This window comes from Dreissena polymorpha, chromosome 11 (assembly GCF_020536995.1).
Source record: "Dreissena polymorpha isolate Duluth1 chromosome 11, UMN_Dpol_1.0, whole genome shotgun sequence".
Taxonomy (NCBI): domain Eukaryota; kingdom Metazoa; phylum Mollusca; class Bivalvia; order Myida; family Dreissenidae; genus Dreissena; species Dreissena polymorpha.
Window position 1 is genome coordinate 9,998,041 of NC_068365.1, and position 144,179 is coordinate 10,142,219.

The following is a 144,179-nucleotide window of genomic DNA, read 5'->3' on the forward strand; positions in this document are numbered from 1 at the left end:
TCGCCATTCCTCAGGCCATGACCTGGTGCATGATCTCCGTAGCCGTAACTGCCGGTTTGCGTCCAAAAACTGCCTCTTCCGTCACGTGAATAGCCATTTCTCGAGCCTCGACCAGGTGCGTAATTTTTGTAGCCATAACTTCCGGTTTGCAACTGATAGTCACGTGAAATGGTGTTCCTCGAACTGTATCGGCCAGGAGCAAAACTTACGTAACCATTACTTCCGGATTGAGTAGAGTGAGGGGTTACGCTACGATTAGCTTGTCGATCTTGTAGCCCGCTTGTCTTTTGTTTTATGCTGTTTACGGCTTTGTTTATGTAAGCCACTAGCGTACTGCAGCCTCTAGCGTGCAGATGTATCCCATCGCTGACATACAAATGTTGAGCCATTTTACCATTTTCATAAATAAAGGATGTATACAGTTCAATAGATTGCGCATCTGTTTCTTCGCATATTTGTTATATTATGTCATTCAGTGGAACTACATCTGCATCTCGTCTTGGGGCAACTGTGCACAAGTATAAAGTGCAGTTATGTCCATTAAGTGCATGTAGAAATTGCTTTATCTCATGGTATGCTTTTCTTGGGTCTTCTCCTTCCGCCATGTCATTCCCACCAATATATATTATCACAGTTTTGTATTTTGTCATGTCCCATGAATCCAGTGTTAAACGAATGTCTTTAATTTTCCGCACTGGTAGAGTTTTAATGTGTGTATTTTTGTTCAATCCACGCCTGTTAATTCCACTTAGAATTGAGTCACCTATTATTAGAGTTTTATCTGATATATTTGTCGTATCCACAATATCAGTATTTTCATCGTGTGTTTGTTCCGTTGGAGACTGTTCTTTCTCTTTTCTTTCATGTCCGCTTCTGTTATTGTTACTTTTTTCTGATTGAGGTGTTTCCGTCGTAGCTATTTCAATGCGTTCATTTTGTACCAACCGTTCCGCCATAATCGCTGTCGATGGGGTTATTTTCTTTATAGTATCATGCATTGATTGTAATTTTCTGTGAAGTGCGTCGTTGGCTTGCTTAATGTCTTTACTGCGTTTATCCGTACTCTGACTAATTGTTTGTACTTTATCTGTTGATTGCTGGTTAGCCAACGAGATTGTATTTTTAACACTTGCAATTTCATCTCTTAATTGCGAAAGTTGTAATCTAGTCTCATGTTGATAATTGTTCAATGGGAATTTTGTATTTAACAGTCGTTCATTCATCATCCTCATTTCCTTTAGAATGCAATTTCCTACCGAGTCTGTTTGGGTGGCACAATTAATATCAAAACAAGCCTCACTTTCTACTTCAAATCAGACTCTGTATCTTCAGTCAATTCATCTTCAGCTTCTGTCTCTATCTCGATTACCGTGACTGATTCATTCTCTACTATTCGGGAGTCATTGTGCACTACTCGGGAGGCATTCTCTACTGTTCGAAAGCCCTGCTCTACTACTACTGAGGCATTCTCTTCTACACTGGGGGCATTATCAACTACTTGGGAGTCATTCACCTTTTTTCGGGAGTCCTGTTCACAACTACTGTCTAGAAGCGTGTCAGATTCATCAACTCCATACGTAATAGACATTTTTGGTGATTGGCGCTGGGGATTTTTACGCTCCAAGTATGATAGTATTTGCTGTTTCATGTATTCATTTATTGATTTATTATTTGACTGAATGTCAGTTTTCATTATTTGGAGAATATTTGGAAGGTCTGTGTAAAAGAAGTGAGCCACGTTTCTACCATTTATCAAGCATGAAGAAGTCGTGTGGTACAGGTTAAACGTGTACAAGTGGTTCTTCTCATCTGCGACTTTATAACTAAGCTCCACTTTATTTGATTTTCTGTCATTTGCTGGTTTACATAAGTACTTATAATTAAGTGAATTGTCTGAAAAATACTTTTTGCTAGCAAATTTTAAAAGTTCATAAGTACCTGTGTTTAGTACGAGTTTTGTTCCTCCGTTTGTTTCAATAATTTCTAACGGTTGCTTTTCAGTAGATGTCAATTTCTTTTCTTTTTTTACATTTTCATTCAAACTGTAATTTCTCACTTCCACATCTTGTTCGCCCTCGCCGGAATTGATTTTAATTGGCGTAAGTTCATAATTATTAATTTTTCTTTCTTTCTCTTCCATTTTTAGTTTTTTTTCTCAACAGGCGAGCTTCATTAATGTCATTAATGTCAAATAATTTGATTTTTGCATGAACTTCCGGCTGATCTTGCGCGACCGCTAAATCTTCGTTGTCCATTTTTTACCGTCAACAATCACGTAGGAAAATAGTTTTAACATGTAAACGTAGAGAATTTTTAAAGCTTTCGTCTGCACTATTTTTGTTTAATTTACTTTATTTATGACCGAAATATTAAATATTTTCCATTTTTAACTTAACGTCCTTTTTAAACTTGTTTATCCGGACGTGACGTCATATCCTAAACACTTTCGGTTTCTGACAAGTTACCATCGCTGCCTCCTTCTGCCATTTTCAGTCGACTGTAAGTACACGCCTATTTCAACATTTGAATTGAATTTAAGCATGAGATTGCGATAACTTCGAAGTAAACATGTTAGCACAAAGCTTACATTTCGTAAGAGATTCATCTTATAGTAGATTATTATAAAGTCTGGGAAATTAATATTATTTGGAAAAGGATCGAAATGTTCTCAAATAAATATATATGGTTTTAATAATCCTTACTGTTCAAAGTGATTTCGTAATCAACACATAGAATTGACCATTCAGTTTTTTACTTGTATGCTTGTTCAAACTTAAAATATTTACACAAGTGTCAAATATTCATTTCACATGTATGTGAAATGAAAAGCTAGATTCGCATGTTAAGCGATTTTAACATGTCTGGCAAACACTCGCATATTTGAGTAACATTTGCAATGTGTCAGAACAATTTAAGTAAACGTCATTTCAGATGTTGTTTTGAAGTTTCTATTTAAAATTTCTCATCAATAATTTTACAGCAATATGAATGTGTGAGAGTAAATATATTATTCGATATACAATTAACATGATTATGTCATAGGTAATAAACTGTATTTAAATATAATAAAGTAAATATTAAAACTATTACAATTATTATAAATATTTAAAAGTTAACTAATACAAATGCACATACCTGCAGTGTAATCTCTCGATGCATAGAAAGCGGGAGTAATTAATACCACTATTCTAGTTATAACGTCCACGTACCACTTAAGTTATGTACCGACAGGTCATACTCGGGTATGATACAATAAAATGTTTAACAGCTGTAATGCAACTATTTAGGTAAGGTGAACAGCAAGGGAATGTTACTTTCGTGTGTTCAGCGCCCTTGAAATCGCTCTACACACCCATGTCACAGAGTTCGGAGAATATTATGATCATAGTATGCTCTGAATAAGAATTGTTTATTAAACCAACCACGGGTCACATTGATAATGACATATGAATCACATATAAAACAGAATTGCATCAGTAACACAATATACTAGTGCAATAAGGATATTAAAGCAATAAAGCTTAATTCGTATTAGATGATACACACTTAAATGAAGTTTAAAAGAAAACAAAAAGCAAATGCCCTAACTCATTACTATATGTTTCTTATAAATAGTACATGAATGTTAAATGACCTCAATATAAAATATATATGAACTCACAAGTAATACTAAGAGCGTACTTTAAACTATTATTGAAGATTTAGCATAATCATTATTCATAAATAGAATACAATATTATGCAACATTTATCTAAAGTTACACAGATTTTAACAAATTACCAAATTAGTTCTTTTATTGTAGGCATTATACAAGAAGGTGGCAAATAGTGAGATAATATCATGTTGTTTTGAGCTCAAACGCCGGACAAATTTCTGTTCATTTGAAAGTTTAATAAAATTATTTTTTATCTTTTGTACATGTTTACATAACCTTTCTCTATCATTATGAAAACATTTACAAAACATTACAATGTTAATTTCATCCTCTTCCAAATTTAAGTTACATAAAGTACAGAAACGCTGTTCAGCTGGGATTTTCTGATATCTGCCAGTTTCAATTCTTAATTTATGACAGCTAATTCTTATCTTTGTTAACAAAACTGTGATACCTCTATCTTTAAATATATTGAAATATGGCTGTTTACAACATCTGTTTTTACCACTCGTACTTGTAATTCTTGATCGCCAAATTGATTTATACATATATTGCTCTGTGTGTCACTGGATTTCAAGCCACACGTACTTATTATAATACTTTAGGGGAGCGGAAAGCTACATTTTGTCAGAACAGAATAGAACAGAACAGATTAGTTTATTTTTGACTTAGGCATGTGAAGCTCATCGTCATTAACATACATATAAATAAATAACATCATGCGTTGAAGTACACACAAAAAACACACATCATTTTAAGAACAAATAATCTAAATAAACACGAAATAAACATATTTCGTGAACATATTTCGTGAGAATGGTACATGGATGGGTTTAAAACACAGTGGTCACACAATGTTATGCATATATAGTTTTACAAATATAGCTATAATTACATAATTCTGACCTTATTTTCTTTTTAAAAAATGTATAACTATTAACACTACATATATATGACATTTTCTCTTATTTTAAAGCATTTTAAACTAAACATACGGTAGTATGTCAAAACAGCCGCTTGTCAATTATTCAATGTCACAAATTAAAAAGACACATTGTAATTTTTATTTTGTCCCAGAGTCGCTATGCGTTTAACCTCGACCATGCAAGCGCTGTTTGTTTATTTTGGCCGAATACAATAAAAACAATAGCAACGATTAAACACTGGGCATGTCAATGCTATATTTAATAAGCATTACGTTAAATTAAAATCCCATACATATAATGTCGATACGTCATTTCTGATATCATAAACACAATTATAAACTATGTTTCGATGACACCATTCTTTTGATTTGATAAAATATGCGAAGATCATTTCACACGAAAAATAGCCACGGTAACCGCCCGTTCACACACAGACGCCGCTTCTACTACGATCAACGTGTAGCCGAAAACGTGGCCGATCGTGACAAATCGCAGGAGAAACGTAGTGGAGTCTTCATAAGCGCAGTATGATAGCGGCAGAGTCTTCGTGATTGGAGAGCTCTACGCTCTCGCCACGCTTATTTTGAACATGCTCAAAACAAACGTAGTGGGATCGTGGCCAACAATTTTCGGTGTATATATATAGGGGCATCGTTGTACGGTCGAAAGGAATACCATAATTTGCCTAATTGCTCGATTTAGACTCCGATCGGCCTCGATCCACCCCGATCCAAACTTGTTTCATATCGTGGCTTGATCGGAATGATCGTCGCAAAGTCGCAGCTCTGTGAGAACGGGGGGTAAGATAGTGCACGTATAGCGATCATAACTGCAACTACGAACATGACGAATGTCAATGAAATTCGTAGATTCCCACAGCCGATAAAACCACGGTTTAACAAAGTTTAGATCTAATGCGTAAGTGTTGTACAATGCTAGCGTCAAATATGCTAACGAAGCCGACATAGACGGTGCTCATACGATTGAAGTCAAATAAAAAATTATCCACCGAGATTAACTTACAAAAATCCAAAATCGTATCAAGCTTTTCAACGCTTTAAAGAAGATTTTTTACAATGATATATCATGACATCGACGAAGTGTAATGAAGTAAATGTGATAAATCATTAAGGCCATGCGCAACTCGTGTGACCAGGACTTACATTGTCAAACTCGTAAATTGACTATTGTGTCTAGAAGATTGGATGGTGAACCTTCAAATGTATATGAACGTCGCCGCATAAGCGTGAATACATGCATAAATGCGCTGGTTTCTAAAGCTTGTTTTACGCCATTTTTGTGTGCGAAACAAAGTCACACGGGCATCGCATCAACGATGTCAATATAAAAACGACGTGTTGATATTATGTAGCACGTTTGCTATATAAAAAATTCATTAAGAGAAGATAGTGTAAATAGCATACCTCTGTGTTCATCCGTGTGAGTCTTTTCCCTTTATTCTCTATTTAATCATGTTTACACTGTTCTTAATATTCAATTTCATGGAATACGAACACCTTCAAGATAATACAACAGCAATAATTCAAGTAACAAATACATGCCCAGATTGTTCATTTCGAATATTTACATGATACTATTCCAAATGTAAATATAATTTGAAGTTTGTTATCATATACGTAACAGAGCTAGTAGTGAAAATGATTCGTCTCCCTCATGATGATGATGATCACCATCACATCGAAAACATGTTTTATATAAGAAAATGTTTCTATATGTACTTATCATACGTTATTCATGAAATTTGTTGTTTCAAGTAAATAAAAAAATCGAATAATTGTCAAATGTGTGCCAACTGTCCAACATACGTCCTCTATGTCCGCACACAGTATGTTGAGTTCCGTGTGTTTAATGACGCATATTTATGTTTTGTATATTAATTATAAGTATAACTATAAGTCTTAGGCGATTATGTTTACCTTTTCATGTAAAATCAAACGCATTTTCATTCAGAGTCGTTTCGCATTTGACTTAGAACCATTCGAACGTTGAAGTAAAATATTTTATTAAGTATTACACATGTTTATTATACTCAACGATTGTTATGAAAAGCGTCCCCATTAGAAACGGACATGCCTTCTCCGATAACAATTTTAAATTTGGCTATTTCGTAGCCTTGGTGACCATTCGCATTGAAAAAAAAATAGTGACATTATTTCAGTGACATCGATCAATTCCATTATAAACAGTAACTAAGTATCTCCGCTTATTTCCGTACTATACAACACACGAATGTATAGGTTAGACTCACTGGCAGACTAGAAAAGTCCGCCTGCTAAGCAGACGACATAGGAAACAGCAGACGACAACGGACGAACACAAAAAAACCGAACCGTAACAGACGACAGAATGACTGCAGACGATTTATAAGCGAACAAAACTGTCAGATTATTAAACGTTTTAGACACAGTAACATTGCAAATGAATGCAATACCATTTTAGATTTCAGTCGTTATCGTATTTCCGTAATAGCGGCCAACATTCATATTATGAATTCAGCGATGTTGTTTAAAAAGTTCACATCAACTAAAAACCAGAGGAATCAAACGAAAATTAAATAATATTACAAATCTATGTATCAAGTACATGTTTATTTGTTTTGTTTTTAAATTGTAAAAATCACACGCTTTCAATATTTGTGTCTATCTATTTTGCATACATTCAAAAATACTTAAGATATGTTTTGGTTACAACGACTAATTGTAATCAAAGAACCGGGATACTGACATTTAGAGAAAACTTCTGCGTTTGTTTTTCGTGTATTGACAGTTTCACAGTTTTCACCATCTTACAGTAATACTGGAAATACATTTTGTACGAATATGTAATGTGTCAATGATATTTTAGTTGCATTTGTGGGATATTTAGTAATAATTTGTCAATACACACTTTGTTATCGTTGCATTTAAAATTGAACCTGTATTTTTATACCCGCATTTGTTCAATAATATTAAGTACTTTTACTACCTTTCCTGGCAATGTATGTTCAATTGTTATGTAATACTTGAGGTACTTTTTAGTTCTAAAATAAGAGCAGTGACTGCTGGAGATTTTGTTTATGTTTGATCCGCCCAGTGAAATCGTCTGTGATAGTTTAATCAGTAATTAAAGCTGTATAAATATGTAGATGTGAAATGTTGACTCTAGTTTTTGTAGTCTGTGTTAGCCCTTTTAAATCTAAATCGAATTGCGCGTAACGTCTTACCCAGATGAGGAATCACGTTATGATCAAAATGTCAAGATTGGGACTTTCATGCCGAGACAGGTATGTTTCGCCGTTGTAAACCCTTTTTGACTTTTATTAATTTATTTATTTCATCACCATCGTCGTCGTCATCATCATCTTCATCATCATCATCATCATCATCATCATCATCATCATCATCATCATCATCATCATCATCATCATCATCATCATCATCGCCTTTTTCATTATTATAAGCTTGAAAAATTATTATTTAATCTGATCCCACATCAACCAGTATCGAACTTGGCTGAGGTTTAGTTGGTCAATGTTCTGACCAAGTTTAATGATTATTGTAATAGCTGTGTATCATTATGTATTAACCATACATGAACAGACTATTGAATTATCATTGTTTACTATCGAATCTTACAAGAACTTAACAGAATTACGATAGCAAATTCAACATTGAAGTTGTTTAGACTTGATCAAGTTCATTTGCGAGTTTGTTTGTTTATAATTGAAATATAACTATTATATGTTATATCATGCATTTGATATGAATTGAAGTTTATGAATAGTTATGAAAGGTATTGTTTTGCTTAATCATGTTCTCATTTTACTCATACTCAGTATTGAAGCTGATACTCAGTATTAAAGCTGATATACACTAAACAATTATTAGTATGTTCCTATGTAGGGCCTCATATATGGCTTTAACCTTAATAATTAAATATGTAATACTTGTTATGAGATTTTAATAATGCAAAACTGATTAATTATTTTAAGACTTTATTGGTCCATTGATTCAACTTTATTTGTATTATTTGCATTACCAGAGAGGTATTACTGAAGTGTTCCCCATTAGGGGCCTCATTAATTTTTGGGGAGGAATTGTTTAGTTTTGCAATTAAAAAATTGTAGGACATTCATTAAGATCAATTGAGTTAAATATTCTATGTAAGCTCAATTAGTGGACATTTTTAAGCATTAAATGTCTATGTAAACCATTATTTTAAAATTTTCTTTCCTGTTAGGGCCTCATTTTTTGTAATTTTACTATGTTCTTAGTATAAAAATGTTTGATATATTAAATATTGATACAGTTTTAGATAAAGAAACAATAGTAAATGAAAACAATATGTACTGTTTTTGTTTTCTATCCTGTTACTCAAAAATAAAAAATGAAAAATGGGTCCCCTTTTGGAGCCTCATTTTAGGGCACATAGAGTTATCCAATCGCGTGTCCTCACATCTAATTGAATTCAGAATACCTTAAAATGATTATATACAAAGTTTCATGCTTTCTTCACAAAGTTGAACATCTTTTTCCTATAACCTATTACCTATTTGTATTTCAATTCTTGATGCCCAGCTGTCGGGAAAACTTAAAAAAAAATCAAATATGTAGTTAAACAATATTTATTACGGTCTGACGATGGCATGAAGTGTTTCAGTAAAATATTCATACATAATAAGAAGATTATCGCTAAGTTTACGGGCTACGTTAAATATTCACCTGAGCGGTCCCATTGAGGTCGATCTCCGTCGCACACTGAAGACATTCGTGCTTCAGAAGATTTTTTTTTGCATTATTGTGTTGGAAGCCCTGTCAAGTACGAACACTCGCTGCTAATTTATTTTGTGTATTTTTTTTATAAGGAAATGACTTTTTTTTTATAAACGAGGACAGTAATGATGACTTTATTGATAACTATTACGACGATGGCGACGACGACGAAGACAGTGCTGCTGATGATGATGATGTTGGCGGTGGTGCTTCTGCTGCTGCTGATGATGATGATGGTGGTGGCGATGATGATTATGATGATGTTGATGCAGCTGCTGATGATTATGATGATGATAAGATGACGATGATGTGTTCCCAATATGGTCCCTGGCAGCTTTACCATAATACTTTCTGATTGGTTCCCCTCTTATGCATCCGTTGAAGATTGTCTACTGTTATCTATTGTTTCATCCATTAATATTATGTGTGATCAACAAAATAAGTATTACAAGTTATGTTGGTACAATTAAGAAACACATATATACACAGAAGACTGGCTAAAGCGTGTAACCGTTTATCAAACATGTCAAAATTCAAAGTACACATTTATAAATAAGAAAGTGTTAATTTCTGCATAACATTTTTTCTCAAATATTCTGATGTAACTTAAGAACATTTATCCCAAATTTTTACAATTGCGAGTCTTAAGAAACATTGCTTTACAAGAACAAAAAAGTATAATGACCGATGTTTAAACTGACATAATTTATATTAAAACTAACGTAATTGTTTTGTGAATGACATGCGGTTCTGCAATTTTTCAACCGTCATGTTTTGTCTCACTCTTCAGTTTGGTTAAGCTGCAGTAAGTTTGGTCTATTGAGCCACATGTGGTTTTGCGATTTACACAATTATATACTTTTTGGAAAAATGTAAAAAGTCTTTAATTTTTTTTTAGTTTTGTGTTTATTATGTTGTTTCGAGAAATATTGTTTGAGTAAATTTCTACTTCGAGTTGATAAAAGGGCCTTCATTAAAGTCGTACACTGTCTTTTTCTGAACTGCTAAATTGAATACCGATAGAACAGCACTTTACTTAATTTCAAAGATCGTATCTCATGTTATTGACATATCAATAAACGTACATTTGCTTAAACGTTTTCATTTGTCACTTATGAATTTATCCTAAATAACTGCGTGCATTTCCAGTAATACACGTTCTTATAATCGTATGCAATGATAGTCATTATAAATCAATAATTGCAAAACTCGCCACATATTAGTTTACCACATTTGCTTTTACTATTAAAATAACGGCTATCCAAAAAGGGACCCGCTATGTTTTTTTTTTTTTTTTTTTTAATGTTATTTTATATATAGTCAGAATACTCCTACTAACACAACATATCTACACTGACTCCTCAGAACAGATTTGTATATCCTGTCAAAAACACACACCGATATTTGATTAAACTGATATTTAAACGTGTATTTCCTACTTAAGGCCAATTATTTACAGAATGTGTGTCGTTACTTGGTCTGACCTCCACTTCCACACTTCCACCACTACTACTGCTTCTGCTAAAAGCAATTCTAAGTATTTTTGATTTTTGCTTTGTCCTTTACAATGAATCATTTTTTATGCCACTTGAAGTCGTTTTAAATGAATTAAGATGCTGCTATCTCACTTACAATTTTTAATTCCCTTTTTAACCTACAATAAAAAAAACTGATCATGACATGAAAGATTTCACTTTAACTTGTAATTACATCAACAGTCTCGGATATATTTCCATCAAACCATTATCGCTTCCCTTAGCTGGGTTCCCACTGCCGATCAGATCAACTCAATCAAGCCCGACCAAGCGGTCGGGTACTGGTCTGGTTCGGTCGGCATGAATGGTCGGGGGCGGTCGGGTAGGTCGGCATTGGTCGGGCTTCCTACCCGAAATTTTTGACATGTCAAAAAATATCGAGTAGCGGTCGAGTAGGATATGGATCGAGAAGCGCTCGGGAAGTGGTCGTGTATAAGTCGAGTAGAAGATCGAGTTGATCGTGAAGCAATCGTGTGGCGATCGGATTGACATCTTTTACACGATCTGTACCCGATCCGCTCGACCTCTACCCGAGTTATTTTAGATCGCAACACGATCCACTCGACCTCTATTCGATTTGATGTACAGATTTACTAGACTGCTACCCGACGGCTACTCGACCGTACACGATCACTTCCCGATTGCTATTCGACCATACACGAGCTTTGTACCCGATCCGCTCGAGTTATTTTAGATCGCTTTGTACGACTGTAGTACAACCATCACGATCTGGTCGTGTGAAGATCTGGTGGCGATCGAGCTGAGGTCCACTTGGTCGAGCTAAGATCGTATAGGGCTCGGATATAGGTCGAGATGATCGAGCGGAAATCGGAAAGATGGTTGAGTGGACGTCGTGAATGAGTCGTGTGGGGGTCGTGTGTTATCGACAAGAGGTCGAGAAGAAGTCGTGTATACCCTTTTTAGCCGAGCTTGGTCGGGTTTGGACGGGAAATTTCGGTGATCGGGGTGATCGAGTTGATCGGATCGGCAGTGGGAACCCACCTTTTCATGAACATCCGTAGACAGACCTCTCTCACTATCTGATTCGTGCGTTCCTCCATCTCTTCCATGACAATGTCCGAGTCATCACGCTCATATCTACATTAAATGCCTCTTTTAATGCACTCCAGCGATTGCATCTCCAGCTCCATCCTTCTCTTGCTGAACCACAACATCGGCTCTGGGTACCAGATAACAGCATGTCGTATCTTCGGCAATCTCAATATTAGCCTAGGACCTTCCACCATCATGTCCGTGATATCTTCTACCCATTTCCGCTTTTATTCATCCTGCAATCCACACGCTGCAATAAGATTTCGCTCAGGAATCATGTAGTATGGCAGCTGTGCAGAGGATATTGCATTTCTGGGTGTTTCCAGTGCATCAATAAACCAGTGGATCAATTTTCTTTCTTGAAACGTAATAGGTGTATTGCTTTCAGCTTGCCAAAGTATAACATTTTTTAGCACATATGATGTTATTTCTTTATTTTGTGGTTTCAGTACCTCTTTTAAAATCATTTTTAAAATAACAAACACTTTAGCCTGAGCGATATTAAGTGTATTAACGAGTTCCACTTCCCCCATGTTAAAGCAAATCCTCCACTCTAAGTATCTGTTTATACTGCCTTTAAATCCTACGGTGGTAACAACAGATCCCAATGATACAACTTTGTCCACGACATCTTGAGGCGGCCAAAGTCGAGGCCGTTGCGCCCATCTCTGCAGGATAACGGGGCAATGACAACGTACTACCCACACTCCGTCGATATTTATCCCTGTTCCGCCCGCCCTCGATAGTGCGGGCCCCGCGCGTTCAAGTGGAACTCCTCCTTCACTTGTTAAGTTTGACATTTCATCAAGAAATAAATCGCTGCTTAGCACAATATTCCATTTTTCGTCACTACACAGAGCATAATTGATAAAAGTAAAACTTGCGGAAGCAGATCTCTCCAGTACCATCATGCAGTGACCTGGGTATACACGTGTATCCATCCTGTACACATGTATATCGTCTGGTATGGTGTTTATATCGACTCCTACTTCCACACAGAGGACACTTCTGGGTACGAATAACCAGTCATGATCACTTTCATGAAAGGAAGTCAGCCACTCAGCATTGCTGCCAGCTGTGATTGTATTTACGCGACAGGTGCTTGCTTGCGACGGCATATCAAATTCCATGTACTTCCCAGCACGTATCCGTCTGATCTCTTCCCCGTATCCAAGCAGGGTCATTATACGGCATACTTCCACGGACACAACTTCGACATAATTTTGAAACGGGATCATACTATTGAATTGTATTTTATAGTTAAATTATTTAATAGTATCATATTCCACTATTGTACAATACTCCAATCCCCCTTGCGTCCTTCTTCCATTCCTCCGTCCGTCCCTCCGTCCGTCCGTCCGTCCCTCCCTCATTCCGTAACTCCCCCGTCCCTTCCTCAGTCCGTCCGTCCGTCCCTCCGTCCGTCCATCCGTTTGTCCATCACACTTTGCGTTTAGGTTTCGAAAAATGCTTATAACTTCTATCAAAGCGTTTATAGAGGCATATGTCATCCTATGGTGACAGCTCTTGTTTCCCTATAACGTTTAATGCCACAGGATCAACTGATTGAGGGCATATTGTTTTGGCCTGTCTGTCTGTTATTCTTTCCCAAAAGTTTAACCTTGCTTAAAGTTTTGCGATAACTTTTAAAATATTGAACATAGCAACTTGATAGTTGGCATGCATGTGTATCTCATGGAGCTTCACATTTTGAATGTTGAAAGGTCAAGGTAATTGTTCAAGGTCAAAGGAAAAAAAGGTGCATTAGGGGGCATTGTGTTTCTGAAAAACACATCTCTTGTTGTACTTTAATTTCCATATATAATTTTGGTTTATTGTTTGTGTAGAAAGGTTTCATATAGCTGACCCGCTTAGCTCAGTGCGTAGAGCACAATACAGGTAATATCGAGGTTGGATTTTTGATCCCCAGGGTCGGCCTCTAATATTTAAGAACAGTCTTTCATAGTTCTTTGTCTTGGCCCGCTCTAAATGCCTGACCTAACCGTTAGTTACGACTGTGTAGACTTCTTTGTCTTGGTCCGCTTTAAGTCCCTGTACTAACCGTTTGTGACGGCTGTGTAGACTTCTTTGGCTTGGCCCGCTTCAAGTCCCTGCCCTTACCGTTAGTGACGGCTTTGTAGACTTCTTCGTCTTGGCCTGCTATAAGTTCATGACCTAACCGTTAGTGACGGCTGTGTAGACTTCTTTGTCTTGGTCCGCTTTAAGTTCATGACCTAACCGTTAGCGACGGCTGTGTAGACTTCTTTGTCTTGGCGCGCTTTAGGTCCCTGACCTAACCCTTAGTGACGGCCGTGTAGACTTCTTTGTCTTGACCCACTTTAAGTTCCTTACCTAACCGTTAGTGACGGCTGTGTAGACTTCTTTGAATTTGCCCGCTTTAAGTCCCTGCCCTTACCGTTAGTGACGGCTTTGTAGACTTCTTTGTCTTTGCCTGCTATAAGTTCCTGTCCTAACCGTTAGTGACGGCTGTGTAGACTTCTTTGTCTTGGCCCGCTTTAAGTTCATGGCCTAACCGTTAGCGACGGCTGTGTAGACTTCTTTGTCTTGGCGCGCTTTAGGTCCCTGACCTAACCCTTAGTGACGGCTGTGTAGACTTCTTTGTCTTGACCCACTTTAAGTTCCTTACCTAACCGTTAGTGACGGATGTGTAGACTTCTTTGTATTTGCCCGCTTTAAGTTCCTGACCTAACCGTAAGTGACGGCTGTGTAGACTTCTTTGTATTGGCCCGCTTTAAGTTCCTGACCTAACCGTTAGTGACGGCGGTGTAGACTTGTCTTTGACCGCTTTAAGTCCCTGACTTAACCGTAAGTGACGGCGGTGTATACTTCTTTGTCTTGGCCCGATTTAAAACCCTGACCAAACGTTAGTGACGGCTGTGTAGACTTCTTTGTCTTGGTCCGCTTTAAGTTTCTTACCTAACCTTTAGTGACGGATCTGTAGACTTCTTTATCTTTGCCCGCTTTAGGTCCCTGACCTTACCGTTAGTGACGGCTGTGTATACTTCTTTGTCTTGGCCCGCTTTAAGTCCCTGTCCTTATCGTTAGTGACGGCTGTGCATTCTTCTGTGTCGGGAACACTTTCAGCATTTGGCTTACAATTGAATGATGACTGTAGTGGTTGCTGTGCATTGGAACCATCTAAGTTCCTACCTTATTAGAGAGTGACGTCTGTTCAATCTGCTATGTCAGGGAAAGCTTTCAGTCTCTGACGTAGCCGTGATGGACGACTGTTCAGGCTGCTTCGTCTGAAAACGCTTTCAGTGTCTTTCTTACGCGAGTGACAACTGTACGGGCAGCTGTCAATTTCAGGCAATTTCAGAAAATTTAAATCACTGACTTATCCATGAGTATCGACTCTATGACTCTTTTTCTATGACTTAATGGAGAGACGACTGTACAAGCTGCTCTTTCAGGGAACGCTAATAAACCATTACCTACCCGAGATTGTATCTGGGAATGCTCTCAGTCTCTGAGTTACTCAAGAGCGACGGATGTTCAGGTTGTTTTTTTTTTATGTTATATGCCTCTCAATAGCTCTGAGTGATTACGTTACAGGTCGCTGTGTTTGGGAACTAAAAAATTCTCTTACCTGATATTGAGGACTATTCAAACTGCTGTTACTAGAGACATTCTTTACCTGATTTACCCCAGAGCGACGTCTGTACAGAATTTTGTGAATGGGGAACGCTTTTAGTCTCGAACTTACCCGAGAGTGCCGACTGTACAGGTTGTTGTTCATTGACATGCTGTTAGTTTCTGGCAAACAACGATCGGCGCCTCCTGCCATTTTCAATCGGCTACACGTACACATAAATATTAACTTTTAAATGGAATAATATTATAAAATATTGATTACTCAGTTCAAATATCAGCAAAAAAAGCATTTTAACCAATATTAATGTGTTTATATGACCTGTATAATTATTATTATCTTGAAAATGATAACGTTCTCAAATCAGTTTAATACATGTATATGGACTAATAATGCATTTAATTTACTTATGTTCACACTGATTTGACAATAAACTCATCGAATTCCCCATTCGATGTTTTATTTGTATTCATGTTAAAACTTTAATTTTTGTACAAGCGCCAAGTGTTGTTGTCACATACTTGATATAAAAATATAGATCCACAAATTCCGCAAATCAAACATATATCGTCAATTACTCACATGTTTGAGCAGATATTGCAAGGTTACGGTCGTTTGTAAATAATCATAACATTAAAATTGATTTTACACTTTCGTGTTCCATGTAATCGCACTAGTAATTGTAAATCAAAATGATTTGTATGTGTTAGAGTAGATATTTGATCTATCTACATATTTAATTATAGTTAATGTGGAACAAACCTTATTCCAATCAATTAAAACTAAACATAAACGATACTGCGACATATAAGACAACAACGAACGTATAACAAATGCGCATACCTTAAGTGGAATCACTCGATTAATGTCAGGTAGGAGTAATGAATACCACAAAACTTATACTTTCTATTCAAGCCACCGCGCCACACTTCAGTTATTTAATGACATGTGATACTCGGGTATGAAACAAGAAAACGTTCTATGCTGTATAACTGTTACAGTAAGGTTAACAGCAAAGGAAATCTACGTAAACCGTCGTGTGTTCAGCGTAATTAGAATCGTTCTATACCACGTATACTCCTATGTCAAATAATTTGGAAGTGGTACTGACCATAGTGTGCTCTGTTTGTATCGGGTCGCCAAAGGTTCGAGGTGCGTTCGACTACATGTAATGATAGTTTGTCTGGGGGAGCACAAAGCAACATTGAAGGGTTATACAAACGCTGGTAAAACAGTCGCTCTTATGTATTTAATGTCACAAATAAAAAGGCAGTATGAGAATAATTCTTATTTGATTATCGTGTCTTTAAATTTGAATGCTAAACTTTTGAATGTATATGGACGTCGGCGCATGGACATGAGCACATGCGTTCATGCGCTTTTGTCCAACGATTGTTTTAAGCCACTTTTATGCAACACAAAGGCACATAATGATATCTAAAATATGTATTTATTGTGTTATCCATAATGAAATTTATAAATGCATTAATTTAGCGTGTTAATAAATGTAAATTACATACATATGATTGCTCTCTTATATTTCGAAGTGTTACATAATAACACATTGGTATCAGAATCCTTCGTCCCTCCTCTTAAATAATTTTAATAATATGTTTTTAGTTTCTTCAACGACGTGAAGCGCTGTACTCTAGGAACATGTCTGCATGCAGAGGTTATAGTTTTCTTACAAATGTGTACGCTGTGGTTAATCTATGAACTTCAACTTCTTCTACTTCTACTTCGTACTTCCTACAGTCAATTGCTGACTATTATTGGAAAGCCTACTATAGGCAGATATGGATACTGTCGAGTCCGTTTCCTGGGAAGAACCAGTACTTGGTGTCTATGGAGGAGATAATGAGTAGGGAGCGAACCCACGAACTCCAGATCGCTAGGCGGACACCTCATCCACTACACCACCGCGACCTCGTGAACTAGGAGCATGTGCACATGAAAGCGGCAATAGTATTTTTCACAAATACGCACGCGTTGTTGTTCTATTAAATATAATTATGTGTACATGCAGATGTTATAGTATAGGAACTAGGGACATGTGCACCCTACAAGGCTATAGTATGCTTACAAATACCCACATGGCGTGTATCTAGGAACATATGTATCTGAAGATATTACAGTATTCTTACAAATACGGGCCCGGTGTGGTTTTATGAACATGTTCATGAGAAGAGGCTGTACGATTATCACCAATACGCACCAACATGTGTACCAATCTGAAGAGGCTATTTACACAACACAAATAATGAAACCTATGAAAGTGAATTCACAAGGGAGAAACCCCTTTTAGGAATTTCAATAACTATAGCTGAGTATTATTCCCTAGCAAACTGTTTATCAAACACATCGTTTGGAGACAATATTATGCGTGTGCAAATTTAACCAACACTCAAGGCTAAATGTGTGTGTACAATTAGGATCCAAACACTCAGGCAGTACAGTTTACATTTTGGTTGGATTAAAAAGTGCATGTTTGTAATACAACTACAATAATTTAAATGAGTGTCGCTCTGGGAAAACTGGGTTTATTGCATGTTACTAAAGTGTAGTCCCGGATTGCGTACTGCACAGGCTAATCCGGGACGATATTTTCAGCCTGAACTGGATTTCCGCTAAGAAGAGACTTCCTTTCACCGAAATATTAAATAAAAGCGGAAAGAGTCGTTTTTGATAAGCCTGTGCTCACATGCAATAAGTCAAGTTTTCTCAGATCGGCGCTCATATACTTGCAGTAAGCCATTGAAAAAGGTACAACTAATCTTTAAGAGAAACTTTTTAACGTATAAATATTATACGTATACCCGCCCAATGTTGATATTATTAGATTAACATTTTGTGACTTAATTATACACAAACGTTGAAATATAAATAAGTCATTCTGCTCGTTTACCCATGAATGAAGACCAATGCATTGTTTCTTATCTATAATTACGTCTAGATACATATCTTTCTACTTAAAATGAACATCAACCACCGTATCGATCAATTTAACGCTCGTTTGGTATGAGAAATTTGTAATTCGACACTATCCAGCTTGCCTAAGTTGGTTATAACTAACTTTGCTCGTACACTTACCTTTTTGATTTTATTTGTAGACGTACGTTTGATCAAATTGATGCATATTTTATATATATCGTATAAGGTATATATAAGGAAGATTTCAGCTGCGCTTCAAGAAACCCGGGCTTAATTCATGTATGTAAAGTATCTTCCCCGACTAGACTGCAGTCCGCACAGGCTAATATGGGATAACACAACGCGCATGCATTAAGCCCGGTTTTCCCAGAGCGGCCCCTTTAATTATAGGTATATGTATATGATACCTTGTTACATTGGAGGGTACCCTAGCGTTTTGGCTCGGTGGTATTTTACTGTTTGTCGTACTAAGCATTCGCTAAGGCCTACACTTAAAAATGTTAATTTACTTGCGTTGTTTAACACGGCGGGTTTCCTTAAAACAAAAAAAATCAAAGCGCTGAAGGCACTGAAGTTCTTCGCTATTGCATAATCTTACGGAACTCAGTTTTCAAAATTATGTTATAGCTTTTTATATCGCAAGTTTGAAATGAACACAACCCATTCAAATTTACAAGAGTGTATCTTAAAGGACAGGTCGAGATGTGTGTGCACTGTTTATCCTCATATTCATGTTATAGAGATAACTTAGACAAAATAACAACAATATGTCTCTTTTTTCGCAATAGGTAGCCGCACTTGCAACCATCTTTAGAATTTTGGTTGCCTTGCAAAGAATAACAAGCCTTGAATCATGTTCATGTTGTGTTATGTGTATCTAATACTTTATTTATATTCTTTAAATTATTGAGCAACAATTTTGCCGACATTGCTGACTTTTAATGCATCATGTCTTGTTGTGAGCCGGAATTGAATCATTCCCTAGGCCTTATTGATCCACAGTCGCATATTTGTATTCTATGTTTATTGGACTGAGTTTTTCAAGCTTTGAAAAGTTGCCCTTCTTTTTAGCCCAACTGTAACCAACTTTTGAAATGGAGTTTCCTGGGCTTAAATCTATTGGCCCCAGACTAACAGGAAACCACTAAACCTCTGAGTTATTCATGATGTGAATTCTGACAGTGTATTGAACTCATTCAATTTGCAAGTCTGAAGACATTAATGGGACCTTTTCACGTTTTAGTAAATTGACAAAATTAAATGATTTACTAATTTGGAGAGTTCTGTTGTTGTCGTTATATTTTTTCATACTACGAAGATTGCTTATATAAAGTATAATATACATCTCAATTTCATGTATGTTTTAATAGTGTACACACAGTGCCAATTATAAATAATTTGCACTACTTTCTCGTGTATAGATATATAACATTAACGCACTCGTCTCATATATTAAAATTCGGATATGTAGGTGTTTGGATAATCAGAAAATTCGTCTGGAATAATATAATTTACGATTAAAACAAATAAAATAAATTGGTAGTGTTGTATACAACTGAGAATGTTTAACATATAATGTGTGCTATTTTGCAAAAACTGACTTATACAGTTTATAACCTTACACACTGCTGCGAGGAATCTGCATGTGAATTTAAACATCCATAGCCGACTCGGTTAATAAGGGGCAGACATTGGTATGATCACTTTTTCCAACACGATTAACGCCCAGGCGATGGTAATCTGATTTTTGTCATAATGGATTTTAGAACAAATACAACAAATATACAAACGCTACCGTTCCTTCAGCGCTATACACTTGGAACATGTTTGCATGCAGAGGTTATAGTTTTCTTACAAATGTGTACGCTGTGGTTCTATAAACTAGGAGCATGTGCACATGAAAGGGGCAATTGTATTTTCATAAATACGCACGCGGTGTGGTTCTCTAAACTATTAATACGTATACGTGTACATGCAGAATTTATAGTATTCTTACAAATACCCACGTCGTGTGGTTCTAGGAACATAATTATATTACTTGTTGTCCTTTACATAACAGTCATTTTGTTTTACATTTTGAAAAATATCGTTATAGGTTAAAGCACTGGCGATCATTCTATTAGAAATCAGAAGTCGCAGAAATGTGTGGTGTCCGGCAAGCACTCGCGAAATCTCGGGCTCGATTTTCACCACCTGGAGATACTGGTTTATCTTAGGATACGACCCAGAGGGTTCTAAATTAGCCTTACTTACTTCTTTGTTTTTAAAGGGGCCGTCAACCAGATTTACGAAAAAAAGAAAAGTTCTAAAATACCATATTGTTTTTACAAGTATTAGTTTATATTGATTAAAATATCACGATATACCCGTCGTGATATTTTAATCAAAACAAAATAATTATTGTAAAAAAACACGGAAATTTAAAACTTTTTTTTGTAAATCTGGTTGAAGCAAATTGATTGTGTGTGTTGTGTGTGTGTAGTTATGTTTTTATGTTCAATCAAATGACACATCAACAACATCATAAAATATAACACTTGAATATTAACTTCCCTTTCAAACGTTCAAGCTGTTCAAGAGTTTTCAAAGTATTGTGGGTGTAACCCGAATGAATCACCATTTTATATTCACAATATCGATAATCTAGTTTACGCTTTAAGCGTCGTTTCTGATTAGCCTGTTGATCTTGACTTAAACAATAATGTTTAGGTATGTATTCTTTGATTTAATGTTTCAATATTTCATTACTTTTCTAAATATATAATAATTGTAGAGTATACTAGATATTTGGTTTAGAAGACTTCATTTAAACGAAAAAGTCAATTGATGCGGAACGTGTTACCCCTGATAAGCCTGTGCGGACTTAACCGCAAGCTAATCTGAGACGACACTTTACGCATATACATTATCCCTGAGCGGGACTCATTCCCTTTCAAAATTAATTTGCTTTCGGATATTTGTGATGTCACAACTCCGGTTAATGACATTGAAATATAACTTTTGGGAATAAATCATGATGATTTATAAATTACTGCATGAAGCATGCATTCGAACGCACATGTAATGAATATTCATCGATTGATTTACACCTAACTTAATCTTTACATTAACAATATCGTGAAGCAATGATTTCTATATTTAAATGTTTCAACATTTTATTATTTTTCTTATGTCTTTATACATAATGCATATAGACTAGACTAGACTAGATATAGAATAGACTTCATTTCCTGCGGACTGTACAGACCAATCTGTGACGACACTACGCAGATGCATTAAAGCCCGTTTTCCCAAAGCGCGGCGCATATACTCAATGCCTTTGATGTTATTCTTACCTAATGGAACTCGATGGGTCACCAGGAGTGTCCAATAAAACAAACCAAACAGTAAATCCATCTTTCACCGGCGATCTACCAGCAATACAAAACAATACAATAATACACCTTAATACACGCAAAGTATTGCTCATAATATTCACCAATATATGTGAGAAAGTAAATATCGAAACAACACATCAGCGCTTGTTATAGTTATTATATAGAGAATAATAGGTTACTGTCCCATCGTTTTGTAATATATCAGGCGAGGCTTAGAATAATATAACGGCGAGGCTTGTCGAGTCGTTATTTTATTCTAGCCGAGCCTGATATATTACAAAACGATGGGACAGTAACCTGTTTTTTTGTTTATCATACCACATGTTTCTCAAAATCCGGCTTTTACACGTTGACATAAATGTTTATGTAGCAACGACGCTCGAAAAGACAACACGAATAATCGTTTATTTTAAACATCGTATAGAGAAAAAAGTGTTTGCACTACGAATGGGAAGAGTACACTCGCTTTAATTATAAACGGCTTGAATTGGAGATCAGGAATGGACTGCAGCGTCAAATTTAATCGAAGAACACACTTCACCGAATAGTTTGGTGACGCCATTTTGGAGATGTGTATTGAAATTGACATTTTGATGATGGTGTCAATATTGACATTAGTGTGTTAAATCGTTTGTTTAAATAGTTGAGGATGAAACAGTATTACGTTCTTGGTATCAAATTGTTTGATTTGTTGAACCTGGTTCATGTTTATAGAAATTGTTGACTTAATTGCAAATCCCACGTAACTCCAAACATTGACTGATATAAGAACTTCCTGTTGACCATGATATAAAAGAATGTATCAGGCAACATAATATCAGGCAGATATCAATGCGGTGGTATGATAAAATAAACTATATCCCATTTCAGAGGGCTGCGTAGGTACGCCAATTCTGCTTTCAAATCCTACGCAAGTTGATTGCATACAACACGAGTACAAGTTTAATTCAATTCTTGGAGAAGAACAAATATATACGTGAGGTTCCAATTAAAATCAATAATTATGAGATTTAGTTTCAATTCAATAAAACTTATACGTAATACATAAGCTCAATATATACTGTTCAGATTACGAATAACGCATTTTTGTTTGAGAATTATAAACGTCAGAATTTTAGGGCAATAACGATCAAAAATCGAATTATTTTTTAACAAACTTCACATCGGTGTAATATTAAAATAAGCGCTCGCCTGTATTATATTTTAAAAAGCGTCTGTTAAAATCAGACGAATGCTGATCCGATCTGAAGCCGATCAGATGCTTTAATTTTGTGAAATGTTACCCCGAAGTCGATGCAATGGAATATTACACATTTAAAGCCAACAAACAATTAACCGACGTGTATATTGCTCAATGCTTCCAGGTAATATATGCGCGATTGTAGGTCATTTTTTATCAGTGAATCAGCATCAGACAGAGATATAGAAAATGTATTTGGTCACAAACAAACAAAAAACATCGAAAATAAATGCCATAAAAAAGTTTGACTTTTGAAGTCGTGTATGCACGTGAAAAACTCAAATTAATCAATTGTTTTTCTACGGCATTACTCATGCTACCATTAATCTATGCTTTTGTATGACCACGTGTTTCTTGAGCACCTGAATATCCCAAGAAGTTTGCCTAATTTCGTATGCTAGTGAGATTATTTGCTTCATTCCCACATTGTTTGTAATAACCGCTAACATATTTAACATTGTTTGCGGAGTTTTATATGTTTTCGTGTGTACATAAATTCTAACAATTGTACGACTTTCTATTGGTACGAATGTCTGAATTTGGTCTTAATCACAGCACAGACGAATTAGTTAAGCCGTAAGTACTAGTTTGGAGTAAAATTGTCTGTCCGTTGGTGGTCTCCCAATGACGATGCGAGAAAGTGCGTAACATATAAATATGATACAAAATATGATCGAATGTGTCATGGATTTATTTGGCATGGGGCAACATGCGTGGACAAAGCACAATATATTATTTATATTGCAATTAGTGTATAACATTTTTGTACAAAAAAAAACATACTAATGAAGTTGCACAAGAAGATACAAGTTACGTGTTTCATTAAAAAACAAGTGGGTTTTACAAAATCTACATCAACATACACAATTGTAAATAGTAAGCATATGAAGGTTTTGATAGACATACGTTTAACTCAATCGCCAAAAGGCACAACACAATTGGTTGTGTGTTTCCACAAACGTAACCAAGAAGAGAAAAATCTGTCAAAATGTCATTATTCGTATGTTTCTTCTATACGCACTTAAAATTTAATAAGGCTTTTCGGTGACCAAAATAGTTTAAATTCCTTTGCAAGATATATTTATGTACATGTAAAAGGTAAGCAATCAAAAACTAAACAAGGAATGATGGAATACCGAAAATTATAGTAGTTCGGGACAGTGGAAACACACAACTTGTTTACGCCAAAAGACAGTGTGTACATTGATATACTATTAAATACAATGATGATTGAGATACTTGATGCGCTACACATATAAGCAATTAATCCTTTTCCGCGACTAATTATGTCAATGGTAAATAGGGGTATTAACAAGTAGCACATTCATTATTATGGTTGGTACTATTGATAATTGTCCTGTATTGGGTTCTAACAATGTGTAGTACACTAGCATCTGGACTGTCTGTAATGGCAGATATGCAGATTTTACTGTGCTTCATACAAAGAAGTGTCAGAAAAGAAATGTGTTCGTTCCTTCATAGTTCGTTTAAGAACATAGTTGTATGCATTCTTGGTACAAATATCATTCTCCGTGAAGTAGGCTTCGTTTTTCAGTCACGAGTTTTTCTAAGATGAAAGGTAGCATATCACTAATTGCAGAAAATAATAATCATCACTTCATCGTGTATCATCGTAAATTCTCAAATGATCCCACTGGTCTATACAAATTTATATATTCCGATTTCTCGTTTTATCTCATCATGTCACCATATATGTGACGTTATATAACCAGTTCCTGTTAAGCGATTTATCATAATGCCATCGAATTGGTTCCGGTTTCATGCATCGGTTGACGACTGTCGTCTGCTATCTGCGGACTTAGAGATTTCCATGAAGCCGGGTCCAGAGTGTTTCCGCGCTGGCGCCGCCAAATGGAAAGTATGACTGGGCCCGGAACCATTGGCTCTGGATGAGTGAGTACCACTTGAGTTTGGCCGCCTGGGGTAATCTATGAACCGCTGGTATTCTTTGCGAACCTTGGAAATAAGAGCAGAAATGTGTGATCCATTTCCACAAATAACTATCACAGTGTTTTAGCTGGGCATTCAAAATAAAGTGCATCTGTTTGACCAGGAAGGTACAGTTGATGAGGCTCAAGCCATTGGTCATTCTTTAAGGGAAAGATTTGGGCGCATGAAAACCGAGTATTTAGAACTCCTTATGTTTGTACGGACTTATACAATTTTACAGAAACTGTTCACACTTAATATTGTATTGCACGTGTACAATTATAAGGCATGGTAGTTACTTAGATAAAAACATGTCCAGTCTTACCTTTTTATTAAGAATACAATGAAAGACGAAGATGAAAAGACCCTGAAGACTGTTGAAGATGGTAAACAGATAGGCCACAGGAAGGGCGGCCTCGCTGATGTAGAAATACCCAAACACCCACGTAAGGCCTAGAAGAACCTCTAGAGCAAGCGCCCCTTGGATCCATGCTCTAAAATAGTCACGGGGTAGAAATTGGTATAATGTAATCTACTCTGATCAGCTATTTAAAACATCATAAACATCAGCAATACTTTCAAAGCGCTTAATATTTTCATTTTTTTTACTACAATAAAAAAGCTAGTCTAGATTATAGACTTAACACAATGTCATACTCAAATTAAAAATATTCATTGTATTCGTGTATTAAAACGAACAAAGAAAAACAAAAAAAAGGTGTAATTGCAATTTGGTAAGAAGAGTAAGCTAACTATTCGTGTCCATGCAGGAGATATCATATCTTACAGAGGCAGGCGCCTCGGATTATCAGTCGCAAGGTATACTTACAGATTAAAAAAAATTAATTCAGTGTTTCGTGTCAAGACATTTTTGTATGTAATAAGTCTTGCTCGTGCGAAACGTCGTTGGGATTTGAATGTCATTGTACTACTTGGCTTTCAACTTTCCGTAAACGCTTTACATAATACTTTACGTTTCCATATAATTATATCGATTACAAAATTATCCGAATCAGATATACACCGGGATAAGTTCTGTTGCAAAACAGAAAAAAATGGAAGAATGCGGGGTGGTAGAAACTAGAGAACTACTTTTTCTATTTGAGAACTACTTTTTCTAACGTTAACATCAGCAAGGACGTTCACTTTAATCAAATGAGCAATGCTGCCATTCAAGGACCAGAGGCATACGAATTAACTACTCAAGGAATACTTTGCAAAGTTTACGAACTTGTGTTGTTCCACGTGTTCCTTCATTTGAACCACAAATGATGGCAGCTCTACAATCCTAGTAATGCATGTCGCTTCATAGTTATCTTGTTACGTATATACATTATATGTGTTTTAAAGAAATAGAACATTTTCTTTAAAACTATAATGTTAACTTTCCCTGACCACTTCTAACCGCAAATGCTGCTAATATTATACTCCGGCATCCTCTTAATTTCGCTGACTCAGTTACACCAGTTATACATTTAAAAATCACATACAAAGTAGTTATAGTTACATAAGAATGTACAAAAAGAAAACTGTCATTCATTTATATGATCAGTGTTTTCTCTTTATGTATGTAAAATTCCAATTTTAAGTTGGTTGTTTTATCTTTGGTGAACACGTACTTAATACACTTACAATTACTGATGAGTGATTGATCCTTGGTGAAAACGTATAAAACTTATTGAAAATGTCCGGCAGGTGTTTAATCTTTAATGAAAAGGTAACTGACCTACGTTAAAATTGCATTACGATGTTTTATATTAGGCGAAAACATTCAATACTTACTTAAGATTACCAGTTGGTGTTTTTTCTTTGGTGAACACGTACTCTGCATGCTTGCACACTGCAGACATGGCGTAGATAAGAATCATCATATTGACCTGTACTCAATAAATACATACTTGTTTCAGCATATTCATTGTATTTACCTATTACAACGTGTTCATTGGATGTTCGTAACTTAGGAAAAAAAACATGCACAATTAATTCTGCTACATTACATTAACTGCACCTGACGTTGTTGATTCTTTTTCGGTATAACAACCCATTTTGGTTGTGGTGGCAAAGCTTAAATGCTTTATATGCATATTTAACCAAAATCACTAATGTGAATGAAATGTTTGAATTGTTCATCAATATGATATTACGTACTAGCAATATGAATGACACAGGTCCAGCAAAACTCCAGATGAACCATCTCTCTGTCGTCAACCAGCAGCTAAATAAATATATGGATTGTATCGAGTAATTACATGTGGCATCAAATTACCAAAACATACACATATTAAAAAGACGAAATTAAATACATACTTAACAAAACGCTGTGAGCGTAATGTTTATTAGGTCGCTTCTTTGGTTTTTATCCGATATCATGAGTTGCAAAAAATAACATGATCAGTATTGCGCTGTTTTCATGTGTTTTCTAGGTATATACAAATGCAATTGAATACAATCAGTAACTTACTATCTCGGAGTCCCATATCCCTCGTAGCGCACCAAAGCGGAGATTCCAACAATCAAAGTTGGGACGCCTGCAATGAATACGCAACGGGTTATGTCTCGATTTTAGCAGTATGTTTATATTCACCTAACAAAATAAAAAACACATCTTAAACCAATGAGTGTATTGAATGAATTTTATTAATTTGCTATTAGAAACGTCTATTAGAAACGGTACATACACCTATGGAATTACTGAAAGTATATAAAAATATCAAGCTTTGTAGATTCTGAAGCTATGAAAGCAAACGACGCCTGGCAATGAAAGGGGATTTGACTACACAATACGTCAAAGACTTTAAACATACTATAGCGGAAAATTAGGAATAGTTATAATACTGCATAAACTGGCCCCAGACAAAATTTCCTTCTTAACAATTAAATCTGCATTCATGATATTAAGCGGTGAATGTTGAGCAAAATTACGTGCAACATTTAAAATGATATCAGCTACCCAAAATATCGACACGAACGTTAAGATGTAAGAGTGACGGAAAAGAGCTATGCTTAAAGCATGTCACATTGTAGCGGAATGACAAAGCATTAGTTATGTATAAGCAATACCCATCAACGTGTATGATTATACCTCTTGCATAAACCTACCATAGCCAAGAAGGTAGTAATACTTAATCCGGGACTTGGCGGCGTCGAACACCTGCACGAGCATGAAAAGGATGTGGATGCCTTCCACGAACATCCAACAAAAACTGGACAGGAAGAAGAAGTGCAGGAACCCAGCGATGATGGAACACGCGATCTAAAAATATGTAAAGCGGTTAATTGTTTACCGTTTGCTCTGATATCCCTATATCCACAAGAATCGCTGACATACCATGGTACTTTCGTTTGTTCGGTCGTCTCTATACAAACACGAATTACTTACATGCTGATTTCATACGCTAACATGTCCTCTTACAACCAAAATAATCTCACACATACAGAGGAAATGTTCTACCATGCAATTGTTTTACTTTGCTTCCTTAAGAACAAGAATCGCCAACATACTGAGGATATTCTACTTCATTGACGCTTTTCCTTATTCAATCTATACTCACACGGTTTGATGACATATACTAAGAACCTTTGTCACCATGGACATTTCTATGTTCTCTCTATACCCACTACACCCATAGTAATCGCAGACATAATAAGGACCTATGATACAATGTGTTTTTTTATACTTACAAGAATAGCTGACATACTGAGAGTTGAACTTTGCAACCATAGATTTTTTTCTGTGTCCTCTTTGTTTCCGACGAATCGCAGACAAACTGAGTACCTGTGAAGAAATGTTCCTTTTCCTCAGTTATCTATATTCCCAAAAGAAACACATATATATTAAGGACATTTACTTCAATTTACCTTTGGCTCTGTCCTTTCTATCCCCGCTAGGAAAAGGATCTCTGCGACAAATAGGGTGAATACAAGGTGCTTGTGGATCGAGTTTCTCTCACTCTGAACTGAACTGCAATCGACCAATTATATGTAAGTATAAGCGTCACGCGATGCAAATCATGATGTGTAGCATATATGGATGCGATACAGTTTTTTTCTTAGCCGTTCAAGGAATTCATGACAATGCTAGATTTCACAAACTGGAACTTATCAAAACCATTTTAATTTTGGTTGAGATGTTTAAAGGAATATACAGCCTCAAAACCTAAGACGAAAACAATTATTCAACTTTCTAGTACGATAGAAACGAATAAAAATACACGCACCATACAATAACGAAAACGATGTAGAGTTGCAAAGCATTATACCATGCGTTCTATACTCACACACGTGCATGTAAAAAATCAAACTTCATTCACACTACTCATGCAATATTGATTTTGAATATAATTATAATATTATTATTGCATAAACTCTATCTATAATGCCCTCTCGCGGGATGCAGAAACTTGGCAAAAAGAGGGCTTAAACGGGAGAAATCGTGTATTAACAAGGCGATTCACGTGCCGCTCAAGCCCTATCCATAAACTGGTCCACGCGCAGTTTCTTTCCGTTTTTCATTGGATTCAATGAAGTCATTATGAACTTTGTTAATAACTCCAGCCTTCGACGACTTTCCAGGCCTAACTGGGGAACTAAATAAGCACCAGTTTCCTTATGCATGCAGGGATAAAGGCAATGCATATTTCAATCCACTTCCCAAATTATACCATATGCACTCTCCTGACAAAAGCTTTATTTATTGGCAACGACAAAGAAGTTAAGGTTATTCACTCAACACTTTCAAAAGACTATGCAGTAAATGTAAGTGTTCCTGCTGTATGCTTGAAATACTTCAGGGACAATATGTTAGCTGTATTAATTTTTAGAAAATATAGTTGGAACGAAATAAGATAGACCTGTACGAAAGAAACATCTATGAAAACAATGACTTATTCTGACGATATATTTATCCGTCACGACCAGTAAATTCCAAAAAATGCACTACTCTTACTTTGCGCGGCTGTATTTCTACTTTGCATGAATCCACTGTTTAAACACATTTTAAATACAAAAATGCCTATCCGAAGGTAAAGCCTTGTCATTTCTGATGATGACCGAGTGAGGCATATGTAAAACACAACCTTGAACTGTATGACGTATTATGAAATAATTGAATTATGTTGTCGATGCCGAATGAACCAGACATATTGTTTTCAATGTTATTTAAATTTATGTTGGTATTTGTGCTTTGTTTATGCAATAATAGCGAAAATACACATTTTATCGGGCCTACAGACATTTTCTCGGGCATGATCAAATGTGGGCGCTTAAAAAAATCCGTTCTGGAACGCATTTTTTTTTTCGAGCGCCTGCAGATGATCATGCCCTCGAAAACGTATATTATCCCTATATTCAATATGTATCTCCACGTTGAACGTTGAATACATAGTATTATGTTTCATACTTAAACCTTCTTAATTTTAGATCGCTAAGCAAACGTTATCAATGAACATCATTAACAAAACACCAAGTGGCTGTAGTTGTATGATGTCCCAAGAATTGAAGGTTTCATATATAATGTACATTTAAATGACTATTTATTTAAATCAGTTATTGTTCGTGCCCTAACGTAACATTTCTTGATCGTTAACACAATTTATAAAATACATTATCAAAACAGCAGTTTGCACAAGTTTTGCATGTTAACTTATCAATATATGGAAAACAGCAGTTTGCACAAGTTTTGCATGTTAACTTATGAATATATGGAAGACTTGCGACATATTGTGATATGTAAAAACACGACGAAATCAAATACATGCACTTTTGTAAACGGTTCAAGCAACGCATGCTTTGTAAGTGGTTATAAAGCTGTTTGCACTGATTACACAAGTTTGCAAAGTAGGTCAACGCATGCTCATATAATCCATTGTTTCAAATATAATAAGCCTACAATAGCCCCGTATTCCCAGGTACAATGACTTTATAATGTGCCAATTTTACCGGGAGGCGGCCGAACCGCCGTAATAGCTTCCCGCACTGTTCCCCCGATCTTCGTTACTCCCCCGATATCCACGAACACAGCGACAGCTATACAGACATTTATGTTACGAGTGCATTTAACAACACAGTGAATATTAGGTATTGCATAGTAATACACTGTTTTGAGAAGAAAGATAGAAACTGCTTTTTGGATCGTCCTATGCCAAACATTCTAGAATAAAAAGGAAGACATGCTAATTACATGCAATTCTGTAACACATGTTAAGGTTAGGATCATGCATTGTAAATTGTTTACACATAACTTCTTTTACAATGTTATTGTAAATCGTTAATTTGTGATTGAAATACCCTAAATCCAATAATTCTTATTGGACAATAACAACAAACACACATAAGTAAAAATACGATATTTATAATCCCATACTTTGAATCTCCCCTATCTCCTATCAAATGCAGCCTTTAAGAAATGTATTTCAATTTTATACATTTTTAAAATCCCTTTTTAAACTTCTCATATTCGTATATATATTTTGCAGCTATCAACGTATCGACTCATCTATATCGGAAAATAAAATTTAACTAAATAATCCGTTTCAAAGTTTCGCCAAAACCAAAACCGATTTTGAAATGTTATTAAACTTTAATCTATGCCATCAAAATTAAGTAAGTGTATTGTACAATTGTTATTTTAATAAAATAATAGTTCAGCATTACAGTTTATTTGCGATTCTGAAAGCCTAAATATTTTCGCTCACCTTAAGCAGACGAAGGTGAGCCAGCTGAGGAAACAGCAGACGACTGAGATGATGATGCCAACGTAGGTGATGTAGGAGAGGGTCATCACGTGAACATCTGATATCTGTAAATAAATTAGCTGATGTAGGAGAGGATCATCACGTGAACATCTGATATCTGAAAATACATTAGGTGATGTAGGACAGGATCATCACGTGAACATCTGATATCTGTAAATACATTAGGTGATGTAGGAGAGGGTCATCACGTGAACATCTGATATCTGTAAATACATTAGGTTATGTAGGTCAGGATCATCACGTGAACATCTGATATCTGTAAATACATTAGGTGATGTAGGAGAGGGTCATCACGTGAACATCTGATATCTGTAAATACATTAGGTGATGTAGGAGAGGGACATCACGTGAACATCTGATATCTGTAAATACATTAGGTGATGAAGGAGAGGGACATCACGTGAACATCTGATATCTGTAAATACATTAGGTGATGTAGGAGAGGGTCATCACGTGAACATCTGATATCTGTAAATACATTAGGTGATGTAGGAGAGGGTCATTACGTGAACATCTGATATCTGTTAATACATTAGGTGATGTAGGAGAGGGTCATTACGTGAACATCTGATATCTGTTAATACATTAGGTGATGTAGGAGAGGGTCATCACGTGAACATCTGATATCTGTTTATACATTGCTCTCAGAAAACGCGGTTTAATGCATGTGCGTAAAGTGTATTCACACATTCCGCCTAAACTGGATTTTCGCTAAGAAGTTGATTCCTTTACATGAAAAAACACACACACATTAAGAGCGGAAATTATCGTCCCTGCTTAGATATGTGTTAAGCCTTGTGGTCCCACAGCGAGGCTCATGTATATGCATTTGCTAATGACTTATCCGATTATGGCGCGAAACACAGTTTTATATATTTAACCAAAGGTTACAGATACGTGACAGACCTTAGTGCTGTGTATATCCATGAGGATGGCAAAGTTGGTCATGTGATCACAGCGGCATGTTGTATGGGTGGAGTTATACTTGTCCAAGGTACACCCCTTTTGTGACCAGCCCCCTGAAAACCTGCAAGAAAATGTCTGGGATATAATTTGTGGAAAGTAGCTAATACCGCTTACATAAACGCTGTTACTTTGTATACACATGTATATATATGCGCACACATGTATAAATATGCGCAACGGTTTGTAAAAATAATTTTGATATTGCATGAACGTATTAATCTAGTTAATACAATTTTTAAAATAGGATTAATCTACCTGGCCGATTACAAAAATAATACTGATGATTTAAACCAAATATTGTTAGGCGGTTGTTAGATTGTGATGTCTATGACATAATTCGTTTTGTTATTACCCAATACTGAAATTCCAAAACGAACATTGTTGCTTGTATGGCGCACCATTTCCTCTCTGAAAAAAGAATAAAACATTCATGTTATAAATATGCGAATAATTGCTAAAACGTCAAGAGAATTACCTTCGTTGCCTGTGTATGGTAAGAATCGTCTGAAATAAGTTTACAACTCATGTAGTAAGCACTAAATAAATGTTTGTTAACTGGCGTTATACAAACTTTAGAATTTTTGAAAAAAATGCTTATTGCGTACGTATCATGTAATATAAATACGTACTGTTTGCATTAGATAAAAAAATATCAAGTCAATCAAATTAGTATTTAATAGATTTAGAGCAATTGTATTTTACATGCTCAAATATTACTGAATCTTATTATGTTGGTTACTCTCTAAGCAAATGCTCACATTTTCCGTTTTGAAAGTGAACGTGACGGGCTTCTGTAGTTGTGTCCCTGGTGGCTTGTCTCCGATGGCGGCGCTCACTACGTGACTGATCACGCGTTTCTCAAATTGGTCTCCCGATGACGTAACTTCCGGCTTCAGCAATTCATCCATGTTGGTGTATTCAATGAAGACGATCTTTGCTAGACCGTCTGAAAAAGAGATCAATATGCATGAAACACAATTGCAAAATGATGCATGCTTTATTTCGGCAAACTTTCATTGCAGATGAATTAGGTCATACACTGCTACTTATTGTTGATCACTTGTGATTCTAATGCTTCTTGAATAGAGTCTTTAACGAATAGAACAACAAATACTTTATTTACAGTCATCATTTCATTTGCAGATCGTTTTTACAAAATATTTTATCAACGAGCAGTCTGTCTTTAAGGCCAGTGACATCTGTGACATTACCTTTCGCGAATGCTACCAAGTTTTCGCCCGGAACGGCGAATGCGTTCTCGTCGCCTTGGTACTGTACGGTGCTTGGTGGCAGGAAGTGGTCGACAGCCACCACGTGCAGCTCAACACCTGATCACATGATACAAATTAATAATTCGAACGAATCTTCAGTATTTGTTTAAATAGGTCTTTAATGTTAATGACTCTGTTTGGAATTGGAAAAAATATGTTTCAAAATATAGAGTACACATAAAACTACACAATACATTATATGTATATTTAATAAAGTATTGGACAAAAAGGAACCCATTTCTCTGAAGTTTGGGGCCAGTTGTCTTTTTATGACTTCCATGAACTGTATTTCTCCGTTGAAAATAAATATAGACATTAGCAAATAACGACATCTGTGTCTACACGTACCCATATTCGCCACCCTGATTTTCTCCACGCCCGGTTCCCGGTACACCTCCAACATCGCCATGGCAACGTTCTCTACAGAGCGCACAAGGGAGGCGGCAACAGTCCGCTGGTTTCCTGCTTCCATCGATGACCATATCGCCCGCTTGTCTTCGGCCATCAGGTTGTTACCGAATTTTAAGACGTTCTAAGAGAAAAATGTTCTATAAGAGCCTTGTTCTTGGAAAACTAGGCTTAATGCATTTGCGTTAAGTTTCATCCCAGAGCCTGTGCAATACGATAATGCTAATTAGGGGCGACGACAATTCCCGCCTAACCATGATTTTCGTTTAGAAGAGATTTCCTTTCAAGGCAAAATTCCATAATAGGGGACATTGTCGTCACTGATAAGCCTTTACGGACTGCACATGTAAATCTGGGACGACCTTTGTCGTACATGCATTACACACACTATTCCCATTTGTTTTACCGTGCGACAGGATAGTAATGAGAAAATGCAATATTAAAGGAAGCTTGTTTGGTGTGCAAAAACATGTATTTAACAATTAGGAAACCAAGGCAGAAAATGAACACTGTATGTCTGTAAACACCACCAGAATGAATGAATCGTTTACCGCAGATCGTCCGTTTTAAATATCCACTTTTATTTGACGAATGTGTATGTTTTTAGCTGTGGTTTCTATTAGAAATGCTAGAGTAAATTGACACGTTTCTAATTGTTGTGCTTTTGAGTTTAAATCTCTTTTATCATTATTAAAAAGGCATTCACATCGTTGTTTACCGTGATTATAGCTTTAGCCTGAGATGCGTTTCCGGGTCGTGCCTGTGCCGCCGCCTGCATGAGAACCGTGGACTGGTAGAGGTCCTGCTGCGACATGGCACCAGGGGCCGACGATACCGCCGCCAGAGTCTCCGTGAACGACACCGCGGGCTCTGCATTCGCTTTATCCGACAGAAATTCGTCCATCTGTAAATATAATGTTAAGGGCTCTACATTATAAATAATTACTATAATAGGCTTAAATTCATAATGTGTAATATATATATATATATATATATATATATATATATATATATATATATATATATATATATATATATATATATATATATATATATATATATATATATAATAAGCAAAAGAGCGTTGAGTCGGTGAAATTTATCAACTAAGCGATAAGCAACGACTATGGGAAATATTACATTCGCCAAATAACACCATTTTAAATATGTGTTTTATATATGTAATTAAATTGTAAATCTTAAAGTAATTCTCCTCTATCAATAATTGCATATAGAATATAGGTTGTTAAGATATATTAAGGCTACACAAATGGCCAATATAAAATTGGAAGATGGGAAGCCATCCATCATGCATTTTTTTCAAGGCGCACGTTTTTTTAGGTTTCCGAAGAATTATTTTATCAATTTGCAATAATAAAAAATCATCGATGATTTCATAAAAGGTATGTACTTTGGTGGTAAGTTCCCGGATAGTGTCGCTGGTACACTGGTGGACATTGGGTTCCCCTCGCCAACACACCACCAGGGAGCGCGAGCACTGCCAGGTGGCCTCTCCTATGGACCACCGAGGAGTAAAATGTTGAGGGTTACAGTACACAAGACACATTTGCACAAATCGTAAAGCGCCTATTGACATTATGTTACCATCCCCCGAAAGTTTAACGAATATTCTCCAATTGTGTTATCGGACAGATGCAAGTCAATAAAACAAGTATAGCTGACGTCATTTAAAATAATACACGTATATATCAAATACGTAAAATGGACATGTAATTCTGAACCTCTTCAAACCCAGTTTTGATGCGAATAAACTTTCTCTTGTTTATGCGATAGGAAGCCTCATTGCCCCACATTTGTTGAGATTACATAAACAGCGAGAGATTTAGAGCAATCACTATATACATACTTGTTCTGGTATTCACACACACACATTGGAACTACATACACAATAGAAGTATGTTTGTGAACAAAATCTTGCAGTACCGGTATATACTGTGCTTCGACCTATAGTATCGTCCCTAAAATTTTGTTGTAAAAACGAGAGCAACAGCGAATGTTTCTTTTAGTAAGTGTTGAGTATGCGTTCCGCTGATTTATGTAACTCGTATTCTTTCTTAATCGTATCCATGTTATTGTTCTTCGTTTCTACTTTCTAACTTCTTGAGTGTCATCCGAACATATTTTTTTAAGAAAACTTATAGAAACACCATAAGCTTTAACGTTACTGCAACGATCACCTTTGATATGATGGAACAACACAATAAACACGCATACAATTCAATTAAATGGGTAAATGTATTCTTATCTCCTCTTCGTCCTGTATTAATATACTGCAATCAAAACAAGAAAACATGAAAGGCGTTAGCAAAAAAAAACAAAATCCAGCATACTATTCATGCGGCATTAGATTCATGTTCGGATAGTTTTATGACATGTTTGCAATCAATCAAGTTAAAAAATTCCTAATAAATCGCCGTGGTGCAGACGGTTGGCGAAGCAATATGACACAACTAACAAAGAATGTTCCTGTCATTTATGTTTCAATAGATGATTCATGATTTCACTAGACTTCATGATAGAAAATTATTTGAAAACGTATGCGTGTGTTCCTTTCATAGTTTTATCGGTCTGTCTCATGTCGCTTTAATTACATTTAATTGGAAGTTAATTCGAATTAAAATTATTTACATGTCTGCGTGTATGTTGTATATAATAAGGGTCTAAGAAGGAGTTTCGGTGCACGTTTCAACCCGTTTAAAACCACATGCTTTTCATGTATACACAACCGCCAATGCTATGCAACTCGTGTTTCATTCCATGTAGTTAATAAGCCATAACCCTGCAACATTAAATTAAATCTGCATGTAGTCTGCGTGCCATTCAACTTCTAACATCGGTGTCTGTGGTGCATGTTTATTAATGGTTTATTGATGCTAAAGAAGTATGTACATGTTGCGATGAGTATAGTAACAGCATCATAGCTGTTTCTTTGTTGATTATCATGAACTAACGTTTCATATTGTTCATCTGCGTGAGTAAGAGATATGCTTTCTATTGTTCTTTAATAATAACAAGAAATTATATCATATTAGGCTATCATCCAATGTGATAATCGAAAGCAATTGATAGTCGTATAATTGTTCTATCTCCGGGCAGAGTTGTTGTTTCTTGTTCGCACAAACAGAACATACATACTTATGTTTTAGAAAATTATGAAGAGAAGTATCATCTTTAATATATTGAAAATCTTGTATTAGTTTAGGTTCATTATAAAAAATATGTTACCTAAGTTTAGAAAAAGCAAACATAACAACGGTAAAATTATTGCACCATATGACTAAGTAATCATCATGAGGTTGGTTTTAAAGACAGGGATTTGATCCAGCTATTCTGGTTCCAGCCAAATCTCTGCTCGGAGATTGATAATTGGTGTGTGGTAATTTTCAACCAGAAAGGTGTCGTACACATTGAATATATTGTACTTTGCGCAGGTTCTTACATATGAACGAAAACGACCAGGAACATATCATACATCGCACTCGTATCTTATCGAATAAACGTTATAGAAGTAGATGATTCCAATGACGTCATACCGTTTTCGCACGGCACTGTAACCACGCGGTCTGCCTCGCCACGGGGCCAGGATATTCCGAATGCCAACACCGGCGGGCATGTCCCTTCGTAGTTCACACTGTAACAGCCCTGTGAATATATTGTTAGGTTAGTTGATGAAAATTTAGAAATTATTTTAATTTAGATATATATTCATAAAGACAATGTTAGTTGCAAACAAAATAATTACGCAGCTATTTAAACAAATATAGTAATGATTACAACATTTAAATTTAGTTTTGATTTTAAACATCCTATTACGATTTTAACACTGAAAACAGCGTGGCACCATTTCTTCAAAATAAGTAAGATTTAACATCAAACTTACGATATATGTTTTAATTAATTAATGGCAACAATTATTTGTTATAGAAATTTACCCATTGCTAACATTGTCCTTCAGCACACTGTCGTATATTTACTCATACACATACTGTATAGTCATATTAAAATCAGAAATTATGTATGATGTGTGTTTACCTGAAAAAGGTCGTTTTCTTTCTCGGGATTATCAGGCATTCCGTTGGACTTCACAGTTGTCGTTTCCAGTTCCATGCTCTCTGCAATATTGGTTGATTTATTATCCGGATTTTCAGTAAAATTATTTCCCGGATGGTAAGTTGGTTTATTTTTCGGATTATCTGTATGTTTATTCCCCGTATTGTCTGTTCGTGTACTTCGCGGATTCTCTGTTGTTGCATGTCCCGGGAAATTCGTGGGATTACTGACCGGTGTCTCCGTTGTCTTATTTCTTGGTTGCTCAGTTTGTTTATTGCTCAGATTGTTAGAAGATGTATTCCTCTGGTATCCGATTGTGGTAGTATGGACATTACCTGCTATACAATTTACACGATATTAATTCGTTCTAGAAATAAATAACAAAAAGTGTGTCATTCAAGTCAACACTGATTACTTGTATTAGTAAAACCACATATTGGAGTGGTGTATGGAAACCTTGTATAGTTTATAAAGGAATTGCAATGAACTAAACACGAGTAACCATAGTACACTAACCGGTTTTGGTCAAAGCAAGCGTTGGTGTCGAAGATGTTCTTTTTGGTGCAGGGGCAACTAAAATGGGATTGATTTAGCATTATTCGCATTAAGTATTTTAAGGGGTCGAAAATATGCTTATTATGACCCGAAATGAAATTATAATACGATGTTAACACTGAGATAAATAAAAATCATTTATATGCTAAGGTACATATGCTTTAATATCAACATATTAATATCGTTAAAGAAACATAAACAAGTGTACTTGCAAACGAATGTTAGTTGCAATTGTTCACAACTCTATTTCATTGACGTTCTGGTTCCGTGTCTTCTAGACATTAATGATACTCGATTATTCATCAAATAACTATATATAAAGATCTTATATACAAACTTTAAAGATAGTATGCACGATTTGTATATGTGATAAATTGTAATATATTGAAACAAGAAATATCTTTAAAAAAGATATACGGCGTTGATTGTGGTCGATGTTTATGAACGATCAAAAGTTATCTCTATGAGATAAAAAGAAGCGGATGCCTTTTTTCTGCGCAGTTGTTAGCTACATCATAAGCAAATCAATTACGGGGTGTTGCGCCAGATTTCGTGGCTTATTTTGCTTTATGTGATATTATTACTCAGATATCTATATTTACAGAATAGAAAAACACAAGAAACATGAAAATAAACGAGTGCATATAGGTCAGCCGGCAATACTCGAATCTTATTTAATTGCATAATTATAGTATAGCGAATTATTGTGGTCATGCTTAATAAACTGGTCTAAATAAATAAATATTTCTAATTAATTTTATCAAAATTGGTCCTTATCATGCAAATTTTGAAACCATATTAAAAATCGATGATTGACATACCACAATAATATCGCCGAATATCTTTATTTAGTATCTTTCTGATCAAAACAGACTTCAAGTGCACAAAGTTTACGAGACGGCGTTTATATAAAGATTTCTGCAACTGACCGCAAACTGACCTTGATACCTTGCGGATTGGAATGCAATGCATTACAGTCACTACGTTATTGTCAGTAAGACACAATGATCGCAACCCCTTTTGCGAACTCCGGTGATGAACTGTATATAAACTCTGACTTTCACAAAATGACCGCGTATTGACCCGAAACCTCGCGGGTTGAAATGCAATGCAAGTAAGTACTAAATATGACAACATAGCCTTTAGTTAAATGCTTTTGCGCTGGTAATTCTCTGAAAATAAAAGGTGAACGCACAAACTGTATTTATGTCGAAAATTGATTGTAAAACTGTTCTATCTATTGGGCCTTTTCATTAGAGATAAAATTGTTTCATGCAGTAAAACAGTGTTACAAAGACGCGGATATGTTTCCAATGTTCTGGTGTTATACTCAAATCAGCCAATGGAATAAATGAAGTGTATTCATTCGTACCTAGCCGCGGGAAATTTTATTTGAGTATTATTGGACACTTACAAAGGTCAAGTCAGGGTGAAAAGCTGGCTTATTCAGCTTACGCCGAAAAATATGTTACAATAACACAAAATAGGCAAGAACAAATGTACATTGAAGACGATTTTCATAAAATGCAGTAAAGACAAATTAGCGCCCCGAGCCGATTGTGACGAAGATATTGCGTACATAATTTCCTACGATAACCGAGGTATTCGTCTTTTTTTTATTTCAGAGTAAGTGCTCGTGTGTCGTATGAATAGATATCGTTGCAAGAAATTAAAATGATCCGTACAACTAAATTTAGGTTCACATCGTACATGCATGATATTCATGCTGGCAAATTCGATTGTACATACATTTTCGATTTTAGAATTAAATATCTCGCTTATTGCGCAATTTTTCGACACATGTTCTTCTTAATTTTTAATTTATATTGAAATATATGTATAAAAAGTTTTATACACATTTTATATAAATTCATAAATATTTGACAAAATCGTGCATACTCTCTTTAAACCCTAGAGTCGTTGTTGATATTCAGTGTAAATGCAGCAATGCGTAAGGCCTCATTTGCGATACTGTTTATGGAAAAGAAACAATCCGAGACAAGTTTTCAATTGTGTGCATAGATATTCAATTCTAAGATCCACATTTGCGAATTCGCATAGCCTCAATAAGTCTGTATTTCATCTCAATTAATTGCTGTTCTTGCGCTATCCGTTTTCATGTCCCCCAGTCTTTACTGGAGGACATATTGTTTTTGCCTTGTCTGTTTGTTTGTTTGTTTGTTGATTTGTTGGTTTGTTTGTTTGTTTGGCGTCAAACTTTAACATTGGATATAACTTTTGCAATATTGAAGATAGCAACTTGATATGTGTCATGCATGTGTATCTCATGGAGCTGCCCATTTTGAGTGGTGAAAGTTTAAGGTCATCCTTCAAGGTCAAAGGTCAAATATATGGGGGTATAGTGTTTAACAAACACATCTTGTTTTTCATTAAATTATTTCGAGATTACATGTAAGTCATGAAAGGGTTGTCTGCAAACTCGCCGATGTCTTAGGAAGCTAAACGGATAAACCATATGAGCCTCGCTCTTGGAAAACGGGGCTTAATGTATGTGCGTAAAGTGTCACCCTACATTGGCTTGTGAAGTCTCACGTGATAATCTGGGACGACACTTTACGCACATGAATTAAGTCCCGTTTTACCAGATCGATGCTCATTTAAATTACTGTAACAATTTATATATTCATTTAATTATTAATCTACTTTAATTAGTTTTAATAATGTTAATCGCATAGCAATAAAAAAGCTAACTCAATGTGATTAATTTAAAAGTAATTTAATCGCTTTATTATTATTATTAAAGCGTAACTGTATAGCTTATGAAAGAACTTCCCTGAACACCAATAAAACTGCTTTTGAGTATTGATTCCAATTAAGTGTAATATCTAAATAAGACCAATCAATGCCATTCAAAGTCAAATGCCATTATGTATTGTTATAGATTATTATTAAAAAAACACTTGTTTGTTGAGGTTGTTGATTTTTTTCACACTAACAGTTTTTTAGATATCAATTAACAATAACTGGAATATAATAACCATGGCGAGTTTGAATGAAAAAAGGATGTGAAGTATTTTAATTTTATTTTAATGGTTGTCTTATCAATTGCTTTACAAAAACAGGCATATAAGTTGCATTCAGTTAGCAATAAACACTTATGACAATACTTGAACATAAAACAGAACGTTAGATACAAAATCGTATGTATGTAAAGAAATAGTGAAACTGCGGTATTATTATCAGCAGAGTTATTATTGCCCGCTAGACTTTTATTAAAGTTAATATCCCAGTGTTCATACAATTCACGACAACACAAGCCGAACGAAATATTACGATTTAAGCTTGGTTCACCGCCATGGAATCAGGATTGAAGAATAAAAATATTTATACAATTTCATTCAAATAATGTTACACATTTTTCTGTTAGGTTGTATTTGCTTAGCTTTATTTCTTCCGATTACAAATTTTACGACAAACGATTACTTATAAAATATCAAAACAATAACAATGGTCATATTAATCAAATTTGATAAAATATAGGTAGTGATTTGTGGCTTTATATGGACATGTATAGTGTTTTCGACGAGTGTGTTTGGATAATTCTAAACAATATAAACGCTCAACAAAATCATAGCTATAACCTATAAGATAAGTTATACAGAATTGAATTTTTACAATAGTTAAATTAATCATTACTTAAAGGGGCCTTTTCACAGACTTTGGCATGTTTTTAAGTTTGTCATTAAATGCTTATTTTGATAAATGTTAACATCGGATATAAAAAGCTCCAGTAAAAAATCAAGAATAAAATTTAAAAAAGAAAACAAATGGTAACCCTCAGCAGGACTCGAACCACTGACCCCTGGAGTCCTGGAGTAAAAACGACTTTGACCATTCGGCCATTCTTCCGGATACAACGACAGATGTATTTTATACTCTATATAAGCAAACCTCGAAGTTTCACAAAATATAGCGACAACAACAGAACTCTCCAAATCATTAATTCGTTTCGCGTTGCAACGCTTCATAATTTTCAGGTTTTTAAATCGTCAAAAGATGCATATAATGGCTATTTTAGAGCATGGTAAATGTTCAGCCTTACTGTTTCCTCACAAATATCACAACTAAAACGAAAATTTGTGAATCTGAAACAACTTTTTTCAATTTTGTCAATTTACCCAAACGAAGTCAGTATCTTGCGTGTCATGGTACAACACAAACCCTAAAAAGTGTGCGTTTTATGAACACAAATTATACTGTTGGTACATTTTCAGTAAATCGAATGACCGACAAATCAGATGTCGTTTATCGCAGTAAGCTTCGTATGTAAGTAAACGAAGTACGCATAGAGATTCTTATTTAGCGACCTCTGAACGTCATTTGATCAAAATATGATTATAAATATGAATCACGAAGTTGAAGTAGAATTCGACGTAGTCTTTGCCGTAATAATCGGAAATCGGCGGTTTGACGCAGGGAAATCAAAACAGTTTTTTACAGAATGAAAAAAAGATGATCGACGTTGTCAAGGATTTGATTAAACATTAGCAAAATGCACGAAAATTTATGTTTTTGTACTCCTGGCTAATTACGAATATGACTTAACACTGTGAATAAAAAGAACCTCTCAACAAATCGTGTTATTGTATATTATTATTACCAAATTACCTATTCCAATCATTTCCGTGTAAGAGGTTTATGAGCAAATCAGAATAAATATGGCGAAGTCTAAGTATAACATAACATTATATTGTAATTGTTAATAAAAGTTGGAACTTGGGACAACCGCATTTCAACGTGTGTTTGTGTCTGTTTTAAATAAGACTTTGAAAGACTTTTATCGTATGATATTTTAACGAATGACTTATACCACGCATCATCGTGTATTTGTTAACATTTCTATTAAACTAAGGATGAACTTTATGGATTTTTTGGGGAGCATCAGTTCAACAAACTTGTACCATCGAGATATAAATTATTACAACAACTTTGTTTCAGTACTCATAAAATTTACTTTTTAATATTGCTTACCAGTCGAGGTTGACGAAGATGTTGTGGTCCTGGTTGGAGAATATGTGCTCGGCTTTGGTGACACTAGACAAAAAAAATGATAAAGTCAATGTTTGGTTTTGCTTACGTTAAAGTCATTTGAAGTATTATAGTCCTTTAGTACGGCTGCACATTTTTCCCCGTAAAAACATTTTTAAAAATAAAATTCAGTGTTTGCCATATTGTCTATTTGTATATGAAAGTATTTTATGCATCCCACCTCTGTTCTGCTCGCATATGTAAGGGAAGCTTCTTTTGCAGTCATCGTCTTTGATTTTAGTCTGATAGTCCAGGACTACGCAGTCTTCAGCAGCGGATGTGGACCTTGCGCCATTGGGTTCACCAGGGGCCCAATACCTACCAACGACCAGAGAGTAATTGTATGATTTCTATGAATTGAACATGACTTCATTGATTGACGTATATGATATAGACACGCTGCTCTCAGATAGGGTGAAAAAGGACAATACATGTATATGTTTGGTGATTTTTTATATCAAGATATATCAGACGAGTCTGAGATGGTGTCGGAAAAGGCAGGGCCTAAAATATGCACGTCACTGTTAATAGTTTACTATCTAGATTGCGATTGTTGAAATTGTTCTTAAGTGATTTGTTAAACAATGCCGTTTCCTTATTAATTCAGATATTATTTCACGTATGTTAATAGTGAGTACTTTTGTTTGTTTCCTCATCAAAACTTTTGAAATCAGACCTCATTCTTCAATGTTTTATAAACCGCTGACCCAGATCGATGTTGTTATATTTACTTGTTCAATGACATTCTTGTAGAAACTAGTTTCAAGTAGCCGTGACTTAAGAATGATGCTTCATTTCAAAGAAGCATGATAATCTCAAATGTGGGCGGGTAAAAGCTGTATAAAACTAAACACATATGTTGTAAAACATAATTATAGAAATGGGCGGAGTTCATTCGGATTATCGGTCAGTGATACAATAACATATAAACATACATTGGATCAGCGTCTTTAATATAATTGCGCACTAATTGCACAATAACACTGATTGTATGGCGTTTCTCATACTCACGGAAGTCCCCTGATGTACGATGTTCCATCAACCCATGTCCAGGAGGATCGTATTTCTTCGTCCACGTTTTCTTTGCGTAGCTCTAACCCCACCCACCATTTCAATAACAGCTGACTTGTGATTTTGCTTTTAAGAGGTTTCCCCAAGGCATCCTTAAAAAAATTAAGTATTACATAAAATTCCACAAGTAAACATATTTGCGAATGAGGTAATATTGCAGACTTAACATTAAAGGTAAGAGTATTTACCGTTGAGCGGTCACATACTATTTAACATTAGGCATATTAAACACATTGCGACTTACACACACTCTCATTAGTGTTCAGTATGACATGTAGGTGTATACTGAATAAAATGTTAACAGATCGACAACAGCCGAACAAGCAAACAACACAACCTTTACTCACAAATTCTGATGCGTCGCTGATGACAAGAAGATCTGCACCGAGCGTCTTGCATTCTTCGCGCGCTTCCGTCCAAGACCGGAAGTTTGTTGTGTTAAAGCGCAGACATGCGCGGTGGACGCGTTCCCAGGGCGGGTCACATTGGATAATCTCCTCCGTTGTGGCTGGTAATCAGACAGACACAATGGGAACGTGATGGCTATCTCAAAAATACCTTTATTAAGTTCAGAGACATAAAATCATAAAGTGAATGTCACGGAAATCTCAAAATAATAACAATAATTAATATGGCTTCGGAAAAATCGCATATCAGGAAAAGACCAGTCGACATTTAAGAATAATTTCAATCACCGTCGCTCTTCAAAAGAATGGATTGTTTCAATGAAAAGTTAAGCGACCGCATTTTGAAAATTTATTTATCGATTTATAACATATGAAATAAATCTTAAAGATTAATTTTCAGGTTGAAACCAATGATACCGTGGAACTATATGAATTTCAAACGTTAGTTTTGATATCGTGCATGTCATGCCCAAGTTCATTCCACACCACTTTGAAAGCAAGACTATAATTGTCTCTATTAAGGCATATGAAGATGGATTCTAAACTAGTTTCAGACGTGATACGAGTTTAATGGTCTGCCGCGGTTATGTTTCATTTAAAGGTCAATAGAATTTCAAACATAAGATTATATAACAATCAATATTTACACCATTATAATTGTTTTCCGTATCTGAGCTTGTAAAAAGCAACACATATTGCAGTGCGTAGTGTTGCGTGTGTTTATGCAGAAGATTAAATATTCACATATTAACTACATGTATTACCAAAACTTGAAGAGAGGTAACCTATGTTATTTCATATATAAAATAAATAAATGCTCTTCTCGCAAGTTCGCCAAATCGACCTGAATGCTCTTATTCTACGTTTTTATGATGTTTACGAACAATATTTGTAGCGATATATATACTGAATGCATAGTGCATAATCTGTTGATGCTAATATGATTCGTGATGTAGAGCGTTTACTATGAGCCACGCTCTGGGAAAACGGGGCTTAATTCATTTGCTTAAAGTGTTGTCTCATATTAGCCTGTGATGTCCGCACATGCTAATCAGAAACAAACTTTGCCGCTTTTTCGTTTCAAAGAAGTCCTTTTTAACGAAAGCCCTGTTTAGGCGGGAAAAGTCGTCCTTGATTAGCATGTGCGGACTGAACAGGCTAATATGTGACGACACTTTATGCACATGCGTTCAACCACATCTTTCAATAGATAGACTCAATTAACATTATCAACGTGCATTGCATGCTCATACGGAATTTTACGCCCTACCATATATTCATGCAAGGAACGGCTTTTGGGGTATGAAAGCTTTTTTTTAAAGTATATACAGTTGCTAGACGTATATACTCACGGTTTGACGTAAATGTATTTTCTCTCGTTAACACGTGTTGTGGTTTACAATTATTTTACAAAAAAAAGAATAATGTTGTTGTTGGCATCTGATCTTTGCATTGAACTCACATTCCACCTAACTTCGATGTATGCATGATATATAATGTGAATGCGCGTACCATTGGCTCCGTATAGGTCGATAGTTTTAGCTATTCAAAGAAGCATTGGGTATCGTAAGGCATTATTTCGGAAGGCTTCATAATGAACTGTGTTCAGGCTTCATTCGTATATATGGATACAAGGATGTTTATAGTATTGTTGACCTAACTACACTTACTGGCGTAATCCTCTTGTGCAACAACTGGAAATGAAAGTGATTATACATACAACGTTAAACGTGATGACGCCATGACTGGTAAAACGATTGTCAACAAAGTGCGATCATTGTATTGACAATAGTTCACAGCGTTGTGCCTAGAAATATACAGGTCTGCGAGCAGCAAAGCACTTTATACTTTTTCTTGTTAATACTTACGAAAACTAGGCATGTTTCCTTAAGACATAGATGTCCCCACAGTCAAATAGTTATACTGTTTGAGTAACGCTTGACAGACAAATCCGACACATGGTCGGACGGATGTACAAACGGGACAGGGAAAACTATATACAATTGTAACAGCCTCACACCGAAAAGAGAGCATATAATTGTGTATGTATATTATGAACAGCATAGTGCATTAGTGTTATGAAATATTATTTTATAAGTAAAATAAAAGGTACACATTTAATTGGTGTACATATACCAATAATTTGTGCAACCACGTGAGCCACTTTTTCAACTGCATTTTTTTCATGCACGGGTTAGTTTCGCGTATTTTTGTTGTTCATGCACGTGTTTGTTTCGAGTGGGATTTGAAACACAGTTAATATTAGCGAGGCGTCCTGTCCAAAACAAAGCCTGGCAAAACATCAAACTGGATCCGTTTATCCGATAAAAGATATTTAAAAAAGTTGCTAACTGAGCGGTAATTAGTGATGTTGGTTGTTTATGATGCTTTTAATGTTAGTAACAGGTGGTTCGTGGTATAACGGATCATTTTGACGTGACATGCCAGGTTGGTCCAAAATATTTATAAACGAAACGTTTTTTAGATTGTTGCCCTAGATTGATATCAGCACAAACATGACGCATATACCTTTTATAAGTATACTGTAGCTAAAGAAATGAAACTGAAACATCCCATGACATGTGGATTGTATCTAAATATGAGGGCGTTTGGTGATGGGCAATTTAAACGTATCAACAAAGTTGACTTCCGTAGTGTGTATTTGTGTATTTTGAGGCAGAAGCAGTGTTAGAGGAAATTGTTGTGTTTGTTTTATTTGTTAAGGCGCAAGAAACAAGTTTAATAATTGTATTTGGAAAAAACTTGGTTGCAACGATTGCCCCATTATTATTATACAGAAACTAATTTCCCTCCATAAGAATTTCATCTCGTGGTGATAACAATGTGCGATAACTTCTGCGAACGCGTTTTGTTACAACTACATCATGTTCCACACAATACTTTGCATTGTTTTCTTGCAAAGGTATTGTTTGTGAAAAAAATGTGAACAAAATTACAGACGCTAGTAAAAATGTGGTTCTCGTTCAAACCCTCGTGCAATGTCTGTATCAAAGCGCTCTGTAATTCGCTAGGGATGGGTCAACATATCAGGTTTGGAACACCGTTTATTACATGCTTTAGTAGAATATATCAAACGTGGTATTTGCTATGCTGTTGGGGTTTCAAATCATACTTATTTTGTTTTGCAACAAATTGAATGACGTACCTTTATCTTATAGAATTCAAAACATATGTTCTTCAACATTGCCAAATGAACAGACAGCGTATTATAAAACAGGTAAACATACGTGTCATACAGTAGTAATAAAAAACACTGAATACTTAAAGGAACATGTTTACATTTGTTTTATAAATGAACATTTTTATAACTTTTTCAGCAGATTCTAAACAAAATGAATAAATGAATAAATGAAATCAATACAAGATGTCACGTAATCGTTCATAGTTCATGGACGACACATAATTACTAGCAATGTTCATTACTCTTAAATTACTGGTGTGTAGCCTATTATTCACTATCTCGTCATGCGTGTATTGCCATGATGACGAGATTTGCATTAACTACCATTTTCTCGTGTCGCGCATGGGATAAGTCCGTCCCTCTCTATTAATGTTGGTTTCTCTGCATAAAGTAGGATAAAATATTCAACAACACATATATCAGTTTCTAATCCAGTTTAATGTCTAACATACTTAATATTTTCAGTTATACAAATACAGTCTGATAGCTACATGATCGTATCTTTCTCGATCCGTACGCCTCCAAGTCTAAACGCTGTCTAACCTCGTTTCCACACGAACTACACATAAACATACAATAATAAAATTTCTATAACATATTTGATTGGTCGATTCTATGCGCGCTTATTGCTGGTTGGTTGAATTACAACCAAGGACTGGAGAAGTCACTATTCAAGTATGTACACGCTAATCAGCATTGTGATACAAATAAATAACACCAGATCTAAATATTTAATCTTTTGACTGTCATGTATACTCGCCATTGAAAAACTTGTCAATATTTCTTACATAAAGAAAACCCAAATATTTCAACTAATTTCCTATCATTATGTGACAAAGAAAAGAATAATACTCTCTACCAAGCAATGAAGTATATGATCCGTGTCTGTGAAAACTGGGTTAAATGCATGTGCGTAAAGTGTAGACAATTTCCGCTTTTACGGAACTTTATGTTTAAAGGAAGTTTCTTTTTAACAAACATTTTGTTCCATCGGAAAGTGTCGTCCGTGATTAGCCTGTGCGAACTGCAAGGTTTGTCTAGGACGATATTTTAAGTACATTCATGTAGCCAAGTTTCAGATCGAGGCTTACATACTTTCGTGAATGTCCATCCACATATTGCAATCAATACCATTATAAAGCTTTGTCACGATATTCATATGTGGTGCAAAAAATATGTTGAACAATAACATACAGTAAAAATAAACAATAAAGCCCCAATGTCCGAGTGGAAACGATTACGATAGTACGTTAAAAGGCCCGTGTCCGGATTCGATTGTTGGAAATGGGAAATGTTCGTTTACCGCTAAAAACTTGAGTCAATTTATTATTTTATTGATCCATTACACAGAAGTGTTTATAAAGATTTATGAAAGCATATGAAATATGTAAGAAGGTAAAGCGTGTATTGAATTACAAAAACACCAAACGAATAGAAATTATTTAGAAATGGATGCAACACAATGTGGCACACATCAGCTTGTAGTACGATATGTTACTTCAATTATACAACTACCGAGTATTAAACGAGAAAAGTTCCCATCAAATGGCCCATTTTCCCACGCGCAAATACTCGAGACTTGAAGCGAAATGTCAAGTTATGACGGGGTCTTGAAAGCAATGCGGGGTTAAGGGATATGGTTTATTTCATCTGCAGGATCTAATGACGTGGGGAACCCTTAATTAAGTCATCAAGAACGTGTAACAAATGCTTACAGACATCCCTGAAGCGGCGAAGTCATTTTTTCACAACAAAATGCATGTTAAAGATATCTGCCACACGGTTTAATGTATTGTGCGAATTACAACGATTGGTGCGTTATTAACTGCCACTTCAGACTTTATAATAAACGAACACGATTTTATTCAAGAATATCTGGATATTTTGTTTTTGTTCGCATAAAAGAAAAATGTGAATAGTTTACGTGTTACTTTATTTTCCTGCATTATCATTTATCGTCGTATCTCCAAGATATATATAAATATATAAATATAAATATATAAATATAAATATATAAATATATATATATAAATATATATATATATATATATATATATATATATATATATATATATATATATATATATATATATATATATATATATATATATATATATATATATATATATTCACACATATGACCAGTTACGGGGTCTCTGATTTAGACATAGGTCATGGGGTTCCCACTTTAAACACGTGTATCTCCATACCCTTTTTTATCCGATATTAACACGAATTAAGGTATATAAGGGTACCTTATATATTGTTATTTATGAACACGCCATTTATTTAACGTCTTATACAAGGAATATATATAGCGAACTTATTTGCGAGGTATATACAATTTCAATTTCAGACGTGATTGTGGTTTTCGATTTAAGACCTTATTGTGAGATTTGATTGCATTACCTCCCCTACACCCCCCTCATAGTAATTAAAGGAGCCTAGATTGCGGGGTTGTATATAGACCCCGTTTTTTTTATTGACCTCGTAAGTACAGTCTGAAAACTACAGAGACCGCGTAACTGGCACTATGTATTGGTATATATATATATATATATATATATATATATATATATATATATATATAAACATGTATTTATTGTTTTGGATATTACTATCATAAGTATTCTCATTTTTTTCTTTATAATAAAAAAGGTTACTACTCCACGTGTTGTTATATTGTATGAATTCAAAGACTATAAACAAATAACGCGTAACTTGCCAAATTATTACTTTGTATCTTAAGATTACGAAGGCGATGTTCTTAAAACAACATAGTATGTGAATACTACAGGACAAAATACTGCACTGACTGAGTGGAACTTAAATAATTTTGGATCGGATTCAACATTAGTTCATAAATAAAGCATTACTATTTTACAATAATATTCTAAATATCTTTACAAAAATGCAAGTACATGTTTATTGCTGTCTGTAGATTAACCGGAAAGAAGGATTATGGACATGGTTTGATATGGGAAAGTAAAAGTCTTGTAATTATTCGATTTAATCATCGGAACTGTAGAGCATCATTATAATAACAAGAACACATTTTAAAAAGAAACAAAAGGGATGAAATGCGTCGTTATGGCTCAAATCATTGTCGTTTGGATTAAAAGGCTGCCTCGTTAACCAGTTGGTCATTCAGCGTATTGGAATGTTCAACGCATTTGATATGTTAAACAACTGATCAAAATCTTGTAACAAAATTTAACAAAAAAACTGAAACATTTGTTTTTTAACTTATTCAACCTTTATCGAGTTTTAGTGCTACTAAATATTATTTCATCAATTTCATATGATTATTAAGCGATATTTGCAGTATGGGGAAACAACATCGGTGTCTATTCCTGTTGTACTATTATGTTGTTTTTGATTTATTAAATACATGGACAAGTACGGAACCAGCCTTTGAAAAAGTATATTTAAATAGTCACTCGAGTTCGAATCGTCAAATATTCATGTTTATTCAAGACGCTGGTCGATTGTTATTTACCGAAGTAGCTTATACATTAATAACATGCTTGGTGTTTTAGCAATTATAACATAAACTCTCGATGACGCCTTTAATAGCACCGTTAGCCCACAACTAGTTTTATTGTCGCAATTATGAGGCACGACAAAGCAACATCCACTTTTACATTTAGATACTTAAGACGATAGCTATCAAATGCATTGGCGTCATAAAACTTCCGCCTAACGCTTTTTACAACGGAAAGTGTAGACTAGGAATTGTATGTGTTTATAATATCGATGAATATTTGTTTCCGGATACTGTGTGAATAAGGCTGTGCAATGTAAAAGACAAACAGGAGAGATCCAAGGTATGTTTGAATACAATATATGTTTGCTTCTTATCAAAGAAAAAGTATATAGTTCAATTAAATATATGCAAACATAGAAACAGTCTCTTTAACACAAAAGTAACAACGTGAAAAAGATCGGTTGACATTATCTTGAACTTTATTTTATCTTAACAGAGCAATGATGTTTCCCAGCAACGCAGCGTGCAAGGAACATACACAGCTAGTTAATAATCATGCTGATATATGAACTGCGTGGCTAATTATAATACATGTATTGCTGTTCTGGAATTTCACACATGGTAAGTGCAGCCTTGTAAAAGCAGAGATTCGCGCATTTATTTCGACAAATAATGTTATACATTAAAGTTATTATAATAGTTTAGTATTTTTATGTTGGTCCAATTTATTTATTATATATGTAATTATGTATATATAATTTTTAATTATACAACTTATTAATACTTAATAGTAGCACATTATTGCTGTTTCGTTTATGGAATGACACATCAACAAGAGTAAGCCATACAATATCAATCTTGAACATTTGACGTTTTTCAAGCTCTTCAAGGGTTCTTCAAGTACCGAACAATGACGTGGGTGTAACTCAAATGATTCACCATGTTCAAGTTCGATTAAGATCAGTAATCATAAGAGCCACGTTTCGGGAAAATGGATTTAAAGCATGTGCGTTTATTGTCATACCAGGTTAGACTGAACAGGCAAATCATGGGAACCACTTTGGTCTAGCCTCAGTGATTTCAATTGAAGCAGAATCCTGCATTTTGATGCAAGCAAATTGCATTTATCTCACTTTTGTCTCCTGCAAAAAATAGCCTTGCATCATTTTGACACAAAGGACCACAAATGATTTTTTTATGGAAATTATAAAGCTTTTGTGGAAATGTTTTATTCAGTATTATGATAAATAATCTATTAAAAAACCTTAAAAATGCCTATAGGAATATTTCAAGTTACTTCAGTAGTTGGACCATAATCATTTTATTTTGACCTCTCATAATTTTGAGATCTTGGGTCATTTTACTCCTGGTTGTCAAAATCTGCTGAAATCCCTGTAGCCTATAGTTTCGTTTAGAATAGACTTCCTTAAAACTACACATTTCATAAACACAGACATTGTCGTCCCTGATTAGCATGTGCGGACTGCACATGTTAATCTGGGTTAATACTTTACGGACTTGCATTAATCCAAGTTTTACACGACAATAACACGGCTCACATGATTTCTAAACAAACATATTTCTGTCATCGTGTTGTATCGTTTAGTTCATTTGTTTGCTGTCATTAATTACTGCTCAAGAATGAATGATCCATATTAAAATTACTACCAGAGGTATGTACTGCGCTCAATGTTAGTTAGTGTATACAATTTATTAATGATATTTATTTCAATAAATACATTACAAGGGAGGAAGATTTCAATATATTATGCCGCTTTCTAATTTGTAAGTGTCGTTTTTACAATTGAAGGTAGTAAAATAAAGAAGGTTACTTCATTCATCATTAGGTTTAAGTGCGTTAAATTCATAAAACAACGTCATGTAAATCACTGTAGTATGTAGACAACATAGGCGATTAAAACATCCTAACAACAGGATACATATACATAGGTGCATATTTGCGTGAGTTTGATATATAATTTATACTCAACCTCTGTTATAAAGGAAGGTCGTGCACAGTGCGGAGTGTCGGAATGCATTATGTACGCGTTAAACAATTTCTGAAGACTTGAAAACCTGATAATAATTTGAAAAGCAGTCTTGAATAGTAAGCCCAACACCCTCATTAGCGACAACAATATTTGATAAAGAAGCATTCAGTTGACACGCCCTGGTTTTACCGTAAAATAACATCTGAAAGGTTAAACACAATAGTTTGCTGGCGAATAAAATAACATAAAATAACATTTGGGCCGTGCTCTTTCCGCCTTTTTCAAGTTTTCGTTTACAGAAAGTCTCTTCTCAGAAAAACTCCAGTTTAAGCGGAAAGTGTCGTCCCTAATTAGCATGTGCAGACAGCACAGGCTTATCTGGTACGACACTTAACGAACATGCATTTAACTCTTTTTTCACAGAGCACGGTCCATTTAAGAATCCTGCAACAAATCGATATAGCCCCAACGTCTCTCATATTTACATAAAATCTTCATTTTTACATATCAACAGTAGCTCGCCACTTTTATGATTTGCAATCTTGATTATGTAATGGTCAACATTTATAATGGAAACCGCATTAGCCTCGCTCTTGGAAAATCGGGCTTATTGAATATGCCTAAAATATCGTCCAGGTTCCCTATGCAGTCTGGTAAGGGACGACACTTTCCGCTTACACTCGATTTTCGTTTAGACAATATAAGACATTTACCGGTACTTTTTACGAACAACTCTGTAAAAAACGGAAATAGTCTTTCCTGATTAGACTACACAGGCCAATCTCGGAAGTCACTTTACTCACAAGCATTTAGCCCGAAAACGAGACACCATTATTATTAATCTTGCACAACTTCAGTAGACGACATTTAAACAAAACTACTGTTAGTCATAATGATAATATAATGAAATATTACTGAATGCTACATATTTATGAGTTTATAATAAATATTGATTAAGTAATTAATAATTAATTTAAATATAACTGTACATTTACAATAATGTTTATTCCTGTATTAAATGTTAACACGGTTGATTGTTTAATTAGTTATTACATGTATTTTTCTATATCTGTATACATTTGTATCACGACAATTATGTTCATTTGATTTCTTTATTTAAAGTTGCTGTACTACTACAGTCTATGCATGCAATTCTTACCTAATATAATGCAATTCATCACCAGAAGTGCATCAAACATCAAACTCAAACGTGCATTCATATTTCACCAGCGATCTGCCAACGATAGTTAATTCCAAAAATTAATGACTGCACAAACGAACACAAGGTTCGGCAATCTGTGAGCCTTGCAGTCTTGAGTGCAGCACGACTGAACACACAATATCGAACCGCCCAATAGCGCGTGGTCCTAGTTATGATAATGACCTACTCTAAAGGAAAGCCACACTTGATGGTGAAGTAGGAGACACTTGACTCGAGTAAGTTCCGCAAATGCGTCACATATAATGAATACACAAAAAACTTAATTATATTTTCGAAAAATTGATCAACCCTTTGAGAAGAAAGAAAACGAACAACGCGTCAGTCTGTCTTGAATATAATAGATAATTTAACATTATTTGGTAATAGGTTAACAAAAACCTAGTTGTTATAAATAAAGTCAGTTAGTATGTTGTCGTTTTACAACGAGCTTTTGATTTAATTTTTTTTATATTTCTTAATAACACTAAAATAACGATCCGAAATCCTATTTACTTTCACGGTAACGAGCTGCGCAGATCTGGTTAATTTCATTGCGTTCCGATGTTATGTTTGAAAAGCTTTAGGTTACATTAGACTCGTCCTGCTCCATGCTGTTGTTAGTCAGCTCCTTTGATAACGCCGGGTATGCGAATTCTTCGTTGACGGATGGCACTTCACTAACAGAGAACAACAAACGCCACGCGCGAGAGGTAAGTTCCTCTGTTTTATTTAAAGTTATATCCTAAAGATTAGTTTTTAAGACAAGACACATGGTCGAGTTGATAAATGGTGTATCCTTTTGTATTGCGAATACAAAATTTCACGGAAGAATGGTACAGTTTTGCCCAAAAAATAGAAAATTCGATCGGAAAACAGCATAAACTCTTTTGATTGCGTATCCCATTACCCGGGTGGCAGTGAACCGGTATGTTAACGTCGTCACATTTAAACTGACAGGGCAAAAGCCCGGAACCACGGATCTAATGTGACATTTACTTGATGCTTCATTCACATTGTATGCGATTAAAAGCATTACATCCTAAATATGTACGGTAACTAGTTACTCAAGTTAAACATAAATAATAATCATTGAAGGTTTGTGCGTTAAACACGGAAAACGGAAATTTATAATAATATTATTATATTTTTATGATTAATTCATTAATATATTTAACATTATTATCATAAATAGTATTTATATTAATAATAATAATGATGATAATAATGGGGTTAATTATGGCAATAAATAATGATAATAGTGATAATAATACAAATTATTGTGGCAACAACAATGATAATTATGTTCATTCTACTATTCAAATCCTTAAAATGTTCGCAAAAAAAAACAATTATTTCGCAAACAACGAAATAAAAATATTCAAATCTTGCATTGTTTTTTTTGCCATTAGTCATGGCTGTTCATTGTTAGGAGAAAACACACGCGTGCTTCTTATCTGGTGCCGTACATCGCTTCCCGTGAGAAGGCTTATCAGGCGGTCCAGGATGCGAGATGTTGAAATGCGGGAAATTAATTATACTGTAATATTGTATAAGCATATCTGTAGTATGTAGTTTAATAACAAGATTTAATTTATGATGTTTATTCAAGCTTATAATCATGGAGCTTAAATAAAAACTTGCATTGCGTTTATACGTTATTGTCCATAACCAGACGGGTATTACTTCGCTCTTTTGGGTAATTTATAATTATTAAAATATCGTTTAAACTTTAAGTTGCACACTTAACGGGACATTTTTGCAGATTTTGGCATGTATTGAAGTTTGTCATTAAATGCTTTATATTGATAAATGTAGACACTGGATCTAAAAAGCTCCAGCAAAAAACAAGAATAAAATTAAAGAAAGAAAATAAAACAGTAACCCTCAACTGGGCTCGAACCACTGACCCCTGGAGAAAAGGTCAAACGCGTAGACCACTATGCCATCCGTAATCATACATTGAGTGATGTATTTGATACTTTATATAAGCAACCCTCGTGTGTCACAAAATATAACGACAACAACTGATTTCTCCAAATTATTCAATCGTTTCGCGTTGCAACGCTTGATTTATTTTTGGCCTGGGGCGTAGCCCTAAGGCCATAGTTGATACAAATTTCTGAGACAGTCAGAATTGGCTGGCTGCCAAAACATACGAATGAATGAATTCTCAAAAGTCCGATTTACCACTTGGTGGTAATTCATGCGCAATCAAAGAAGTTCTTTGCAGATCTCAATAACCAGCCTTGTAAATACAGAACATCACTTTATAACATGACAGTGTCATAAAACGTGTAAAAAATATTATTGAAGCAAAATTGCTCAGCATTGGCTACGACATATATTTTTATTATTGTTTGCATATTCATGCGAGAATAAGTTCCTCACTTTACGGTCTAGGCCGAAAAGATACGAGTGTCTACGGAGACAGTAAGAAGAATTTTGTTTGATACATTTTTTGAAGACGTTACATTTGGTATTTAAAAACATATTTTAAGATATTGTTATTTTATTTTGCGTTAACGAGACATTCAAGATAAATAAAATGAAAAAAAAAAATAAAAAAAATATTCATGATCATTCTCGGAAATATCCGAAGTTACCGGATATGATATTTCACTGCGCAGATCGAGCGCGCAAATCGAGCGCGAATAGTTCTACGTGAGACAACGTACACAATCTGTACACCGTTCTTTATCAGGGTAAAGGCCAAGTCTCACTATGATGCCGGCGGAGCCCCTTTGCGTAATCCGGAATCTACCGGGACGAACCGGGACTCCATCGGGGACGACCGGGATGAACCGGGGAAAACCGGGGCTCCACAGGGAAAGTATTTAAATGTTTAAATTGATGAACCGGGAGTCACCGGGAAGGACCGGCAACGACCGGCGCGGCACCGGGAACAACCGGCACGGCACCGGGAATAACCGGAACGGCACCGTAGCTCTACCGTGGCCCATACAGACCCCGGAAAAGCTACGGCAACGCCCCGGTGAATGCCGTTAGAGTCCCGGTATAGCTACGGTATATAAGAAAACAGGCGCTCTGCCGGAACGCCACCGGCATTCACCGAGGCTCCGCCGGGGCATTACCGGCGACGACCGGGGTAAAACCGGGGCGTTGCCGTAGCTCTGCCGGTATAGACACGGTGAGTGCCGGCGGTGTTACGGTATACGGGGCTCTGCCGGCTTTCATCAGGGCTCAACCGGGGCACTACCGGCGACAACCGGGGCTATGCCGGGAAGCTGCAGGCTGTCACCGGGGCACTACCGGCGACAACCTGGGCTCTGACGGGGCTTCACCGGGATAAACCGTAGCCAGTCCGGGTTAACCGGGACTCTGTCGGGCTGTTGACCGGCTTCAACCGGGGCGGCACCGGGAAATAACGTGACCGCGTTACAAAATTTCTACGAATTATCCCGTTCTCGCCGGTCGACCGGCGTTAGCAAACCGGGATGGACCGGGGCTCTACCAGCAAAAGTGAGACTTGAGCTTAAGTGGATTTTTTTGTATACACATTACAAAGGAAGTATGAGTGTTTTCCTGATCTGTTAATTATGTAATAAAAAGCTATTTTAGGCTATTGAAAGTGATTAATTTGACGCAAACAATAACAGTTTTTTGCGGCCATGTTGTTGTTGTTGTATATCTTCACCGCCTATGTAGACGAACCTCTACCAGATCTGTAGAGTTGAACAAAAGGTTATCGTTCACACAACCCGTATCGTATCCACCGTCTATGTACACTGTACTAGTATATACACAACTATTGTCTTTTCTTGCAGTCTCTGAGCTTCTGCACTCAACCGCTAGGGTCAATCCGTATAAATTCGGACAAAACATCCTTAATGCATTTTACGTCACACTAAACCTAGCCCCAGGCCTTCAGCGCCTACAGCGCTTTGATTTAAATCGTCAAAAGACACATTTAATGGATATCTTAGAGCTTTGTAAATATTCAGTATTATTGTTTCCTCACAACTATCATAAGTTAACTACAACGAAAATTTGCGAATCTAAAACATTTTGTAATTTGGTCAATTTACCAAAACGTGAAAAGGTCCCTTAAATGCGTAATTTGAATTCTATAAGACGGCAAATTTAGATTTTAATTCGTTAAGAAAGATTGTCAGATCTAAATACACTATTGCGTTAGACGCAATAGTTCGTTTGTTCCTAATTATTATATACTATTTGCTATGCGTGTTAACTATATAGATCCAACCTGAGGTAATTGACTGTTCGTTGAAAATAAGTATACCGTACTGTGTTTTGTGATGTTAATCATAAATAATGTATCGTGTACTTATAAATGAGATTGGAAGAAAGACATTTGGTTTTAAAGGGATATATCATTAGTATTGTCACTAGGTAAGGACGATCACATTTTCTCTTTGCACTGGTTTATTGATCTTATTGCAATTACTTGTGTATTACATTTACTGAAACAAATATATAAAATACCATTAAATAAGTATTCTATATTCGCCTTCAGAGGAATTCAAACACCCGCCTTAATAAGCCGTGCACTGTAATGAGGATTTATCAACATTACAACATTTTCAAAAGTGAGCATGTGTATAGCTAAAGCACATCTACAAAACTGCAATATTGTTTGTGGCAAGTACAGTTTGATAGACACACACAGCAATATTATAAACGTTATGGTTTTTGACGAAACTACCCACCTATTGGTACTTAATAATTGGCAACATATCCAAATATTAACTTCAGATATGAACATCAAAGGTTAAATTAAAATCATTATATTATTTTATTAACTAAACATGTTCACGCCTGTATAGGATATTTTAACTTTAATTTAACAGCCTAAGCCTCGTTTTCGGTTCGTTTATCATGGAAAAAAACATACAGACATCGGTATTGGGAATATGAAAAGGGTCTGTTCTTCAATAATCATAGCTTTTTTCCCCAATGCTTTATATGCATAAGAAAAATCATTATCCATGACACATTCATATATCAATAAATCAATAAATATGTAGCTAATTTTGATTAATAACAACGACAAAAAATTAATATATAAAAGTTATTATTGTAAATCAATTGTTCATGCGGGACACGTTTGCATTATTGTACTGCTGACGCCAACATGATATATTGGTTTACATAGCCGCGATCCCAATATCAATATAATACTTAAGTATTAAAGGGTCCTTTTCACGTTTGGGTAAATTGACAAAATTGAAAAAAGTTGTTTCAGATTCGAAAATTTTCGTTTTAGTTATGACATCTGTGAGGAAGCAGTAATACTGAACATTTACCATGCTCTAAAATAGCCATTATATGCATCTTTTGACGATTTAAAAACCCGAAAATTATAAAGCGTTGCAACGCGAAATGAATTAATAATTTGGAGATTTCTGTTGTTGTCGTTATATTTTGTGAAACTACGAGGATTGCGTATATAAAGTATAAAAAACTTCTGGGATTGTATCCGCAGGATGGCCGAGTGGTCTAGATGGTAGACGTTTTACTCCAGGACTCCAGGGGTCAGTGGTTCGAGCCTTGCTAAGGGTTACCTTTTTTTCTTTTTTTCTTTTTTGTCTTGATTTTTTACAGGAGCTTTTTATATCCAATGTTTATAATTATCAATCTAAAGCATTTTATGACAAGCTTCAAAACATGCTAAAATCTGTGAAAAGGTCCCTTTAATATAGGCACGCTATGACATTGATACGTAAAAGACCTGTTCACATATTTTCGAAATAAAAGAATGAATAAAGTTTGCCGCAGATTCCAAAGCGAATGGATGAATATTATAAATCAAAGGGAACACCATTCTATTAAGAAAAAATTTACACAGTTTCGTAAATTTATATCCAAAACATGCAATGATAACATTATTTAGCTTTTATCACAATGTTGAACGTGATGACGAAAGTATTTGAGACAAAAGCGTCTAGTTAAAATTACACAATAAAGCCCTAATTCACGAGTGGTAACATATAAGATTGTTAAAGCCCGGTAAATAAACACAAAATCGGAGATGGTACAATTTCATTTAAATTATTGTGTGATTTAATTAGTTTATATTGTTCCAGCAGTTTTTATAGGAGATACATTTAAAAAGAAGACCATATGTAACTCCAACCTGTCAATAAAGACCACTCAAGGGATTTGGTCGTTGTGGTCTTTGTTCACAGGTGGTCTTTATTCGCAGGGTCGATCGAAACTTTGCAAAATATGCTAGTAGTTTTTTAACAGGTACCTTATCTATGCATGTGCTCTATTGTTTAAATGTTTGAATACTTATGCATGTATAATGAAATAAAGGATTGAAAACACAGTTTTGTTTTACATTTGTATATTTATAACATGTTGTATTTCTATTCCCTTATGTTTTTATTATTTATTTAATTTATCATATACTGTATAAATAACTATTGACATACATGTATACGTACATGTACATCTTACAATCTCACTCTTGACTTCACCCCGCTCACCACTCTGAATCTTAAATACAATGCTGTTTCTTTTTACAAAAGACTTGAGCCAGCCATTGCTAGCCGTAAAATCCAAATATCCTAACTCACACGCAAACTTCAAGGCTTTCTCCTGGATCATAGGTCCAGACACAGGCAAGAGCCATGCACTTGCGTCAACAAACCACTTATGCACTAAGTCATTCACTGACGCGAATTCCGACTCACGCTTAGGGCGTTTACTTTCACAGTTTACGTTCTCCTCGAATTCGTCCATAATCTCATGTTTACGCTTTAAAATGTTCTGAATTTGAGTTTTTCCTACACCAAGATCACTAGCCACTCGTCTACAACTATGTCCTTTACCTTACAAACTAATGACCTTAACGCGTTCTTCCAACGTCAAGAACTTACGCTTGGTAGCCATGATGGTTAACTTGAACTGACAATTTACTTTTCTATAATCTATGAACGTCTTATTACGGAGAAATTTAAGAAGAGTATGACTATCAAAATGTTTGTCTTTAATAGACATCGTAAATGATATGAAACCGCTAATTTAGTTAATGAGTTTATAAAAGCCCCAAATTTGTCTTTGATATTTTGGCAATTAGTACATTAATCGCGAGTCACTTAAATACAAAGGCAAATTTTTACACTTTTGACAAACTGTCAAATGCATAAAAGAAGCAGGCGACTACCAATTAGCAATGCATGTTAAATAGAAAAAACAACTGCTATCGAGTGCAATTAATTGTCACTTGCCAATATCCCCATAGCGACCGACGAGTCCACTGGTAAGATGTGTATCACGTGACTACGCAGCGTCCTGGCGGCCATTTTGTTTTTTGAAAGTTGCGAAATCGTTGATTTTTATGATTGCAGTGGTCGTTGTAAGTTATCAAAATGGAGATTTGGGAATGTAAAAGGGTGGTCGTTGGTCTTTGTTCACAGGTGGGCTTTATTCGCAGGTTCAATATATAGTGAAATCGTTCGGGAGGAAATCGGTGTGGTCGTTATTGACTGTTGGTCGCTATTAACAGGCGGTCGCTCGGGCAGGTTGGACTGTAAGTGCACTTAAATAGTTTATTGAATAAACACCATTTATTTCCAAGCGAAGGGAGTGTAGTAAAAATAGAAACCACGCAATCTGGACACAGTTTGGCTCAGAGTACAACCCAAAAAATCTGGTTCACCGGGCAATACATGAGAAAAAATGCCAACTTTGTGCCGTCTTTTTTTCTCAAGCGACACTACGCCGGATGCAAACGAGATGTTGACAAAATAGGTTCCTGAAAGCACGGCGTGTTTAAGTAGTCTTTTTTTTCTTGAAGAACGTTTGATTACGCCATAAAAACATAGAAGAAAAACATATAAAAACATGCAACGGCGAAGTCATTTTCCGGAACGATATGCAAGTTTTAGATATCTGCAGCATGTTTTAGATATCTGCAGCATGTATAAGATATCTGCAGCATGTTTTCGATATCTGCACCATGTTTTAGATATCTGCAGCATGTTTTAGATATCTGCAGCGTGTTTTGTTGCAGTTGCGTGTTAAAGTTTCATGTCATTGTCACATCACATATATATTCAGAATATATTTCGAATGATCATGATTTTATCGAATAATAAGTAGATTGTTGTTGCTTTCGTTCGCGCAAATGAAACATGTACTAGTATACATTTTACGTATTTCTAATGTTGCTGTATCATGATGAGTCGTCATTTGTGAAAGGTGTTCCTATTTCAAGATGTATATAATATTTGTTAAATTGTTTCTGAAGCAATTAAATCATTTTTTTCTTTACGGTTTTGAGGTACTAATAAACAACAAAGGATGTGAATACTGGAAGATCCTATACTGACTGACTATAGAGACATTTAGTTGTACTGGATCGAATATAAATTGATTTCATAAAAGAAGTAAACATGTTTTATTGTGATGATCATACTTTAGAAATACAAACATGAAAGTACATAAGAATCGATTCAGTGTTAGTATTAGTCTATAGATTCATATCATAATGGTGATTTGCAACTTTAATGACAGTTTCTAAATTGCACTTATACAATCTCGTTTTCTTGTTTAGATGAATATTTAATATGTAAGCCGATACGATGTTTACAGACGGAAATTAATTAACAGGTATAGAATTGAATTAAACACGCCACTGAAAATATTGAACAGTTTTATGAATTTTATTACGTTGAATAATAAATGTTCAAAATTAACACAGTCGGATGACTAATATATCTTCCGCATAGTTAACAATCATCAAAATACGATTGCCATCTATCCGCCTTGTGTCTACGGCGTACACCGCACTGCATTGGGGACCTGCTGGAAATCTAATTAACGGAAAATTGTACGCTTAACGCTTTATAGAACGTTAATGATAAAGTATGCAGTCCATGGCTTGTGCTGTTTGTGAATTATCAGTCCGGATACTTTGTGAATGAGGCCGTAAAATGTATAAGATAAACAGGAAACATAATTATGTTTTCGTTGCGTAAGTGGTCCTTTCCTATTTAAGAAGATCATTCTCAATAAGGTTATGAAATATATGCCAAAGTGGAATCAATCTCTCCAACTTGTAACAAAGAGAGCAATATCAGGTGACATTTCCTAGACCTTTCGTTTATATAAACAACGCCTTGATATTTCCCAGCAACGCCGCATGCAATGAACATGTGAAGCTATTCAATGCGAATGTTGATATATCTACTGCGCGACTTATACTGTTTTGTTCCTCGTTGAACACTTGTTAATGACAGAACAGAAAAGCAGAAATACGCCTATTTAATTCGGCAAATAACGTTATACATTCAAGTAACTATAATATTTAATTATATTTTAATGAAATATTTGCATTTTTCCTGGTTTGACTTTGTTTTGCGTTGTAGCGTAATTACTCATTGTTCGTTGATAATACACAATAACAACTAAAGTTCATTTCTGTTTTCATCGAGATTTATTTCTGTTAAATAATTTCTAACACAACGCTTCCAATGTTCATGAAGTACAATTTTACATCGCGGTGGCCGACATGGCCACCACGTCAAGAAAGCGTGACTACTCTACTCGATTGTCAAACTTAGGACTCCCCTTCATACAACGCAGATGCCAATTTATACAATAATGGACAAATAAATTGGGTGATGGCTGTCTGGATGATTGACTTTAACATGAGTTGAATTACCTGATACGGGGTGGCTTTATGTGTGACTTACATATCTTGTGCATATATATGCCAATAATTAAGCGAGACCACGTTTGTTTAACTGCATATATGAAAGTTCACCTGTCATTTAACATGAAAATATACACAAACTAACAGTGCTGCATGTGCTTACCATAGACATAACTAATTAGTGAACCCAGCCATGGGCAATAACTTGGTGCATTTTTCTCGTCTAATTTGACGATGACATATGATGCCCATTTATGCATTTCTTCATGAAGACAGATATTATGTATTCAGTTACACCGAACAAGGAATATACATGAAATACACCAATTATGCGACAGCGTGCCTTTAGGATAAATACAACTTTTATCCTTTGCATTTTAGTGAATTTTTGTTTACAATTTTAACTAAGTTTCCACATGCAACATAAATGAAGATTATTCTGTTACACACTACAAGGTCTCAGTGATGTGTGACATGGTATGTGGTATGCGATTGTATTTTTTTGCAAATTCATAAGGATAGCACACTGGCAAAAGTTTAAAAGAAGTACATTTAACATATATTTAAGCCTTATGTCAATCATTTCTGAGAGGCAAACTTACGTTTAATGGGGAACGTTGTAACCCAAAGCTAAAATCATTGTTGTATTATGTGATGTAAACGATTCAACTAAATTGTGGGTTGGTTGTTAACAACAATAATTTATGTTAATTACATTAAGATCCGTAAATACGGCCGAATACTTTTACGATATATAAAAACGTCCAACAAGTGCCAAACGAAGGTTTATTACAATGGGAAAACCCTCAAACAAGTAACATGGCGTTAAAACGTAAAAATACTAACATTCTGCAACTGTTAAGCATAGTAAAATCGTATCACGATGTTATCTTGTTTCGTTTTACGGATTATCTCGAGTCATGATCGGATCATATCGGTTTGCATTAATTTGCATACTTTAGGCAAGCTATCTCAGATATATGCAGCTGCCGTTATCAATTTCGAAATTCAACTGTGTTTACAAACCGCTCGTGAACCGAATGTCTTTGTCATCTTCAGTAAGGAAATAAGTATGGCCTTTGATACGTTCATACTAGTACAGTTATTTAATATTCTGACTTTTTTGTGAACCTCACAACTGTACACAAATTGGCATTGTCCATCATAATAAGATTTGAATGTTTGCATTGTCAATCAGAATAAGACTGGAATGTTTGCATTGTCAATCTGAATTTCAGTTTGGGCATTGTAAACAAAACAGTTTGGATGTTGTTGAAAGAATTTTGCACATTTATTTGATATTTCTGAAAGCATGTTGGAGATGGTTTCTATCGAGAATTATAAGATTTTGCCCAATTAGTTTGTTAGCGTTAACGTAAATGACAGGTATAACTATCATAATATTAATAACATAATCATTATTCATGAGAATTGCGTCATTCTTCTGACGTTTCCCGAGGCAATTTTAGCGTTCGCTCGTTAATTTTCGGATAACGTCGCGGGAAATTATAATGAAATATATTTTAACAAAAGCATGAGCGTTTTGTATCTCGTAAAATCAATGTTACTTGACCAAATCAAGCGTTGAAATTTTGGCTTTTGCTATAAGCAACACTGCTTTGTTATGGGCTTACTTATACTCGAAATATTCGTTGATTCGTTGATTATAAGCAGTTATGATCATTAACGCCGCAGTAAGACCCTGTCCTTTCTCAAATTACTTAATGAAAATGATAGGAAATGCTTCAATAAAAAAACATGTCATGTTTCGCTTTCTACAAATGATTTCAATTATGTGTTTTTTGTATAGAATGTATTCATTATAAAACTGATAGTTGAGTTCCAGATTCTTTATGAAACAACACTCACCAACACTCATCTATGAACGATCATTATTGGACAATTCTTAAATGTTTTAAATCGTATTCAAGGGTTTTCAAAGTATCGAAATATGAACTAGGGCGTAACCTAATTTATTCACAATTTTCTAGTGGGTAATAAGTGTTTGTTATAAATAAACAACGATGTTGTTGTCATGATAGTGTATCGTTTATATTAATTCATTCGTTTACCGTCATTTATTACTAACCAAGAAAGAATGTTTAATCAGGACGGAAATCAAGGTATGCACTTCACTGTCAATTATTAAATACCAATAATGACTTAATCAATAAATCCATAATATATAAATCACACATGAGAATTATTTCAACATATTACCTAAATTTTTAGTGACGGTGTCACCAATTTAGGCAGTAAATCGAAGCATGTTGCCTAATTCATCTTTAGGTTTAAGGGCGTTGAATGCACAAACAGCGTCCTTTAAATCAATATCGAATATGCTTATATATTTCTGAGACAGCGAAGACGATTAAAACATCTTTTAGGACATTTCATATTAGCGGCCACAATAGAAACAGCAATATTGTTTAAGAGATGCGTCAATCTTATATCATAGAAGGTCGTTGTATATTTGATATGGATAATTATTATATCTGGCCTGTTTTTACGCATGACACATTTTATGTACAGGCAGTCAGTTGACACAAGTATAACCATATGACCACATTTGAATGGGAAAATACTCCAGTGTATTGGCGAATAAAATAACATTCACTGAAGGAACCTGCAACAAAATCGATTGAGCCGCACCAACAGCACACACACATCATCATTTTACACAACATTATCAGACTTAAAGATTTCTAATCTTGATTTTGCATTAATCAGCATTAATCATATACAACCTGGATTTCTTTGTCACTATTCATTATTCGTATGCACAGCTACAATAAACGTCATAATCGTTGTATCAATAATGACAAATGTTTATTTAATATATTACAGAATGTTACATATGTTCGAATTTAGCATTACAACCTATTGAGGTATCATAATTTTAAAGCGAGATTATACGATTTTGTCAGATATTAATGAGTTTGTAAAATGTGTAAAATCTTATTATATATATAGCCATTTCAATATAAAATAAAATAAAAGTTCAGATGATCATGTGTCGAAAAATGCGAAATAAGCCAGATATTTAATTCTAAAATCGAAAACGGCTGTACAGTCGAATTCGCCAGCATGTATATCATGCATGTACGATGTGAATCTAAACTTAGTTTTACGGTTCATTTTAAATTCCTGCAACGATATTTATTCAAACGACACGAACACTAACTCTGGTCCTAATAAAAGACGAATGCTTCGGTTTGTTGTAGGAAATAATGTTCGTCACAATCGGCTCGCGGCGCTAATTTGTCTTTGCTGCATTTTATGAAATTCGTCTTTAATGTATAAGTTTTCTAGCCTATTTTGTGTTATTGTAACATATTTTATCAATATGTTACAATTATACACATATAAAAAATCGTATAATCTCGGTTTAAATCGAAATGTACAATAATGCTTAAACATGTAATATATGTTTAAATGTTTGTATAGTTTATTATTTATAGTATGCTTGTATGTATAGTCGTATGTATGAAAACGACTAAACTTATGATGAAACAATTTCTTAATTTTTTTTATTACACTCGCTCAAAACGTTTTTTTCACGTTGTTAATATTTTTTTCCACTATGCTTGTACAATACGATAAGGATGATTTACACTTTAGCATATTTACAAAAGTCTATTTGTGTAATTCTTACCTAATAGAATGCTACCAATCACACGAAGTGCCGCAAACAACATACTATACCATTTTTTTCACCAGCTATCTGCCAACGATACTTAATTCCAAAATCACTATGCAAACGAACACAATGGTATGCACACAAGGTTATTTCAATATTCCATCTGCAATCTACTCTCGTATCCAGCACGCCTCAATTTGTCAAAATAACAACAACCAAGAGCACGTGGTCATGGTTCTGATAATAAACTACGTTGAAAGGAAAGCCACACTTCAGGGGGTGGAGTAGGAACCCTTACGCTAGTTCCGTTTTCAAATGTCATGCACATTAATTGCGCAAAAAAACTAAATGCTAGTTTCAACGTTTATCTGACTCCTTTGATGGCAACAAAAATACATTCAGTTAAAACGGGCTGCCCAAAGACTGCATGCGTTACCAAGTATGTATGGTACATAAACACCTTTAAATGTTATCGTTAATAAACAAAACACGTTTCATTTCAGAATAGGAAATGTCTAAATGTCACGATACAAGCAATCTGAAATCGTTTTCACTTTCACCATAACGAACTATGCAGATCTGGTTTACTTCAATTTATATAACGATGTTATATTTGAAAAGCGTCTCTTTACGTCAGACTCATTCCACTGTGGAATAGCTGTAGCTTTTCAGCTGTTTTCAATGTGTATCACATTTCAAACTGGTCCGAAAGTCAGGGAACCGAAAAGTATAACGTAATCACATTTAAACTGACACGACAAAAGCAAATAATTACTGATTCTTTGTCATTTGAAGAATGCATTGATGATATGTAATCGATTATTGCATTACATCATATATATTAATAATACATATTTTATCTAATAAGTAACTAATCATTAGTGAATTTTAATTTTTATGCTACAACATTGAAAACGTAGAACGTACTTTAATAATAATAAAAATAATAATAGTAAAACTATTGATACTTATAAAACAAAACTTAATCATCATTATCATCCTTATAATAGTTAGGATGATGAAAATAAAAAAGTAATAATAATACTTATACTGATGATACTACTACTACTACTACTAGTACTACTACTACTACTACTACTACTACTACTACTACTACTACTACTACTAATAATAATAATAATAATAATAATAATAATAATAATAATAATAATAATAATTATAATAATGATAATAATAATAATAATAATAATAATAATAATAATACTAATTAACGAACATTATAATTTGTTTAATGATATTGAACGATATTAAAAGGTACATATACTTTATAAACGAATGTTAATATTCTCCAAAATATAGTATATCGACCAGAACTTAAATGTTTTTGATATTGCAGTGACATAAATATTATGACACAAAATGCCATTAGTGATCGCATACGGTGGAAATGTGCTCGGCACACAGATTACAAGCATCGATTTGCTTTTTAAAACTCCACAATGTCACAAATTATTCACGTATCACAATAGGTTTTTATGGTTTGTCTATGTACATTTGATGAAATAATCTATTCCGAATTTCAGTTCATTGTCCGGAATATTAAATGAAGGCGAAATATATTTAAAAGACAACATAAAAACTACTAAATCTGACCAAAGTACTACCTCTTGTTCTAAGCGACGTATTGAAAGTATCGTTGACTCATATTGTATGCTTCTCTACAAAGACGTGCACTTGGTCAACGGCCAATGTCCGTTTTTTTTTCTTCTAAGAAATTCTATAATACTGTTAAAATCGCATGTGTTCTTATAAACCAAACACTTCCAATGGATTGCAGCAATACACGAAGACGATTTAGTGACCTTGAATTATGGAAATTTTATCAAATGTTATTCGCATGATTCAATTAGCAATTATTTCAGTAATGTAAAAAGGATTGGGTAAACATTCGAAGATATGAGTTCGAGGCGTCATTTGTTTTTTCCAAGTATTGATGTTGTTTATACGCTAATAAATACATAAAAATTTATAAAAATAAGCCATTTTTTCATTTTCACCATTCCTACTTAACCTTGTACATACATAATTTCTTCACAACCTAATTGAAAGTTATGTCTAACGGATTTTTGTAGCAGAGTTTTATTCTCGGATACCAATGCAGCTAGGTTATAATCAAACATAAAATTAGTGTATAAATGTTAAAGCAATGAATAAAACCCTATGCAATTTAAACATGATGAAATCCTAAACCCTACCCGCCATATGTATAATATTGTCGATATTTTGCTATTAATATCACGGAGAATAATATTTTGCCCCGACCCTGAACTATCTAAAGGTAGTTGTATTTGAATTTTCAATAATGTTTTATCATATTTGCCAACTGCAAAATAAAAAGATGTGTTACAAGGAGATATAAGAATGTATTTTAACATTATATATTTTACATTTTGTTAGCAACATTAACAAAACGTTTGGCCTACCACGTGCGCTACCAAGCTACCCAATGTTTGAGTTAATATCAGCAGAAACAAGACTTTTTGGTCTTAACGATTTAAATATTGTAGTCTTGACTTTAATAACATCACAGAAATCATCATTGAGAAGCACTATGTGTGTATATGTAATGATCGACCACATATTCCTATTGATATTCAGGTCAGATGCGAGTAACAACGTTGGGTGACGTTGAAAGGATAACAATACTTCTAATGAAGTCTTTAACGTTTGGTAATACTTACAATGTTTGAAAACCCTAAGGTGAACTGTGGAAATCAGTTGTTAATTTTCTTACTTCTTATTTTCAAAGTAGTATCTCTGTCTATCGTACAATAATTATTGTGAACACGTTGATATCCTAATAATGTGTTTAAATACGTATATGTTCTTTTATGTCTTAAGTATCCAACATTAGATTAACTTGCACTAGTTAATGTATTTACCAGTTGCAATACACATAATAAATTAAAAGAAAACCATTAAAAACATAATCCGCGATTTAGTTAACATTTACTGGATTCTTTTCTCTATGAAATAAGAGGTACATGCGTTGTATTGATATTGAAGAAAGCCACATAATGGCTTGCCAAAAACGTCGACGAAATTCGGTAATTCAGTGTGATTTGTATGACTTAGACGATTGTTGTTTAAAGACAACAAACGAACTACTTACAAAATAGCATGACATTTGACTTTGTTTATTCAAAACATACAATTAGACAAAACATTCATCATGTTAAACACTTGAACGGAAGCCAGTTTAGAATGCAACAATAGAATTTAGCCATACTCTGTGAAAGTTGATTTAATACATGTGCGTAAAGTGCCGTCCCAGAAATGCATGTGCAGTCCGCACAGGCTTATCAGGGACGACATTTTTCACTTTAATGATAGTTTTCGTTTAAAGAATGTCTCTTCTTGGCAAAAATCAAGTTTAGGCGGAAAGTATCGCTCCTGATAAGCTTGTGCGGACTGTACAGGCTAATCTGGGACGGCACATTACGCACATGCCTTAAATCCTAATGACGCTGTTTAAAGTGATTGAATGTTGTGTAAGTGTGCTGTATAAGTTTCTGTATAGTGATGATACGTTCTCTTCTTTGGATGTCTAGTGTTTATATTACGTAATCATATCCTTTTTACGTAGATCCTATTACTTTTTAGTAGATGATATCTTTGAATTGAATCGGAAATGTTCAGTTAAACTTGGACTGTAAACTTCAAAACTTTAGCAGTACGAATATTCACTCAGCAATGTGGTTGATTGCATAATCCACCACATATTTGTAAGGAGAAATTATTGAACTTTTTTTCTTCATTAGTGTGGAATGGTAAACCACAAATAAGCAAACATATTGTTATTACATAATATACAGAAGAAAGTTTACAAACGATGATTTTCATAAATCATACATCTGTTGAAGTCACTTTACTGAACAAGTTATTAACATAACAAAAAGTCACTATACCGAACAAGTAATTAACATAACGAAAATTAACATTCATGAATTATGGAGAGAAAGTATAACTTATTTTTGAATTCTGTCAAACAGAATCATTTAAAACTTAGCTTCTGCTTTAAAATCCTATAGTCTATAATCCAGTCATAACAATTAGTAACAACATAATATTCTCAAAAGCATGCTGCGAAAATAGTTCATTTAATTAGGGTCTTGATCCACAATACTGCACTTTTCAACATGCACAGTTATGAAGAGTTAAGCAAAGTTTATAACTTCCATAAAAATTACGTACGTTTCTATGTATTATAAGCGCAGCGACAATGTACGTTATATTCAGACGCTCTAATGACACTAGCTTTATCAAGCCTTTTATCTCCACTAGCATACGGCCCATCTAAGTACACATAATGGTTAACCCATTTATGCCTAGCGTCTAGAAAAGAGGCCTTAGCAAACAGCGAAGACCCAGATGAGACGCCGCACGAAGCGGCGTCTCAGCAGGGTTTTCGCTGTTTGCTTATACAGGAATTTCTGAAAGAAATATTCTAAACATAGAAATAAATATACTAGACATCCCTAATTTTGAAAATAAATTGATCCAATTTAGAAGGATGAGAGACCACTAGGCACAAATGGGTTTAACTACTTGCGTATGATATTATTACCTAAACGTGTCTTCGCAAGCGTGCATACTATAAATTGTCGAACATGTTTTAATATATTGAAACAAAATAATTGCGATATATTTTATATACCGATTTACGATGGTTCAAATAAGAAGTGTACATATTATCATAGGTACATACTCCTTCTAAACTTAAACTAGAAAGGCCACTACAGCCAACTGTACCTTTTATGAAACTGAATTTAAAACTTTTCAAAATATATTTTGGGGATGTGAGCATGTCAATTAGTTAATATTATAATTGTTTTATGAATGTAATCATTATCTGAACTTTCTAAATATGCCTTTTTATTCTGAATCATGCAAATACAAATGGACCTTAGCACTATGTATTTATAAATAAAAAATGAAGAAAACTAGACCCACCCTTAAAGAAGCGAATTTGTACCTGTCCTTTTACTGTCTTGTACTCAATGTAATTAACTAGTTTATATATATGCGTAAAGAAAATGATGCGAACTGTTGTTACCTTTTTTCCAGTGGTTGTGAAAGGGGATTTTAGAGGGCCTGTACTGTCAATTAATTCTTTAAAAATAAAAACATTGTTTATGTTTAAATATGTATGCATTTATGTAAAAATCGTAAGAATGTATTGATGTATTGCAAAACACATTTTTAAATGTATAGAAAGCGCTATTAAAGACAAATTATAAAAACATGAATTCCATGTTGTTATGCAATAAATAAAAGATTGTTCCAGATGAAGCAAGCATGACCAATCCGCAATTTGTTTGCAATTGTATACGACATTTGCTTCAACTGTAAGACATCGTTTCTAAGTAAGCAAAGTTGAACTTGTACCAAACAACGCAAATGTATATGGCAACTTTAATATGTTTGTTCTTTCATCTTAACCGTATGATTATTGCAAGCAACTAAACGTGCACAAAGCACTTACAGCATGCATATCTATTCATTACGAGTATTACTATGTCGAATGCGTAACTTTCTTTTCTTGTAGCGCTTGTACATTGAATAGCATGTATGCGTTTTTCTTAAATGGGCGTGCGCCCGTCCCATTTTACTCGGTATAAATATTTCTTGTTGTGTGGTGTCTTCCAAGCACTCGCGAGATCCTTAGCTCGATTTTCACCACCCGGAGTTACTGATTGATCTCAGGATACGGGCAAAAAATATTTCTAAATAAGCTTTACTAACGTCTTTATATAAGCTGGAACAAATTGATTGTTTGTCTGTTTTAAATGAGATCGCAGTTGAACATTAGGTTTCCAAGTATTGTGGGTATCACTTGAATTATTCACCCTTTTTAGAATCACCATATCAAAAATCATCATTAAGCTTTAAGTGCCGTCCTTGATTAGTCTGTGCGAACATCAGTTAAACTTGATATTAACAACATTGAGAAGGCATGTATTCTACGTTGACATGTTTCACGATTTTGTAATTGTCCATATGTTTTATATTCAATGCATATAGACTAGACTCAACTATTAGTTTAGAAGAGAATCCTTTACACGAAACATAGCATTAAAGCGGAAAATATCACTCCTGATAAACCTGTGCGGACTTCAACGCAGGCTTGTCTGGGACGACAGTTTACGCACAAACACTCAACCCTGTTTTCCCAGAGTGAGGCAAGCATCCTTTTAGAATAATATTTTAATATCAGTATGAATGCAAAACTCCATTTAATGAAAAAGAAACTTGAATATTTTGATTTTTAAATTACTGCTTGTACCATACACTCTGTACGCACATGCATTAAACCAGAGCGCGGTTCATATACTAAATGTCTATTATGTTATTCTTACCTAATAGAACCCGATGAGTCACCAGGAGTGTGTCCCAAAACAACAATCAAAACCATACATACATCTTTAATCGGCGATCTACAAACACTTAACACCAATATAGCTATTACATGTTTATTGCACATAATGTTCAGAAATATCTTTGTGACATAGTCATCAACACAATGACATGATAAACGTAGACAAAGTCCAATTCTGATTTCTATGCGTTTATATTCTGCTTATGAACACAACAAAGCGTTTTCAAAATGTTTGTCAAAATTCAAAATGAAAGCGAAGGCCCGCAACGGGCCCCGCCCGCGACAGAAAGCAATAATGCGCCTTCTTTATTCGGCTGCGCTCCTAAGACTGGCTATTTACGTCACGTGTCTGCAACTTTAAGTTGATTTAACGTGTGCATTTCTTATTGGACATTTGTAAAGCCACGTGTCTGCAACATCAAAATGACGTATGCAACCCGTTACTTATTACCGTTTGATAACCCGAGGCTACTGAAATGTTGATTTAGGTGGCTGCCTATTTAAGATTATATGAAATTTGGTACACATTTCGATTATTATATTAATACAATAATGCCCCAAATATGCGTTTTGTGTGCATTATGTTACATCTTTAAGGAATTTGATATCGAAAAAACCTATCAGCGCATGTAGTAATTATGATAAAAAATACGTCAACAAGTAAAGCCACACTTGAGACGATGGATTAAGGACCCTTTAGACAGTGCCGCTGTCACCCAAGTTGCTTTCACACAAAATGAAGTTCAACACACATCGTTAGCTTATAAGAAATAAAACAAGTTGTGATTAAAACTACGTGTAATAAATAACCTAAATTTATACTGTATCGTTTATGAGCAACTAACTTTTGTTTGAGAGTTATAGACCCCCGGATAATTGAAAAATCAAAGCGCTGAAGGCTGGTCATGTTCACGTCCGTTTTAAATTACGACCATCATCCTGTGCATTATCTGAAGACATATTGTTCCACTTTTCTTTATAAGAGATGCCTGTGAATTAAGCTGCCTAATCAAAGAAGATAACAGTTGCAAATGCAAACTACATATGTCTAATTCCCGAGCTGTCGACATTGGATATGGAAATATACTTTCGGATAAAAGTATTTCATCGTGATTGACAAAGTGTTAGTCATAGAGGTATCAAAACTCATAAAAGCTTCTAATCACCTGGATGCAGATTATTTCACTAACCTACGTATAGAATATAATAAACGTAGGCTTACTTTGTGCGTTACGAAGATGTGTCTGCTGAACTGCCGTATGTGAAACTGTACCGTTACGTGTCATACGCTACTGAATTTGTAGATGTTGCTTTCCATGACACACGTGTTCTCTTATCTAAAAACTCTACAATCATAATGTTTTTCAGTAACACGCATGTTTGCTTCATCCGTATTGGGTGCTTTTATGTATGGTTCGTGTCAATATTTGGTGAAAGAACATTGGAACTAAAATTTGTCTGTTCGTCAAATTAGATTGATTTTGTATTATATGTATCTGGATATTTTCAGTAAATTGAACAAACGCTTTGCTCAAAATGTCACTGTAATAATTCCTTGCTTACTTATCTGCTTGTAAGACTTTCTCTTATACTTTATATATCGATGTTTATTATCAGTATGTTTATGTGTGGAAATCTGAAAACGTAACGTGCTACCTCGTTTGGTTCTTTACAGTGTTTTCTTCGATTTCGTTTGTACATGTGTGCGCATATCATCGAGTTCATGTTAACTAAAATAGAAAAGCATGGAGTATTGTTTATCCAAAAAACATACATGATTTTGAAATGGAATGACTTTCTGCGTTTTATCCCCACAAATTTCGAATATTTGTGGAAGACTTTTACACAAAACAAATGCTGCCATTAAAATATGCTTAATTTTCATGAACGTGCAATACCTGAGCACTTGCATATCACGAGTTGTTTGCCTCATTGACTATTGTAGTGGTATATTTTACAGAATATGCGACTTTCTATTGGAACCGATTTTTGCTTTTGATCTTCAATCATACAACAGATTGAATAGTTTGGTGGTAAATACTACTTTGCAGTGAGATTTTTTCTGTCCACTGGTGGTCTTCCGATAATTCCGTAAGAAAGTCCGTAATATAAATCAAAGCGCTAAAGGCACCGAAGCTGTTCGCTATTCTATAATCTTAGACGCACATTAGTTTTCAAAATTATGTTATAGCTTTTTATATCGCAAGTTTAAAGTGAACACAACCCATTCAAATTTATAAAGAGTTTGTCTTAAAGAACAGGTCGAGATATGTGTGCACTGTCTATCCGCATATTTATGTTATAGAGATAACTTAGACAAAATAACAACAATATGTATCTTTTTTTTCACAATTGGTTGTGCATTAATTGTCATCTCAGTACCAGAGACTCTGTTTAAACTCTTTTAAACACCATATAATAAGAAAGTGTCGTCCTTGATAAGCTTGTGCGCATTGCACAGGCTAATCAGTGTGCACAGGCTAATCTTTGATATGCATTAAGCCCCGTTTTCTCTGAAAGCAGCTAATATGTACAGATTTCAATGATAAACTGGCCAATGTCGTCGCACAAGATGTTATAGATGTTACAAACACTAGACTGGCCAAGAACGTCGCACAAGCTCTTAAACACTATTGATTACATACAGGCTTTCTGCAGCACTTGTACGCTGCAGACAGCCTGTATCTTAGCTACGCTAGGAACCATAACCACTGCCTGTTTATACTTCAACACTGGTAGTGGTGAAGTATAAACAGGCAGTGGTTATCGTTCATAGCGTAGCTAACAGCAGACTGATTTGCAAAACTGCCTCTACATTAGTTGCTCGCTACCGCTTACAACTAAAAATAGAAAACAAGATGTGAGCGAACGTGTCATGGATTTATTTGGCATGGGGCAAGATACGTGCACAGTGAACAAATGTCATATTTATATTGCAACTATTGTAAAATAATTTTGTACAAAACAACATACTAATGAAATTGCAAAGAGCATAAAACATAAATAGTTCATGTATCAACAAGCAGTTTTACAAAGACTACATCAGCATACATAATTGGAAATAGTGAGCAAATAACGGTTTGGATAGACATACGTTCAACTCAATCGCAAAAAGGCAGAACAAAATATGTAAATCAATCAAAATTTTCTTATTCGTATGTCTCTTCTATACGCACACACACAATTTAATATGGCTGTTAGATAACCGAAAAAGTTTGAATTTCCTTGTTAGATATCTTATATGTTAAAGGTACGTGATCAGAAACTAAACTTGGTCGGGGTAGTGGCAATAAACAACTTGTTCACCCCTATTGACGGTCTGTACATCTATACACCATTGCATACATTGATAGAGACACTTGCTGCGCTACAAATATAAGCACTTAATACTTTTCAGCGACTAATTATGTCAATAGTATTTACTGGTATTAACAAGTAGTACATATAAGCGGTGAGTCCTAGTGAACATTTTCTTAAATCATGTTCAAAAATGATCAGGTCACTAGCATCTAAACTGTCTTAATTTACATGTAATGACAGGTCGCTATTTAGCTGTTTCTGTGCTTCATACATATCACTGTCAAAACGAAATTAGTTCGTCCCTTCATAATTCATTCAAGAACATAGTAGTATGCATTATTGGTACACATTTTATTCTTCAAGTGTAAGGCTTTGTTTTTTCAGTCGCGAGTTTCTGTAAGATAAACGTTGGCGATTCACTGATTGCAGAAAATAATAATCATCACTTCATCGTGTATCATCGTAAATTCTCAAATCTTCACACTGGTCTACAAAACAAGTTATATTCCGATTCCTCGTTTTATCGCAACATGTCACCATGTCATATATGTAACGTTATATAACCGGTTCATGTTAAGCAATTAATCATAATGCCATCAAATTGGTTCCGGTCTCATGCATCGGTTGACGATTGTCGTCTGCTATCTACAGACTTAGAGATATCCATGAAGCCGGGTCCAGAGTGTTTCCGCGCTGGCGCCGCCAAATGGAAAGTATTACTGGGCCCGGAACCATTAGCTCTGGATGAGTGAGTACCACTGGAGTGTGGCCGCCTGGGGAAATCTATGAACCGCTGATATTCTTTGCGAACCTTTAAAATAACAGCAGAAATGCGTGTAACGTTTTCATCCCCATACATAAGTATGCCTTTCCAAACCGTCTACTATGACGGTGTTTTAGCTCGGCATTCAAAATAGAGTACACCTTTCTGACCAGAAAGGTAACATGTATATGGCTTAAACCATTTGTCATTCTTTATGTGAAAGTTTCGTGCGCATGAAAACCGAGTATTTAACATGTACCATGTTTGCACGGACTTTAACAATTTTACAGAAACTTTACACACTAAAAATGAATTGTATTACACGTTTTAAAGACATGGTATTTACTTAAATAAAAACATATAAAGTCGTACTTTTTTATTGAGAATACAGTGGAAGACGAAGATGAAAAGACCCTGAAGACTGTTGAATATGGTGAACAGATAGACCATGGGAAGGGCGGCCTCGCTGATGTAGAAATACCCAAACACCCACGTTAGGCCTAGAAGCACCTCCAGAGCAAGCGCCCCCTGAATCCAGGCTCTAAAACAGTAACGGGGTAGATATTGGTATAATGTAACAAACTCTAGTCAGCTATTTAAAACATCATAAACATAAGTTATTCTTTATACGTCATGTTTTCATTTTTACTATAATAACAAGGGACAAAATTGTCACAAAACCAGGTTTTCATTGTGAAAAAAAAATCTGATAAAGGGAGAAAACTCAAACTGAACTTTTGAAATGACCAAAAAAAATTAACCCCCTTTGTAAGTTTTTTTTTTTTTTTAAATCTATTTTTAGTAGTGGCGACCTTGACATTGGAGATATTGACGTGATTCTTTCGTGGGACACACCGTCCCATGATGGTGAACAAATGTGCCAAATGATTTTAAAATCTCACAATGAATGACATAGTTATGGCCAGGACAAGCTCATTTATGGCCATTTTTGACCTTTGAACTCAAAGTGTGACCTTGACCTTGGAGATATCGACGTAATTATTTCGCGCGACACACCGTCCAATGATGGTGAACAAATGTGCCAAATGATTTTAAAATCTGACGATGAACGACATAGTTATGGCTCGGACAAGCTCATTTATGGCCATTTTTGACCTTTGAACTCAAAGTGTGACCTTGACCTTGGAGATATCGACGTAATTATTTCGCGCGACACACCGTCCAATGATGGTGAACAAATGTGCCAAATGATTTTAAAATCTGACAATGAACGACATAGTTATGGCCCGGACAAGCTTATTCCGCCAGCCCGCCAGCCCGCCAGCCAGCCAGCCAGCCAGCCCGCCAGCCAGCCCGCCCGCATTCGCCAATCTAATAACCAGTTTTTTCCTTCGGAAAACCTGGTTAAAAACGCAGGTCAAGATTATAAACTTCATATTATGTCATACTCACATTACAAATATTAATTGTATTCGTGTATACAAAAGAACAAAGAAAACAAAATTATTATTATAATTTGCTAAGAAGAGTAAGCTTACTATCCGTGTCCATGCAGGAGATATCCTATCCTAGCTTAAAAGAGACTATCAGTAGCAACGTATACTTACAGATTAAGAAAAGAGTAATCCAGTTTTGTGTGTCAAGCCATTTTTGGTTGTAATAAGTTTTGCTACTCAAGAAACGTCGTTGCGATTAGAATGTAATTGTACTAATTGGCTTTATATTTTCTGTGAAAACTGAAAAAAAAACACTACGTTTGCATAAAATTATGTCGATTAACAAGTAATCAGTCTCAGATATGTACCAGCATTAGTTCTGTTGCAAACCAGAAAAAATGGAAGAATGCGGGGTGGTAGAACTAGAGAACTACTTTTTTTATTGAAGAACTACTTTTTATATCGTAAACATCAGCATGGACGTTCATTTTTATTAATGCGCAATTCTGTCATTCAAGGACCAGAGAGTCATTAAAAGTAGCTACTTAAGGAATACTTGGTAAAGTTTACAAACTTGTGTTGTTCCAAGTGTTCCTTCATTTGAACCACAAATGATGGCAGCTCTACAATCCTAGCAATGTATGTCGCTTCATACTTAATTTGTGTAGTATACACATTATACATCATATGTGTGTAAAAGAAATAGTTCATTTGCGTAAAAAAAACATTTTAACTTTCCCTGACCATTTTTACCGCAAATGCTGCCAATAGTATACTCCGGCATCCTCTTAATTTCGCTGACTCAGTTACACCAGTTATACATTTAGAAATCACATAAAAAGTAGTTATAGTTACATAAGAATGTACAAAAAGAAAACTGTCATTCATTTATATGATCAGTGTTTTCTCTTTACGTATGTACAATTCCAATTTTAAGTTGGTTGTTTTATCTTTGGTGAACACGTACTTAATACACTTACAATTACCGATGAGTGATTGATCAAGACGTAAGATTTCATCAAAGATTTCCGCCGGGTGTTTAATCTTAAATGAAAGGGTTGCTGACTTACGTTAAAATTGCCATAGGTTTGTTTTATATTTGGCGAAAACATTCGCTACTTACTTGAGATTTCCAGTTGGTGTTTTGTCTTTGGTGAACACGTACTCTGCATGCTTGCACACTGCATACATGGCATAGATGAGAATCATCAAATTGACCTGTATTCAATAAACAACATACTTTATATATGTTTTAGCGTATCCATTGTAATTGCCTATGAAAACTTGTTAATTGGATGTTCGTTACTTAGGAAAAACACATGATCAATTAATACTGCTTCATTATATTAAATGCACATGAAGTTGTTTATTCTTCTTCTGTAAAACAACCCATTTTGGTAGTGGTGGCAAAGGTGAAGATTTTCTTAACATGCTTTATATGCGAATTTAACCAAGATCACTAATGTGAATTACAACATGATAATACGTACTAGCAATATGAACGCCACAGGTCCAGCAAAACTCCAGATAAACCATCGCTCTGTCGTCAACCAGCAGCTAAATAAATACATGGATTGTATCGAGCAATTACATGTGGCATGAAATTGTCAAAACATACACTCATAAAAAAGACGAAAGTAAATACATACGTAACAAAACGCAGTGAACGTTATGCTTATTAGTTCGCTTCTTTGGATTATGTTCGATATCATGAGTTGCACAAACATAACATGATCAGTATAGCGCCTTTTTAATGAGCTTTACTGCACTATATAATTATAATCTAGATATATACCTTAATTGTATTGTCCTTATATACTCTGCACACCGGTACACAATCACCTTGAAAGAAATGCAATTGAATACAAGCCGTAACTTACTATCTCGCAGTCCCATATCCCTCGTAGCGCACCAAAGCGGAGACTCCAACAATCAAAGTTGGGACGCCTGCAATGAACACGCAACGGGTAATGTCTTGATGTTTGCAGTGTTTTTAAATTTACAAAAAAACACATCTTTAACCAATTAGTGTTTTGAATGAAATTTGTTAAGTGGCTATAAGAAACGGCTAACACAGACCTATGGAATTACTGAAGGTATATAAATATATCAAGTTTTGTAGATTTTGAAGCTGTGAAAGAAAATTACGTATGGCAGTGAACGAGCATTTGACTAAACAAAACGTCAAAGACTATAAACATACTATTGCAAAAAATTACGAATGGTTATAATTTATAAAACTACATAAACTGGTCTTAGACAAAAGTTCTTTCTTACCAATAAAATAAACATTCATGAAGAGTGACGGAAAAACGGCATGCATTAAGACTGTCATATTGTAGCGGAATTATAAAGCATAAGTAATGTATAAGCATTACCCCTCAACGTGTATGATTATACATATTTAATAAACCTACCATAGCCAAGCAGGTAGTAATATTTCAGCCTGGACTTGGCGGCGTCGAACACCTTCACGAGCATGAAGAGAATGTGGATGCCTTCAACGAACATCCAACAAAAACCGGACAGGAAGAAGAAGTGCAGGAACCCAGCGATGATGGAACACGCGATCTTAAAATATGTAAAGTGGTTAATTGCTAGGATGCCAAGTTAAAAACGAGAATACATTGAAAATAAAGTAGAAACAACGTAGTAAGAAATCGGGCTTGACGAACTACCGATGGTCTTTGCTACTTTGTCCATTTATCATTGTCCTCTCTATATCCGAAAGAATTTCTTATATACTGATGTCATTTTCAACCGTTTACCGTTTGTTCTGTTATCCATATACCCACAAGAATCGCCGACATACTAATAACCTTGAAGTACCATGTTATTATTTCTGTCTTCTCAATACATACTAGAATAGCATATAAACTGTGAACATGTACTATCGTTTTTTCGGTCCTCTCCCACAAGAATTAATTACATAATGATTTCATACGCTAACATGTCCTTTTACAACCACAAGAATCTCACACATACTGAGGAGATTTTCTACCATGCATTTGTTTTCTTTGCTTCCTTAAACAACAAGAATCGCTAACATACTGAGGATATTCTTCTTCATTTCCCTTTTCCTTATTCAGTATATACTCATACGGTTTGCTGACATATACTGAGAACATGTGTCACCATAGACATTTTTATTTCCTCTATATACCCACTACACCCACAGTTATCGCAGACATTTTAGGACCTATGCTATAATGTACATTTCTTTCTATACCCACAAGCATTACTGAAGTACTGAGTGTGGAACTTTGCAACCATATATTGTTTTTTGTGTCCTCTTTTTTCCGACAAATCACAGACATACTGAGTACCTTTGCAGAAATGTACCTTTTCCTCAAGTATCGCTATACCCAAAAGATACACATAAATATTAAGGACCTTTAGTTCAATTTACCTTCGGCTCTGTCCTTTCTATCCCCGCTAGGAAAAGGATCTCTGCGACAAAGATGGTGAATACAAGGTGCTTGTGGATCGAGTTTCTCTCACTCTGCACTGAACTGCAACCGGCCAATTATATGTAAATATATGCGTCACGCGATGCAAATCATGATGTGTAGCATATATGGATGCAAGACAGTCTTTTTCTTGGTTAGGCGTGCAAGGAATTCATGATAATGCTATATTAAGATTTAAAAACTGGAACTTATCAACACCAGTTTAATTTTGGTTGAGATGTTTGTAGGATTATACAGCCTCGAAACCTAAGACGAAAACAATTATTCGACTTTCTAGTACGGTAGAAACGAATCAAAATACATGCACCATACAATAACGAAAAATACCGATGTAATGTTGCAAAGAATTATACCATGCGTTTTGTACTAACACACATGCATGTAATTACTCAAACTTCATTCACACTACTGATGGATTTAGGTTTTGAATATAATTATAATATTATTGAATCACAAGAACGATCTTGCGAATGTACTACTTTTAAAGCGCGTTAAGGTACAACATGATGGCTTATACATACATATCATACAACAAATATAATTATACAATTCGAAGTAAAACTTCCAATGACAAAAGCTCCATAAATGATATTAATGTGTATTTATAAATTTCTATATATTTTTATATATTGTTATTAAATATTTATCTTCATGTTGAACGTTAAATGCATAGTATTATATTTCATACTTTTACGTTGTTATTTTTACATCGCTAAGCAATTATTATTAATGCTCATTATTTACAAAAACATCATGTGGTTGTATTGGATTACCTTTACATCGCCAGAGTTTAAGGTTTCACATATAATGTACGTTTAATTAACTATTTATTTAAAGCAGTTATTGATCGTGCCTTAACGTAACATTTCTTGATATTTAATACAATTTATAAAATACATTATCAAAACAGAAGTTTGCACAATTTTTGCATGTTAGATTATTAATATGTGGAAGACTTTCGACATATTATGATGTGTAGTAGTCTACAAAATCAAATACATGCAATATTGTAAACGGTTCAAGCAAAGCATGCTTTGTATTGAATGTAAGTGGTTATAAAGATATTTACGCTGTTTACACAAGTTTGCAAAGAAAGTCAACGCATGCCCATATAACAATTGTTTCACATATAATAAGCCTACAAATGTCCCGTAGTCCCAGGTACAATGACTTTACAATGTGCCAATTTTACCGGGAGGCGGCCGAACCGCCGTAATAGCTTCCCGCGCTGTTCCCCCGGTCTTCGTTACTCCCCCGATATCCACGAACACAGCGACAACTAGACAGACATTTATGTTACGAGTAAATTTAACAACACAGTGAATAATAAGTATATCATAGTAATACAATGTTTTTAGAAGTAAAACTAACAAGAGCTTTCAGAGGATAGCGCGCTCGCCTATTCGAGTGCTTGACAGTATAACGTAAGCCATCATGGGGAAATTGTTCATATTCAATAATTTATAAGACGATCTTTCAAAAATAAAAAAAAGGAAAAAAAAATATTTTTTTTTGAGGGGGGGTAGGGGGGTGAGAGGGGGGTATAATGTGGGGTGTGGTAATTTATTAGATGATGTAAAAAAAAAATTGGGGGGGGGTAGGGGGGTGTGAGGGGGGGTATAATGTGGGGTGGGGTAATTTATTAGATGATGTTTAAAAAAAAATATTTTGGGGGGGGGGGTGGGGGGGGGGAAAGGGATTCTGGGTAGGGGCGTGGGGTATTGTTTGGATGGAATCCATTGGTGTATTCAGGTAAGTGTTGTTTTGTCAAAGTAATAATAAAATGTGATCATAAATAAAGAAGTTATGGCAATTTAAGCAAAATGTTCAATTATCTAAGTGTAAAAGGGGCCATAATTATGTCAAAATGCTTGATACAGTGGTTTGCTCTTGTTTATAGGTTGGGGTCATGTTGGTAAACAAGTATGCAACATATAAAAGCAATATGTCAAAGGATATAGGAACTATTTGGGGTAGTACGCAATCTTTAACATAGATTTATCAATAATATGCATATTCTAAGTATAAAAGGGGCAATAATTATGACAAAATGCTTGATAGAGTTGTCTTCTCTTGTTTATAGGTTGGGGTGATGTTGGTATACAAGTATGCAAAATATGAAAGCAATATGTAAAGGGACAATGAAAATAAATGGGGTAGTGCGAAAACTTTAACATTTGCTGCATATTCTAAGTGGAAAAGGGGCCATAATTATGACAAAATGCTTGATAGAGTTGTCTGCTCTTGTTTATAGGTTGGGGTCATGTTGGTAAACAAGTATGCAAAATATGAAAGCAATATGTCAAGGGACAATGAAAATAATTGGGTTAGTACGAAAACTTTAACATTTGCACGCTAACGCTAACGCAGACGGTCACGCCGACGCCGGGGTGAGTAGGATAGCTCCACTATATATATTTCATATATAATAGTCGAGCTAACACTATATATATTTCATATATAATAGTCGAGCTAAAAACGACATTTTTTTCCGTCCTAAGACAAACATTCCAGAATAAAAGCGCAGACATGCTAGTTACATGCAATTCTGTAACAAATGTTAAGGTAAGGACCATGAATTGTAAATAGTCCACACTTAACTTCTTTTACAATGGCATTGTAAATCGTTAAGGTGTGGTTGAAATACCTTCAAATTAAATTATTTAATTGGACAATTACAACGAACACACATAAGGAAAGAACACGATATGTATAATACGATACTTCGCATTTCTCCTCTCTCCTATCAAATGCAGCCTTTTAAATGTATTTCACTTTAATACAGTTTTAAAATCCCCTTTTAAAACTTCTCCTATTAATTTATATATTCTGCAACTATCAACTTATCGACTCATCTATATTGGAATTTATAATACAACTGACAAATTCGTTTGAAATTGTCGTTAAAGCAAAGACGACTTTGAAATGTTATTACACTTTTAAATACGTCAATATAATCAAATACGTGTATTGCACATTTTTTTAAATAAAATAATAGTTCAGCATAACAGTTTGTATTTCTAAGCTTTACGTAAAGATTATGGGAAGTACGGACAAATTATTTGCGATTCTGACAATGTCCGCTCACCTTAAGCAGACGAAGGTGAGCCAGCTAAGGAAACAGCAGACGACTGAGATGATGATGCCAACGTAGGTGATGTAGGAGAGGGTCATCACGTGAACATCTGATATCTGTAAATACATTGCTCTGATAAAACGCAATTTAATATATGCGCGTAAAGTGTCTTAACACATTCCGCCTTAACTGAATTTTCGCTAAGAAGATATTTCCGTTAAACACAATAAAAGCGTAAAGTTTTGTCCCTGGTAAGATATGCGTTAAGCCATGTTTTCCCAGAGCGAGGCTCATGTATATGCATCTGCTAATGACGTAAAATTCATTTTAATAAAATAAGCCTGAAACAGAATATGATCCGCAGCTTAGATCAAAACAAAACATATCCGAATATGGCGCGAAACACGGGTTAATATATTTAACCAAAGGTTACTGATACGTGACAGACCTTAGTGCTGTGTATATCCATGAGGATGGCGAAGTTGGTCATGTGATCACAGCGGCATGTTGTGTGGGTGGAGTTATACTTTTCCAGGGCACAACCCTTTTGTGACCAGCCCCCTGAGAACCTGCAGGAAAATGTCTGGGATATAATTCTGATTTCTGCCAAGAAGTTAATACCGCTCATATCAACTCTTTAATATTGTCTACACATGTATAAATATGCGTCGCGATTGTAAATAATTTTGATCTTGAATGGACACATTAATCTAGTAAATACAATTTTTAAAATAAGAATGAGCACATCATTCTCAACCTGACCGATGACAAAATAAAAGCGATGAATTAAGAAAAACATTTTAAGGCGGTTGGTAGATTGTCATTCTATGAAAATTTCGTTGTGTTATTACCCAATACTGAAATTCCAAAACGAACATTGTTGCTCGTGTGATGCACCATTGCCTCTCTGAAAAAGGAATCAAATTATGCTAATAATTGCTAAAACGTCAAGATAATTACTTACGTTGCTTGTGTATGGTTTGTATTTTCAGAAATATGTTTACAACCTATGTAGAAAGCACTAAATTAATGTTCGTTAAATAAAAATAAACAAACTTTATAAATTAAAAAAAAAAATGCTTAATACGTACTGTTTGCATCAAATAAAAAAAGATCAAGTTAACCAAATGAGTTTTCAATAGAATAAGAGCAATTGTATTTAACAAACTCAAATAACACAGAAGCTCATAAGATTGGTTACACTCAAGGCAAATTCTCACATTTTCCGTTTTGAAAGTGAACGTGACTGGCTTCTGTAGTTGTGTCCCTGGTGGCTTGTCTCCGATGGCGGCGCTCACTACGTGACTGATCACGCGTTTCTCCAATTGGTCTCCCGATGACGTCACTTCCGGCTTCAGCAATTCATCCATGTTGGTGTATTCGATGAAGACGAGCTTTGCTAGACCTTCTGAGAAAGAGATAAATATGCATCAAACACAATCGCAAAATGATGCATGCTTTATTTCGGCAAACTTTATTTGCAGATGAATTAGGTCATACACTGCTACTTATTGTTGATCACTTGTGATTCTAATGCTTCTTGAATAGACTCATAAACGAATAGGAAAACAAATACTTTATTTACCTGCATCAAATAATTTACAGGTCGTTTTTACAAATTATTGTATTTACGAGAAGTCTGTCTTTAAAACCAGTGACGTCAGTGACATTACCTTTCGTGAAAGCTGCCAAGTTTTCTCCCGGAACGGCGAATGCGTTCTCGCCGCCTTGGTACTGTACGGTGCTTGGTGGCAGGAAGTGGTCCACAGACACCACGTGCAGCTCAACACCTTTGTTTCAAAATAAAGGGTACAAATACAACTACACAGTGCATTATAAGTACATTAAATTTTGTACTGAAAAGGGGGAGCCCGTTTCTGTGAAGTTTGGGACCAGTTGTACTTTCATGACTTCCATGAACTGTATTTGTCTTTTGATAATTACTATAGACATAAGCAAATTAGGACTATTTTGTGGAGACATACCCATATTCGTCTCCCTGATTTTCTCCACGCCCGGTTCCCGGTACGCTTCTAACATTGCCATGGTAACGTTCTCTACAGAGCGCACAAGAGAGGCCGCAACGGTCCGCTGGTTTCCTGCTTCCATCGATGACCAACTCGCCCGCTTGTCTTCGGCCACCAGATTGTTACCGAATTTTAAGACGTTCTAAGAGAAAACTGTTTTATATGAGCCTTGGTCCGGGAAAACTAGGTTTAATTGGACAATGCATTTGCTTAAAGTGTCATCCCAGATTATGCTAATGAGGGACGACAGTTTCCACCTTTCGTTAAGAAGAGAGCTCTTTGATAGGCCAAATTCCATAACAGCGGAAAGTGTCGTCCCTGTTTAACCTGTACGAACTGCACAGGCCAATTTGGGACGACACTTTACCCCCATGCGATAAAAACAAATATCCCAAAACGAGACTCATTTGTTTAACCTTGCGGAAGGACAGTAATGAGAAAATGCAATCATGCATTTAACAATGAGGAAACCGATTTAGAACAGGAACAATATATGTCAGATTATGCCACCAGAATGCATGAATCGTTTACCGGAAAACGTCCGTCTTAAACGTACACTATTATTAGCCGAATGTGTATGTTAGCCTGTGGTTTATATTCCCTATGCTGGAATGAATTGACACGTTTCTTTTTGTTGTGTATTTAAGTTTTAATCTCTTTTATAAGAGAGCATTCACTAAGGCATTCACATTGTGTACATTGCATCGTTTCATACCTTGATTATAGCTTTAGCCTGAGATGCGTTTCCGGGTCGTGCCTGCGCCGCTGCCTGCATAAGAACTGTGGACTGGTAGAGGTCCTGCTCCGACATGGCGCCCGGGGCCGCCGACACCGCCGCCAGTGTCTCCGTGAACGCCACCGCGGCGTCGGCGTTCGCTGTATTCGACAGGAATTCGTCCATCTTTAAAGAGAATGTTATTGACTCTGCATTACATAGAATGACTTTAATAGGTTTAAATTCGCTTATATATAGACACAACAATACAAAACAAATCGAGCATACGAGTGTTGAGTCGTTGAAATTTATATACTAAGCGATAAACAAAGTCATTTGGGAAATATTACAATCACCAAATAACACAATATAAAATCAATGTGTTATATATGTAATTAAATTGTAAATCTAAAAGTTATCCTCCAATATCAATAATAGCATATATAATATATGCTTCTAAGAAATATCATGATAAAAAAATCTAATTAAAAAGGGAAGATATAAAGTCACCCAAGTTGACATTCATAATAAATTGACAAGACAATTGTTTTTTTATTAATGAAGTTTTCTAGCTTGGTTTCGGAAGAATATTTCATCAATTAGCAACACTAAACAAAATTCGATAACTTCACAAAAGGTATATACTTTGGCGGTAAGTTCCCGGATGGTGTCGCTGGTACACTGGCGGACATTAGGTTCCCCTCGCCAACACACCACCGGGGATCGCGAGCACCGCCAGGTGGCCTTTCCTATGGACCACCAAGGAGTAAAATGTAGAGGGTTACAGTACACGAGACACATTTACACAAATCGTAAAGGGCAAATTGACATTATGTTACCCTCCCCCGAAAGTTTAACGTAGTTTCTCCAATTGAGTTATCGGACAGCAAGCACGTCAATCAAACAAGTATAGCTGACGTTATATAAAATAATGCATGTATATATAAAATAAGCAGAATGGACATTTAAATCTGTACCTCTTCAAAACCAGTTTTTGAAGCGATTTAACTTTCAATTATTTATGCGATAGGAAGCCTCATTGTCCCGCATTTGTTGAGATTACATAAACAGCGAGAGATTTAGAGCAAGCAATATATACTACGGAATACCGTTAGGACCATCGTGGTTACAAACTAAAATCTAGATGGCGACAATGCGATAGTGCGATAGTACAATGGCGACAATGCGATAGTACGATGGCGACAATGCGACAACGCGATGGTACGATGGCGACAATGCGATAGTACGATGGCGACAATGCGACAACGCGATAGTAAGATGTCGACAATGCGACAATGCGATAGTCATATCGTACTGTCGCCATTCTATCATCGCTTTTTCACCATTGCCCTATCGCATTGTCGCCATCGTATTGTCGCACTGTCGCCATCGTATTATCGCACTATCGCATTGTCGCCATCGTAAAATCGCATTGGCGCCATCTTATTTTTGCACTGTCGTCATCGTATTATCGCATTGTCGCTATTGTATTGTCGCACTGTCATCATCGTATTATCGCAAAATCGCATTGTCGCCATCGTACTATTGCACTGTCGCCATCGTATTGTCGCACTGTCGTCGTCGTATTATCGCACTATCGCATTGTCGTCATCGTACTACCGCACTGTCGCCATCGTATTGTCGCACTGTCGTCATCGTACTATCGCATTGTCGCCATCGTATTTACGCGTTGTCGAACTGTCGCCATCGTACGGTCGCATTGTCGCCATCGTACTATTGAATTATCGTCATCGTACTATCGCATTGTCGCCATTGTACTATCACCATCGTATTGTCGCACTGTCGCCATCGTACTATCGCGTTGTCGCACTGTCGCCATCGTACTATCGCATTGTCGCCATCGTACTATTGCATTGTCGCCATCGTATTATCGCATTGTCGCCATCGTGCTATCGTACTATCGCACTATCGCATTGTCGCCCTTTGGATTTTAATGTGTAACCACGATTGCCCTTACTGTATTCCGTTATATGCAGACTATTCACACACAAAAAATGGAAGTGCATACTCAATCGAAGTATGTTTGTGAACAAAATGTTGCAGTATATATTATTATACCTCACTTTTATTCACAATGCTAAGTTCCCATCGGCCATCGTGACATAGAAATACTGTCAGACCCAGCGGGAAACAAAATACTGTCCAAAAAATACTGTCGCCCGCTACCTAAGCAATCTCGTGCGGAATGACGTCACTTTGATTGTCCGCGCACTGTTTATGAATAGATGACGTCATGTGATTTTCATTCCTATGTTAGATTTACAAAACACTTTAAGAGACATACTTAGTACTGTTTAACTAACGAATTTTTATTTTCTGTGATAATAAATTGACTGTGTTAACCAGTGTACTTTTATTTTTGTTTTACAATTTAATGGTTGTTCATAGCTGAAATTAAATACAATTATTGACTATTAAAATTGTTTATGGTTCATATAAATTGTTCCTTTTTGTATTTTTTTGTCGTTTGACAGCATTTCCTCAAGTTGACAAATTTATTGTCACCCTGTCAGCCATGTAATATTTATATACTGTGCTTCGACCTCGTCCCTAAAAATTGATTTGTAAAAAAAAGAGCAAAAGCGAATATTTCTTTTAATAGTAAGTGTTGAGTTCCTCTGATTCATGTTACTCTGTTGTCGCATTGTTCTTTCATCGTATGCATGTTAATGCACTTCGTACTTTCTAACTTCTTGAGTGTCACCCGACCACATGTTTAAGAAGACTGACGATAACAACAACATTTTTTATAGAAACGTCATAAGCTTGAACGTTTCTGGAATGATAACTTTTGATATCATGGAAAACTAATTTATAAGCAACTGATATAATATTCAATCAAATGCGTCAATGTATATAAATATTCTAATATCGTCTGCGTCCTGAATTAATAGACCGCCATCAAAACAAGAAAACATGAAAGACATTAGCAAATATAAAATAATCCAGCAGACTATCCATTCTGCATTAGATTCACGTTCGGATAGTCATATTACATGTTTGCAATCAATCGAGTTAAAACATGGATAACTAGTCCAAATAACGCCGTGGTATCAATTGAATTCAGACACCATAGGTTTCTGGCATTTATGTTTTACTAGATGATCCACGATAGAAAATTAAATAAAACGTATTCGTGTGTGCCTTTCACAATTGTATCGGTCTGTGGCGTGTCTCTTTCAAATTAATTACGTTTAATTCGAATTAAAATGCCAAATGGTTTATGTTTAATTACATGTCCGCCTGTATGTTGTACATAAATTAGGGGCTAAGTAGGAGTTTCGGTGCACGTTTCAACCCGTCTAAATCCACATTGCTTATCATGTATACACTAACGCCAATGATATGCAACTCGTGTTTCAATCCATTAAGTTAATAAGCCATAACCCAACATAATCAAATTAAATCTCCATGATGTCTGCATGCTATCCTATTTGCAACATCGGTATCTGTGGTGCATGATTTAAATAGATTATTGATGAAAGAGAAGTATGTTCATTTTGTGATGAGTATAGTGTGAGCATCGAAGCTGTTTCCTTGTTGATTATCATGAATTAACGTTTCATATTGTGTATCTGCGTGTATGAAATAAATATGCTTTCTATTGTTCTTTAATAATAACAAGAATGTATATCATATCAGGCTTTGCTCCAATGTAGTAATCGGAGGCAATTGCTATTCTTATAATTGTTTAATCTGTACGCAGAGTTGTCGTTCCTTGCTCTCACTTACAGTACATACATATGTTTAAGTATTATATTATTAAAAATAGTATATTTTTCTTTTATATTTTGAAAATCGAGTATTATTTTAGGTTCATTATAAAACAAAAATTACCTAAATATAAGAAAAGTAAAAAAACAACAACAGTAAAACTATTGTACCACGTGGCTATCATCACAAGGTTCGTTATGACGGCAGGATTTGATCCAGCTATGCTGGTTCCAGTCAAATCTCTGCACGGAGGTTGATAACTGCTCTGTGGTCATTTTCAACCAGAAAGGTGCCTTACACATTAACTATATTGTACTTTGCGCAGTTTCTTACATATAAACGAAAACGACCAGGAACATATCATACATCGCATTCGTATCGCATGGAATTAACGTTTTAGAAGTAGTTGATTCTAATGACGTCATACCGTTTTCGCACGGCACTGTCACCTCGAGGCCTGCTTCGCTCCGGGGCCAGGATATTCCGAAAGCCGACACCGGCGGGCATGTTCCTTCGTAGTTTACACTGTAACATCCCTGTAAATATATTGTTAGGTCGGTTGATAAACATTAGGAGTCATTTCAATTTTAGTACATATTCATTAAGACAATTTTAGTTGGAAACAAAATAAAAACGCAGCTGTTTAAAAATTATTTTAATGATTTCATCATATAAATTTAGTTTTGATTTTAAACATCTCACTACAAGTTTAACCATGAAAACAACCTGACACCATTGCTTCAAAATTAGTTAGAATGGGCATCAAACTCACGATGTTTTAATCAATTAATGGAAACAATTATTTGTTATAGAAATTAACACATTGTTTACATTTTCCTTCAGCACATTTTCATATATGTATTCATACTTATTCCCTATACTCATAATAAAATCAACAATTATGTGTAATGTCATTTTACTTGAAAAAGGTCTTTTTCTTTCTCGACGTCATCAGGCTTTCCGTTGGATTTCACAGTTGTAGTTTCCGGTGTCTTGCTTTCTGTACTATTGGTTGGTTTATTACCCGGATTGTCAGTGGAATTATTTCCCGGATGAGCTGTTGGTTTATTTCCCGGTTGGTTTGTTGGTTTATTTCCCGGATTATCCGTTGGTTTATTTCCCGGATTGTCTGTAGATTGATTTCCCGGATTGTGTGTTAATTTGCTTCTTGGATTCTCTGTTGTTCCATTCCCTGGATCATACGTTGGTCTACTAAGTGGAGTCTCAGTTGTCTTATTTCCCGGATGGTCAGATGGTTTATTTCCCGGATATTCCGTTGTTTTATTTCCCGGATTTGTTGTAGGTGTCGTCCTCTGGTATCCGGATGTGATGGTATGATCCTTCCCTCCTGTTCAGTTTTTATAATATGATATGTGGTAGAGATGTATCCTGATTGTAAGTCATCTACATAAATCATTGAACGTTTGTAAATACAGCATAAAGTTTTGACGGAAAACTTAGTTAAGTTTTAAACTGAATTGCAACGAATAAAACGAAAGTAACTCTGTAACACTAACCAGTTACTGCCGTTGGTGTTGGCGATTCACTTTTTGATGCAGGAACAACTAAAATCAGGTTTATTTAACATTATTCACATTGAATATATTGACATAATTGTTTTTCAGAATATTTATGTTCTACTGTTGATTTTTGAAATCGAATTTAAATCATAACTAGTGTTGTAAAAAACAGTGTAATATACATAAGAAATGATTGTTATCAAATCGAAATTATGTCCTCACGTTGATAACAAAAAATAAAGTCAATACGTGGGTTTTATGTCAACCATTTATGCGAGCAATGCCATCAGTTGTGTACATTTTCTTTTGCGTACTAATCAAATTGTCGAAAATGGGTAATTAACACTAGTAATCAAACATATTTATTTCTCCCATGCAAACTATTGAAACCTGTATCTTTATTTCTCTGTGTTTTGTCTTGGCATAAAATTATAATAAACATTAAATCCTGTGTAAGTTCTGTGAACTTTCTCTCACTATAGCCCACTGAAGGAGTGCGGTATGGTGAGTAAAGCGGACGACATCTCCGTTAGTTTGCTTATTCTCCAATTACGATGTATTGCATTTTCAATATGAAAGGGCAATATGTTTATGAACTTTTTGCTAACTATCTAAAAACGTTGATTTTTTTTTTTGGAGTACCGGAATCACTCCGTCACGTTAGCATAGATGATTTTAACCGGTGATATGTTCGCCGTATTCGGGGACTTGGATTCAATTCTTAAAATGATTTTTATTTCGGTTATATCAAACAAATATTTTCACTCGTGGCTCCGACGCTGTGGAAAATATGTTATGTTTTATCCCACATAAAAGAATAATATGATATCAATAAATATTTTCTGTAAACAATGACCCAGCTGCTTAAAGATCAACATATCAATATCATTTACATAAATAAGTGGTCCGCTGTACGTGTAAACGAAACTTATTTGCAACTGTAAACAACTCTTATTTCATTGATGTTCTGGTACCCCTTCCTTTTAAGCTTAAATTTGTTATTCATACAATCCATATATATTTTGAAAACAAGTATTAGTATCGTATCTACCCACTTTTATTCCTAGAGAGACGTTGTTGAAACTTTGCGTAAATGCATTGAATGCGTAAAGTTTCATTTAAAATTCGGGAATCGGATTAAACGGGAACGACACTTTCCACTTTTATGGATTTTTTTGTTTAAAGAAATTATCTTATAAGCTCACTTCCAGTATAGGTGAATAGTGTCGTCGCTAACAGTCTGTGCGGACTGCACACGCTAATCGTGGACGACACTTTACGATGGTGCATTTAGCCTCGTTTACCCTTAGCGCGGCTCAATTATTATATCAGCCTTCCATTATGTAAAGTATTATTATACTTTTGTATATTACGGGTTGTTTTTATCAATTTCTGATTCATAAAAGTCATGATAAACTATAAGCAGGGGAATGCTTGTTACGGGAGGCGGAAAACTACAACGGGCGAGGCATGGTATGGTATTGCGCAAGGGGGGGGGGGGGTTAGAGGGTTAGGGTTAGGGTTTGGGTTAGTGTTAGGGGTCGGGTTAGGGTTTGGGTTAGCCTAAACCCAACCCTAACCCTAACCCGACCCCTAATCCTAACCCTTACCCTAACCCTTTTTTGGTGTTATCACCCCTGACCATGCCTCGCCCGTTGTAGTTTTCCGCCTCCCGCTTGTTACAGCCAGTTAGCTGTAGACAATTAATGCAATACTTTTACAGCAATGCTATACATAAACTCGTGTGGATATTTAGAACTAGTGAATCTCCTGTAGCAATATCAGGAGAGAAATTATTTTCCATAAGACTTTAATTCAATGTGAATGGCGCATGTTCCCTACAATTCCAGGCAATACAAGCCAATCGAAAAATAGCGATTAAAGCTTGGTTCACCGCTTTTGAACCACGATAAAATAATAAATTTATTGATACAATTTTAATCAAATAATAATACATATGTTTTGCAAGAATTAATATATTTAGCGACATGTGTTCCAATTTCCAATCTAATTTTCACTGTTATGTTACAACGAACGAAAACAATTAAATAACCCAAAACAATAAAAATGGTCAAATCTAATCACAATTTGTATATTATAATTAATTTGTATTGATTTTCTTGACATGCTTTATCACCACCCAATGCATGACACAGAAAGATTGTCGCAATAAAGGAATACGCGTTTTATTAAAAAACAATTATTGCGCATAGATATTTCTTATTAAGCGAGTGGTTTACTATCTTAGAACAACATAAGTGTTGAGTGAAAAACGAATCCTTACTTACCAGTTGAAGTAGATATCGACGTAGCCGATGTTGCTTTATTCGTGGAACGGCTGATTGGCGCCGGGGAATCTAAATAGTACATTAAACATAATGGAAAACAAGAAAGAGACAATCTAGATTTCAATTTTTTTTTATTGAATAGCAAATTAAAAAAATAACGAAATTTCCGAGCATATTTAGGAGAGACACTCTTGTAACTAGTCTTTACAATACGAAAAGTGATTGCACGAATGCGTGTGTTGTTCTCCTGGCTTCTTACAAAGGCTTATAGTCGTACCGTACCGTGGTAAACCCGTATCCATTTTGGTCTAATCGTACGGTAGTCAACTCGTACACAAATGTCAACTCGTTCCTTATTCAAAATATTAATATATAATATCGCAACGCATACCCACAAATAAAAAAACACATCTAGATTTTAATACACCATTTTGCATGTCAATACTTTCACGTGATAATAAAGTTTTACACCATGGACACAATTATAGCAAACATGCCACTATATAGCTTAACACAGGTTTTCACGCACAAGGTTTGAATTTTTAATTTCAATACTTTCACGTGATAATACAGTTTTACACCATGGGCACAATGATAGCAAACCTGCCTCTACTTTACGCAGGTTTTCACACACATGGTTTGTATTTTTTTATATCAATACTCGCACAAAATGAAAATGTTTTACACCATGGACGCAATGGCTGCAGACCTGCACCCCATACACAATATGACTTTAAATAAGCTGTGAGTGAATTGCAACTCTTTATATATCGTGCCTTTTCATATTATCATATTATCAAATAATCCTTAACAAACATTTTCGTGTGAGAGGTGTTATGGGCAAATTAGAATACTTATATCAAAGTTTAAGTTTAACATATTACATTAATTACGTTAAGCATTCGGAACGACTGCATTTCAACGTTTGATTGTGTCTTTATTCAATATGACTTAAGACTGTTCGTGAAAATTTAACTAAATGAATCGATTTTTTTTCGTATTTTATATGACCGAATGAGTAGTACCAAACAAAACCTTTTTTTTCAAAATGGTGAACCAGTGATTAACTTTATATTTGTCGGTGTTTATAAGTTCGAAGAACATTTACTATAAAAAATGAATGCTTACAACAACGTATTGCCTGTTCTCATTTAAAGTGCGTTTAAAATCGCTTACCAGTCGCGGTTGACGTAGATGACGAGGCCGTTGATGGAGAATAAGTGGTCGGCTTTGGTGGCACTATACAGGTAAAATAACAAGTCATTGGTGCTTTTTTGTATGTTTTAAGTTATTTAACCCATTTATGCCTAGTGCACTCTCCCATCTTTCTAAACTGGATCAATTTATTTCCAAAATTAGGGATGTCTAGTATATTTATTTCTATATTTAGCATATTTCTTACAGAAATTCCTTTAAGCAATCAGCGCAGACCCTGTTGAGACGCCGCATCATGCGGCGTCTCATCTGGGTCTACGCTGTTTGCCAAGGCCTATTTTCTAGACGCTAGGCTTAGATGGGTTAAAAAGCATTTCAGTCCTTCGGTATTACTCCATATAACATTCGAAAATAAAATGTAACGCACGCCATAATATACAATTGTATATCATAGTATATAATGTTACCAACCTCTGTTTTGCTCGCAGATATATGGTAAGGTTTTCTTGCAGGCTTCGACTCTGATAAACATCTGGTATTCAAGTGCGACACAGTCCTCTGCAGAGGAAGTGGGCCTTTCACCGTTGGGTTCGCCCGGGGCCCAATGTCTATAAAGGCCAACAAGTAATTGTATGGCATTGTCTGATATCATGTTGGTAATATTCGATATCTTTTAAATGAAAATGACGTCAATGATGGACATACATGAAACAGACAAGTTTAGTTCTTACATAAGGTGATAAAAGTGACTATGAATTTCTAGTACTTACGGAAGTCCCTTGATGTACGGTGATCCATCCACCCATGTCCAGGAGGATCCTATTTCGTCGTCCAAGTTCTCTAACCCCACCCACCATTTCAATAACAGCTGACTGAGTTTACTCTTTAGAGGTTGATGCAAGGCATCCTTTAAAAAACAACAACAAATTCAGTAACACACATCAAAACAAATAAACATATTTGCGAACTGAATAATATCGAATTCTTAATAATGAAGTTTGTAATATCAACCGCTATGTGGTCATGTAATATTTTACATTTAGTATATTGAACTCGTCGTGTCTTACAATCACACTGAATTATTGGTTAACATGGCCAAGCGGTGTACCTTGAACAAACTGCTAATAAATCGACAATATTGGACTAACAGAACAGATCAACATTGACTCACAAACTCTGATTTATCGCTTATCACAAGAAGTTCTGCCCCGATGGCCTTGCATTCTTCGCGAGCTTCCGACCAAGACCGGACGTTGGTGGCGTTGAAGCGCAGACATGCGCGATGGACGCGTTCCCAGGGCGGGTCACACTGGATAACTTCATCGGATGAGGCTGGTAATCATACAAACATAGCGGTCACGTGATAGCTTTCTCAACAATGTCTTTATAAAGTGTAGAGACATATTTTCATAAATAAATCTCATGGAAATCTCAATAAAATATATAAAAAATATACGACTTTGAAGATATCGTTATGCAGGTCAACAGCAGCCGACATTCAAAACAATTACAATATCGGTGGCTTTTATATGAATGTCTTGTTGAAATAAAAGATTTAGCGACTTAATTTGGACATGCGTTTTCTGTGCAATGTATCGCAAGGAATACATCATAACAGGGTGCAGGATCACGTGACTTAATGGGGTTGACACAAAAAAAAAATAGAAAAAGATACTGGTATAACCATTATCTATAATTTTGTGTTATAACCCCTAAATAACCATTATTTATGATGTTGTGTTATAACCCCCAAATAACCATTATCTATGATTTTGTGTTGTAACCTCCAAATATTTCATAGTTCATTTTATTTACATGTACGTGTGCAGTTTTCATTAATGGAACAGAACTCTGTAGGTTTTAAAAAATCTGCTTCATCTTGTAAGCGTAATTTCATATTTTTCTCAACTTCAAGGGGAGATGATTCTGAACTTATTCTTACGTTGCTCATTTCGATAGGGGTTGAGTACTCATTGATATGAAAACACTGTAAAAAATTGAAAAAAAATTGAATGAAGACTGTAAATTGCATAAAGAAGCTGCATTTCACAAAATTCAGTAAAAGATCATAATAGATTTATTGCTCCGATATTCATCATTTTCAATAGGGTTCGAGTAATACTGATATAAAAACTGATATAAAAACACTTAACAAGTTTGGAAAGATTCGGACGAAAGTTGTGAAATCTTTTAAACAAGTGGACATTGTTTATTTTGTCAAATATAATAGAAAAAAATTCTGGACTTATTGTCCCGATGTTTCTCATTTTAAATGAGGTAAAAATGCTCATTGATATGAAGACACTGTAAGTTTGGAAAGAATCTGATGAAAAATGTTGACATAATCACCTAACCAAGCAGTTTTTCACTTTTATTTTTAAATTCAAAGAGACATCTTTCTGGACTTATGGTGCGATATTGCTCATATAGAGTTTGGGTTGGGTCCTTATTGATAAAAAAACCTGTGCAAGTTTGGGAACAATCGGATGACAATTTTGGACTTCGAACAACAATTTCAAAATGTCTCAAGTCCTAAGGAAGATAACTATGGACGTAATGGTCGGATAATGCTAAAGGGCCCATACCATCCGGATAGTAATACGTGTCGCGCTTCGCGCTCTATATGTGGTTCTTAAAAAAAAAACTCCGAGGAGAGCTTGACTCTATGGAAACGAGATGCTGGGACACCGCTCCTCCTTGATAAGCGGCTGCTTCCTTTTTCGCAACTCATTGTTACAATCAATAATACGTGTCGCGCTTCGCACTCTATATGTGGTAGGGATAGTACCTAGGACCTATGATAGACAACCATAAAAATACATGGATAATAGATGTGTTGTTTGCATTTATTTGTTAATATAAAAAACACGTGTATTTTTTATAAGATATTTAAGTGATGTAAGAAATTTTAATTAACGTTATCACCACGCGGCATCGATTAAATTAAATAACAAGAGATGTGTTTGTCAGAAACACAATGCCTCCTATTGCGCCACGTTGAAGCCATAAATTGACCTTTGACCTTGAAGGAAGACCTTGACCTTTCACCACTCAAAATGTGCAGCTCCATGAGATACACATGCATGCCAAATATAAAGTTGCTATCCTCAATATTGCAAAAGTTATTACCAAGGTTAAAGTTTTGGGACAGAAATACAGACAGAATGGCAGACAGAATGACTACTACAGAGGCATTAAGCTACGCTTTGCTGTGGGAGACAAAACAACAGCATGGCAAAGCTTGGAGAAAGGCATTGTCACAGGATGCACAATCTCTGTGGTCCTGTTTGTGATGGGTATGAACCTCATCATCAATGCGGCGAAGAGAGAGACACGTGGTCCAAAAGCAGCATCAGGAATCTACTTACCTCCAGTTAAGGGATTCATGGATGACCTCACTCTGACAGCAAAGACCCACATCCAAGCAAGGTGGATGCTTTCGGCCCTAGAAGAGGCAGCAACTTGGTCCAGAATGAGGTTCAAACCCAGAAAGTCCAGAGCACTTGTTATCAGGAAAGGCCAACCAACCAAGAAATTCAATCTGACAGTGCAAGGTGAGGACATACCATCGATAATGGACAGCCCCATTAAATGCCTTGGGAAGTGGTATGATGCTACACTCCAAGATGGGAACAACATCAAGCGCATCAAGAACCAGCTCACTGAAGGGCTGAAGCAGATTGACAAAAGCGGACTACCTGGCAAATTCAAGGCCTGGTTATTCCAGAATGGACTTCTCCCACGACTGATGTGGCCACTGATGCTTTATGAGGTGGCAACAACAGTGGTGGAAGGACTGGAGAGAACCATTAGTAGGCATTTGCGAAAGTGGCTTGGCGTACCACCCAGCTTCAGCAACATTGGACTCTATGGACGATCAAATCAACTACAGCTCCCATTGAGTTCGTTGGTGGAGGAGTACAAGGTGGCAAAGGCCAGACTTGTCATGACGCTGAAGGATTCAAGGGATGACATGGTCCGAAGAACAGGTGTTGAGACCAGGACGGGAAGAAAGTGGTCCGCTAGCCAGGCTGTAGCGCAAGCCGAGATTCGCCTGCGACACAAAGACATTGTGGGAACAACGGCAGTGGGAACACAAGGTCTGGGCTCTGCGGAGACGAGGAGTTGGAAGAAGGCGGACAGTAGGACAAGGAGGGAGATGGTCCAGGCAGAGGTACGTCTGGCCGAAGAAGAAGATCGAGGCATAAGGGCAGTGGCAATGGGGTGCCAGGGTGTTTGGACAAAGTGGCAGACTACAGGAAAGAAGATGACATGGGCGGATATCTGGCGTAGCGAACCTCTGCGCATCAGTTTCCTGCTCAGGTCAGTCTACGACCTGCTACCTTCACCAGCAATGGGGAAAACGTGACGACCCAACCTGCCCACTTTGCGGAAAGATAGGCACGCTAGAACATACACTATCATCTTGCCGGACAGCCCTTACACAAGGAAGATACAGGTGGAGACACGACAAGGTCCTCCAAGAACTGGCAGACATAGTGGAAAGGGAGAGGCGAAAGAAGAGGACTGTGAAAGAGACCAGAAAGATGCAGTTTGTAAAGGAAGGGGAAACCATCAAGAAGCAGCAGGCGCAAGCAGCATCGATCCTAGATCGTGCACAGTCATGGGAGATGGCTGTTGACCTGAAACGCAGGCTGGTTTTCCCAAGTGTAGTCCAGACAACACAACGCCCCGACATGGTGATCTGGTCGGCAAAGGACAAGTGTCTGGTGATGGTTGAACTCACAGTTCCTTGGGAGTCGCGCTGTGATGAGGCGATGGAGAGGAAAACAGCAAAATATGCTGATCTGCAGAGGGAATGCAAGGAGAAGGGGTGGCACACGTGGCTATTCCCAGTGGAGGTCGGCGTCCGAGGCTTTCCGTCAAAGTCTCTCTGGAGACTTTTCACTGCACTTGGCCTGACAGGAAGAGACAGAAAGCGAGCGGTCAACAGACTTGGGGATGCAGCGGAGAGAGCATCGAGATGGCTTTGGCTGAGGAGAGAAGAGAGGAGCTGGCAGCCGTCTACTGACACGTAGGGGATTGATCAACCCCTGCGGACCCACCACCTGGAGAATGTATCGAGATTAATGGGTCGAAACATTCAGTGATCGGTGGCTCTCGACTGAGGATGTCAGTAGTCCAGCAGTTTAACGACTGTTTACATTTCATTCCACATCTGGTTTACCAGTGACTTCTAGGAAAGACTGGATGACAACCGAGAATAGAACGGTGACGCTGGAAAGACAGATGACCACCAGGAAGGCCTTGGAAGGGCACGACGGGTTGGCAGCCCTGAATGCAGTTCCTGTGAAGGAACAACCACAAAATCAGCTACAGACCCACACACAGAAGAATACCCCCAGAGTCTTCCGAGAGGGGGGGGAGGATGAGAGACTCACAAGGAAGGATACACCGATGACGACTAGGCTTGTACAACGGACATTGACCGGAGAAGTAGCAGTAGTGAAGTGTGGCAAATGTGACAAGATCTGCAAGAATCTAAGGGGACTGCGGATACATCAAGCCAGGACTTATTGTGGGAAATCAGACACCCAGACGCAACGCTCAGGTGGTACACCTGGTGAGACGTTGGAGGATCCAAGTCGGGAAGAATCCCATAGAACTAGGAACCTCTACGCTTCTGAGAATCTGGTTTCAAACACCCAGGGCAGGCAGCAGGAAGAGGACGACCATGACCCTCTTCTTGATCTGCTTCCCCCACTGGAGGATGACACTCCAGCACATGCAGAACCAGCACCACTAGTACAAACAGCTCCGGGAGATGAGAAGAGGCGCCCGCGAATAGCATGGCCCAAGACGACAGACCGGCGAGCGTGGCAGGAGCTAGATAGAGACGTCTCCGCTATACTGGAAACAACCCTCCAGGGTCCAGCTGACCGAAAGATAAGAGCAATGACGGGCCTCATCTATACTGTAAGCAAAGAGAGGTTTGGCTTGGCTGAGAAGAAGCCAGAGAAGCCAGCCCCAATCATCAGCAGAATACAGAGGCTAATCAAACAGACCAGAAAGGAGCTTACAAGTGTAAAGAGGCAGTATAGAAAAGCCAAGGAAGAAGAGAAAGTAGGACTCCAACAGTTACGAAGCACTTTACGAGAGAAACTGAGCACTCTCAACAAGGCTGAGCAAACAAGACAATGGAAAAGGAAGAGGGAGAAACAGAGAGCTAGATTCATCCAGAATCCATACCAGTTCTCCAAAGACATCCTTGACAACGAACGATCAGGAACATTAGAGAGCAGTATGGAGGACATAGAACAGCACTTACGCAATGTTCACAGTGATCCTTCACGGGAGGTTCCACTGGGTGACTGTTCAAGTCTAGAACCAGAAGACCCACCAGAAACTCCTTTGGACACAAAGGAGCCATCATTGTCTGAGGTACAGCACGTAGTGAAGAAAGCGAGGACAGGCTCAGCCCCAGGCCCGAATGGCATTCCTTATCGTGTCTATAAGATGTGCCCTGGCATTATTCGGAAACTATGGACCCTACTTAGAGTTATTTGGAGAAAGGGCAAAATCCCGGATTGCTGGAAGAGAGCGGAGGTAATATTCGCCCCAAAGGAGAAGGACTCGAAGGATATTGGTCAGTTCCGGACCATTTCTCTGCTCAACGTAGAGGGGAAGATATTCTTTGCAGTCCTAGCCAAGCGACTGACAACGTTCCTTACTGACAACAACTACGTTGATACGTCAATTCAGAAGTGTGGAGTTCCCGGATTTTCAGACTGCGTCGAGCATACCAGTGTTCTCAGCCAAGTGATCAGGGAGGCACGAGTGAACCATGATGACCTGACTGTAGTGTGGCTAGACCTTGACAACGCTTATGGATCAATACCCCACAAGTTGATTGAGAAGGCACTTGAGCAGTATCATGTACCAGAACACGTTTGTAACCTGGTAAATGACTACTACAGAGGCATTAAGCTACGCTTTGCTGTGGGAGACAAGACAACAGCATGGCAAAGCTTGGAGAAAGGCATTGTCACAGGATGCACAATCTCTGTGGTCCTGTTTGTGATGGGTATGAACCTCATCATCAATGCGGCGAAGAGAGAGACACGTGGTCCAAAAGCAGCATCAGGAATCTACTTACCTCCAGTTAAGGGATTCATGGATGACCTCACTCTGACAGCAAAGACCCACATCCAAGCAAGGTGGATGCTTTCGGCCCTAGAAGAGGCAGCAACTTGGTCCAGAATGAGGTTCAAACCCAGAAAGTCCAGAGCACTTGTTATCAGGAAAGGCCAACCAACCAAGAAATTCAATCTGACAGTGCAAGGTGAGGACATACCATCGATAATGGACAGCCCCATTAAATGCCATGAGTGGTATGATGCTACACTCCAAGATGGGAACAACATCAAGCGCATCAAGAACCAGCTCACTGAAGGGCTGAAGCAGATTGACAAAAGCGGACTACCTGGCAAATTCAAGGCCTGGTTATTCCAGAATGGACTTCTCCCACGACTGATGTGGCCACTGATGCTTTATGAGGTGGCAACAACAGTGGTGGAAGGACTGGAGAGAACCATAAGTAGGCATTTGCGAAAGTGGCTTGGCGTACCACCCAGCTTCAGCAACATTGGACTCTATGGACGATCAAATCAACTACAGCTCCCATTGAGTTCGTTGGTGGAGGAGTACAAGGTGGCAAAGGCCAGACTTGTCATGACGCTGAAGGATTCAAGGGATGACATGGTCCGAAGAGCAGGTGTTGAGACCAGGACGGGAAGAAAGTGGTCCGCTAGCCAGGCTGTAGCGCAAGCCGAGAGCCGCCTGCGACACAAAGACATTGTGGGAACAACGGCAGTGGGAACACAAAGTCTGGGCTCTGCGGAGACGAGGAGTTGGAAGAAGGCGGACAGTAGGACAAGGAGGGAGATGGTCCAGGCAGAGGTACGTCTGGCCTAAGAAGAACATCGAGGCATAAGGGCAGTGGCAATGGGGTGCCAGGGTGTTTGGACAAAGTGGCAGACTACAGGAAAGAAGATGACATGGGCGGATATCTGGCGTAGCGAATCTCTGCGCATCAGTTTCCTGCTCAGGTCAGTCTACGACCTGCTACCTTCACCAGCAAACCTGCACAGATGGGGAAAACGTGACGACCCAACCTGCCCACTTTGCGGAAAGATAGGCACGCTAGAACATACACTATCATCTTGCCAGACAGCCCTTACACAAGGAAGATACAGGTGGAGACACGACAAGGTCCTCCAAGAACTGGCAGACATAGTGGAAAGGGAGAGGCGAAAGAAGAGGACTGTGAAAGAGACCAGAAAGATGCAGTTTGTAAAGGAAGGGGAAACCATCAAGAAGCAGCAGGCGCAAGCAGCATCGATCCTAGATCGTGCACAGTCATGGGAGATGGCTGTTGACCTGAAACGCAGGCTGGTTTTCCCAAGTGTAGTCCAGACAACACAACGCCCCGACATGGTGATCTGGTCGGCAAAAGACAAGTGTCTGGTGATGGTTGAACTCACAGTTCCTTGGGAGTCGCGCTGTGATGAGGCGATGGAGAGGAAAACAGCAAAATATGCTGATCTGCAGAGGGAATGCAAGGAGAAGGGGTGGCACACGTGGCTATTCCCAGTGGAGGTCGGCGTCCGAGGCTTTCCGTCAAAGTCTCTCTGGAGACTTTTCACTGCACTTGGCCTGACAGGAAGAGACAGAAAGCGAGCGGTCAACAGACTTGGGGATGCAGCGGAGAGAGCATCGAGATGGCTTTGGCTGAGGAGAGAAGAGAGGAGCTGGCAGCCGTCTACTGACACGTAGGGGATTGAACAACCCCTGCGGACCCACCACCAGGAGAATGTATCGAGATTAATGGGTCGAAACATTCAGTGATCGGTGGCGCTCGACTGAGGATGTCAGTAGTCCAGCAGTTTAACGACTGTTTACATCTCACAGACAGAATGACAGACAGACAGACAGGCCAAAAACAATATACCCCCGATCATTCGATCCGGGGGCATAACAATGTCCAATTGTAGTAAAATGGATTTGAAAATGTCTACATAAAATAAAGCTTTATTATATTTATTAACCTGACTGAAAAAAATTGTCAGCCGCCGAACTGTTCCGTTCGTGCCGGAACCCGGGTTTGATCCGTCGGCCTTTAGATGATTGTTGCGTACACAATTTCAGTCTAACGCTCTCCCAACTGAGCTATTCCGGCTGACATCATTAATGTACTGCTATTTGGTGAAGATGTATATAGCGATCGTTATTATATGTCTATTAATAATCTAATACATTGTACGTTTTCGTACTACTACGCCTTCCAATAAACTTGCTTGTCGTCAAATATCGTACTACATCGATTCTCCACTAAATAAGCAAATTAGAAAAACCACAAAATAAATATAATTTGATTATGTTTTGTTTTTATACAAAACCAGAAAGTTTCGCGTATTTTCCCAGTCCCTGTGATCTTTCCCCTGTGATCAGTTGTGGATCAGTTATTAATTAAAACAATTAGCATTGCATTATTGGCAATAAATGTTGTAATAAATGAAATAGGCACAAATGCAGTACTTATTTACACTAATTTACACAAAAAATCACCACTATGCAAGATATTCTTAAAACAAAAATATATACATTGGTCCGTAAAATAACTTCTCCTCCCATAAGCGAAAAAAAATGCATTACATACTAGTCGCCGCTCTCCAGAGCGACGTCAATTAAACGCACTTACTACCTACATTCGAAACATGCACTATAAATGTGAATCCGAGGAATCATATGCACTGTATTAGTTGTTTTCTAGTCATTATAAAAAGCGTTGGGTATCGAAACGTATCGTTGCGGAGGGCTTCATAATTAACTGAGGCTTCATTCGTGCATATGGATACAATGATGTTTATAATATCGATGACCTAACTACACTTACTGTCGTAATCCTCCCGTGCCACAACTAAATGTGATTACAAATACAATATTAAAACATGATGTCGCCATGACTGGTAACAATATTGGCCACAAAGTGATACGTTTGCATTGAAAATAGTTGACAGCGTTGTGACTAGAAATAAACAGGGCAAAGATAGCATAAGAACGCACAACAAAGCACATCCCGTTAATAACGTTGTCTAAAAATCCTCTAATGCCGAAAGAAACAGAGACAAAATATGGAAATGCGTATGTTCAAGTACTGGTTAATATGCTTGTAAATTTGAATTCCTATAGCCAAAGGGGGTAATCACGTAAGGATCAAGATGGCGACGCCCTTGTCGAAACGGTTGTGTTTCGCCATTGTATACGCTTCATTACTTTAAATGTTAATGTTTTAAATGCCGATCACTTTTCAGCCATATCAGTACGAAATTAGAGATTAGCGTTTATTCCCTTTAAATATTTACTTTTTATCTCGACTTTACTCGCTCGAATTTCGTTTAGCGGGAGCTGTAAGTTTGTGATCCCGCTAAAAAATTTCGTAGCGATTATTCGAGGTATAGAGCCAATTTAAATACGAAAAAAGCTATCCACTTGCTGATATGCCTTAAAAGTAAGCGACATTTAAAAAAGAATAAACATAATTAAGGGTTTACAACGGCGGAAAATAACTGTTTCGGAATGGACGTCGCCATCTTGATCGTCACGTTAATACCCAATCTGATTGCAACGAAACAAGAAATCAGTTTTTGCTAAAAAAAGACATTAACTTCCGATTTGTCAAAAACAGAACAAATAAACAGACATGATAACACGTTTTTTTTATACAATAGTACTTTTGTATAAATGAATGGTAATGCTATTAGAAAAATAATTAATACAAAGTCAGTGACTGGTTTGATTATGTCCGTATTTTGTGTACCAATGTCGGCCTCTTATTTCTACTAAATTTTATGAGCGTTCATGCACCAATTTATTAATATGTCAGAGACTTCCTGTTAAAACAAATCCTGAAAGAACATCAAACTGATTCCGATAAAAGATAAATATAATAAGCTGCTAATGTAGCGGTAATTTGTGATGTTGGTTGTTTATGGTGCCATTAATTGTAGTAACACATGGTTCGTGGTATAACGGGTCATTTTGACGTGACATGCCAGGTTGGTCCAAAATATTTGTATTCGATATTGTTCCCAGATTGAGACTATCTTAATATGTGGGGTGCAGTGATGGACCATTAAAACCCTAGATGGTGTTTTTAAAACAACATAGTATATGAATACTATAGGACGACTTTAAACCGCATAAAGTTTGTGGAAATTAAATAATATTGGATCAGACGCACAGAAGTTCATAAATGAAGCATAACTGTTTTACAATCACATTCTAAATATCTTTGGGGAAAAAACAAGTACATGTTTCATTATAATTTGTTGAACGATATTGAACAACATTTAAAACGTACATATAATTTTATAAACGAATGTGGGTAAGTTATGATTTCAGTAACTTTGAAAAAATAACTGATAAATCCCTAGCCAGCTTAAAATGCATAGACGCTTGCTGTATCTTCGTCATAAGTGGAAAAAACGCACCAATTATTAAATTAACCATAGAGCTTTCCTTTTATAAGTGTAGAGCTTTTTTCCAATGCTCAATATAAATGCGAACAATCAGTATCCATAATTTAAATATACACCAGAAAATACCATGATTATTTCATATAATACCGACGGAGAAAATAAAAATACACGAGTTCAAGCATTGCCATTCCAACGATTTCTGCGGAAAATATCAGTTATTAATATTGTAATTTTCATATCATTGAGATGACAAATAAAGTGAATATAGCTAGAGGCATTCTCATAAAATGACGCTTTAAATTCCGATCTTGATGTATCTGCAGTTTGCCTTTTATTATCTATGAGTTATTGGCATAAAATAGACAGCACTTCGCCTGCTACATTTAATAGTTTTTAAACACATGACACATATAGTTTTAATAGATGAAATAATTAAGATCTTTTTCTTCAGACACCAAAGTCGAATTCTAAAAATGTTTGTGTAAATGTTTGCGACCAAAATCATTCACCGATAATCAAATCTATACCAACTGATTTTATTTCATTTTATCCTAGCTTTTAACCATATAAGGCTTTTTACTTAAACATATAACAACGCGATCCGTATTATATGACTGTTCGTTTCTCTACAGATTTACACTAGCTATTTACTGCAGTCAAAACTATATATCACTTCCAAGCACTGAAAAGGTGACCATTACATACTCACCAACATGGGTGGTTAGTATCATCCCCAATACAGTATTCCAGAATACTTTTAAATACATCTCTATGTGTCTTGTTTTCATTTACACTTTACTAACTTCATTGCCTTCAACAGTTTATCACGAGGAAAATTTATGTTCCTACTCACATGTGAATCTATCCCTCATCTTAAATATGTCTCATCCAAAATACATCAATAAATGTCCTTTTTCCTGCTTTTAAATCTAAATTAGCTACAAACGAAAACATGAGATGATATAATTTATTCACCGCTGGTCAAACGTTATCAGTTTAAATATGTGTGTCACTTTGCAAACATTTAAGTAAACCCGAAAAAATTAAAATAGACTTCGGAAGAAACCGTAACAACCCATGTTAATCCTTGGTTTATATTTAACAAAATTTATCAATACAGCTTTTATGTTTTCACTCTCATATATCCGAAATATTACTTCATCCGATAATGAACACTCATTTTTTACTTTCAATACATCACCATGCTCCCAATATTCAAAAGCTATGACTTCTATATACGCCCAGCCAAAATTGCATACATTGCTTTAATTAAATAACTACATATATTCACGGCAGAAATGTCGACATTTCAACCTCCTATTAAATGCACTTGTTTACTTTGCCACGCATCATTTGCGATGCGTTTCATGAATGTGTACATATGAACTACAACTAGACGTAGGTGTATTGACGATAATCGATTACTCATATATGACGTTATGTCAACAGAAAAGATTCTTGTGGTTTGTTATATTATAATTTAACATATAACATGAATTTCCTAAAATCTTTTACCATAGATAACTCAGGGCAGTTAATCTGAACAGTATGAAAGAAAGCTATTGTGACTTCGTTATGTGTTATTGTTGTTATGATCTGTATTTTTTATTCAAGTACGATTTTTATTCAAAACTTGCAATGCAGTATGTCCATATAATGTAAGATAGCACTTTTTTTTTTAAATATTTCCATTAAATCACGCATTAGTATTTGTTTAACGTGTTATCAAGTCTAACTTCCAATCAGTGTTCTAATTTATAATAATCAATTAAACAATTTAATATCAACATTCAGGTTCGCATTAATGAATTACTAAAATTTTATAACTTAAATAAAATGTACTAAAACCACAACGGGAATCAAAAGAATTTAAAACATTTAACAATATTCTTACGTGGCAGTGTTAATATATTATTTCATTCAAAGGGACATAAGACAAATACTGGTCCAATATAAACACATTGACCAGTCTGTCTCAAAAGCAGAAGATAAAGCTTCTCAACAGCCTTTGATTTTGATTGTAATCGATAAATATTTATAAATTACGTGTACACTTTATCAAATGAATCGATTACGTGTTAACTATAGTTTTCAGACCAACAAATAAATGTTGTCTCTCGTGTGTGTATTGTTTAATAAAAGAGAATGAACGAAAAGAAGTAAAAAGTACTTGTAATTTGAATTATCCATGAATTTGATTGGATATTGTTTTCATTTGTGCCGAAAATAAGTATAAGGTGATCAAATTGTTTCCTTACAAAGGACTCCTCAGATCAGTACAGTATTTATAAGATCTGGCTTTTTGTTATCATAGTTCCATACTTTTTTACATGTATAGCTTAGATCATACCATACATGCGTCGTGTAAATTATGGGTGAAATTTATATATGACCACTTGTTTGTAACACTAAATAAACATTTCTGTGAAATTAATTTTGAAGAGGCTCTTAAATTGTCATTTGGTTAAGCCGGAAACTATTTTACCTAATACTAAACATATTCAGTGTCCCATATATTCAATATCAGTCATTTTCCTTATTTCATTTATTTGATGAACATTAAGAAAGGATTTACAATTAGGAACCAAAACAAATATGACATAACTGTGTAAAATGTGTGAAAATGTATTATAAACTTGTGTTACATGTTCTTCATCAATTTAGTCTCCGCATCAGTGCATATCACAAACAGCTGTTAATCTGACGGTTATATTTGGTATTGATTACAGAGTTGACATTAAACGTTGGCAGAACAAATAAAGGCGTGTTCATTAAAAGTATATACGGACATATACTACAGGCGTTATAGAAAACATTCCCATACATCCTGGTAATATAGGCTATACATAAAAATAAAATAGAAACAGAGATAAATATCTCCATCCGGATTCTTGCCTTAGTAATCACAAATGTAGATTGCACATGTAATATATACATGAATGTTTTATATACTAATTAATAAAGCAAACGACCGTTCCCTCTGCTAGGCTACCCTGTATATTATCGTATATTAAAATATCCTAATAGAATTTATAAATTATACAGAATTGCCTTGTATTTTACACATTTGACAGTTTTGGTGTGGCCAAACACTTACTATGCGTAGATTTGATGTACTGGATCCTTTATAATTTAACTTATATGTTAGTCTTGTAATTTATTTTTACAGTGTCCTTGATTGTAAAAAAACATAACCAAAACCAGAAATTGCCGTCCTGTATATTCCGTTTGTATAAACTTTTACGTGTATTTAGGACCTTTCTTAATCCGAAACAAAACAACAGCAAATCGTCTCTTCAATTTCTGTTCAAACATTTTAAGGAAGGGATGGAATCGGGTTGTTAAACAAAAGAAGGTAATAGTCGGTTTTGGTGTGTAGTAAGTACATCTTATGTGTATAAATACGCTCGCATCTTTCTGAATACGCAACGTGAAGTAATAAACACAGGTGTATGAAAAACGTAGGCTATAAAACGAAACTTGATGTATACATTTACTTTACGCATTTTCATGTTTTGTATATATTATATAAATGAATGTAATAACAACATTTACGTCAAAAATTGGCCATAAACAATAATCACACAAACAAATATCGTATCGTTGTTACTTTTTGTGCAGTAAAAATGAACGGTCGTATCGAATTCATGACTTGTTAACCCATTTATGTCAGCGTACAGAAAAAATCCTTGGCAAACAGCGTAAACCCAGATGAGACACCGCATGATGCGGCGTCTCATCTGGGTCTGCGCTGTTTGGTTAAAGGAATTTCTGTAATAAATATTCTAAATATAGAAATAAATATACTAGACATCCCTAATTTTGGAAATAAATTAATCCAATTTAGAAGGATGGTAGAAACAACATACGCATGTTACTAGAAAAAAAAGAATGTCCATTCACAGTTAAAATCTTGAGTTTTCTTCCCGTTATTGTCTACATGTATGTGTGTTATTCAATAATATGAAACGCGTTCTGAGAAAACGGGGCTTAATGCATGATCGTAAAGTGTCGTCCCAGATTAGCCAGTGCAGTCCGCACAGGCTAATCAGGGACGACACTTTCCGCCTAAACGTGATTTTCGGTAAGGAGGGACTTCCTTGAAACTGAAAATACCATAACAGCGGAAAGTGTCGTTCCAGATTAGCATGTGCGGACTGCACAGGTAAATCTGGGACGACACTTTACGCACATGCATTCAACCCAGTTTTACTCAGAACGCGGCTAAAATAAATCAACATACGCATGGTACTGGAAAAAGAATTCCATTCACAGTTAAAATCGTGAGTTTTCTTCTCGTTATTGTCTACATGTATGTGTGTTATTTAATAATATGAGCCTTGTTCTGAGAAAACTGGGCTTAATGCATTTGCGTAAAGTGTAGTCCTGATTAGCCTGTCCGGGCTGCACAGGCTAATCTGGGACTAAACTTTACGCACATGCATTAAGCCCAGTTTTCTCAGAACAAGGCTAATTTTAAAAGTCATAAATTTGATACGACCTTTCTATTTTACTGCACAAAAAGATACATCGATACGATATTTGTTTGTGTGATTATTGTATACAATTTCAGGGGCACATCAGCGCAATCGGTATGATGCAGGCTACCTTCCCCACTTGCTGAAATATCCGATTGTCACGGATGAATGATTTTATCTTTTGCTTGCACAAACTGTAGTCCAATAATCAAATTTACAATTTTAAATCAAAATTTTTACTCATAACTTAGATATTTAAGTTTAAAAAAATCTGCGTTCGAAAAGTCACAAAGTGTAGTACAACGCTATTTATTTCAAATATAATCACCATTGGACAGTGCGATATAGTGTGGTTATGTGAAATGCTGTCGAATTCTATGTTAATTTAATATTGTTTGAACATAAAATGTTGCAAACAAAAACAACAACACCAGCCACCGTTAGACAGTAAGCTCCGTTTTTCACTTCCATTTGTTCAAAATCGTGCGGTATAAGTTCGTAAACAAACTCTAGGTGGACATACTTATGCTAGTAACAGAAACTCCCCTTCTTGAATCAGAAGGAGTTGGAAAATGGCCGATTCCATACTATGTTGGTAGACTGTTAGTGATAATTATATATACCGTTGTGTGTAAGGGAAATGTCAGGATAATCACATTATTAACTTATTGCAAAGCTTTGAAGAAAGAGTCGTGGTATTTAGGTTTGTGCGTTGCTACTATTAATATATTCATTTCGAGTTAATTATACAAATTTGCATTTTATGTACTTAATACACATATGGAAACTTTGTTGAGATCGATATTGAGAATGCACGATTTATGGTAAATTTTAAACTACAATAAATTTGACAAAATATATGCTTTCAATTAATTCCCGTTTGTTGTATACAATTAAACATTCAAGACTATTACCAACTGCTATTTTAATCATGGAGCTTTCAAGCATCATTAACCCTTTGCATGCTGGGTAATTTGTCTTCTGCTAAAATGTCGTCTGCTGAATTTCTAAAATTAGCATTTTCTTCGATTTTTTCAAAGAATACTATCAGAATAGCAAACAGTTTGGATCCTGATGAGACGCCACGTTCTGTGGCGTCTCATCTGGATCCAAACTGTTTGCAAAGGCCTTTAAAATTCAGCTCCAGCGCTTTAAGGGTTAACATTACCAGGCATACTAATTGCACATATTTTTGTCCTTGACATCACAGCTGACGCCACAATGATATATCAGTGCACATGCGCATGACTCACTGTCAATAACAACAGTTTACACCCGAATTTGCATAAATACATAGCGCTTGAAGTGTGCGAAATTATTGGTAATTGTAGGGAATGCATTCAGGCGGTAATAATATTGATAATCATGTTTACGGAAGTGGTAGTTATAACAGTCGTTATGCATGTATTAGTGGTTGGGTTAGTAAGTTTAAAAGCGAATACAGTTAGAGGCGTACACACAAAGTCTTAATTTGCATTTTGATTTTGATTGATCTACAGTGGGAGTTATTATCTATGAATAGTTTTACGTCAGTAGATGATATGGCAAATCACTGGAGGTATTTGGAAATGCACAGTTCAATGTTTTAACACACGTTACAGGTGTTTTAACTATGTTTAATGTGCGAGAATCGATATCTAATTCTCATGAAATAATTGCCAAATTCTACAAATTTTATGTAAACGCTTGTGACCAAATACAGTATTTGTTTGTCATTATAAAATCACGTTATTAGATCAATGCACAATCACGTGATTTATACACTGACAAACGAGATGTCTTTTCTATGTTCGTCTGTCTGGTTTAACACGTTTGTTGAAAAAATAATTATGAACTCACAGTGCTAAACTTGTCCTTTACTGTAGTAAAATAAACTCTAATAAAAAGTGGCAAAACATACTTACCATAATATATGGTCAATATCAACCAAAATCCAAAATGCCAGAATAGGTGAAAATCCATCACTGTCCTTTATCTTGTTTTTACTAAAATACTATAAGCGAAACTATTAATAATATTAACACTCACTTTACTTCATTAACAGTTTATCACGAGCACACTGAACGTTTCGATTCTCATGTGATGCTATGTTGCAATTACCGTGGAATGATAACTTTTATACTCAAAACGGTATTAGTTTTTATCTGTTCCTCACTCTTAAAACAAACACGGAAAATGTAAAAACCCGATACTTTCTATATCCATTAAAATACATGTGCATATTTCACCATGTTCAACAACATTTCATAACAGCAGTTCTTTTATAATTATGTATTCGCTCGCATAACCAACATCACCTTACATCTGATACATAAACCTTCGTTTTAAAATTAGCGCATTTAATTTTGTTACCAATACGTTTCCTTGATTCGAAAGTAATGATTTTGAGATACGACCAACACACTAAAATACACATGGCTATAATAAATCACCTGATCTAAACAGTAACGAAGTCGCGACAATTCAACCACATGCGTCGTGAACGCGGTTAAGTCGCTACACACCTTTTAGCGATGTGCGTAAATAATGAATTTGGAAAAAAAGGCAAGATATCTAGGCGTGGGTGATTATAAGATAAGAAATATAACTTAGATATGACGTAATACAAACTGAAAAGTAAATATTGAATGATGTTGTGTACATTAAAATATTGAATCGATTTCTGCAATTTTGTATTACTAAATAAAACAGATATTGATATCAAAATGATGACTCCGTAATGTGGTCTTCTTATTACTTGTAATGTACACCAATACGCACATTAAACACCGGACTATACATAAAAATATTGCCATTATTTAAGTTTTTGATTTTTAGTGCACGTATTACACATGCACATTGTTCTAACGGGAATTGACGCAAATTAATCATTCAACAGTATTTAAATAAGCATGCATTGTGTATGTTATTTAATGCAAGAGGACAATCAACCAATATCAAAACAGTATCAGTACAGTTTCACCAGCAGAAGGGAAATTGTAACCGAACAACTTTATAGATTTAATAACGATCCACATTTTCCCTATACTTTGTTTTCCTTCCTTATCAAATACATCAAAGGAATGAACATGTAGGACTAGTTAACAATAATATGTAGGAAAACAACGCATTAAGGTCATATTTGTTTTTACAGTTTTCATTAAGACAAGTCCTAATAAATGACCCAACAGGACTATGTACTTGTTTTCAGCACTATTAGTCATTTTAATTTATTTTGTTCTTGTGTTAAGAATATTAATATACTAATACATTTGTTTCCTAACAATCGCGGGGCTTTTAGAACCAGGGCATCATTTATAAAGCTCATACCTTTTATTTATTACCGATTGTTTGTGGAATAGAATAAACATGTCTATGGTTAAAGAAACCTTGAAGAGGCAATAATGTTGACATTTCAGCCGATAACGATTATATTGTCATTTAATTATGGAAAACCCAAGTTAACTTGAAATCAACATCAATAAACAGTAATAAAAAAGGAGGGTCGGATATATCAATGTACAGACATGCAGAAATGGAAGAAGAGAGAGCTCTGAAATAAATTAAAAGAATAAATTTAAGCATAGAAAAAATGGAATGAGGAAGTTTGGATAATTTCAGATATGGGAGGAAAATGAATGAACAAAAGAGAGAGAAAGAGCGAGAGAGAGAGAGAGAGAGAGAGAGAGAGAGAGAGAGAGAGAGAGAGAGAGAGAGAGAGAGAGAGAGAGAGAGAGAGAGAGAGAGAGAGAGAGAGAGAGAGAGAGAGAGAGTGAGAGAGAGCGATAAACCAACATGCATGAGGGACTTTAGAAAAAAAGAAAGAAAAGTGGGAGAATGAGGGGTGGAAGAAGGGTGGAAAGTATAACTGAAATGAATAAGAGAGCGGCAAAGAGAGTAAGACATGAACAATGAAAACACCGATACGGGACAAAAGGTAGCGATAAAGGAAGCTGGAATGTTACGTTTCAATAAGGAATACAGAAGGAAAGTTTGGTAAACAGTTGGGGCTAGCGACAAAACTATGTAAAAGCGCGTGTGCTAAAAGAGCTAGTTATCGAACGAATTTGCTTTAGGTATACTGCGTTATAGATTGGAAAGGAATTGAATATCATGTTTAAGACGATAAAGACGCGATTTTGTCGCGTGTTGTATGTTTTAAAGCGTGCATCAATGTAAAAAATCATATGAATAGACACAATCGGCAATTGTTTTCTAGGAAAAACGGGTTTAATGCATGTGCGTAAAGTTTCGCCCCAGATTTGTTCATGCAGTGCGCACAGGCTTCTCTGGGATGACACGTAACCCCGTTTGCACAGAGCGAGGCTCATATTGATCTTGTCCCGATACTCAAACTCAAGCTAAGTCGTACATTTAAATATTGACCAAGTAAAGTATACTTGCAGCCGCTGAGCTGGTTTGATCCTTAATATCAATTATTGAGAGTTTTAAGTGTGAAAGAATTCGAAGTAGAATATCATTGTTTTGAGCTGAATACTGTCTAACGTATTTTATTTCATTTCAATGTAAATCATTCAAATATTAATACATTTGCGACAATGAGGTCCTGAAAATCTGAAGCCTAGCAAGACGCCCGATAATACATTCTTTGTGTAATATCGTTCAGAGTCAACATTCAGCGCAGTTTTGTTTAAGTTTAAGGAAACCCGTGATGTTAAGCAACGCACGTGAATAAACATTTTTGGTGTAGGCCTTAGCGAATGTTTTGTATGAAAAACAGTAATATCTCACCGAGACAATACGCTAGGGTCCCCGCCCCCAATATAACAAGGTATCATGTACATACCTATAATTAAATGGGCCGTAAAGTGTCGTCCCATATAAGCCTGAGCAGCCCGTAAGGAATTTTCGTTTAAAGGTAGTTTCTTTAAAACGAAAAAAATCAAGGCGGAACGTTTTGTCCCAAATCAGCCTGTGCGGACTACGCATTCTAATCAGGGACGATACTTTACCTACATGAATTAAGCCCGGGTTTCGTAAAGCGCAGCTGAAATCAACCTTTTCAGTGTCTTAAAATCCACATACGATTTTAGTGCAAGTGTAATAGTATATACTAATTATGCATTAATATGATAAAACTCACTTCTCGAAATTGAAACAACATGTATATGTGTATGTTTACGAGCAAAGTCGCTTATAACCACATAGGGCAGGCTGAATAGTGGTGAATTACAAATTCCTCATTGCTAAACAAGCGTTAAATTGATCGACACGGTGGTTGATGCTCATTTAAAGTAGACTGATATATATCTAGACGAAATTATAGATAAGAAACTACGCAAAGGTGTTCATTCATGGGTAAACGAGCAGAGTGACTTATTTATATTTCAACTTTAGTGTATAAATATGTCACAAAATGGAAATCTTAAAATATCAACATTGGGCGGGTATGCGTACTATATTAAGAGGTAAAGGCTTCATTGAAAAATTAGTTGTACCTTTTACAATTGCTTACTTCAAGTATATGAGCATCGATCTGGGAAAACGGGGCTTAATGCATGGGTGCACAGTCTTATCAAATACGACTCTTTCCGCTTTTATTTCATTTTTCGTTGAAAGAAAGTCCCTTCTTAGCCGTTACCCAGTTTAGGCTGAAAATGTCGTCCCGGATTAGCCTATGCAGAACGCAATCCGGGACTACACCTTAGTATCATGCAATAAGCCCAGTTTTCTCAGAGCGACACTCATTTAAATTATTGTAGTTGTATTACAAACATGCAATTGCTTATCCAACCAGACTGCCTACTGTACTGCCTGAGTGTTCGATCCCGTAATGCTACACACATATTTAGCCGTTAGCGTTGGTTAAATTTGCGCATGCATAACATTGTCTCCAAACTATGTGTTTGGTAAACAGTAAGCTAGGTATGGAATACCGTTAATACCATCGTGGTTACACATTAAAATCCAACGCGATAGTACGATGCCGACAACGCGATAATACGATGGCGACAATGCGATAGTACGATGGCGACGATGCGATGATACGATGGCGACAGTAGGATATGACTATCGCATTGTCGGCATCGTACTATCACGTGGTTGCATTGTCGCCATCGTACTATCGCATTGTCGGCATTGTACTATCGCGTTGTCGCATTGTCGCCATCGTACTATCGCATTATCGCCATCATACTATCGCATTGTCGCCATCGTACTATCGCACTATCGCATTGTCGCCCTCTGGATTTTAATGTGTTACCACGATGGCCTCAACTTAATTATGTTATGTTAGTTGCTTCAAAACAGCACTTATTATATGTAAACTATTCTCAGAAATATACAGCTACCAATTTATTTGATTTGTTTTAGTCGTATATTATGCTCTTGCACATGAATTTTCTGATTATCCGAACACCTAAATATCCGAATTTTAATATCCGCGACGAATGCGTTAATGGTATTATCCTATACACGAGAAAGTGCTGCAAATTATTTATAATTGGCACTGTTTTACGCTATTAAAACATATTATAAGAATTATTAAAGATGCTGATTATGATGGTTATGATGATGAGGAAGAGAAGGAGGAGGAGGAAAGAAGGATGCTGATACCAATGTGTTATTATGTAACAACTGGAATTATAAGAGAGCAATCATATTTATGTAATTAACATTTATAGACAAGCTGAATTAATGCATTTATAAATTGCATTATGATAAACAAGATTGGGATACAATATATACACATATATAATATATTTCTAATATAATAATGTGCATTGTTGCATAAAAGTGACTTAAACAAGCGTTGGACAACAGCGCATGAACGCAGTTTGAAAGTATTCGAAGTAGAATAGCAGCGTTTTAAACTGAATATGACTTCTGTCTTACTTACGTTATTTTATTTCAAAAAAGTATTATCGGGTCCAGTGAAATACCCCTCCCAACTTCACGGATCATAAGTATAATGCAATTTATATCTGAACAAGAATTAAAACTTCCTAACGACAGTTGTTAACTACTTAAAAGCAGCCCCCACCTGAATTGCGGTAGAATGTACCCCACGCTCCGGTCTAAAACCCCAGGATTTCGTATATAAGGCAATCAAAGGAGCACACATTTGTTTGTTTGATTATTGATTATTTATGACTTATTTTTTTATAACATTTGTTTATAAAAATTATATACAAAATATAAACATGCGCATTTAAAAGAAGTATAGTAACTTTTAATGTAAAACGACACATAAAAATAGATAAAATTGTCTGTTTTTATTATTCAGCTTTGTTTTGATTGTAAGGTCATTAACGTATTCATTGAAAACATATATATTTCATCTTCAATGCGATCACCTGTTTTTATATTTCCGCTTAATTATTAAGTAAATGTATAGCTCGAGTTTCGTTTTATAGCCTACGTTTTATACACCTGTGTTTATTACTTCTTGGTGCATATTCAGAAAGATGCGAGCGTATTTATACAGATAAAATGTACACGTCAAAGTATATTGAAACGAAATAAACATGACGGCAATTTCTAGTTTGGGTTATGTTTCTTTCAATCAAGGACACTGTAAAAATGAATTACAAGAATCAAATATAAGTTTAATTAAAAGGATCCGGTAAATCAAATATACGCGTAGTAAGTAGTTGGACACGCCAAAACTATCAAATGTGTAAAATACACGACAATGCTACATATAATTTATAAATTCCATTTAGGTAATTTAATATACGAGAATATGCAGTGCAACCTAGCAGAGAGAACGATCCTTTGCTTTATTAATTAGTAAAATACAGATATATGACACGTGCAATCTACATTTGTGGTTACTTAGGCAACATTTCGGGTGAAGATATCTATCTCTGTTTCTATTTTATTTTGATGTATATACTATGATAACAGGCTGTATGGGGATGTTTTCTTCAACGTCTGTAGTATCTTGTCGATATACTTTTAATCAACACACCTTTATTTGTTATGTCAATGTTTAATGCCATCACTGTAATAAGGACCAAATATTACCGTCAGATTAACAGCTGTTTCTCATGTATGCGCTGATGCGGAGACCGGAATAATGAAGAACATGTAACACAATAAAAGTTTATAATACATTTCCACACATTTTACACGTGTATGTTATATTTGTTTTGGTTCATAATTGTGAATGCTTGCTTTATGTTCATCAAATAAATGAAATAAAGGAAATGAATGAGTAAAAGCATAATTCATTAATTTAAATATGCCATTCAGTTGTATTGAGCGAATGTTAATCAAGAACAGAGCAAATGAATACTACAGTATGATTCAACATTGGGTAATCAACCGATGTGAAAGATAAAGATAAAAGATCTTCCTCATAGCAACATACGTATGCTAGAAAGTTAAAATAATTATTAATTCTTTAACAACTGATATGCTTATCGTGTGAACCGTTTTATTTATTTTGTTTTAATGTATTTACGTTGATATCTTATTGTTATTCTCACCAATATGAAATAAGGTATTATTGAACATCCGTACTTTTCTGTCAAACCGATAACCACATCAATTTTATTACAACTTCATGTTGTTGTTGTTGTTTCCAAATTTTTATTTATCATCCCTAAAACTCAATGCAATCGAACAATTAATCATGTAATTTGAAATATCTTAGACACATAATAAAACAATTAGACATTATTGTTGATTTCTTGCGTTTCTCTATGGTAGACCTGCTGATAAGCCCTCTGACGAGGGAGACGGTGTGTCTTGTCCGATAACACTTTCCAGGAAAACAACATTTGGAACTGGCAAGCTGACTTTCGAACAATCTCATCTATTTTCAATTGTATGTGTGTTTCGTCCAATAACTTTGCGTGTAAAATTGATGTTTACAGACGAGCTATTTCATTTAATTTGTTTACAAAAGGGGGTGAGCATAATGGTCCTTATTTAAATCAACACACGGTAAAACTTCAGCTGCGCTATCCAGAGAGAACCCAAACTATAACTTTTCAACTTTCTTAAAAATAGTTAAGACGATCCTGAATGTGTATTATATGATGTACGTTTCTGATTTATCTTTTTCATCATACTTGAGTTTATTTAATGTAATTGTTTTTTACGTGTGTGATTCGTGAGTAATTTTGGAAAAGAGTCAAGATTGTAATGCATTTCAAATGGTTTAAACGCCTAATTATTAGTATTGACGGTCCCAATGTGTAATAGCTATTTTTAATCCTTTCATTTATGTACTTTTTTCATTTTTAATTTCATTATAGTTTTATACTGTCTAATTCCGATTTTCCGATAGTTGTGTTTCATCATTTTTCTCGTGATTCCGTTGATCACGCTTTTCTCTGTCGTTTAATTCTGATCCCTCCGTCGTTTTAGCCCATGTCTGTATTTCAGTGCATCCGACCCTTTTTGTTCTGTCTGTCTTTTGTGTTGATGTGTAAGTGAATTACATAACTAGGTTTTTAATCGTGGGATATTTGAATATGTTGCATAATAGGTAAAATAGTTTCCGGCTTAACAAAATATCAATTTAAGTGCCTCTTCAAAATTTATTTCACAGAAGTGTTTATTTAGTGTCACAAACAGGTGGTCATAGATAAACCTCACCCATTATTTACACGACGAATGTACGGTTTCAGGTAAGCTATACATGTAAATAAGTATGGAACTTATGATAGCAAATAGCTATATTTTATAAATACTGTCCTGATCTGAGGAGTCCTGTGTAAGGAAACAATTTTATCACCTTAGGTGAATACTTATTTTCGGCACAAAGGAAAACAATATCCAATTAAGATCATGGATAATTCAAATTACAAGTACTGATTACTTTTTTCGTCCACTCACTTTTTATTAAACAATACAAACACGAGAGACAACATTTATTTGTTGATCTGAAAACTATAGTCAACAAGTAATAGATTCATTTGATGTAGTGTACACGTAATTTAAAAAAAAAAGATCAATTATATACAAAATCAAAGGCTATTGATAAGCTATATCTTCTGCTTTTGAAATAGAGTGGTCAATGTGTTTTATTTATGTCACCTTGAATTAAATAATATATTAATATTAGCAAGTAAGAATGCTATTTAATGTTTTAAATTGTTTTAATTCCCGTTGTTGTTTTAGTACATGTTATACAATTCATACAATGTTAGTAATACATTAATGCGAACCTTAACGTCGATATTAAATTGTTTAATTGATTATTATTAATTAGAACACAGATTGGATGTTAGACTTAATAACACGTTAAACAAATACAAACGCATGATTTAATATAAATATTAAAAAAGGTATCTTACATTATATGGATATACTACATTGCAAGGGTTGAATAAAAATCGTATTTGAATTAAAAATAAACACTATACAGACCATAACAACAATAACACATAACGAAGTCATCATAGCTTTCTATCGTACTTTTCAGAATAACTGCCCTGATTTATCTAGGATAACATATTTTAGGAAATTCATTTTATAGTATAATATAACAAACCACAAGTATCTGTCTGTTCAGATTACGTCATATCTGAGTAATCGATTATCTTCAATACACCTACGTCTAGTTGTTTTATCAGAAGTTCATATATACATATTCATCTAACGCATCGCAAACGTTGCTTGGCGAGGTAAACAAGTGCATTTAATAGGTGATTGAAATGTTGACATTTCTGCCGTGAATATATGTAGTTATGTAATCAAAGCAATGAATGCACTTTGGTCTGGGCGTGTATAGAACTCATAGCTTTTGATTATTGGGAAAATGTTGATGTATAAAAAGTAAAAATCGAGTGTATATTATCGGTTGAAGTAACATTTCGGATATGAGAGTGAAAATATATTTGAACAAAAGCTGTATTGATACATTTTGTTAAGTATAAAACAAGGATTAACTTAGGTTGTGACGGTTTCTTCCGAAGTCTATTTTAATTTTTCCGGGTTTACTTAAAATGGTTTCAACGTGACAAACATATTAAAATTGCTAACGTTTGACCAGCGGTGAATAAATTATATCATCTCATGTGTGTGTTGGTAGTTAAATTAGATTTGAAAGCAGGACAAAGGACATGTTTCGATGTATTTTGGATGAGACATATTTGAGATTAGGGATCGATTCATATGCGAATAGGAACATACAGTGGCTCGTGATACATTGTTGAAGACGCCGAAGTCGGTAAAGTGTAAATGAAAGCCAGACACGTGATGTATTTACAAGTATTCTGGAACACTGTATTGTGGATGATACTAACCACCCATGTTGGTGAGTATGTAATGATCACTTTTTTCAGTGCTTGGAAGAAATATACAGTTTTGACCGCAGTAAATAGCTAGTGTAAATCTGTAGAGAAACGAACAGTCATATAATACGGATCGGGATGTTACATGTTTTAGTAAAAAGCAAGTATCTGTTATAAAGCAAGGATACAATCAAATAAAATCAGAAGTTAATATCGGAGGATGATTTTGGTCACAAACATTTATACAAACATTTTTAGAATTTGACTTAAGTTTCTAAAGAAAATATCTGAATACCTTCATCTATAAAAATATTTGTGGCATGTGTTTGTAAACCTAAATGTAGTTGAATAATTGCTGTCTATGTTATCCCAATTAGTCATAGATAATTAAAATCAAGCAGCAGATACATCAAAATCAGAAGTTTAAGCGGCATTTTATGAGTAGGCCAATGCCTCTCTATATACTCACTTCATTTTGTTTACTCAATGATGTGAGCATTACACTAGATATAACTTTTATTTTCCGCAGAAATCGTTAGCCTGGCAATATTTCAAATACTGATTTGTGCCGTTTGTATGATATAAAATAATTGTCTGTTTGGTGTATATTTGAATCATTCATAATGATTGTTCCTATTTATATTGAGCATGGAAAAAAAGCTTTAAGATTATGAAAGGAGAGCTCTATGGTAAATATAATAATTGTAGCGTTTTTTCCAAGTGTGACGAATATACAGCAAGCTTAAATGCATTTAAAAATGGCTAGGGATTTATCAGTTATTTTTCAAGTTACTAAAATCATATGCGCTAGTACAACTTACATGCGCTTATGTGTTTACCCTCCAGTATTAACATTCATTTTTTAAATTATGTGTGCCATGGTATTGTTGTTCAATACCGTTCAACAAACTTAACTGATCGTTTATTATTGTTATTATTATTTTTTTTTTATAATAAGTATACGTTTTATTATTATTACTCGTATTATTATTATCATCATCTTAACTTGGATGATGATAGTTCGTTATTAGATTAAAATATTTATTATTCATATTTATGATTTAATGCAATAGTCGATTGCATATCATTGACGCATTCATCAAATGACAAATAAAACAGTAATTTTGGGCTTCGGTCGTTTCATTTTAACCCATTTATGCCTAGCGTCTAGAAAAAAAGGCCTTGGCAAACAGCATAGACCCAGATGAGACGCCGCATGATGCTTACATGAATTTCTGTAAGAAATATTCTAAATATAGAAATAAATATACTAGACATCCCTAATTTTTGAAATAAATCGATCCAAGTTAGAAGGATGGGAGAGTCCACTAGGCATAAATGGGTTAAATGTGATTACATTATACATTTCGGTTCCGTGACTTTCGGACTAGGGTAAATGTGATACACATTGAAAACAGCTGAATAGCTACAGCTTTTTTACAGACTCCACAATGAGTCTGACGTAAAGAGATGCTTTTCAAATATAACATCGTCGTAAATTGAAATAAACCAGATCTGCATAGTTCGTCATGGTGAACGTGAAAACGATTTCAGATTGGTTATATCGTGACATTTAGACGTTTCAAACTCTCAAATAAAACGTTTTTTGTTAATTAACGATAACATTTAAAAGTGTTTATGTATCACAGATACTTTTTAACGAATTTAGTCTTGTTACAGCCCGTTTTAACTGAATGTGTTTTGTTCTCATCGAAGGATTGAAATAAACGTTGAAACAAGCATTAAGTTTTTTGCGTAATTAATTTGCATGACATTGGAAAACGGAACTAGCATAAGGGTTCTTACTCCACCTCCTGAAGTGTGGCTTTCCTTTTAACTATTTAATGTTGGGATTTTAACTGGTTAAGTCGCGCTGGTTACGAGCGTATATTGAATATATAATATTGAGAAACCTTTTGTGCAAACCATTTGTTGGTTTGCGTAGTGATTTTGGAATTACGTATCGTTGGCAGATCGCTGGTGGAATATGACTATATGGTATAGTATGTTGTTTGGGGCACTTCGTGTGATTGGTAGCATTCTATTAGGTAAGAATTACATGCATAGACTTTTGTACATATGTCAAAGTGTAAATCATCATATTGTACAAGCATAGTCGGACAAATATTTACAACGCGAAAATAACGTTTTAAGTGAGTGCAATATTAAATAAAGAAATCGTTTTATTATAATTTAAGTCGTTTTCATATATCCGACTATACATACACGTTTACTATACAAACATTTAAACATATATTACATGTTTAAGCATTATTGTAAATTTCGATTTAAAATGTTGATACCTTAATAGGTAGTCATGCTAAATTCGAACATATGTAACATTCTGTTATATATTACATACACAAATGTCATTATTGATTCACGATTATGACGTTTAAATGTCGTTTACTGTAGCTGTGCATAAGAATAATGAATGAACCAAATGGTGACAAAGAAATACAGGTTGTATATGATCAGTGCTGATCAATGCATAATCAAGATTGAAAATCATTATATGTCTGTTAATGTTGGTTGTTAAAATTATGATTTAATGTGTAGTATGTAGGCTCGGCTCAATCGATTTTGTGCAGGTTCCTTCAGTGGACGTTTTTTATTCGCCAATACACTGTAGTATTTTCCCATGCAGATCTGGTTTTATGGTTATACACTTGTGTCAACGGACTGCCTGTACAAAAAATGTGTAATGCGTATAAACAGGCGTACAAACAGTCCAGATATATATATCCACATCATTAATCCAAGGACATTCTATGATAAAAGATTGAATCATCTCTTTAAAAATATTGCTGTTTCTATTGTGACCGCTAATATGCAATGTCCTAAAACAGATTAACACAAAAGGAAACACATGTTTGAACTTTGACCCTTTTAGCAATTTATCAATAATTTTAAAAAATGTTGTCGCTATAGGTCAATTCAATCCTGGTAATAACTGATTGCGGCCTGTGCCATCGTTTGTCGTTTTAATTCGCGACCGAAAGAAAAATTTGTTAGAGTGTAGCACGGTGTTTCAAGCCTTCTTGAACGCGATTTATGAACATCGAAAATACAACCACGTGTTTCAAAGGAAAGTTCGCCCTACTATTCAATAAATCTATTTAAATTGCTATCAATTTTATGTCCTATCATCAGAGAGGCTTTAATGCGTGCATTATACATCCAGACACGTCGCGACTTTTCTTAATAACAAACGTATCAATGATGTATCCAACTCACACATATATTCCGTTAAGATATGTTGGAAAAATCAGTGTTATATGATGTAATATTCAACTCTGTCTCAGAAATTTTTGAGCATATTCGATATTGATTTAAATGACGCTGTTTGTGTATTAAACGCCCTTAAACTTAAGGATGAATGAGGCAACATCCTTCGTTTTACTGCCTTAATTGGTCTGACCGTCACTTATTTAATATATTGGAATGATTCTCATGTATCATTTATTTATTATGGATTTATTGCTTAAGTCATTAACGGTATTTAACAATTTAAAGTGAAATGCATACCTTTGATTTCGTTCCTGATTAAACCTTCGTTCTTGATCAGTAATAAATGACTGTGCACGAATGAAGTTACATACACGATACATTATGATGCCATCATCATCGTTGTTTATTAATCACATACTTAAAACGCACTAAAAAATGGTGAATAACTTCAAGTACGCCCTACTTCATATTTCAATACTTTGAAAACCCTTGAAGATGATTTAAAGCATTTAAGAACTATGCAATAATGATCGTTCATAGATGAGTGTTGGTGATGTGTTGTTTCATAACTAATCAGGAAAACTAATCAGTTTTATTACTGGTAATGAATAAATTCTATACACATAACATGTAATTGAAATCATTGTAGGAAGCTAAATATGACACGTATATTGATTGAAGCATTTCCCGTCATTTTCCATTAAGTAATTTGAGAAAGGACAGAGTCTCACTGAGGCGTTATTGATCATTTAATGCTTAAAATCAACGAATATTTCGTAAAATTAAGTAAGCCCATAAAAAAGCAGTGTTCCTTGTAGCAAAAGCCAAAATTTCAACGCTAGATTAGGTCTAGTAACATTGATTGAACGAGATACAAAACGCTCATTTTTTGTTACAATATATTTCATTCGAATTTCCCGCGACGATATCCGAAAATTAACGAGCGAAAGCTAGAATGGCTTCGGGAAACGTCATTAGCATGACGCAGTTCTCATAGATTGTAATTATGTTATTAATATTGTGATAGTCATACCTGCCATTTACGTTTACGCTAACAAACTATTTGGGCAAAAGCTTGTAATTCTCGATAGAAACCATCTCCAAACATGAGTTCAGATATATAAAATAAATGTGCGAAATTCTTTCAACAATATCCAAAATGTTTTTGTTTACAATGCCCAAACTGAAATTCAGATTGACAATGCAAACATTTCAATCTAAGAAAGCTTGTGCATAAAGTATGCAAATTAATGCAAACCGATATAATCCGATTATGACTCGAGATAATCCGTTAAACGAAACAAGATAACATCGTGAAACGATTTTAATATTCTTAACAGTTGTAGACTGTTAGTATTTTAAAGTTTTTACTCCATGTTAATTGTTTGAGGGTCTTCCCATTGTAATTAACCTTCGTATAGCACTTTCTCTTGTTGGACGTTTTTATATATCGTAAAAGTATTCGGCAGTATTTACGAATCTTTAAGTATTTAAAATAACTTTTGTTGTTAGCAACCAACCCACAATTTCGTTAAATCCTTTACAACATATAATTCCAGAATGATATTAGCTTTGGGCTACAACGCTCACCTTATAACGTAAGTTTTCCTTTCATAAATGATTGACATAAAGCTTAACTATAATAATGTTAAATGTACTTCTATTTAATTTATGTCAGTTTGTTATCTGTATGAACTTAGATGTTTGTTCAAATGTACTCCAATAAAGACATTGAAATAATATTCAATCGAGATGACATACCATGTCACACATCACTGAGATCTTGTAGTTGTATCAGAATAACCTTAATACGATGTATATGTAAGATGTAAAAATTTAGTTAAAATTGTAAACAAACTTTAACTAAATTGCAAAGGATACACGTTATATTTATCCTAAAGGCACGAAAACAAACAAAAATATGTCAATCCAGAAACCAAATATTTCATTTAACCCATTTTTGCCTAGTGGACTCTCCCATCCTTCTAAATTGGATCAATTTATTTCCAAAATTAGGGATGTCTAGTATATTTATTTCTATATTTAGAATATTTCTTACAGAAATTCCTTTAAGCAAACAGCACAGACCCTGATGAGACGCCGCATAATGCGGCGTCTCATCTGGGTCTACGCTGTTTGCCAAGGCCTTTTTTCTAGACGCTAGGCATGAACGGGTTAGACATAATTAAACAAATCACGTATTAATGGTTCATGCTAATAAATATCAAACTATAATAACTGAAATGTATAACGTTATTTGTCGAAATAAATAGGCGTATTTCTGCTTTTTTCCGTTCTGCCATAAACAAGTGTTAAACAAGGAACAAAAACAGTATAATTAGTCACGCAGTCGATATATTAACATTTGTATAGAACATGTTCTTTGCATGCGGCGTTTCTGGCAACTATCAAGGCTCTGTTTATAAAAAAGAAAGGTCAATGAAATGTCACCTGATATTGCTCTCTTTGTTACAAGTTGGAGAGATTGTTTCCACGTTTGCATTTATTTCCTTACCTTATTGAGAATGGTTTTCTTCAATAGGAGACGACCACTTAAGCAATGAAACATAATGATGTTTCCTGTTTATCTAAAACATTTCATGGCCTCATTCACACAGTATCCGGACTGATAATTCACAAATAGCACAGACAATGGACTATAAACATTATAATCTACGTTATATATAGAGGATATTTGTTGGATTCGGTTGATTATCGATTTTAATTCACGAGTGATCATAGAAAATATTTATTTTATGCTTTCCGGTTGTTTATAGCGAAATATCAGTGGATTAAAACTGATAATTTCACTGTTTCAAACAGTGAAAATTATCAGTGAAAAGTATCGATAGTTTTCACTGTTTACTGTAAAATGACGTCATTTTTTGACGAAATGACGTCATTATCCCAGCGAAATTCTATAGTTTAACTCGTTAACAATGTATATAAACTGTGAAAAAAAGCATAAAATAAAAAGAAAATTTGATGGATTCGGTGGAATATCGATTTTAATTCACTCTTGATCATAGAAAAAATATATTTTCTATGATCACTCGTGAATTAAAATCGATAATCCACCGAATCCAACACATATCCTCTATATATTTTATATGATCACGAGTGAATTAAAATCGATAATCCACCGAACCCAACAAATTTTCTTTTTATTTTATGCTTTTTTTTCACAGTTTATATACATTGTTAATTTAACTAAAGAATTTCGCTGGGAAAATGACGTCATTTCGTCAAAAAAATGACGTCATTTAACATAAACAGTGAAAATTATCGATAATTTTAACTGATAATTTTCATTGTTTGAAACAGTGAAATTATCAGTTTAATTCACTGCTATTTCTCTACAAACCACCGGAAAGCATAAAACAAAAAGCGCTAAGCGTACACTATTCCGTTAATAGGATTTCCAGCAGGTCCCAATGCAGTGTGGTGTACGCCGAAGACACAAGGCGGATAGATGCTAGATGGCGATCGTACTTTTATGATCGTTAAAAATAAAAACATATCAGTCATCCATCTCACTGTCTTTATTTTGAAAATTTATTGTTCAATGTAATACAATTTATAAGATGTTCAACATTTCAAGTGGCATTCTTAATTCAATCTTATACCTGTTTATTTATTTCCGTCTTCAAAGTAATATAAATACTCAAAATCAACGAATAGTTGGTAAAACATTTCGTTAAATTAAGTTAACCCATAAAAATATCAGAGTTCCTCATTGCAACAGCCTACATTTCAATGCTAGATGTGGAATGGTAACATAGATTTAACGAGATACAAAATGATAATTTTTTTTTTTGTGTGAAAAAGCTTAACAAATTTATCATTGCACTTTTTTTTGGATAAAGATGCACGAAACATTGTAAACAATTTCTTAATATTGCGGTTCTCTCTTCGATTTATAATATGTATACATTCGCTTTGGAATCTGTTGCAAACGTTATTTTAGTTTGTCGCGTTAGCAGCCGACTAAATTTACAGAGCATAGTTTGCAAATCAGTATGTGCTTAGAAGCCTTAGCTACGGTAAGAACCGCAACTCACTCTGCTAGGGACGATTACCGCTGCCTGTCTGCAGCAGACGACACATGATTCTGCTCTAGCAGTGAGTGTATATACGAGATTGTAAGACTACATTGGCAAGTCTAGTGTTTATCATTGAAATCTGTACATATTGGCTGCTTTCAGGGAAAACGGGGCTTAATGCACGTCAAATAAGATTAGCCTGCGCACACTGATTAGCAATGCGCACAAGCTAAGCAAGGACGACAACAGCGAACAACTTCAGTGCCTTCAGCGCTTTGATTGACAACATGTGAACAGGTTGTTTTACGTATTCGATGTTATACCATTCATATGTGAATACTGAAGTATTACATTGATATTTGGATCGCGGCTATGTTTACCAATATGTCATGTTCGCGTCAGCGGTGCTGGCAATCAAGCACACGTGTCTCGCACGACCGAATTGGTTTGTAATAATAACTGTAATATATTTTTTTGTCGTTTTAATTAATCAAAATAAGGTATTTATTGATATGTGAATGTGTCATGGATAATGATTGTTCTTATACATATAAAGCATGAAGGAAAAGCTACGATTAATGAAGAATATACCCTTTTCATATTCCTAATATCGATTTCTGTATTTTTGTTATGATAAACGAATCGAAACGAGGCTAACGCTATTTAAGTGTTAAATTGAAGTTGGAATCGCCTATACAAGCGTGAACATGTTCAGTAAATATAATAATTAATTGATTTAAATTCGTCCTTACATGTTTCATATCTGAAGATATGTAACCGAGTACTGTGTATACATAGGTGGGTTAGTTTCGGCAATAACCATAACAATATCGCTGTGTGTGTCTATCGAACTGTGTACTTGCCACAAACAGTGTTGCAGTTTTGTAGATGTGCTTTAGCTATACACATCCGCACCTTTGAAAATACTGTACTGTTGATAAATCCTCATTAAAATGCACAATTTATAAGCACAATTTATAATTGCGAGTGTTTAAATTCATCTTGAGGCAAATATATAATGATAGTTATTGATATGGTATTGTTTATAATAGTTTCATAAATTGCAATATATATGTAATTGCTATAAGATCAATATACCCGTGAAAAGAGGAAATGTGCATCGTCCTTAACTATTGACAATACTATAGATATATCCCTTTAAACCCGAATGTCGTTCTTCCAAGCTAATTGATAATAGCCCCGTCACACCGGACTGGCGTCCTTACGGCGACCAAAGACTCTGTTTCTGGAAATTTCTGATTGTCGCAGTAAGGACGCCAATGACTTTTTCGGTAAAAATGCTGTTTTTCGCCTTCCCGTCACACCAGCGTCCTGGTTTATGGCTTTCTGCGCGTCCTCACGGCGTCCTTAATACGTCCCTGGCGACCTTACCGCGTTCGTACTGCGTCCTTACGGCGACCAAAGCCAACCATACGGCGTCTGAGCGGCGTCCTTGGCGTTATTACTGCGTTCTTATTGCGACCATAGTCGTTCTGAGGACGCAATAGACGTACAAAGGACGTACTAATGTCGCAATAAGGTCGCCGTACGGTCGCCTTGCAGTCAATGATACTTTTTTGTGGGTTTGAGCGGCGACCACACGACGTCAATGGCGACCTTACAGCGACCCTACTACGACTAATGCGTCTCTATGGCGTCCCCACGACGTCCTTAACAACGCCGGACTTCGGCGACTACTTTGAACATGTTCAAAGTGGTCGCCGTGGGCTCGCGTCCTGAGCAATTTTCGGAGTTCTCACTGCGTCCTCTTGCGTCATTACTGCGTCCCACCGGCGTCTATGGCGTCCTCACTTCGACCTGGGTCGCCGTACGGACGCAGTAAGGACGCCAGTCTGATGTGACGGGGGTATAAGTTCACGAAGCCTCATTTATGATAAACATCACAAAACAAAGTACGGTTCGTTCAACGAACAGTCAAATTACATCGGGATGGGTCCATATACGCAAGAAAATCATTTAACGTGCATAGAAAAAGGTATATAATAATTAGGAACAAACAAACGATTGCGTCTAACGTAGTAGTGAATTTAGATCTGACAATCTTTCTTAACGAATTTAAATGTGATTTAATGATGCAATCTAATAGAATTTAAAAACTGACGCATTAACTGTGTAACTGTGTAACTTAAGATTTCAACTAATTTTCAATTCACCATATTGAAACTGATATAATAATAATAATTCTAAATTACCCAAAAAAAGCGAAGAAATACCCGCCTGGTTATTGCCAACAACGTTTTTTGAAAGCTGTACAATTTTTTTAAGTTAAGCTTCATGATTATAAATTTGAATAAACAAGTAAATCCGGTTATTATAAAATAATCTGCAGATATGCTTATACAATATGACAGTTTAATTAATTCCCTGCATTTCCGCATCTCGCATCTTGGAGTGCCTGATAAGCCTTCTCACGAGAAACAGAGAGACGATGTACGGCACCAGATAAGAAGCACGCGGTGATGTATTGTTATTTCTCCAAACAATGAACAGACATGACTAACAGCAAAAAAAAAAGATGCAAGATTGGAATATTTTGATTGAATTGTTTGCGGAATAATGGTATTTTTTAGAACATTAAAAGGATTTGAATAGTATAATGCATATAATTATTATTATGGTTGCCACAATAATTTGTATTAGTACCACTTTTATTATTATTATTGATTGCCATAATAAACTCCATTATTATCATCATTCTTTTTTATTATTAATTATATGAATACTATGTATGTAATAATAATGATAATAATGCTAATTTTATTAATTAAATCATCAAAAAATGTACTTATATTATTATTAATGTACGTTTTCCGTGTTTAATGTTGTTTAAAAACGAAAAAAACATTCAATGATTATTTTGTATTTGTAATGTTTCAAACTAGTAATCGTAGTTATGATATTTATGATGTAATGCTTTTAACCCATTTATGCCTAGCGTCTAGAAAAAAGGCCTTGGCAAACAGCGTAGACCCAGATGAGACGCCGCATGATGCGGCGTCTCATCTGGGTCTGCGCTGTTTGCTTAAAAAAAATCTGTAAGAAATATTCTAAATATAGAAATAAATATACTAGAAATCCCTAATTTTCGAAATAAATTGATCCAATTTAGAAGGATGGGAGAGTCCACGAGGCTTAAATGGGTTATTCGCATACAAACGGATTGAAGCATCATATGTCACATCAGGTCCGTGGTTCCAGGCTTTGGCCCTGTTAGTTATAATGTGACGACGTTACACATACCGGTTCACTGACTCGCGGGTAATGGGATACGCAATCAAAAGAGCTGAATATCAACAGCGTAGAGCGGGGCGAGTCCAATGTAAACGCAAGCTTTTCAAACATAACATCGGCATGAATTGAAATTAACCAGATCTGCGGAGTGAAAGTGAATAGGATTTCGGATCGGTATTATCGTGTTATTTCGATTTTTTTTATTTTTCAAATAAAACACTCGTTGTTTATAAACGACAAGATATTAACTGACTTTTTTATAACAAGTTTTTTGTTTAACTAGCATCTTATTAATATTAAATAAGTTATAATAATTGTAAAAAGACTGACGCGCTGTGCGTTTTCTTTCTTCTCAAAGGGTTGATAAAATTTTCGACAATAGCATTAAGTTTTTTTGTGTAATCAATATGCGTGACGCTCTTTGCGGAAGCTCGAGTCAAGTGTCTCCTTCTTCACCACTAAGTGTGGCTTTCCTTTCAACGTAGGTCATTATCATAACTAGGACCACGCGCTACTGGGTGTTACGATATTGTGTGTTCAGTCGTGCTGCATTCAAGACTGCAAGACTCACAGATTGCCGAATCTTGTGTGAATACATTGTGTTCGTTTGTGCAGTCATTTTGGAATTAACTATCTTGGGCAGATCGCTGGTAAAATATGAATGCACGTTTGAGTTTGCTGTTTGGGGCGCTTCTGGTGATAAATTGCATAATATTAGGTAAGAATTACATGCATAGACTGTAGTATACATACCATATTGTAAAACATCCGTATCGGATTTAGGGAAATATTGTAAACAACGTGACAGAAAGTGTGCAGTTATTACAGCAACTTTAAATGAAGAAATCATATAAACGGAATTGTCATGGTTAAAGTGTATATAATTATAGATCAATACATGTTATTGCTAATGAAACTCATTTAATACTGGTATAAGGATTACTGTAAATGCACATGTATACTTAAATGAATTATTAACCCATTTATGCCTAGCGTCTAGAAAAAAAGGCCTTGGCAAACAGCGTAGACCCAGATGAGACGACGCATAATGCGGCGTCTCATCAGGGTCTGCGCTGTTTGCTTAAAGGAATTTCTGGAAGAAATATTTTAAATATAGAAATAAATATACTAGACATCTCTAATTTTGGAAGTAAATTGATCCAATTTAGAAGGATGGGAGAGTCCACTAGGCATAAATGGGTTAATTACTTAATCATAAATTCAAAAATATGTAACATTCAGTAATATTTGAATACATTATCATTATGTCTGATTCATAGTAGTTTTTTTGTTTAAATGTCGTCTACTGAAGTTGAGCAAGATTAATAAAAATGAAGCCTCGTTTTCGGAAAACTGGGCTTAATGCATGCGAGTAAAGTGACGGCGAGTAAAGTGACGGCGAGTAAAGTGACGGCGAGTAAAGTGACGGCGAGTAAAGTGACGTCCGAGAATGGCCTGTGCAGTCTAATCAGGGACGTCACTTTCCGTTTTTTTTTACAGAATTTTTCGTTTAAAGTAAATTTATTTAACGCTGAAATCAAGTCCCTGTCCAGACCGACCAGGCTAATCTGGGACGATATTTCACGCATATTCAATAAGCCCGGTTTTCCCAGAGCGAGGCTCATGTGGTTTCCATTATAAATGTTGACCATTACATAATCAAGATTGCAAATCATAAAAGTGGCGTGCTACTGTTGATATGTAAAATGAAGATTTTATGTAAATGTGAGAGACGATGGGGCGGCTATATCGATTTTGTTGCAGGATTCGTCAATGTTATTTTATTCGCCAGCAAAATGTTGTGTTTAACCATTCAGATGTTATTATACGGTAAATCCGGAGCGTGTAAACTGGTGGCTTATTTTTCAAATATTGTTGTCGCTGATGAGGGCGTTGACCCTACTATTCAAGATTGCTATTCAAATTGCTATCAGGTTTTCAAGTCTTCAGAAATTGTTTGATGCGTACATAATGCATTCCGACACTTCGCTCCGTGCACGACCTTCCTTACTAACAAACGTTGTGTATCAATGGTGTATCAAACTCACGCAAATATGTACCCAGAACTGTTGTAGTTTGAATGTTTTAATCGCCTATGTTGTCTACTACTACTACAGTGATTTGCATGACGTTTTTTTAATTAAACGCACTTAGATCTAATGATGAATGAAGTAACCTTCTTAGTTTTAATACCATAAATGGGTCAAGACGACACTTCACTTACCATTTAGAAAGCGTCATTATTGAAATATTTCTCCTGTGTGGTTTATTTTTTGAAATACATATCCTTAATAAATTGTATACACTAAATAACATTGAGTGAAGCGCATACTTCTGGTTGCAATTTTAATATGGATCCTTCATTCTTAAACAGTAATTAATAACAGCAAACAAATGAACTACCGGTAAACGTTACAATACGATGACAACAATATTGTTGTTTAGTAATCATGTTAGCCGTGTTATTGTCGTGTAAAACTTGGATTAATGCATGTGCGTAAAGTATTGTCACAGATTAGCCTGTGCAGTCCGCACATGCTAATCAGGGACGACAATTTCCGCTTTTATGGAATGTGTTATTTTAAGGAAGTCTATCCTAAACGAAAATATAGGCTAGACCAAAGTGGTTTCCCTGATTTATTTGTGCAGTCTAAGCTGGTATAACACTTTAAAAAACGCACATGCTTTAAATCCATGTTTCGCAGAACGCGACCCTTATGATTACTGATCTTAATCGTATAACGCATTTGAAATGGTGAATCATTTGAGTTACACCCACTTCATTGTTCGGTACTTGAAGAACTCTAGAAAAGCTTGAAAAATAAATTAAAAGTTTGATATTTTATGGCTCACTCTTTTTGATGTGTCATTCCATAAAAGAAACAACAATAATGCAATTATATGTGTTACTATTGATAATTTATAAGTTGTATATTTAAAAACTGACACACAACTAAAGTCATTGGTATTTAAACGGGGCATGGATATGGATCGTGTACGGTTCATATAATTGAAGTGTACTCTATCGTTCTCCGTAAATTAAAAAAGCAGCAGACTATCGCTGATACGATAATTAATTGGTTGTATTAAATGCAACCGACACCCAAATTCGATACATCCATTACATCATGTAATCCAAACGTTACAAGCTTCCAATAAGAACGACCCCATCAGGGCCGTACCCAGGAAATGTTGACTGGGGGGGCCCAAATGGGGAGGGTGCGGCACTGTTCAATGTGAATTTTAATGCATATAGAAACATATGTTGTGTTATAAATTTATGGATATATAACAAGTAAATCAGCACCTTTCTGAAGTCTAAAGCTTTAACCATTATGGGCCGTCCATAAAGTATGTCACGCTCCAGGTGGGGGGAGGGTGAGTAAGAAAGTGACCGTTTGTGACATGGGGGAGGGGGTCAGGCGATGTGTGATGTCAAACATTTATTTAAAAAAAATTGTATAATTTTTTTATTATTTCTTTAGTAGAATTTAAAAATAATTTTCAAAAAAATTGTGAAACATTTGAATTAGTTTTATGTCAAAATAAGACGAATTGCGTATCTCCTGATTCTGTTGTTCGAATGTTTAATAGGCAACTTGGCTGGGCCGGCTTATTCAATAGGCACAACCTCCACACAGATTTCAATGACGATATAATTGGACTGTTCCATTTTTAGTTAGTAAAGGGTTGAAAGAAAATCTAAACTATAATTTCGTTTTTATTAGAGGTTAACACGTGGATAAATATTCATACTGCTCATCGTAACAACCCTACAGTTATAAAAGCCTGTAATGTGAAAGTTCTTTTACCGGTAAGTGAAATTTTAATACGGTTTTATAGTGAATTGAGTTTGAGATTAAATTTAAATTAAGTATTAATTTAAAAGAAATGTTCGAAAGTGTGAGTTTTTGACGTACTTTAGCCGAGGGGGGTCCAAAATTGTGTAACAGTTTGTGACATGCCGGAGTAAAAATGGTCAAAAAAAGCGTGACATGCATTATCAACGACCCCTTGGTGTGAAATTCACACACATGTGTAAAGCTTTAGATTTCATAAATGTATTACACTTTATAAAGAAGTAGAAGTCACCTTTGAAAATAAAAAACCTTTATTATGAAATGTAACAAAAAAGTATGACTGTAGAGGAGGTTTGATTTCAAAGAGAAAATACTACTATGGTTATATGTCAGTAACTGACATATAACCTACTAGTATTTTCTAAATCAAACCTCCTCTATTTAAATTTCAAAGCAAATTCATTATACAGTGTTTATCATCTACAGCACAGTTTTCACAGAAATTTAATAAGCTATGACTCTATAGAGGAGGTTTGAATTCAAAAGAGAAAACACTATTGTCGTTCAGACCTACGACCTTCTGTATCAGTTCCATCCATCCGCTGTTTCTCTTTCCTTGTCCAATCAAAAGTCGTGTTACACCCACCATCAAATGATGAAGCATTGAGCACAATGGGTGGATCAATTCTAGTGGGCGGAGCGATCATAGATAAGGCGTCATGTCAATTGACAGATCGGGGATAAGGTGATAAGAAAACAATGCCTAGGGGCTTATCTTCACTGGCGAGTAAGTTAGCGCTAATCCCCTTGAGTATCAGGGGCAATAAAACACATCTGCACATTTGTATTGCAGGGAAGTGTACTGTGGGCCCTTTCATGTGAGAAAATTTGCAGTAGGCCCATTATTAAAAAATCATAACTCGACAGCCAGCTGGGGGGGCCCGGGCCCCTGGGCCCAGTGCCTGGGTACGGGCCTGCCCATTTTCCCGCCCACACGCGAAATATATGCTAATTGGCTTTCCAGATATAATGGACATCAAGCGTTTCAAAAATATATCGTGTCCATTTTATTTCTACTAAAAGTGTGTATCGGTTTGTTTCCAGTATTACCAATGTTGTTAATAAAAATGTGCCTTTGGTAAAAAAAAATGACTCAATACGAGTATATTATCTCCGTAATATGTACATACCTATTTAAACTTTATTGCATCAAAATCCAAACGCGTATTGTTTCATTTGTCCATGTCCTTATAGAAAAAGAAATTAAAGCAATAAACAAACACAAATAATCTCTTTCATTGACATATTTAAGGTGGACATCGAGTCCGAGCCTAGGTCAGTGGGAGGACACCGCATATCACCGAGACGTTTTATTTAGTGACAGAATAATTGTGAAATCGGATTTGAAATTGTTAGCACACATCTTTTTACATGCCAAAGACAACAGCTTACTTCTTTAAAAAAACGGACCAAACATATAAATCCAGACATAAGAAAAATGCAAATATTTCATTAAAATGAAATTACATATATAATAGATAAATTGGACCAACTTAAAGAAACTTAACTATTATAATAACTTTAATTTATATCGTTATTTGTCGAAATAAATAAGCGAATTTCTGCTTTTACAATTCTGCATTTACCAAGTGTTAAATTCAGACACAACAGCAGTATAATTAATCACGCAGTTGATATATCAGCATTCGTATTAATTAGCTCTAAGTGTTTTTTTCACGCTATATATATATAATTGCAATATTATGAAGGTTTTTCGTAAATAAGAAGAACACATATATTCAATTGAAACATAGTTGGGATCTCTCCTGTTTCCCTCATTCACACAATTTCGTTTCCGTATTCATACAATTTAACAACACGCGGGGTAGTATCGCTTGTTTATAAAAGAAAAACGTGAGAATACTTTTGACAGAAATATCAAAAACTATTTAATACATGTTTATATTTATAGCTTTGAGTTTTGACGATAAATCATAATGCAGGAAAATAAAGTAACAAGTACAATATTCACATTTTTCTTTTGTGCGAACGAAACCAAGATATCCAGATATTCATGAATTAAATCGTGATCGTTTATAATATAGTCTTAATGTCAAATAATGATGAGAAATTGGGTGAAATATTTGGGTTTTCTTTATGTACGAAATATTGACAAGTATATCACGGTCAAAAGATTAAATATTTGGATCTGGTGTGTGTTTAACAACAAAGGGGTTACAATACTGTTGACACATGCCTTAGGCTGTATTTGCATTATTTATTATTTGTACCACAACGCTCATTAACGTGTGCATACTTGAAAAGTGACTTCTCCAGATTGTAATTCAGCCAATTAGAAATAAAGACATATAGAACACTGACCAATGGGATTCATAACTGAGTTTCACGGGCCAGATGTTAGAGGGAAACAAGACAGTTAGCGTTTAGACTTGGAGGTGTACGGATCGAGAAAGATACGATCATGTAGCTATCAGACTGTATTTGTATAACCGAAAATATTAAGTATGTTAGACATTAAATTGGACTAGAAACTGATACATGGTGTTGTTGAATATTTTATCCTATATTATGCAGAGAAACCGATATAATAGAGAGGGACCGACTTGTCTCATGCGTGACACGAGAAAATGGTAGTTAATACAAATCTCGTCATCTTGGTAATTCGCGCATGACGAGATATCGAATGATAGGCTACATACCGGTAATTTTAGAGTAATGATCATTGTTAGTAACTATGGGTCGTCTATGAACTATGAACGATTACGGGACACAGGACGTTTAATGGTGCTCGTGAACCAAGGATTCGAACAAAGAAATACTACCACTTACAATTACGAAGCCATGGAAAACAACGCGAAGAAACTCCGTTTCGGCAACTTCTGTAACCAGTAACAACAACCGTGAGCCGGGAACAACGACATCAGACCGCACACATTCTGCAACTTCCGGTGAGTGACTGTTTTATTTCCTAACGCTTGTATCAAAATGGCAAATCAAATAATCCCTGAATTATTTCAAAATTTAAATGAACAAATTAAAGATGTTAAAACGGCCATAAGCACTCAGACTATTTCACAGGTGGTACAATCATTTGATGGAAATTCAAAAGAATTTAAACATTGGATTAAAAATGTAGAAAAATATGGAACACTTACCAATTTAGATGAGAATAAATTAAAATTTGTTGCTTACCAATCTAGTAAAGGGCTTGTTAGTGATTACATACATCGTTTTTTGACTGATGATCCGACAGGGACGTGGACAGATTTAAAGGAACAGCTTAAATTAAGATTCGCGGAAATTCAAGACCCACAATACGCTTTCTCATTATTAAAGACGACTAAACAAAAGACCGACGAAAATGTTCAGATATACGCTGAGCGACTTTTATCTCTTGCGACGGATGCATACGAAAATATTGAAGGAAATTTAGAATATAAAGAAAAACAGTTAGTAGAAATTTTTATCGACGGATTATCGCACGATTATTTGAGACTTAAATTAATGCGCGAAAATCATGCAACATTATCAAATGCTTTAAAAAGCGCTATACATGAGCAAAGTGTCAGAGCTAGGTTTGAGTTACGATCGCAAATAAATGGACTTGATAACATTACGACCGATAATATTCAGACAGATATCGATTATATTAGGTCATCTATTGTTTGCACATATTGCAAGAAACACGGTCATTCTATTGAAATCTGTCGCCGTAGGCAACGCGAGATAAGTGCATATACGGTAGGGCGGAACGGTCATACGATAAATCAAAACGATAATAGGCGCAAGAAAGAATATGACAAAAATTGGAAAGATAAAATTGATTGTTGGAATTGTGGTAAATTAGGACACTTTAGTAGAGAATGTACTCAAAGGAAAACGTACATTAATCGAAAAAACTAGGAAATTCTTACCAAAAAGGGGTCTATGGTAAGAATGAAAAAGTCGAGACATATAATATCGCTTTGTGTGGTAGTCCAAATTCTTGTGTTATTTCAACAGGTGGTTATCAATTTAGGAGCTTGATAGACTCGGGCGCCCAAGTCAGCATC

The 144,179-nt window shown here is 35.4% G+C and overlaps 2 protein-coding genes across 7 annotated transcripts; both read right to left on the reverse strand.

Annotated features, from left to right (window-relative positions):
- Window positions 1–23,777: 23,777 nt before the first annotated feature.
- Window positions 23,778–69,231, reverse strand: LOC127850257 (adhesion G protein-coupled receptor L1-like). Of its 6 annotated transcripts, none has more exons than XM_052383138.1 (26): window positions 68,782–69,231; window positions 47,273–47,296; window positions 45,543–45,703; window positions 45,136–45,287; window positions 44,306–44,442; window positions 44,068–44,130; window positions 39,037–39,093; window positions 38,503–38,858; window positions 38,004–38,112; window positions 35,861–35,964; window positions 35,168–35,353; window positions 34,390–34,573; window positions 33,982–34,098; window positions 33,529–33,716; window positions 33,123–33,178; window positions 32,711–32,831; window positions 31,745–31,848; window positions 30,990–31,076; window positions 28,911–29,013; window positions 28,152–28,305; window positions 27,514–27,580; window positions 27,201–27,267; window positions 26,835–26,929; window positions 26,284–26,340; window positions 25,378–25,546; window positions 23,778–25,079 (listed from the first exon to the last, which is right to left on the reverse strand). In XM_052383138.1, exons 1-26 carry the CDS (start codon window positions 68,822–68,824, stop codon window positions 24,882–24,884), a joined length of 3,159 nt encoding a protein of 1,052 aa, XP_052239098.1. In that variant the 5' UTR covers window positions 68,825–69,231; the 3' UTR covers window positions 23,778–24,881. The 6 variants fall into 6 exon arrangements, with proteins under 6 accessions (XP_052239098.1, XP_052239097.1, XP_052239096.1 ...); XM_052383137.1 differs by lacking the exon at window positions 68,782–69,231 and adding an exon at window positions 55,442–55,646 and having other exon boundaries at window positions 38,503–38,855; XM_052383136.1 differs by lacking the exon at window positions 68,782–69,231 and adding an exon at window positions 55,442–55,646.
- Window positions 69,232–78,033: 8,802 nt separating this feature from the next.
- LOC127850256 (adhesion G protein-coupled receptor L4-like) lies at window positions 78,034–111,487 on the reverse strand. The gene is made up of 25 exons (XM_052383135.1): window positions 110,823–111,487; window positions 99,784–99,944; window positions 99,383–99,519; window positions 99,084–99,220; window positions 98,634–98,696; window positions 97,458–97,526; window positions 95,167–95,214; window positions 94,570–94,997; window positions 94,077–94,185; window positions 90,560–90,663; window positions 89,915–90,100; window positions 89,158–89,341; window positions 88,846–88,962; window positions 88,393–88,580; window positions 88,024–88,079; window positions 87,621–87,741; window positions 87,185–87,288; window positions 85,289–85,375; window positions 84,036–84,138; window positions 83,044–83,197; window positions 82,507–82,573; window positions 82,117–82,183; window positions 81,750–81,844; window positions 79,602–79,770; window positions 78,034–79,277 (listed from the first exon to the last, which is right to left on the reverse strand). The coding sequence occupies exons 1-25, from the start codon at window positions 110,899–110,901 to the stop codon at window positions 79,080–79,082; spliced, it is 3,231 nt and encodes a 1,076-aa protein (XP_052239095.1). The 5' UTR covers window positions 110,902–111,487; the 3' UTR covers window positions 78,034–79,079.
- Between the last annotated feature and the right edge of the window lie 32,692 nt (window positions 111,488–144,179).

Coding starts and splice junctions, on each gene's coding strand:
- LOC127850257 (XM_052383136.1), bottom strand. CDS start 55,502: ATGAATGCACGTTTGAGTTTGATGTTTGATGCACTTCTGGTGATGAAT. Junction 31,077..31,744: donor CTCACCTTCGTCTGCTTAAG/GTGAGCGAAAAT, acceptor ATGTCTGTATAG/CTGTCGCTGTGTTCGTGGAT. Junction 26,930..27,200: donor CTGTGTCATTCATATTGCTA/GTACGTAATATC, acceptor TATTGAGTACAG/GTCAATATGATGATTCTTAT.
- LOC127850256 (XM_052383135.1), bottom strand. CDS start 110,901: ATGAAAACAAGACACATAGAGATGTATTTAAAAGTATTCTGGAATACT. Junction 99,945..110,822: donor GATACTAACCACCCATGTTG/GTGAGTATGTAA, acceptor TATGATTACCAG/CCTCATCCGATGAAGTTATC. Junction 94,186..94,569: donor AAGAAAAAGACCTTTTTCAA/GTAAAATGACAT, acceptor ATATATTTACAG/GGATGTTACAGTGTAAACTA.